General features: G+C 40.4%; 1 protein-coding gene across 1 annotated transcript; it reads right to left on the reverse strand.

The window, feature by feature from the left end:
• Positions 1 to 2,923: 2,923 nt before the first annotated feature.
• LOC126354657 (nucleotide exchange factor SIL1) lies at positions 2,924 to 108,825 on the reverse strand. The gene is made up of 6 exons (XM_050004432.1): positions 107,748 to 108,825; positions 63,474 to 63,697; positions 51,649 to 51,884; positions 49,482 to 49,797; positions 14,362 to 14,562; positions 2,924 to 4,318 (listed from the first exon to the last, which is right to left on the reverse strand). The coding sequence occupies exons 1-6, from the start codon at positions 107,896 to 107,898 to the stop codon at positions 4,022 to 4,024; spliced, it is 1,425 nt and encodes a 474-aa protein (XP_049860389.1). The 5' UTR covers positions 107,899 to 108,825; the 3' UTR covers positions 2,924 to 4,021.
• Positions 108,826 to 144,179: the final 35,354 nt, after the last annotated feature.

A 144,179-nucleotide genomic window follows, 5' to 3' on the forward strand; every position in this document is an offset into this window, starting at 1 on the left:
TTATGTTGTCAACATATGTGCATTTGTCGCAGCAGCATAAGTACATGACAATACTTAAAAATGTAATACAAATTAGTTACTGTTACTGAGTCAAGAAGCATTTCTGTAAGAGGTTTTCAGTCGTTATTGGTAGCGGAAACAAAAAATGTGTTTTGTAATGTCAGTAGGGCATGAATTCATGATTGCAGTTGAATTTGACTTGAGCCATAAATTTTGGCAGTGAAAGATGATCTTAGTTTTCGATGATTTAGTGTGAGATTTCAGAGTTCAGCTTGAGTCAAGTTCATTTTCTGTGCTAATCTACAATTAACTGCTTTAAACAGCTAGCCTTTCATGTACAGCTTTGTTTCTCATGCCTTAAACAATGGGATATCAACAATATAAGAAAAAGACAGATTGCTACTTACTGTAAATATGACACTTTGAGTTGCAGACAGGCACAGTGAAAAAACACACAGTCTTTCGACCAAAACCTTCTTTGGAAGAGGAAACACACAGACACAGACACAGACACAGACAGGACAGATACATTCATTCAAAGAAGCAAGCACACCTCAGACACACACGAGCCCCATCTCCAGCAATTCAGGCTGGAATGAAACTGTCACGTAGTTCTATGTGAAAGTTGCCTTCCAGTCCATGTGCATAGGTGTGCTTGCTTGTGTGAATAAATGTTTGTGTTTCCTTTTCTGAAGAAGGCTCTGGCAGAAAGCTAGTGTGAAAGTGTCTTTTTGTTGTGCCTGCCTGCAACTCAGCATTTCATGTTTATGACGAATTAGCAGTTTATCTTTTTTCATATTGTTGTTTATATCTCGTCTTACATTTTCTTCTATACCTTTCCCATTTTCACCGTTAGCAGATGCTTATCCTTGTATTACTATTGTGGACCTTAACTTTGTGTCTTGTCTTGACTATGATAAGCTACTCACTATACTGTTTGTAGTACTTCAATGGCATTCCTAGTTTGATGTTGATTATTAGAACTAGTCCTACTTTGCCCATATTAATTGCATGTTGATAACCATGTCCTCAACCACTCAAAAGTCCTCTTAGGCCTCCAATAGCATTTGACTCCTTCCCACTATATGTAACTTCAACCGCCCTTTTAGTTCTCCAACGTACAGCGTGCGGCAACGTTTATAGTAGGATATTAAAAACATACCATCAGGCAGTAACTGTAATTTATTTATTAGCTCTTATGTCAATTAATAGTTAAATGTATGCCATTTACTAATGTGTAAGTCATTGTCCATTGCATGGATTACTTTTTGAATATGACTCCTGTCAAATGATGCCCCCTCTGCACAACACATTCATCTAGGCGGCATTGGAAGCTTTCCATAACGATGTGTAACATATTCCCTGGGACATTGCCAATGGCAGTTCTGATGCGATCCTTCAACTCAGGAATGGTGGTTTCAGATCACTTCTTGCTTCAGGTAGCAAGGCAGCCAGGAAATGTCACCAAAATGGGAAATTACTCTACTGGAGAATGTCTGTTGCAAGAAATCTATGCAAATTCTGGCTGGCTCCATCTTGTTGAAACCAAAATTGTTCCACTTCCACATCGATTATACCTAATTGGGGAAGAACGAAGTCTTGCAGTATCTTTAGGTAGCATTCACTGGCGACAGTTACAGCCACACCGCTGTCATCCTCGAAGAAGTAAGGGCCAATAATCCCAAAGGAAGCAACTCCACACTGCACTGTGACACGAGAACTGTGCAAGGGCTTGATGTGCATTTCATGCGGGTTTACATCACTCCAATAACACATTCTGGAATCATCCCCCAGGCTGTGGCTAAGCCATGTCTCTGCAATATCCTTTCTTTCAGGAGTGCTAGTTCTGCAGGGTTCGCAGGAGAGCTTCTGTGAAGTTTGGAAGGCAGGAGGCGAGGTATTGGCAGAAGTAAAGCTGTGAGGACGGGGCGTGAGTCGTGCTTGGGTAGCTCAGTTGGTAGAGCACTTGCCCGCGTAAGGCAAAGGTCCCGAGTTTGAGTCTCGGTCCGGCACACAGTTTTAATCTGACAGGAAGTTTCAACACATATTCTGTTTATTCACTGAGCCAACTGAGCCACGTAACTCAAAATGAGCTTCGTCTGACATCAGGATGGTGTGCAACATTTGTGGATTTTGGCGAAGGAGATCATGCATGTTTAAGCAGAATGATTCGCGTGAAACCTAATCGCGAGACGTAATTTCCTTAACAATCTGCAGCTTATATGGATGAAAATGGAGATCTTCATGCAATATTCTCCTGAATGACAGATCAGACATATGCACAGTTTTGTGTATGACAACGAGCAGATATTTTTGGGCTACGCAATACTGCAGCACCAACATTTTCCATGGCTTTTGGTGTATGCACAGTTCTTTCACTTCTTCCCCGTTTGCCATTGCAAACAGATCCAGTTGTAAGAAAGGCATGTACCCACCTCACAATGGTCCATCCATCTGGAACTTTCCCATGACGTCCCAGGTTGAAATGTTGCCGAAATAGATGCTCAGTAGCAATAACACAATCATTATTATTTAAATAATTTTCAACAACAAAGGCAACATTGCTGTGTACTTGACCGCTTCATATCACTGTCATACCTGAAATGGCAGCTCATTAGTACACGAATGCAGCTCGAGCTGGTGCGCAGTCCTGCAGTACATCATTGTACTACACAAGCCAAATCACGCTATGAATGCTGCCGCACCCTGTACTTAGATGATTAAGGGATCTAACATTGCACACTGAGGCTTATAAAATGTCAGTTTTTTCCCCTTTTTCTAATTACATCCTCCTGAGTAGTTACCACTCAAGACATCAGAATAGAGGACAATTTTACCTTTGGAATATTTTACACAGGAGGATGCTGTCATCATTAAACCATACAGCAGAGCCCCAAATGCTCAAGAAATACAACATTTATAGTTTTCGCTTGCTTTTAACTGCACCACAGCAATATTTATTTACATGGTCATTAACATTGTTCTTAATTCAAAATTGGCCAAAGCATGAGCTCAAAATAAGCAGATATGTGAATGACATACAATAGGAAATTCACACAAATTTCCACCTCCCCCTTATTTCCTGGGATGCAACAAAGTCTCATAATTTTGCATATATTACAGGCATCGAACTCTTGAAGTGTTTTGTCTTGCTTCCCATACAGCAATAACACTTCAAAGCACTCATTGCAGGGCAAGGACTGGATTTCATGGAGTTACTACAATCACACACTAAGACTTGGGACTTTCTTGAGAGCAGAGGAATCTGTGGATGCTGGATGACTTCAGACCGATACAGATCGTTCTGAAACAATGCAGTGCACTACAGCACTGTAACAGGCACTGTGTATGCAACATTGGATGCAGTGTGTTGATTATCCTGTGATGAGGAGGCAGGTCCTGTTCCTCACTCTTCTCTCCTCCTCTGCAGCAGTCCATGAGGTAGGAAACAATCACCTGGTTACACTACCGACATTTCTCATGAAAACTGCAAAGTTATATTGTGCATATAATACACACATACCTGCAATAATATGTTGCTATTGTTCCAACTTGAGTGTGCTATATCTTTCTGTTGTGATAAAAAAATTAACAAATATGGGCTCAGGATTCAAAGTTGCTCATAATTGGTTCTACCCATTCTCTCAAAACTGCCTGTTTTGAAATGTCTTTTTTCAATGAATGCAGTACTCCATTCACCAGTCCTCAAAATGAAAAAGCTTAGTTCTCCCTTCAAAAATAAATTTAAAATTATTAGCTGCACAAACTACAAAAAGTAAATACATCTCAAATTTTCAAAAATGACTTCAACATACTTCCACAAACACTATTTCCATTCAAAACAATCTCCACTAAGCAAGGTGTCCCTTTGTTGTTTTGTATGCGGATCAAGTCTCAAATTTAATCACAAAAGTCCACATACTATTTATACAAATACATACACACAAAAAAATCATAAGATTATGAACCATGTCCTAGGAACTTTCATATAATGCACAATTTATTTCACACTCAATCACAGTCAAAGTTCATCTTTAGGTCCAGTTCTGATTCCAACTTCAATACTAAGTTGATCAAAAAGCTCAAAAAGACCAGAGAAGTACTGTCCATCTGGCTGTGTCTCTCGTGACGCTAGTTCACTGTACCACACACGGAGTTCATTAATTACTGAAATTAGGCGACTGTTTCCACGATATTCTTTCTGACATGGTCCTCGTGCCAATGCAAGCACTGCGCCTGCGGCCTTCTCTACAGCATCATGGTGTGTTAAAACAGGCACTTCCTGGGATACTGCAGAACTGAAGTCATCCCGCCGAACCTGCACAGATAATACTGTAGTTGAAAACACTGAAAAAAAAATTGTGAAAGAAATATACTACGTTGAGTAGGCTTCATTGCGTAAATAATAACTGACTGACTTGGGAGATAAATACAACCAGCCTCCATTTTTTTTGTCAAATAAGAAAATTACTGATCTGAATTTCTTTATAAATTACAAAGAAAGCCATATACTTCAATAAGTCCCATTACAGAAGTATGTCATCATCCCCAATGAAGTGAGCAACCCATTTCTATTGCAATTGTTAGTGACTTCAAGTGTGGTAGGTTGGCTGTTTAATTATGTTGTCTCCAGGGCTTCTACTACTTACCATTATGGCTGAAAACAAAAAATATCGTATCTACAGTTCTTCTCACTCCTTCCATAGTGTTACTCTACTGCCCACCAAATCTATGAAATATCCTAGTCCACACTCCCATCATACTACCCTCAACTCCTTGTCAAAAGACCATATGCCTCTGGAAGACCAAGGTGCAATTAGTGTTGGGAGCAATTGAAAGAAAATAATCGATTCAGTCGTTTGTCGGAAAACAACTGACTCATTCGGTTGTAGCTTTACATACCAGTTGAATTATTCATTAGTTCTTTTGAGTGAAACAAGTCCACTGGAGCTACTGAATGAAAACAGTCAACACAATCCTGTGGTGTTTTGAGTACTGACTGAGTTATTCATTCTTTCTTTTCCAGTGAAACCAATCAGTCTTTTTAGTTGTATCTGAGCGTCCTGCACACTCCACACAGCATCCTACTGCTGCCAAGGCCAGCGTAGCAGCAGGCGCAAGGAGGTGGCCAGTTGCTGCTGGTACAGGTCCTAGTAGTGCTGTATGGCTGAACAAATGTAAAGTATGCCAGTTGAGTATGTGTGCAGTGGGAATTGATCAATAGCAGGAAACAGTTGTGGATTTCAAACCGCTTCCCTGGGCTGTAATGTCATCAAGGCATCATGAGAGTTGTGATGCTTCCAGAGCTTTTAGCATTGTCTGGGATCCTTGACACAGCAGTGCCTTCTGATAAGCCTGTCTTACATGGTTCCCATTCACTTTAGGGTGAATGATGAACAGTGAAGCGTCACAATTTTCTGGGCACAAGTCAAAAGTGCGTACTGGCCATGTGGCTGACCCCTGATGCCTTAAAAACAGGTTTGATGTAGAGTCCACTGCTGAAATAGCATCTGTTTGTTGGTGCTGTGGCTAATTTCCCTCAACGACCTGGTCAAGTGCAGAGGGTGGGTTCGCTAACTGAGAGCTCTAATGCTAAGTGAGTAATGAAGCTCCTCGGGGAAATAAGCAGGCAGCTCAGGAATTAAGGCCACTATCCACACTCCATACGTATGTCCATCAGAGGGTGAAGTGGTTTCTGCAGGCAACGCTGAATACCTGGTCAAGTGCAGAGGATGGGTTCACTAGTTGAGAGCTCCACATTAAGTAAGTAATAGAGAGCTCCTCAGGGAAAATAGCAGACAGCTCGAGAATGTGAAGGCCAGGTTCCCACTCCACATGGAATGTCTGCCAGAGGGTGAAGCAGGTTCTGCAGGTAACTAGTGAGTAGAATGAGTATAGCTGGCTGCAGGCTGTGGCTCATACTGGCAAAAATGATGCCAGCTGTGTTTTGAGGCCACCTTCAGTTCTTACATGCAGCTGGTTGAATTAATGAAGAAAGCTTGTGAGATAGTTCTGTTGAATTTTCTGCTGTTTTTGTCAATCCGATCAATTTGCAAGCACTAGATCTACATCTAGCTGCTTACTTCAGTCAAATGTCCTTTGCTCATCACAGACTTAATTTACAGACAGTAAAAGTTGGTTCCACAGAGCTTTTTTTAGTAATGTGGTGTATACTGGCTTTCTGGCTGCACAAGTATACAACAAAGTGGTACAGTGTCCTAAAATTATGAGTATGATCAGCTGGGAAATCTGCATGTCATTTATATGTTTGGAATGATGGGAGACATGTCAGGGAGCTACACATATACCCTCCTCTAGCATTCAGCAATGATGGTGCTCTTGGGCCTTTGTTTATTTCTGTGTTCTGCAATATATGGCAAGTGGAAATAGTCACGTAGGCTTATAACTTATATATCCAAAGTGAACAGATGGTTTTTGGATAATATAGTTACTCACGTATAGTAGTTCTTCAACATGGAACTGGCAATTATTCTACTTGACTGTTTCTGACATTTCAACTCTTACAGTGTGAGCTAGCTAAGGTTGATCCCGTATTATTCTTGATGACAGCCTGTGGAAAGCTTACTGTCTACACATTTTTGCAGATTGGATGCCTTACATGCTCGGTTTCAATGTTATCGCTGTTATCAAATATGCTGAGATATTGTGTCTTGTCCTCCTCATGTGTGATCATCAATAATGTGGTTAGCAGAAAGAGTCTGCTGACACCCTGGTGATGCATTCACTATTTCAGGAACGCTGCCACCCCATGAGAGAGAGAGAGAGAGAGAGAGAGAGAGAGAGAGAGAGAGAGAGAGAGAGAGTGTGTGTGTGAGTGTGTGTGTGTGTGTGTGTGTGTGTGTGTGTGTGTGTGTGTGTATATATATACGCACGCGCGTGCATACGTGCTTTGTCTAATTCAGAAGGAGGTCTTTTGGCCAAAAGCTTACTTGTTTAACAGTCCTTTTCTTGTGCTTATTAGTCCAGTGAAACTGTCAAAAAACATGTACCTTGCAAAAGGTGGGGTAGAAGATTTTATTTTTTTAACTCGTTCATATTTTTGGAAAGATTAGAAAAGCAAGTTTTGCCAACAGAATTTCTCTTGGTAAAACTTTCTGCAGTCAAAAAACTTCGAAAATTTCGGACTTTTTTCAGTTTTTTCGAAATATCTCAGTTTCATTTGCTCCTATCGCTTTGACGTCTATTTCCTTTTTTAAAGAGCACAAAAATTCTCTACATATTTGATTCTTACCATTTTTTCTACTCCCAGTATCTAAGGCGCTAGAGCATGTCAAAAAAAGTTTTTCAAATTTCGAGCAAAATGGCAAATCACCAAATTTTTGAACACTGTTATTTCAGTTTCTATTTGAGTAGTATAAACATATTACCTATCATGTTATTCTCTGGAATTTACCATTAAGTCTGCTGCAGGGCCAGGACAAATAGCATCATATTCATATTCAGTAACTATGAACACATTCATGTCGGATTGCGTGAAGTTTATTTGTGTTACAATATGTAATACGATTTCATGCAGGTGCCGTACATTTTCTACAGTTGATTGACGTTAACGATCAGTTATAAAAAAGGTATGTAGGAATTGTTCTTTAGCAGACAAAAGCGTATTTATTCTTTGGCGGGCGGAAGGCGATTATCTCTCGTGAATGTTCACAGCGCGCTGACAGCTATTGGCACATAACAATAAGGGTCCTACAGTTTGGAGTCACTTCCATTCAGTATATGTTGTGGTGCCGACAATGAGTATGTCTAACATGAATTTGTGCTTCATTTGCCAAAAAACTGTGGTGAGTGGTGGACGCAATGTGAAAAAGAAAGGACAGAGCACACTTATCGATTGTCATTGATGGAGGGTACCTAATCCACAAAGTGACTTGGACTCGAAATGTTTGCTTCAAGTCAATAGCCCAAAGCTATGTTTCTTACCACGTCATTTTGGATCTCAATTTTCTATTGTATTTGATGGGTATGCATGTGAGGGAGACAAATGTAGCACAAAGAGTGCTTGGAGGATTCGTAGGGCAAAAAACACTCTTTGGTTGACGTTGTGGTTGAGTCAGAGATGGTGAACCAAGTCCCTCAGGACAAGTTCTTGCACAACGAACGAAACAAGATGCGTTTGATCACACTTCTTAAAACGGAATTTCTGGAGTGTAGCATTCAAGTGCACCAGGCACAAGAAGATGCTGAAGTTATGATTGTAACATCAGCCATTTCAAGAACCAAAGATTTTGGAAGTGTTGTCATTGTAGAAGAAGATGTTGACCTGCTTGTGCTCCTCATCAGTTTGGGGCAAGGCAATGAAAACTTATTTTCCTTAAAGCCAGAAAGAGGAAATGCAGAAGACAAGCAGTTTTCCAATGCATCTTACAAGTTTGACCGTAAATATATTCTGTTCACTCACGCCTGTAGCGGAAGTGATATAACATCCACTTTTTTTGGTCAAGGAAAAATTAAGTGCTGCAATATTGTTGTGAAAAATGAACACCTAACCTCAGCGCTTTGCACGTTCAATAAACAACAAGCTACCCGTGAAGAAATAATAACAACAGGAGAACAGGTTACTATCGCATTGTATAGTGGAGGTGTCAGCAGTTCCCACACACTAGACCATTTGTGGTACCAGCTATTTGCCAAGTCTGCCACAAAAAGCAAACTGAATCTTGCACAGTTGCCACCTACACAAGATGCTGCACAACATGATTCATTGCGGACTTACCAACAAGTCCACAGTTGGATGGGAACCTGAAAACCTCATGAGAAATGGGGCTGGAATCACAGTGACCACGGTCCAATACCCGTTATAATGAGCCAAGATCCAGCACCTGAAGCACTTCTTCACATTGTTTCATGCTCGTGAAAGCTGAACTGTGGCGGAGCGGGCTCCTGCAAAAAAGTGGCTTTGAAATGTTCTTCAATCTGCAGGAAATGTATTGGAGTCAACTGTGAAAACATGCCAAAATTTGATATGAAGACAGTGAAGAAGATGTTATGGAGGATGTTGAGGTAACTCAAGGTATTTCTGGTGACACTGAGGAACCTGGCCAATCAAAACGTTGGAAGTGATGCTCATATCTGTCTCAAGTGCGCTAAAGTACAATATTTTTTAGTAACTGACAATGCATTTTAATTGCAATAAAGCTACTTATTTTTAATGTCAACTGTGTGGCTTTTATACACAAGAATAATTACCCACCTAACTTGGTAGCCTATTGGAGCTAATAATAGTTCAGTTTCCTGAGACAATTTATTGTGTGTGTGTGTGTGTGTGTGTGTGTGTGTGTGTGTGTGTGTGTGTGTGTGTGTGTCTTAATGATGTATTTTTATATTTATAGTTTTACAAATACCAGGGCTGAGGTGGCCCATAGTGAACTTCAGGTAGTGATGTAAGAATCACCAGCAATCCTCATGTTGCATACAGAGAAATTGAATACCTGAAAGTGAGGTGGTAAATTCCAACATATAACATGGTGTATAATGTATTTTTCCAGTTTCTGTTTGTGTAGTATAGTGTTCAAAAATAAGGTATCTTGCCACTACACTCAAAATTTGAAAAATTGGTATTCTTTGAGGTGCTGTAGCGCCTTAGATATTGGGAGTAGAAAAAAATGGCAAGAATCAAATTGATAGAGAATTTTGTGCTCTTTAAAAAAGAAAATTGACGTTAAAGCAATAGGAGCAAAAAAAAACTGAGATATTTTGAAAAAACTGAAAAGATGCCGAAATTTTCCAAGTTTTTTGACTGCAGTAAGTTTTCCCAAGTGAAATTTTGTTGGCAAGACTCCGTTTTCTAATCTTTCCAACCATATGAACGAGTTGAAAAAATAAATTCTTCTACCCAACCTTTTGCAAGGTATATCTGCTATTTGACTGGACTATATCTATGCCTCAAAATCTCTGCTCCATGGTAAGTAGCAATCTATCCTTTTCATAATATTGTCATTCCATTCTGAATTTTCCATAGTGACTGAACTACATTGTATTAGGAATTTTAAAATGAGTTCTTTTTTTTCAGTTTAAATTCTCATCAACATGGACACCTAAAAATTGTGAATTTTCCACTCTAGTTATTATATCCTCGTCATTGGTGTGGTACCTCCATATGTGGAGAGCACTAGTGTCTTCCACAAAAAGAACTAATCATGTATTACATGGAAGATTGTTTAAATAAACTCCTGGAAATGGAAAAAAGAACACATTGACACCGGTGTGTCAGACCCACCATACTTGCTCCGGACACTGCGAGAGGGCTGTACAAGCAATGATCACACGCACGGCACAGCGGACACACCAGGAACCGCGGTGTTGGCCGTCGAATGGCGCTAGCTGCGCAGCATTTGTGCACCGCCGCCATCAGTGTCAGCCAGTTTGCCGTGGCATACGGAGCTCCATCGCAGTCTTTAACACTGGTAGCATGCCGCGACAGCGTGGACGTGAACCATATGTGCAGTTGACGGACTTTGAGTGAGGGTGTATAGTGGGCATGCGGGAGGCCGGGTGGACGTACCGCCGAATTGCTCAACACGTGGGGCGTGAGGTCTCCACAGTACATTGATGTTGTCGCCAGTGGTCGGCGGAAGGTGCACGTGACCGTCGACCTGGGACCGGACCGCAGCGACGCACGGATGCACGCCAAGACCGTAGGATCCTACGCAGTGCCATAGGGGACCGCACCGCCACTTCCCAGCAACTTAGGTACACTGTTGCTCCTGGGGTATCGGCGAGGGCCATTCACAACCGTCTCCATGAAGCTGGGCTACGGTCCCGCACACCGTTAGGCTGTCTTCCGCTCACGCCCCAACATCGTGCAGCCCACCTCCAGTGGTGTCGCGACAGGCGTGAATGGAGGGAAGAATGGAGACGTGTCGTCTTCAGCGATGAGAGTCGCTTCTGCCTTGGTGCCAATGATGGTCGTATGCGTGTTTGGCGCCGTGCAGGTGAGCGCCACAATCAGGACTGCATACGACCGAGGCACACAGGGCCAACACCCGGCATCATGGTGTGGGGAGTGATCTCCTACACTGGCCGTACACCTCTGGTGATCGTCGAGGGGACACTGAATAGTGCACGGTACATCCAAACCGTCATCGAACCCATCATTCTACCATTCCTAGACCGGCAAGGGAACTTGCTGTTCCAACAGGACAATGCATGTCCGCATGTATCCCGTGCCACCCAACGTGCTCTAGAAGGTGTAAGTCAACTACCCTGGCCAGCAAGATCTCCGGATCTGTCCCCCATTGAGCATGTTTGGGACTGGATGAAGCGTCGTCTCACGCGGTCTGCACGTCCAGCACGAACGCTGGTCCAACTGAGGCGCCAGGTGGAAATGGCATGGCAAGCCGTTCCACAGGACTACATCCAGCATCTCTACGATCGTCTCCATGGGAGAATAGCAGCCTGCATTGCTGCGAAAGGTGGATATACACTGTACTAGTGCCGACATTGTGCATGCTCTGTTGCCTGTGTCTATGTGCCTGTGGTTCTGTCAGTGTGATCATGTGATGTATCTGACCCCAGGAATGTGTCAATAAAGTTTCCCCTTCCTGGGACAATGAATTCACGGTGTTCTTATTTCAATTTCCAGGAGTGTATATGAGACACTATAGTGCACCTAAGAAAGCATATCAAGTACATCTTCCTGCATTATTTTGGTCAGATATGACATTATTCCTTTTTTGCCTATACTATCAACGCCATGAAATCTTGGTTTATCTAGGAGATTATTGTGATTCACACAGTTATATGCCTTGATAGGTCACCAAAAATACTTTTTGTTATTTAATGCCCACTCCTGCGCAAATGAATACCACTTCACCCCCCCACAGCACCTTTGTGGAAAGTTATTATGGTGCCATTTTTGGTTCTGTAACGCAATACTTTGATGCATAAGTTACCGGCTGAACCGGATTTTAGTTTCCTAGGTGAAACTCATTCATCATCTTACTGATAGGATAAAACAGTTTATCCTAGTTAGAATTTACATGCTTTAGGATAAACTAGTACGTCCTAGTCTGAACTAATTTTTCCTAGTCGGACCGCATGTCGCTGCCCATATGTAAGGGGAATCCCTGAATCATCTCTGGCTCGCCCATCGCACCTCTCAAACGCTCTTCTCTTGCACTGTTCTTTGTTTTGAGTGGTATTTTGCATGGACGAGTGCGTGTGTTAAGTTGCTGGTTGCATTTAAAAGATTTGATTATAATCCTAGTATAATTATTGTGAGGTGTTTCATCATGGATGAGCCTTCGTGTTGTAGACAAGCCAATCAAAATCTGTGGAAAGAAAAGTTTCTGGAGGAAATTTTTCACAGTGAAAACAGTCTTCTCATTATAATGTGTTATCAGTAGATGAATATGCAGATTTGGTTAAACAAGCAGAAGATGCAGAAAAGTTGGAAAAAAAAGATAATCATTACAAGAAAGAAGACAAACGATTTGCTGCTTTGAAAATTGATGAAGTGAAAAAACTCATTGCATGGTGTGAAGGGAATATAAAATACTTTGTTCCAGCTGATGAACTTTACGATGTGATTGATGCAGTTAGTGTAGCTGTGGGTCACGGTGGTCGCGATAGGATGTTAGCCAAGGCAGCAAAAAAAATTTGCCAATATCACAAAGGAAATACCTCTATTTATCTATGTGTGATGTTTGTCAAGAAAAGAAGACAAAATAGAAAAGAGGGCTCGTTTCAAAGCCAATTCTCCATTCGGAAATAAATGGCAGATGCCAAGTCGATTTGATTGATTTCCCAACACAACCAGATGGGAATTTAAAATTCATTCTAGTTTACCAAGGCCATCTCACAAAATTTGTTCTCCTCCATGCGTCAACATCAAAGAGGACTGAAGAAGTGGCTTATCAATTGAAAGACATATTCCTAATTGTAGGGGCCTCGTGCATTCTTCCATCTGATAATGGCAGAGAATTTGTCAATAATGTTACAAGTGAACTCGCAAAGATTTGGCAGAACTGAAAATTGTGCATGGAAAACCAAGGCACAGCCAAAGTCAGGGTTCTGTTGAACATGCCAACCAAGACATTGAAAATATTATAAGTTCTTGGTTAAAGGACAACAATTCGACGAAGTGGTCGGAAAGATTAAGGTATGTCCAATTCATGAAAAATTGAGCTTACCACACTGGCATAAAAAATCACGTTACAAAGCATTATTCAGAATCAAACCTAGAGTAGGAATTTCCATTTCCTCATTGACTCAACAAATCATAAATGATATTTAGGATGAACATGACCTAAAGAAGGCAATCGAATATGACAGCAATACTGAACAGTACGAAGACAGCGATGATAACATTGTGAAAATTGACACAAAAGGTATTCAAAATGCTAGGGGGGAAAAAAAGTTACAAGCGTGAAAGCTTCCTATGACAAATCCCATCCATCAGCTGACATTGGAGACAACGTAACCATACCTATTCCAGAGTCAGATAAAGGCAGAGGTGACCTTCGAAACATAATTGGAGTAAATACTTCGAAAGACTGATGAGGGTCCCTACAAAGTTGGCACCAAACATGCCATACTTCAAAAACACTATCAGGTATAATTTTATTAAAATTTTTCATAATTTATTGTAATAAAATATCAAAAAATATTTGTTTTAACCTCACCCCCCCCCCCTCTCTCTCTCTCTCTTTTTTTCAGAAGCTTTGGATATTGAAATATCTTTAAGGGCTGCAACCGCAAAACATTCTGTTGTATCAGGACAAGACTTCGTGAAATGCAGCTGCATCAAAAACTGTACAAAAAACAAATGCAATTGTAAGAAAAAGTACACTGCAATTCTAAGTGCCAAAAATAAGTAAATAACCAATTTGCGGATAAGGTGATCTCTGTGAATGGATATATGTAAGTTGATCTAGTGATAAATGTGAAATTACTGATTAATTAATAAATAACTTTAATGAATAATATTGACTATTTTATTTCTATTCCTTTATTCAGTTTACTTTGAAAAGCTTATAGAAGATACAAACTAGGTAAAATTAGTTCAGACTAGGATGTACCAGTTTATCCTAAAGCATGTAAATTCTAACTAAGATAAACCATTCGACATACGCTAAATTGTTTTATACTATCAGTAAGAGGATGAACGAGTTTGACGTAGGTGAAACTAGTTCATCCTGAAATTGGGTTTGGCCATAAATACATACACATTAATGAAATTTGTAATTAAATTCATGTGACTTAATGATTTCTCCTGAAGTAAAAGAAATACCAAAAATATTCTCACTAATAATTATCCACCTTCATAAATAAATATGGAAATAAATCTAAATTTCCTTTGTCATCATCATTAACCTCTTCCTATGCCAGGAAACTTACCTTATTGAAGCCTTCTGCAGGAACTTGAGCCTGACTTGCTAGCAACTGGACAACCCTCCGGCACCAGCCTTGTTCTGAGAGATGAGCCTCCAAACCAGCTTGTTCATACTGCCTTATTCGTTCTTCTCTCTGTTTATCTTCAGCCATAAGAGCATCGGTACGCTCTTGCAGTAGATCTTGCAGCAGAGTTGCAACCTTCAGCTTAAGAAGAAAAGAAACAAAAAACAATTACAGTTAATATTAAGTTTGGTATTAGCAAGCAACTACTGCAATTGTACCTTTAATGTACCTGCAAAAATTATGAAGCTTTTATGTTTTTCATTTGTATGTATCAACAGCATTTTCAAATACTAGTGGTATTCTTTGAGAGTATGAGCAAGCATTTCAAGAATCCTGTGAATTGCACAGGGACAGTATTAAATGAATCCCTTACCCATCACGCTCACCTGTAACCATAAATTTATATCTCAAATCATCTAGCAGTTTGTAGCTGCTTTTAAACCACAACAGGAATACATTAAAAAACAATCTATTTAAAACATTCGTGTTTTAACGATTTTGGTACTTTTAACATGTACTTTTAACTCATGAGCTTGCAAAGTGATTCCGTACTGTGCATCAATTATTAATAGGAACTGGCAGAAAAGAATACAAAATTGTGTGATGCTATCATCACTATGTACCAAAACTTGATTTGGATAACATAATTGATGTTTTTTCAAAAATTCAAGCCTGCATAGCCAGTCATTAATTAATTAGTGTTTCAAATCTTCAGAAAAAGTCTGTGGTTCACTGAACTACAGCCTTAGTAGCAAATAACATTGGTATTATTTATATTAGATATTTCCAAGTGGAGCACTGTTGGATTCTGTTATTGTCATCTGATGTTAACATGAAGGAGAACATGGCAAGGAGACAGAATGACCAGCCAGGGGACAAAATGGCAATCCTGCTGCTATTTGAAGCAGAAAAAACAATTTCTAAGTTTTAGATCTGTCAGTTCCTTCTTCAGTGAGCCAAGAGGATTACGAGTGGCAGGTCATTGAGCACAGAGGATGAGGGGAGACAAAGATTTTATAGTTTTTACAAGTGAATTCTGCATATGAAAGAACATTCTTGCAAGTAAATGTGTGTATAAAACTTCCCGGCAGATTAAAACTGTGTGCCAGACCAAGACTCTAACTCAGGACCTTTGCCTTTCATGTGCAAGTGCCGTACCGACAGAGCTACCCAAGCATGACTGTCCTCACAGCTCTGATGCTGCCAGTACCTCATCCCATACCTTCAAAACTTCACAGAAGCTCTCCAACAAACCTTGTAAGCCTTAAACTCCTGTAAGAAAGGGTATTGTGGAGACATAGCTTAGCAACCGCCTGGGGGATGTTTCCACAATGAAATTTTCACTCTACAGTGGAGTGTGCAACGATATGGAACTTCCTGGAAGATTAAAACTGTGTGCCAGCCCTAGGCACAAACTTGGAACCTTTGCCTTTTGTGGGCAAGTGCTCTACCATTAAGAAATTATTCATATTATTGCCAATTTTAAGCTTTCTTTAACAGAAAGCTCCAAACCAACACCAACAACTATAGTTCAGGTGTACATGCTGATGTCACTTGCAGAAGATGACACAGAGTATATGAGGAAACTGTGTGTGTAAGTATGTAGAAGAAGATGAAAATCATATAATCATGGGGGACTCAAACTTTCTATAGGGACAGTTTCTAACCAGAGAATTACTGGAGAAAGGTTATGGTTTCAGAAATAAGAATGACAGAGAAGAAAGAGTACTTGAGTTCTGCAATAACAGCAGATAATCACGTTCAAAAACCACTATACAACGAGGTACGTGAAAAAGGCCACAAGACACAGGAATGTAACAGGAATATTAGGCAGTCTGTGGTCTGTGTCTGATGCTATCGAAACCTGTGGTTTGTTTTACGCTAGAGTGTCGAATGGATTGTAAATACTTGTTGGGTGCTGAAAAAAGAAAACATAGGTGTGACATTCTAAAAGAGCAAGTCTGGCAAAGCGTTCATAAAATAAATTTTTAAACTGAATTGACAGTGTTTCAGTGAATGAACAGCAGGATATTAAAGAATGTAGTGCTACTAAAGCTTCATCTGTTGATAATTCTGAAGAACTGTATGTTTTGTGCAAGAACTAGTGGCAGATGAAACTGTTCCACTAGTGGAAATAGCTAATAATATTGTTACTGCAGAGGAAACTGCAGCATGCCAAGATGAAAGAAAATCACCAAAGGAAGGTAACAGCTTTAAGTTGATGATCTTAGCAATCCGGGAATCTGGCTAGATATTACAAAAGATAATTTTAGGATAAGAGCAATTAAGGAAGGTTCACAAGACATAAGTGAAGAGTCACATTTCCTGTGGACAATGAGACAAGAAGGTTGTTTTACTGTTTTTCATTGCTTCCATCATCCTTCAAATGATGAAAAAGTTAAGAGAACATGGATTGTATATTCCCGGACAAAAGATGCTGTGTATTGCTTTTGTTGAAAGTTGTTCAATTCAACTGCTGGCACTACCACAACAAATGGTTTAAGAGACTGGCAAAGACTGACGAAAGTTCTCTCAAACTGTGAACTGTCCCACAATCATATTACTGAGCTGTGCAAGTGGAAAGAGCTATCACAGAAAATTAAAATATCAAAATTAATTGATCATGCAATTAAAGGTCAAATTGACCAGGAAGAAAACAGGTCAAGATCAATTTTGTTAAGGTTATTTTCCAGAGTATATGTTCTTTCCAAAATAAATCTTCTGTTAAGAGGTGACCATGAAATGTTGGAAATTAATTGCCAAGTTCGATCCCGTATTAAATAATCATGTTAATCATGTGGTTACACTTGGTGATAGAGATTTCGTGAGAAGATTCCTCCGCAGTGAAAAACGCCTTTGCTTTAGTGATGTCTGTCTCAAATCCTGTATCATTTCAGTGACACTCTTTCCCCTATTTCATGATAATACAAAACGTGCTGCCCTTCTTTAAACTTTTTCGGTGTACTCCTGCATTTCGTGTGTGGCGATTTTATGATGGATCCGTGAACAGGACAGTGTGTGTGTGTGTGCACCAAATTCTGTGTGAATTTCGGGAAAAGTGCTACAGAGACCCATGCAATGATTCAACAAGTGTTTGAGGAACAGAGCACGAGCTGTATGCGCATTTGAGTGGCTTGCTCAATTCAGGGCCGGCCGTACAGACACTGAAGATTATGCTCACACTGGAAGGCCTATTAGCCGCACAACGCTAGACATTGTTGCCAAACTTCAACAACTGGTTCGTGCGGATCGACGTTGAACCATTCAAGACCTTGTGGATGAGGTGGGTATTGGTTATGGGACACATCAATGAATGTTGACTGATGAATTGGGTATGCATCGTGTCATCACAAAATTTATGCCAAGGATCTCGACTGCCGATCAGTAGACACAGCGTGCTGAAATGTGCACGGACCTTCATCAGAGCACATCTGATGATCCAACCTTCTTGTCATGGGTTATCACTGAGCTGGGTTTACGGTTATGACCCAGAGACACATCCCCGTGGAAGAGCCCAGCCTCTACAAGATAAAAAAAAGTGAGACAGGTGAAGAGCACGATCATCGTTTTCTTTTATACCAAGGGAATTGTGCACAAAGAATTCATCCCACCCAACCAAACAGTGAATTCCATGTAGTGCTATGACATTTTACGATGGCTCCGTGAAAATGTGTGGCGACAACAGCCTGAACTTTGGCGTCAAGGGAACTGGCTACTGCATCATGAATAGGCGCCCTGTCACAGGTCCTTGCTCACCAGGATCTTTTTGGCAAAAAAACAACTTGGCAGTTGTACCCCACCCACCGTACTCACTAGATTTGGCACCTTGGCAACTTTGCGCTACTCCCAAAACTGAAACTCAAGTTGAAAAGCCATTAGTTCGACTCTCTAGAAAGGATTCCAGAAGCACCACTGGCGGCGAGAAACACCCTCAAAGAATAGGACTTCCAGAAAACATTTGACAAGTGGCAGAAGTGCTGGGACCGGTGTGTACCGGTGTGTACGTGCGGATGGGAACTACTTCACGGGTGATGGTGACCATTAGTCCAAATATAAGGTTTTCAACAGATGGCAGCACCAGTCCCAAAAATTTTGGATAGCACCTCTTCTTCTAAGTGTCCTGTCAATAAAACACAGCCTTTGGTTGGCGTTCCCCACAACATTTTCTACTTGTTCCTTCCAATTTAATTTGTTCACAATTATAATTCCAAGGTATTTAGTTGAATTTAAGGCCTTTAGATTTGACTGATTAATTGTGTAGCCGAAGTTTAACAAATTCCTTGTAGCACTCGTGGATGACCTCACACTTTTCGTTATTTAGGGTCAACTGCCAATTTTCGCACCATTCAGATATCTTTTCTATATAGTTTTGCAATTTGTTTTGATATTCTGATGAATTTATTAGTTGATAAACGACAGCATTATCAGCAAAGAACCTACGACAGCTGCTAAGATTGTCTCCCAAACCGTTTATATAGATAAGGAACAGCAAAGAGCCTATAACACTACCTTGGGGAATGCTAGAAATCACTACTGTTTTACTCGATGACTTTCCATCAATTACTATGCACTGTGACCTCTCTGACAGGAAGTTACAAATCCAGTCACATAACTGAGACAATATTCCGTAAACACGCAATTTCACTACAAGCTTCTTGTGTGATACAGAGTCACAAGCCATCCACAAATATGGAATCGATCTGAAGTCCCTTGTCAATAGCACTCAACACGAATTAAGAGCTAGTTGTGTTTCACAAGAACAATGTTTCCTAAACCCATGCTGACTGTGAGTCAATAGACAATTTTCTTCAAGGAAATTCATAATGTTCGAACACAATTTATATTCCAGAATCCTGCTGCACATCGACATTAATGATATGGGCGTGTAATTAAGTGGATTACTTCAACTACCTTTCTTGAATATTGGTGTGACCTGTGCAACCTTCCAGTCTTTGGGTACAGATCTTTCGTTGAGCGAACAGTTGTATATGATTGTTAAGTATGGAGCTAATGTATCAGCATACTCTGAAGGGAACCTAATTGGTATACAGTATGGACCAGAAGACTTGCTTTTATTAAGTGATTTATGCTACTTCACTACTCTGAGGATATTTACTTCCATGTTACCAATGTTGGTAGCTGTTCTTGATTCGAATTCTGGAATTTACTTCGTGTTCTTTTGTGAAGGCATTTTGGAAGGCTGTGTCTAGTAACTCTGCTTTGGCAGCACTATCTTCGATATTATCTACACTGCTGTCGCGCAGAGAAGACATCGATTGTTTCTTGCTGCTAACACACGTCACACATGACCAGCTGTACAAGATCGCCAATCTTGGGGATTTGCTTCTGTTTAAATTTGGCATGTTTATTTCATTGTTTCTGCTACTGTGTTCTGACCCGTTTTGTGTACCAAACAGGATCAGCTCTGTCATTTGTTAATTTAGTTGGTATAAATCTCTCAATTACTACTGATACTATTTCTTTGAATTCAAGCCACATCTGGTCTACACTTATATTATTAATTCGGAAGGAGTGGAGATTGTCAGTCACTCAGGAAGACATCAAGTGAATTATTATCTTCTTTTTCAAATAGATACGAGGGCTAGCCACAAAATACATTATGTTTTGGAATTAAAAATAAATAAAGTTTTGGAATTTTTTTTATTATATACAGGTGAAAGCCACACATAAATACTACTTTTCTACATAGTTGCCATTTAAATTAAGGCACTTATCGTAGCGATGGACGAGCTTGGAAATTCCTTAGTCGTAAAATTCGACCGCCTGCGCCTTCAACCACGTGTTTACCTCTTTTGGGACAGAAAAGTTGTGATTTTTGTGGATTTCCTGGAAAGAGGCACTACAATAAACTCTCAAAGGTATTGCCAAACTCTGCACAACCTCAGAAGAGCAATACAAAACAAGCACAGGGGAAAGTTGGGCTCAAAGATCTTGCTGATTCACTACAATGCCCGGGCCCACAAGGCAAATGCCACTCGTGAAGTTCTACATCTACATCTCGAATCTTTTAAGTGGGAATTGTTCCTCATCCGCCATACAGTCCCAACCTGGCACCGAGCGACTTCCACTTATTCCCAGCAATGAAGAAGTGGTTGGCTATGCAGCGTTTTGATGACAACGCACAGCTTTAAGAAGAGGTAACCACGTGGTTGAAGGCGCAGGTGGCCAAATTTTACGACGAAGGAATTTCCAAGCTCGTCCATCGCCACGATAAGTGCCTTAATTTAAATGGCAACTATGTAGTAAAGTAGTATTTAAGTATGGCTTTCATCTGTATATAATAAAAAAAAATTCCAATACTTTATTTACTTTTAATTCCAAAACGTAATGTACTTTGTGGATAGCCCTCGTATATTTTTTGTTTATTTTTGCGGGAATTGGGAGTCACAATATTCAGTTTCACTACAACAACTCTGTGTTCACTAATACCTGTATCTATTTTTATGCTCGTTATAAACTTAGGATTATTTGTTGCTAAGGGGTCAAGTGTATTTTCGCAACCGTTTACTATTCATGTGGGTTCATGAACTAAGTGCTAAAATAATTTTCAGAGAATGCATTTAACACAATTTCGGATGATGTTTTATGCGTACCTCAGGAATTAAACATGTATTTTTGCCAACATATCGAGTGTAAATTGAAGTCGCTACCAACTATAATCATACGAGTCGTGTACATGTTTGAAATCAAACATCCATGCCACACAGTCCCTGTTACGGATGTAGCCACCTCCTGCGTATAGTGGACACCTGACGTATTCAGCGGAACCTGAAACACAACCATCCTTTGGTGCAAGTAGAGGAATCTGCAGCCTACACGGTCGCAGAACTGTCTGAGCTTCTGATTCAGACCCTCCGCTCGGCTCTGTACCAGAGGTTGGTTGGGTTGGGGGTTGTTTGGGGGAAAAGACCAAACAGCGAGGTCATTGGTCTCATCGGATTAGGGAAGGCTGTGCGCTTTCATAGGAACCATCCAGGCATTTGCCAAGAGCGATTTAGAGAAATCACGGAAATCCTAAATCAGGATGGCCAGACGTGAACCGTCGTCCTCCCAAATGCGAGTCCAGTGTGCTAACCACTGCGCCACCTCCCTTGGTACCAGAGGTCCACAATTGGTCCTGTCGACTATGGTGCAAATGGTCAGCTCTGCTTTCAAATTGCAAGCAAGACGCAGCCTTTACCACTTCTGTTAGCTGCTCGAAACCAGAGAGACACTCTTCTGATCCAAAGTAACACACATCATTGGCACCAATGTGAGCAACAACCTGCAGTTGGCTGCACCTTGTGCTCTTCGTGGTATCCGGGAGGACCCGTTCCACATCTGGAATGACTCCACCCAGTGTGCACAAGGGTGCACATTGGTTTTCTTTCCCTTCTTAGCAGCTATGTCCCTAAGGGGCCCCATAATGCACCTAACATTGGAGCTCCCAACTATTAATAATCCCACCCTCTGTGACTGTCCAGATCTTGCAGGCTGAGAAGTTTCCTCTGAAACAGCACAGGCGACAGCATCTGGCTCAGCGACAGTGTCAGCCACAGACAGCACCTGGAAACTGATTGTCAGACAAACCGCGGAGGCCTTATTTGCTGCTGCCTGGGAAGTCTTTCACCGCCTGCTCCCCCCCCGGGGTGACCTCCCACTCAACCACAGGTGAGGGGTCAACCTCAGTGCAAGCAGTAACTGGGCTGGCCACCGGTGAGGACCGATCAGAGGACTTAGACGTGCTAGACATCCGTTGGATCCCCACGGCTGGCTCACAACAGTGGCGCCCATCCATGCAGCCTCAAACTGTGTAACCAAAGCCATCACAGCCTGAAGCTGAGAGTGATGTGTCACCAACTTGGCTCACATCCGCACACAACAACTGCAGTCCCATAAGACCTGCAGAACACATGCAGAAATGATCCAATGTGTTTCAGTGAAGTATCTAGCCTCTTGGAAGAACTCTCAAAATTTTAAGTTTTCTTTGTGTGCTGTGATATGGCATAATGTCTTTTGCCATGTCAACAGAGTAAATAAAGCAGTTCAGCAAGAAGGTATGCAATTACACACTGCAGTAAAATTAATAAAATCAACACTTAGTTTAAATTAAACAATACCTGAGAAGGAAAGTTGCTACTCGCCATATAGCGGAGATGCTGAGTCACGATAGGCACAACAAAAGGATTCACACACACACACACACACACACACACACACACACACACACACACACACACACACAGGAACCACACTGTGAGCAGCAGCCCCAGTGCATGGTGGGAGTGGCGACTGGGTGGGAATAAGGAGGAGGCTGGGGCGGGGAGGGGGAGAAATAGAATGGTGGCAGTGGTGGACAGTAAAGTGTTAGTGCCAAGTTTTGAAAAGGCTAAGAAATAAGCAGAGGAATTGTTTGCATCTTTAGGAAATGTTACTGAGTTAACAGAATCCAGATCTGCAACTACTAACGGGCAATTTTCTTACAAAAGTTAAGGGAAGAAAACTATTACTATGTTGTGACAGACACCACTATTATGTCTTTGAAGAGAAGGTTTCAGCAGCTCAGTAACTGCAGTGACATGTTCCTAGAAAGCCTGCAGAAGCTTTGAGAGACCCTAAAATGCATTTCGAAGACATAAATTCACAGGATCTTGCAAACAGATTGGAACTGTTGCCCCCTGTGCTTTCACAAACTACAGACACAAGTACTCAGTATATCTGTCAAATGAACTTGCAGGACGTTTTCCCAAATGCAACAATTGCATTATGAATATTTCTGCACATGCCAGTGTTTGAAGCTTCTGCAGAATGTAGCTTTTCCAAGTTAAAGATCAAAACTATATCAGATCTTCAATGAGAGTGAGTAGCTAAGAGGTTTTGCAATAATAGCAGTGGAAAGATAGATTGTGCATTCACTTGTTGTGGAGAAACTGGTGAAGGTCTTCGTTGCTCAAAACAGAAGAAAAATGAAGATTTAGGTGGGTAATTTTTTAAAATAATGTTTTTATCATTTAGTAGGGTTTCCCTGTTTTATTTATCATTAGACAGAATCTATTAACTTATATGCCTAATTTTGCATGGTTGTAGTGGTGCATGTAATAATTATTACTACCAAGTCAGCCGGGCTTACCTTGAAACTACTGTAAATTATTACTAAAGTGTAGTCATCAATGATAAAATATGACAAAAACAAAATTTATGAATGCTTGTAAATATAGTGTATTTCTACAACAGCTCTCACTGGCTACTTGTTTTGACTGTAAAAACAGATCAATGTTTCATGCTCTCTGAAAACTGAGTGTTGAACCAGCTTCTATTGCTTCTTAAAAAGTAAAAATTAGATGACACACTCAGTTGTTATAGATTCTGTAATATCTGTAGTAATCTGGCATTCCCTCAATGCATATGAAATACTGTGGGTAAGTCTTTTAGTTCATTTCAAAATCACCATATACTTGCTTGCTGTTAAATCTGTGAGTTAAAGAAAGAAAAACATTAAGTCTGGCATGATGATTCCGGACATACTTTTCAAGAATTATTTTGCAAGGGACTTTGCAACAATGAAGTTCTTTTCCATACCATAGTGTGGCACAGAGGAAATTTTTCCAAATGTCAAACTATTGTGACAAGATGTCAGGACGGCCTTTCTGAAAGATTAGGAAAAATATTTAGTAATTTACTACAACAGACACAACTAAAATCAGTTCAGAATTGGTTCAGCATTATCATACTGTGAGAAATGCCTATTAAATTTTAATTCTATTTGGTACTGGTTTTAAGTGCAGGTCAGTTTATTTTAAGCGCATGTTAGTATGTTTTTGGTGCATATTTTCCTTGTTTTAGTGTATATTTCAGTTTTTTTTTGTGCATATTTTAACACGTAAGTGCTCACATTTAACAGGGCAGGACCAACAGGTGACCTAGCTGGAGCAGCAGCGCCATATCTTTACGTTAAAAAAGATGCACAGAGATATTGTGAAAGTTACACTATCTGGTATTTTTACAACTCGAGGTTAACATACTACTCTCCATATAAAAAAATAACTAAATTTGTTTTTAGCGACAAGTACTAGCTTACCTTGCAAAGTAGCAAGTAAGTGACTACTTAATAAACTCCTGGCCTGTTTCATACACAACACACATTCATAACAGTCATATATAATCACAAAAATCACACAAGTTGTAAACAAGATTTCTTTGCAGATAAAGAGTGGAGGGCCCAAACTCAGACTTCGCAGGAGGGGGGGGGGGGGGGGGGGCAAAATTCCTTAAACTGCCCCTGCTGATGCTGTCGGACTGTGACAATGAGTACTACATGCTTGAAGAGGGTATCCATAGTAGTTGGAGAGACAAATGTAGGTACAAAGAAAGCAAATGTCAACAATCTTTGGGTAACAGAGGGAATACTTCATTTTGTCAATGAAAGAAAGAAATGTAAAAATGTTCTTGAAAAGAGAGAATTTCATCAATATAAGCCACATAGGACATTATTAGTGGGGAGTGCAAGGAACTTTAATTGAAACACACACCAACTGTAGTATGCTTAGAAGAGACAGTGGGTGCACCTGTGTCAGGTACTTCATTGACATCAGTAGCAGAATTTCTTTGTTTTCAGATGATTTTTTTAAATTCCCACTTGAGTGAAAATCAAAAGCGGGAGGTGGGGGACTTAAAACTAATGTGTAAATAGTCAGTATGTTGACACATTTTTCACTGAGAAAGTTTACTATAATTGTAAAACAGTCTCATTTCACAGCATATGAGAGGTCAAAACAATGATCCATGAAACATGCAAGCAAGTAAGTAAGTAAAACACACACACACACACACACACACACACACACACACACACAAACTCTATATGTATTATATTCTAATGAAGAAAGAGTATATATATATCTAAAAAACAAAGATGATGTAACTTACCAAACGAAAGTGTTGGTATGTTGATAGACATACAAAGAAATACAAACATACACACTAAATTCAAGCTTTTTCAAGCAACGGTTGCTTCAAAGGAGTGGGAAAGACGAAAGGATGTGGGTTTTAAGTGTGAGGGTAAGGAATCATTCCAATCCCGGGAGTGGAAAGACCTACCTTAGGGGAAAAAAGGGACAGGTATGCACACACACACAAGCATACCAACACTTTCGTTTGGTAAATATAAAACAGATAGAAACTTCCACATGGGAAAAATATATTAAAAACAAAGATTCCAAGACTTACCAAGCGGGAAAGCGCCGGCAGACAGGCACATGAACAAAACACACAAACACACACACAGAATTACGAGCTTTCGCAACTGGCAGTTGCTTCGTCAGGAAGGAAGGAAGGAGAGGGAAAAATGAAAGGATGTGGGTTTTAAATATGTCTGCTTGTGTCTGTGTATGTGCGGATGGATATGTGTGTGTGTGTGTGTGTGTGTGTGTGTGTGTGTGTGTGTGTGTGTGTGTGTGTGCGCGAGTGTACACCTGTCCCTTTTTTTCCCCTAAGGGAAGTCTTTCCGCTCCCGGGATTGGAATGACTCCTTACCCTCTCCCTTAAAACCCACATCCTTTCATTTTTCCCTCTCCTTCCTTCCTTCCTGACGAAGCAACTGCCAGTTGCGAAAGCTCGTAATTCTGTGTGTGTGTTTGTGTGTTTTGTTCATGTGCCTGTCTGCCGGCGCTTTCCCGCTTGGTAAGTCTTGGAATCTTTGTATATATATATATATATATATATATATATATATATATATATATATATATATATATATAGAAAGAAACTTCCACATGGGAAAAATATTTTAAAAACAAAGATTCCAAGACTTACCAAGCGGGAAAGTGCCAGTAGACACGCACAATAAATAAAACACACAAACACACACACAGAATTTCGAGCTTTCGCAACCGGCGGTTGCTTCGTCAGGAAAGAGGGAAGGAAAAGGGAAAGATGAAAGGATGTGGGTTTTAAGGGAGAGGGTAAGGAGTCATTCCAATCCCGGGAGTGGAAAGACTTCCCTTAGGGGGAAAAAAGGACAGGTGTACACTCGCACACACACACACGTCTATCCGCACATACACAGACACAAGCAGACATATTTAAAGGCAAAGAGTAAGGGCAGAGATGTAAGTCGAGGCGGAAGTGTGGAGGCAAAGATGTTGTTGAAAGACAGGTGAGGTATGAGTGGCGGCAACTTGAAATTAGCGGAGACTGAGGCCTGGTGGATAACGAGAAGAGAGGATATATTGAAGGGCAAGTTCCCATCTCCGGAGTTCTGATAGGTTGATGTTGGTGGGAAGTATCCAGCTAACTCGGACGGTGTAACACTGTGCCAAGATGTGTTGGCCGTGCACCAAGGCATGTTTAGCCACAGGGTGATCCTCATTACCAACAAACACTGTCTGCCTGTGTCCATTCATGTGAATGGACAGTTTGTTGCTGGTCATTCCCACATAGAAAGCGTCACAGTGTAGGCAGGTCAGTTGGTAAATCATGTGGGTGCTTTCACACGTGGCTCTGCCTTTCATCGTGTACACCTTCCGGGTTACAGGACTGGAGTAGGTGGTGGTGGGAGGGTGCATAGGACAGGTTTTACACCGGGGGCGGTTGCAAGGGTAGGAGCCAGAGGGTAGGGGAGGTGGTTTGGGGATTTCATAGGGATGAACCAAGAGGTTACGAAGGTTAGGTGGACGGCGGAAAGACACTCTTGGTGGAGTGGGGAGGATTTCATGAAGGATGGATCTCATTTCGGGGCAGGATTTTAGGAAGTCGTATCCCTGCTGGAGAGCCACATTCAGAGTCTGATCCAGTCCCGGGAAGCATCCTGTCACAAGTGGGGCACTTTTGGGGTTCTTCTGTGAGAGGTTCTGGGTTTGAGGGGATGAGGAAGTGGCTCTGGTTATCTGCTTCTGTACCAGGTCGGGAGGGTAGTAGGAGTGCGAGATGTCGTTGGGGTCAGGAGTTTGATGGAGTGAGGTGAAAGGTTTTGTAGGGGGCCTAAGGTTCTGAGGATTCCTTGAAGCTACGCCTGGACATCAGGAATGGGATTACCTTGGCAAACTTTGCATGTAGAGTCATCTGAAAGCTGACGCAGTCCCTAAGCCAAGTACCACGGCCATCGGTTGCGAAAGCTAGTAATTCTCTGTGTGTGTTTGTGTGTTTTGTTCATTGTGCCTGTCTGCCGGCACTTTCCCGCTTGGTAAGTCTTGGAATCTTTGTTTTTAATATATTTTTCCCATGTGGAAGTTAAATATATATATATAAATAGAAAGCGTCACAGTGTAGGCAGGTCAGTTGGTAAATCACGTGGGTGCTTTCACACGTGGCTCTCCCTTTGATCGTGTACACCTTCCGGGTTACAGGACTGGAGTAGGTAGTGGTGGGAGGGTGCATAGGACAGGTTTTACACCGGGGGCGGTTGCAAGGGTAGGTCTGCTTGTGTCTGTGTATGTGCGGATGGATATGTGTGTGTGTGCGAGTGTACACCTGTCCTTTTTTCCCCCTAAGGGAAGTCTTTCCGCTCTCGGGATTGGAATGACTCCTTACCCTCTCCCTTAAAACCCACATCCTTTCGTCTTTCCCTCTCCTTCCCTCTTGCCTGAAGAAGCAACCATCGGTTGCGAAAGCTAGTAAATCTGTGTGTGTGTTTGTGTGTTTTGTTCATTGTGCCTGTCTGCCGGCGCTTTCCCACTTGGTAAGTCTTGGAATCAAAAGAAGTACTGTTCAGCAAGGAGATTGACACCATAAGAGGAATTTCCCAGATGGCTCTTCCGCATTGATGGCATGATAGTATGTTCAAAAACACCTGAAAAGGATCCACTTAACAACGAAATGTAAAAGGTGCTTCAAAAAACACACTGGTTTTGAACTGTGAAAGCTCACACAAGAAGAAACATTTAGTATTTACTGGAGATCTCAATGTAGACTTCTTGAAATATACAAACAGCAAAAGTTCATTACAATCATATTTTGGTTGTTTTAATCCAATTTCAGTAGTCAGTTTTCCAACTTGTGCAGAAAGATTGTAAGACACAGACTGACAACATTTTTATAGACAGTGGTGAGGCTGAAACAATGTGTACCCAACTGTTTTGGACTACCTTATGATTTACAATGTGTGTGTGTGTGTGTGTGTGTGTGTGTGTGTGTGTGTGTGTTTGTGTGCGTGTGTGTGTGTGTGCGCGCGCGAGCCCAAAATCTTATGCAATAGAAAGAGGGAAATTTATATAAAAGCCAGAATAAATGAAGGTCAGACATTACCTGCACACTACAAAAAATACTGTAATATTTCAAGGGTAGTCATTAAAATGTCAACAAATATGTACATCCTCACAAATTAATAATGCAGATAGGATTAAAACTATTGGGGTACTGTCAAACAGGAGATTTGACAACCAGACTGTGTACAAAGTACCATAACAAACTAAATGACAATGGTGTGACTGATAATTCACAAGCTACAGGTACTTTTAACAATCACTTTCTAAATGTAGCAGCAAAAATATAATTAGATGGATCAGTTGAAGTAGCAAGAGAATATATTAAAAAATGCCATTCCACAAAACTTTCAGCAACTAGAAGTAGCACTTAATAAAGTAATGTCCTTAAGGTATGTACAGTGCATTACTGGCACAGGGACTATTTCTAGACACATTAAAATATGGAATTGTTAAACCTCTTCACAACCGAACAATGGAAACTCCAGGTTGGAGTATCAACAATATTAGCGAAAGGGTAGGTTGCTCACTGCTATCGAAAAGTGGCTCTGATGGTGAGTAGCAATCTATCCTTTTCGTAAACCTCTTTGTAAGAAAGATGACAAGACTTAAATAATTATCGCCAAATTTCCTTACTGAGGGTTTTTTTTCCTTCAGAGTATTTTAAAATGTAGTGTATTCACAAGTAGCCTCAAATATAAGTAGAAACAATGATTTACATAGTAGATCACATATTGGATTCCAGGAGGGTTTCTTGACTAAGAATGCTATTTATACATTCGTTCATCAAATATTACAAGACATAAATGAAAGTATCACCATTTGGAATTTTTTGTGATCATTCCACGGTGTTTGATTATGGAGATCACTTTACTCAAGTTTTATGGAATCAATAGCCATACACACTACTGGTTTGGATCATTCTTAACAAACAGAACGTTAAAAGTTGAGGTGAATAATTCAAACAATGGAAGGATGAGATGTTTTAGTGACCATGGGGAAACCACAAAGGAAGTACAACAGGGTTCAATTTTGGGTACACTCCTATTCATTACATACTGGAATGAATTGCACTTAGCATTTAACAATGAGAAGTGGTACTTTTTTGCAAACATAGTAGTGTTATAATAAATCCTATTAGAGAGAAGGCAATAGAAGATACTGTTAATGATGTTTTTCAAATAATTATTAGGTGGCTGTCTGAAAATGGACTCTTCCCAAATTTTATGAAAACAAATTATATTTAGATCTGTACGACGAACAGACTAATACCAACAACTGAAGTGGAACATCAACAGCAATTAGTAAATAGAGTAAAATGCTTCAAATTTTTGGGCATATATACTGATGAAAAATTGAATGGGAAGAAGCATATTACTGAGCTGCATAAACAATTGGGTTCAGGTACTTTTCATCTTCATATAGTTGCTAGTCTTGGAAAAAAAATGAATCAATCCCCTGACATATTTTGCATATATCAACTCAATGATGTCTTATGGAACTATTTTCAGGGGTAACTCACCACTTAAGAAGTACCGACTGCACGGAAGCGAGCAGTAAGAATAATGTGGTGTTCACCCACAGTCATCATGTAGGTATCTCTTCGAGGGCTTAAGTATTTTAACTCCACCATCACAATACAAATATTCGGCAATGAAATTCATCATAAATAATCCACGACGATTTGAGAAGAACGTGGTAGCCATGCCTACATTTTAGGAAAAAAGATGACTTTCATAATGAATCATGGACCTTGCAGCTGGTGGGGAGGCTTGTGGGCCTCAGCAACACACGTAGCCGTACCACAGGTGCAACCACAATGGAGGGGTGTCTGTCAAAAAGCCAGACAAATGTATGGTTCCTGAAGATGGGCAGCAGCCTTTTCAGTAGTTGCAGGGGCAACAGTCTGGATGATTGACTGATCTACCTTGTGACATCAACCAAAATGGCCTTGCTGTGCTGGCACTGCAAATGGCTGATAGCGAGGGGAAACTACAGCCATAATTTTTCCCAAGCGCATGCAGCTCTACTGTACGGTTAAATGATGAGGGCATCTCCAGGGTGATTTAGTCCTCCATTCGGATCTCCTGGCTGGGACTACTCAGGAGGATGTTTATCAAGAGAAACAAAACTGGCTTGCACGGATTGGAGTGTGGAATGTCTGATCTCTTAATTGGGCAGGTAGTTTAAAAAATTTAAAAAGGGAAACAGTTAGACTAAAGCTCTAGACATAGTGGGTATTATTGAAGTTCAGAGGCAGGAGGAACAGAAATTCTGGTCACATGAACATGGGTTATAAATACAAAATCAAATGGGGCAATATAGGAGTAGGTTTAATAAGGAATAACAAAATAGGAACATGGGTAAGCTACTACAAAGAGCACAGTGAATGCATTATTGTAGCCAAGATAGACACGAAGCCTACACCCAGAGTAGTACAAGTTTATATGCCAAGTAACTCCACAGATGAGGAGGAGATTGAGGAAATGTATGATGAGATAAAAGAAATCATTCAGATAGTGTGGGGAGATGAAAATTTAATAGTCACAGGGAACTGGAATTCAATAGTAGAAAAAGGAAATTAGGTAAAAGTAGTAGGTAAATATGGACTAGGGGACAGGAATGAATAAGGAAGCTGACTGGAAGAATTTTGCACAGAGCATAATTTAATTATAGCTAACAATTGGTTTAAGTATCATGAAAGAAAGCTGTACAAGTGGAAGAGACCTGGAGACACCAGAAGGTTTCAGATTGACTATATAATGGTAGGACAGGTATTTAGGAACCAGGTATTAAATTGTAAGACATTTCCAGGGGCAGATGTGGACTCTGACCACAATTTATTGGTTATGAACTGCAGATTAAAACTGAAGAAACTGCAAAAAGGTAGGACTTAAATTAAGGAGATGCAACTTGGATAAACTGAAAGAACGAGAAGTTGTAAAGAGTTTCAGAGGGAGTATTAGGAAACGACTGACAAGAACAGGGGAAAGGAATACAGTAGAAGAAGAATGATCAGCTTTGAGGGACAAAATAATGAAGGCAGCAGAGGACCAAGTAGCTAAAAAGACTATGGAAAACCAGTCCTAAGCAAAGCAGGGAAAGCAGAAAGGTGGAAGGAGTGTATAGAAGGTCTACACAAGGAAGATGTACTTCACGGCAACATTATGGAAATGTACGAGGACATAGATGCAGATGAGAAGGTAGATATGATATTGCATGAAGAATTTGACAAAGCACTGAAAGACTTAAGTCAAAACAAGCCCCATGAATAGACACTGTTCCTTTGGAGCTACTGATAGCCTTTGGAGAGAGAGGCATGACAAAACTCTTCCATCTGGTGAGCAAGATGTATGAGACATGTGAAATACTCGCAGCTTCAATAAGAATATAATAATACCAATTCCAAAGAAAGCAGGTTTAATAAGTCATGGCTGCAAATTACTAGCATATTGGATTCCGGAGAAATGTAGAAACATGCGAGGTAATACTGACCCTACGACTTCTCATAGAAGATAGATTAAGGAATGGCAAGCCTATGTTTATAGCATGTGTAGACTTGGAGAAAGGCAAGTTTGACTGGAATATTCTCTTACAAATTCTAAAGGTGGCAGGGGTAAAACACAGGGAACAAAAGGCTATTTACGATTTGCACAGAAACCAGATGGCAGTTATTAGAATACAGGGGCACAATAGGGAAGTACTGGTTGAGAAGGGAGTGAGACAAGTTTGTAGCATATCCCAGATGTTATTCAATCTGTATACTGAGCAAGCAATAAAGGAAACAAAAGCAAAATCTGGAGTAGGAATTAAAGTCCAGAGAGAAGAAATAAAAACTTTGAAGTTTGTCAATGACATTGTAATTCTGTCAGAGACAGTAAAAGACTTGGAAGAACAGTTAAACGGAATGGACAGTGTCTTGAAAGGAGGATATACACTGAAGAGCCAAAGAAACTTTTACACCTGCGTAATATAGTGTAGAGGTCCCGAGAGCACGCAGAAGTGCCCAACACGACGTGGCATGGACTCGACTAATGTCTGAAGTAAGAACTGGAAGGATCTGACACCATGAATCATGCAGGGCTGTCCATAAATCCATAAGAGTGTGAGGGGATGGAGATCTCTTCTGAACAGCATGTTGCCAGGCATCCGAGATATACTCAATAAGGTTCATGTCTGGGAAGTTTGGTGGTCAGTGGAAGTGTTTGAACTCAGAACAGTGTTCCTGGAGCCATTCTGTAACAAATGTGGACATGTGGGGTGCCTTATTTCCCTGCTGGAATAGCACAAGTCCATCAGAATGCACAATGGACATGAATGGATGCAGGTGATCAGACAAGACGCTTAGGTACGTGTCACTTGTCAGAGTCGTATCTACACATATCAGGGGTGCCATATCACTCCAACTGCACATGCTCCACGCCGTTACAGACCCTCTACCACCTTGAACAGTCCCCTGCTGGCATGCAGGGTCCATGAATTCATGAGGTTGTCTCCATACCCGTACATGTCCATCCGCTCAATACAATTTGAAAAAAGACTTGTCCAACCAGGGAAGATGTTTCCAGTCATCAACAGTCCAATGCCAATGTTGACGCGCCCAGGCAAGGCATAAAGCTTTGCATTGTCGGGTTATCAAGGGTACTCGAGTGGGCCTTTGGCTCTCAAAGCTCACATTGAAATGTGCAGCAATCTGTGGAATAGTTGAATTTCTGTCATGTTCTTGCAGGATCTTTTTCCAGTCGCAGCGATGTCAGACATTTGATGTTTTACCGGATTCCTGATATTCACGGTACACTTATGAAATGGTCATACTGGAAAATCCCCACTTCATTGCTACCTTGGAGATGCTGTGTCAAATCGCTCGTGCACCTACTATAGCACCATGTTCAAACTTGCTTAAATCTTGATAACCTGCTATTTTAGCAGTAGTAACTGATCTAACAACTGCATCAGACACTTGTCTTGTATAGGCACTGCCGATCGTAGCACCATATTCTGCATGTTAACGTGTCTCTGTATTTGAATCTGCATGCCTATCCCAGTTTATTTGGCACTTCAGTGTAAGATGAACATCAACAAAAGCAGAACAAGGATAATGAAATGTAGTTAAATTAAATCAGATAATGCTGAGGGAATTACTTACAGTAGTAGGCGAGTTTTGCTATTCGGGAAGCCAGATAACTGATGATAGTTGAAGTGGGAGGATATAAAATGTAGACTGGCTATGGCAAGAAAAGCATTTCTGAAGAAGAGAAACTTGTTTACATTGAGTGTGGATTTAAGAGCCTAGAAGTCCTTTCTGAAAGGATTTGTAAGGAGTGTAACCACGTATGAAAGTCATACTTGGATGATAAACAGTTTACACAAAAAGAGAATAGAAGCTTTTGAGATGTGGTGCTACAGAAGAATGCTGAAAATTAGATGGATAGATCATATAACTAATGAGGAGGTACTAAATAGAACTGGGGAGATGAGAAATCTGTGGTAGAACCTGACTAAACGGGGGGATCGGTTGGTAGGACATATTCTGAGGCGTCAAGGGATCACCAATTTAGCACTGGATGGAAGCATTGGGGGTAAAAATTTTAGAGGGAGACCAAGATACAGTATGCAGATTCAGAAAGATGTAGTTCACAATAGTTACTCAGAGATGAACAGGCTTGCACAAACTAGAGTAGCATGTAGAGCTGTAGCAAACCAGACTTTTGGCTGAAGACCACAACAGCAACACCCATTATCAATCTATCGGTGGCTCGGAAACAAGTTCAATATGCAACAACAAAAATTATTTGGCAAATAACACATAATGTCTGACAGTAGCAAAGCATGTTTTAAAGCTAACTTAAAATCATGTCTTATTGAGGACTAATACTCCATGGACAAATTTCTATTTAAAAACTGGTAACCCGAAAAAAGCCTTGCTTTTAAGTGCAGAGATTTCTAGAATGCTTGTAACACCATTCCTTACTAGGGACTGCTAATCTAATTGCAAGCACTTTGATGGTGTGACTGGATTCACGATTTGCTATCATAAAGATCATGGTTCGTAGTAATCAATGGAAATTCATAGGCTCTCTGCTATTCCTAATCTATATAAAGAATTTAGAGAGGATCTGAGCAGCCCTCTAATGTTGTTTGCGACTGATGCCATCATTTACCATCTAGCAAACTCATCAAAAGATCACAAACAATTGCAAAATGTCTTAGACACTATATCTATATGGTGAGAAAAGTGAAAATTGTCTCAGAATAAAACAAACTGTGACGTCACCCACAAGAGTACAAAGAGTAATAAGCTAAATTTTGGTTACTCAATAAAGCAAGCAAATGTAAATGTCGACAATACCACTAAACACCTAGTAATTACAATTACAAACAACTTAAATTGGAGTCAACACAGATAATGTTGTCAAGAAGGCAAATCGGAGACTGTGTTTTATAGGCAGAACTCTTAGCAGATGTAAGAGTTCTACTAAAGAGACTGATTACACTACACTTGCCTGTCCTCTGCAATAGTATTGTTGTGAGATATGGGATTCCTACCAGATGGGATGTATACATACCTCGTGAACTGACTCATTCCACAACATACCAATAAGAGAATCCTTCAAATGATCTATGGAACATGAAATGTTGTTGTTGTTGTAGTCTTCAGTCCTGAGACTGGTTTGATGCAGCTCTCCATGCTAATCTATCCTGTGCAAGCTCCTTCATCACCCAGTACCTACTGCAACCTACATCCTTCTGAATCTGCTTAGTGTATTCATCTCTTGGTCTCCCTCTACAATTTTTACCCTCCACACTGCCCTCCAATACTAAATTGGTGATCCTTGATGCCTCAGGACATGTCCTACCAACCGATCCCTTCTTCTAGTCAAATTGTGCCACAAACTTCTCTTCTCCCCAATCCTATTCAATACCTCCTCATTAGTTACGTGATCTGCCCACCTAATCTTCAACATTCTTCTGTAGCATCACATTTCAAAAGCTTCTATTCTCTTCTTGTCCAAACTATTTATTGTCCATGTTTCATTACCACACATGGCTACACTCCATACAAATACTTTCAGAAATGACACTTAAATCTATACTCGATGTTAAAAAATTTCTCTTCTTCAGAAATGCTTTCCTTGCTATTGCCAATCTACATTTTATATCCTCTCTACTTCGACCATCATCAGTTATTTTACTCCCCAAATAGCAAAACTCCTTTACTACTTTAAGTGTCTCATTTCCTAATCTAATTCCCTCAGCATCAACAGATTTAATTCAACTACATTCCATTATCCTCGTTTTGCTTTTGTTGATGTTCATCTTATATCCTCCTTTCAAGACACTGTCCATTCCGTTCAACTGCTCTTCCAAGTCCTTTGCTGTCTCTGACAGAATTACAATGTCATCGGTGAACCTCAAAGTTTTTATTTCTTCGCCCTGGATTTTAATACCTACTCTGAGGTATGAGCGGCGGCAGACAGTGTTTGTTGGTAATGAGGATCACCCTGTGGCTAAACATGCCTTGGTGCACGGCCAGCACATCTTGGCACAGTGTTACACCGTCCGGGTTATCTGGATACTTCCTACCAACACCAATCTATCCGAACTCCGGAGATTGGAACTTGCCCTTCAGTATATCCTCTCTTCTCGATATCCGCCAGGCCTCGACCTCCGCCAATTTCAAGTTGCCGCCGCTCATACCTCACCTGTCTTTCAACAACTTCTTTGCCTCTGTACTTCCGCCTCGACTGACATCTCTGCCCAAACTCTTTGCCTTTACAAATGTCTGCTTGTGTCTGTGTATGTGCGGATAGACGTGTGTGTGTGTGCGAGTGTACACCTGTCCTTTTTTCCCCCTAAGGGAAGTCTTTCTGCTCCCGGGATTGGAATGACTCCTTACCCTCTCCTTTAAAACCCACATCCTTTCATCTTTCCTTTTCCTTCCCTCTTTCCTGACGAAGCAACCGCCGTTTGCGAAAGCTCGAAATTCTGTGTGTGTGTTTGTGTGTTTTATTTATTGTGCATGTCTACTGGCACTTTCCCGCTTGGTAAATATATATATATATATATATATATATATATATATATATATATATATATATATATATATAAAACAGAAAGAAACTTCCACATGGGAAAAATATATTAAAAACAAAGATTCCAAGACTTACCAAGCGGGAGAGCGCCGGCAGACAGGCACATGAACAAAACACACACACAGAATTACGAGCTTTCGCAACTGGCAGTTGCTTCGTCAGGAAAGAGGGAGGGAGAGGGAGAAATGAAAGGATGTGGGTTTTAAGGGAGAGGGTAAGGAGTCATTCCAATCCCGGGAGCGGAAAGACTTCCCTTAGGGGAAAAAAAGGACAGGTGTACACTCGCACACACACACACACACACACACACACACACACATATCCCATTATATAACAAGCAGCTTTTCAGTTGACATCACAAGTGAATGGACCCCCTTCCAGACCTTTCCACCAGAGAAAAATTTGTAATGGCACCAAAGATCAACATGAGACATTGGCATTGCTAGCCACAAATTCTAACAATGTGGCCACTTATCTACTGCTACTGTAACATGAGCTTTTACTACTGTGGTGTTGAAAGACTTAGTATGCTGTGTATCACACCAAAATAAGTGTGTGATGATGACTGGAGGAAAGATACTTTGATAGGCAAGGAAAATGAACGTGTAACAAAATCAGTTGGCACAGATTCAAACAAGGAGTCAGCGTTATGTCTGTGATAAAGACAGTGATATCATTGGGTGAAGTAGTTTTCTGGATACTGCCAGCAACGTATCATGAGCAGCCAATGTGAGATACACTGTATGCTGTGTTTCTGCTCTTTTTATTAATGGGCACTTTATTCAGTGGTATTTACAGATGTGTAGTGTGTGAAAACGCTCTGTGCCACTCTGGCCAGGCAACCAGCTCACTTTGTTGGGTGACACACCACTACTTTTCATACACCTTTACAACAAACACTGCTACTTGGCATGAAGCTAATAGATCTTTTCAGTCCAGGAATGTAAATATTGAGATAATTTTTAAGAAAGAGTGGCTAAGAAGCTATGTTTCTAATTTTCTTTTGAAGAAGTAGGGATTCTAATTTCTTGATTTATATTAGATAGCAGATAGTTGCATCACACCAGTGCAAGTTTATATGCCAACTAGCTCTACAGAAGATGAAGAGATCTGAAGAACGTACAATCAGATAATCAAAATTATTCAGACAGTTAACGGAGATGTAAATTTAACTGTGATGTGGAACTCCCGGTTGTAGGAAAAGAAAGAAAAGGAAAAAAGTGGGAGACTACAGACTGAGGAAAAAAATGAAAGGGGCAGCCATCTGGTAGTATTTTGCACAGAGCATAGTTTAATCATGAAAAAAAGCTTGTATGTTTGGAAGAGACCTGGAGACACCAGAAGGTATTAGATTGATTATACACTCCTGGAAATGGAAAAAAGAACACATTGACACCGGTGTGTCAGACCCACCATACTTGATCCGGACACTGCGAAAGGGCTGTACAAGCAATGATCACACGCATGGCACAGCGGACACACCAGGAACCGCGGTGTTGGCCGTCGAATGGCGCTAGCTACGCAGCATTTGTGCACCGCTGCCGTCAGTGTCAGCCAGTTTGCCGTGGCATACGGAGCTCCATCGCAGTCTTTAACGCTGGTAGCATGCCGCGACAGCGTGGACGTGAACCATATGTGCAGTTGACGGACTTTGAGCGAGGGCGTATAGTGGGCATGTGAGAGGCCGGGTGTACATACCGTCGAATTGCTCAACACGTGGGGCGTGAGGTCTCCACAGTACATCGATGTTGTCGCCAGTGGTCGGCAGAAGGTGCACGTGCCCGTCGACCTGGGACCGGACCGCAGCAACGCACAGATGCACGCCAAGACCATAGGATCCTACGCAGTGCCGTAGGGGACCGCACCGCCACTTCCCAGCAAATTAGGGACACTGTTGCTCCTGGGGTATCGGCGAGGACCATTCGCAACCGTCTCCATGAAGCTGGGCTACGGTCCCGCACACCATTAGGCTGTCTTCCGCTCACGCCCCAACATCGTGCAGCCCGCCTCCAGTGGTGTCGCGACAGGCGTGAATGGAGGGACGAATGGAGACGTGTCGTCTTCAGCGATGAGAGTCGCTTCTGCCTTGGTGCCAATGATGGTTGTATGCGTGTTTGGCACCATGCAGGTGAGCACCACAATCAGGACTGCATACGACCGAGGCACACAGGGCCAACACCGGGCATCATGGTGTGGGGAGCGATCTCCTACACTGGCCGTACACCTCTGGTGATCGTCGAGGGGACACTGAATAGTGCACGGTACATCCAAACCGTCATCGAACCCATCGTTCTACCATTCCTAGACCGGCAAGGGAACTTGCTGTTCCAACAGCACAATGCACGTCCGCATGTATCCCGTGCCACCCAACGTGCTCTAGAAGGTATAAGTCAACTACCCTGGCCAGCAAGATCTCCGGATGTGTCCCCCATTGAGCATGTTTGGGACTGGATGAAGCGTCGTCTCACGCGGTCTGCACGTCCAGCACGAACGCTGGTCCAACTGAGGCGCCAGGTGGAAATGGCATGGCAAGCCGTTCCACAGGACTACATCCAGCATCTCTACGATCGTCTCCATGGGAGAATAGCAGCCTGCATTGCTGCGAAAGGTGGATATACACTGTACTAGTGCTGACATTGTGCATGCTCTGTTGCCTGTGTCTATGTGCCTGTGGTTCTGTCAGTGTGATCATGTGATGTATCTGACCCCAGGAATGTGTCAATAAAGTTTCCCCTTCCTGGGACAATGAATTCACGGTGTTCTTATTTCAATTTCCAGGAGTGTATAATGTTAAGATAGATTCCAAAACCAAATTTTAAACTGCAAAACAATTCCAGGCACAGATGTGGACTCTGGCTTTAATTTATTGGTTATGAACTGAAAATTAAAACTCAAGAAAGTGCAGAAATGTAGGAAATTAAGAAAATGGAACCTGTATGAAATTGGATGTTTTTGAGAGATGAAATAGAGAAAGCAGCAAATGGTCAAAAATATAAAAAGTGCCCAGTAGGAATTCTTGGATATCACAATAAACATTGAATTTAACTTATAAAAGGAGAAAATATGAAAATGAAGGAGGAAATGTAAAAAATGAGATTGACAGAAAGTGCACAATGGCTAAGCAAGAATGGCTAGACATCAAATGCACAGCTGTAGAAGCCAACATCACAAAAAGAAAGATAGATGCTGCCTATAGCAAAATTAGAGAGACCTTTGGACAAAAGAGAAGCATGTGTATGAATATAAAGAGTTCAGAGTCAAAGGAATATACAGAAGACCTATGCGAGGGAAACAGATTTGATACGTAATTATAGAAAGGGAAGAGGAAGTAGATGAAGACGAGGTGCAAGATGCTACATTATGAGAAGAATTTTACATCATCTGCATCTAAATCCACATGACTACATAGTAATTCATAACTGCCTGGCAAATGTTTCATCAAACTATCTTTAGACTACGCATATCTTATTTCTTTACCACTCCACAACACTTAAATCTTTCTGTGTAAGCTCTGATTTCTCTTATTTTATTACCAAGATAATTTCTCCCTAGTTTCTCCCTATGTAAGTGACCGAAAAAAAATATTTTCGGATTACAGAAAAAAACTGACGATAGAAATTTAATGAAAAGATCTCATCACAATGAAAAATCGTTTGTCTTAATGATTGCCACCCCAACCCATGTACCATATCCGTGACACTCTCCCCCATTTCCCAGTAATACAAAACAAACTGCCCTTCTTTGAACTTTTTCGATGTCCTCTATCAATCCTATCTGATATGGATGCCATACGGCACAGCAACACTACACAAGAGGCAGGCAAGTGTAGTGCATGCAGTCTATTTAGTAGGCCTCTTGCACCTTCTAAGTGTTCCATCAATAAAACACAGTCTTTGATTTGCATTCCACATAACATTATTTATCTTGCTGAACTGACAGCCTTCAGATTTGCGTGATTTATCACATAACTGAAATTTAACAGATTCCTTTTAGTACTCAAGTGGACACAGCACTATCCTACCCCACCACATCCATGTATGTTCCCATAAGCAGCACAACGCCTTCCCCCACCCTGCCCTGCTATCCCTCCCCATTCCCACTCACCCTCCTCCTGACCCCTACCATTCTCCCATCAGGGACAGTTGCTGTACGCAGTCAGGCCTCAATGGCCAAACACAGTGGTTATGTCTTTGGAAGTTGTGCTTGTGTGAATGTGTGCGTATTTTCTACACCAGAAGGAGGCTTTTTGGCTAAAAGATAAAATGTACAGCAATCTTTTTATTGTGCCTGTCTGCGACTCAGTGTCTCCTCTATATAGTGAGCAGCAATCTATTCTTTTCATAATTCTGGATTTTTCTTTGTTTAAACTTTAAAGTATGATATCTTTTCTGTGATATAATTTTCAGGAAATAAAGCCTTTATGTTGTACAAAGTTATACTCAAGTTACTGGTGAAAACCCCATGAAAATTTGTCAAGCAGTTTTGGATTTTAGTATGTTCAGACACACACATGGCTTTACACATTTATTATTAGTACAGATGTCTCTCAATTGCTGTCAATACTATTTCTTTGCATTTAAGCCACATTTAGTCCACACTTACATAGTTAGTTTGTATAGCATGGAGACTGTCTCTCAGGAAGGTGTCAACAGAATTTCTAACTGAAATAAACAGACCACCATCAACTTTATTTAATCTATCTTTTCTTAACAATATTATTCCCTGTGTAAAATTTCAGTACCTATAATGACCTGAGCTTCAATGCTTTCTATTAGCACTTCAAGCTCTGGTGCTTTAGCACAACTATGACAATTTACAGCTACAATACCACTTGTTGAAAGGTCTAATGCTCATCTTCTGTTTGCTTTGTACCCTTTGAGACTGGAGATCTTTCTGTACTTCCCTGAGACCCTCTAACCTAAAGAACCATCCAGTCCACTCCACAAAAACCTCACTATCTGTATAGCAGTCTCCTTGAGTATAATGGACTCCTGTCCTATTAAGTGCAACTCAAAACACCACTATCCTATGGCAAAAGTCTAGGAATCTCCAGCCTACACGGTCACAGAACCATCTGATCCTCTGATTCAGAACCTCAGCTCTGTGGAAAATGTCTGCAATCAGTCCTGCCGATGATGCTACAGATGGTGATCTCTGTCTTCATCTCACAAGCAACACTGGCAGTCTTCACCATTCCACATAGCTGCCCAAAATAAGAGAGAATCTCTTCCGGACCAAGTGACACACTGCAGTTGGATGCACATTGATTGCTTAATGGCATCTGGAGGCACCCATTACACATTTCAGATGACTCTCCATGCTATGCCCACAGAGTGCATACCAGACTTCTTCCCCTCCTTGGTAGGGCAGCTCTATTCGTAAGGGTCTCATTATGCATGAACATTGTAGCTCCCAACTAGCAACAATCCCACCGTCTGTGAGTGCCCAGATGTTGCAGGCTGAGAGGCTTCCGCTGAAACTGGGGAAGATACTTCATCTGACTGATGATTATGCATTTAAGGGACTAAACTATGGTGTCATTAGTCCCTCCTTATCATGAGAGACACATGTCAAAAGATAAAAACCGAAAACAATGGAGACTAGGCTGCTCAAACTATATAAGCAAGTTGAAGAGTTTAAAAGGGTACGATGGTAGTTTTACCACAATAGGTAAAAGAAATAGGATAAATGAGGCACCATTTTGCGCGGGGGGCTAAGAGTATACCAAGGTGGAAGGGTAAGAAAGGAATCTGCAGTTGCTTGGTGGGTACCCATCACAGGAGGAGGCTCTCACCCCCATAACCATCCCTAACACTGGAAGTGGAAGATCAAGATAGGTAACAGTGATACCTGCTCTCCCTCTTGAAATGCAACACTTTGGTAGTGTCTGTCACATTATCCGCAAGTGAGATAGGAAAGCTGAGAGTGGGCAGCAGGTCAGACAGCAGGGCGCACTCAAAAGAAGATGTGCTATCATCAGTAGACTACCACAACTGCAGTGAGGAGGATCCTTCCAATGCAAAAGGAACTCATGGTGAGTCTCATGTGGCCAATGTATAGTCAGCACAACACAGTGGCATCTTCCCGACAGGCTTGGAAAGATGTATGTCACACCTTAGTGGATCTTTTAATCGCTCTCAACTTCTTTTGGGTTGTAGTAGCCAGCCATTCCAATTAGCAGAGCATGAAAATATTGTGTCGGAGTTGTAATCGTAAGTCTGAGCCAGGTATCCTGATGTGAAGTTGCTCTCCTGTAGTTGCTAGATGGTCAGAGAGTTCATTTCGTCATATGCCTACGTGGTTCGGTGTCCAGATAAAAGTCACCCTCTTTCCAGAGCTATAGAGGTCAGCCAGTATGTCCTAGATGTTGGTGACCAAAAGATTTTTGGGATAGCACAGTGTCATGCCTTTCAAGCAACTCTTGGAATCACTATAGGTCAGAAAGTTCATTGTAGCCTGGGATTTGACATACTGCAAATCCTGAGAGATGGCAACCAACTTTGCAGTGTATGCAATGCAAGCACTCAGCAGAGAGTGCATCCTGTGTCCCCCTGCATGTGCAAAAGCGTAACTGACTCTGCCATTGACTTTCAATCCATCTATGTAGATGGATACCGAATAACTGTGGAGGATTGAAAGAAAGAGCTGTAGGGTAGGAGATCAGCATCCTTCTTGGGGCCACAAAAGAAGTCCATTCATATCATAGGACAAGGTAAGCCCACATGGTACGTCGAGAGTGTCGCCCTAACCGCCGTCTGCTTCACGTCTGCTGTGCAGTGAGCTACCTTAATTTAAGTATTAACTGTATTTTTCTTACTTGTCACTTCTTCTTCGTTGTGTTTTTGCTTTTAGGAAGCTTTAATTGTCGAGTGCTAGTAATCGTGTTCCATAGATTTCGTGTCTGTTTTGAATACAGTCAGAGAGAGTCCCTTTAGTCAGCCATAGTGCTAGTAGTGCTAGTGTTTGTTTTGAATACAGTCCAGAGACAGGTAGTGCTATTTTCATTGTTTTCGACAAGAAATGGTTAGCAATCACAGTTTAGTCAATCAGCCGCCTTTAGTGAATCAGCAGTCTAGTTAAAAGTTGACTAAGTCTCTTCAGTAAATTGATTCCTTAGGATGGATAGGATGTGTTACTGCTGTGTACAGATGCAGGAGGAGCTGGCCACTCTTCGCGAACAGCTGAGCGTGTTGATGGCCGCGGTCAGCCGTCTTCAGGCTTCTGCCTCGGAGTATAGCGGCAGTGGGGAGTCTGGTGCGTCGCAAGGTACACCCAGGGTGTTACATGCTTCACCCACTGTCCCTGCTGTCGAGACATCTTCGCGGGTACCGGGCGCGGTTGGACCACCCTCTCCCCAAGGGGAGTGGCGGGTTCAGCGGAGATCGCGGCGCGCGAGGCGGAGGGTCAATGTGGAGGCTGGCCGTGTGGCATCGCCCGCTCTGCCTGTGAATGGACATGTGGCTGCTCCTTTAGCAAAGTCCGAGCAGGCACACGGGGGGAGGGGTTTATTAGTTATTGGGAGCTCCAACGTTAGGCGGGTGATGGAGCCCCTTAGGGAAATAGCGGAAAGGTCGGGGAAGAAGGCCAGTGTTCACTCTGTCTGCTTGCCGGGGGGTGGGGTGGGGGGGGGGGGGGTGGGGGGGGAGGGGGGGGGGAGTATCTCATCCGAGATGTGGAGGAGGCCCTACCGGCGGCGACAGAGAGCACTGGGTGCACCCGACTGCAAATTGTTGCTCATGTCGGCACCAATGACTCCTGCCGTCTGGGTTCAGAGGTCATCCTCAGTTCGTACAGGCGGTTGGCGGAGTTGGTGAAGGCAGAAAGCTTCTCTCGCGGGGTTGCATCAGAGCTAACTATTTGTAGTATCATTCCCAGAACCGATTGCGGTCCTCTGGTTTGGAGCCGAGTGGAAGGCTTAAACCAAAGGCTCAGACGATTCTGCGGAGAGCTGGGGTGCAAATTTCTCGACCTCCGCTATCGGGTGGAGAAATGTAGGGTCCCCCTGAATAGGTCAGGCGTGCACTACACGCCGGAAGCGGCTACGAGGATAGCGGAGTACCTGTGGAGTGCACATGGGGTTTTTTTAGGTTAGAGAATTCCCTCCCTAGGCCCGACAAGATGCCTCCTGAGACGCGGAAAGGCAATAGTAGGCAAAATGCAACAGGGAATAACAATATTAATGTGCTAATAGTAAACTGCAGGAGCGTCTATAGAAAGGTCCCAGAACTGCTCTCATTAATAAACGGTCACAACGCCCATATAGTACTAGGGACAGAAAGTTGGCTGAAACCACATGTAAACAGTAATGAAATCCTGAACTCAGATTGGAATGTATACCTCTGAGACAGGCTGGACAGTGAAGGCGGAGGCGTGTTTATAGCGATAAAAAGTGCAATAGTATCAAAGGAAATTCACGGAGATTCGAATTGTGAAATGATTTGGGTGAAGGTCACGGTTAAAGCAGGCTCATACATGGTAATTGGATGTATCTATAGGCCCCCGGGCTCAGCAGCTGTTGTGGCTCAGCACCTGAAGAATAATTTGGAAAATATTTCGAGTAGATTTCCCCACCATGTTATAGTTCTGGGTGGAGATTTTAATTTGCCGGATATAGACTGGGAGACTCAAACGTTCATAACGGGTGGCAGGGACAAAGAATCCAGTGAAATATTTTTAAGTGCTTTATCTGGAAACTACCTTGAGCAGTTAAACAGAGAACCGACTCGTGGCGATAACATATTAGACCTTCTGGTGACAAACAGACCCGAACTATTTGAATCAGTTAAAGCAGAACAGGGAATCAGCTATCATAAAGCGGTTACTGCATCGATGATTTCAGCCGTAAATAGAAATATTAAAAAAGGTAGGAAGATTTTTCTGTTTAGCAAAAGTGACAAAAAGCAGATTACAGAGTACCTGACGGCTCAACACAAAAGTTTTGTCTCAAGTACAGATAGTGTTGAGGATCAGTGGACAAAGTTCAAAACCATCGTACAATATGCGTTAGATGAGTATGTGCCAAGGAAGATCGTAAGAGATGGAAAAGAGCCACCGTGGTACAACAACCGAGTTAGAAAACTGCTGCGGAAGCAAAGGGAACTTCACAGCAAACATAAACACAGCCAAAGCCTTGCAGACAAACAAAAATTACGTGAAGCGAAATGTAGTGTGAGGAGGGCTATGCGAGAGGCTTTCAATGAATTCGAAAGTAAAGTTCTATGTACTGACTTGGCAGAAAATCCTAACAAATTTTGGTCCTATGTCAAAGCGGTAGGTGGATCAAAACAAAATGTCCAGACACTCTGTGACCAAAATGGTACTAAAACAGAGGATGACAGACTAAAGGCCGAAATACTAAATGTCTTCTTCCAAAGCTGTTTCAAAGAGGAAGACTGCACTGTGCTTCCTTCTCTAGATTGTCGCACAGTTGACAAAATGGTAGATATCGAAATAGACGACAGACAGATAGAGAAACAATTAAAATCGCTCAAAAGAGGAAAGGCCGCTGGTCCTGATGGGATATCAGTTCGATTTTACACAGAGTACGCGAAGGAACTTGCCCCCTTCTTGCAGCGGTGTACCGTAGGTCTCTAGAAGAGCGAAGCATTCCAAAGGATTGGAAAAGGGCACAGGTCATCCCCGTTTTCAAGAACGGACGTCGAACAGATGTGCAGAACTATAGACCTATATCTCTAACGTCGATCAGTTGTAGAATTTTGGAACACGTATTATGTTCGAGTATAATGTCTTTTCTGGAGACTAGAAATCTACTCTGTAGGAATCAGCATGGGTTTCGAAAAAGACGGTCGTGTGAAACCCAGCTCGCACTATTCGTCCACGAGACTCAGAGGGCCTTAGACACGGGTTCACAGGTAGATGCCGTGTTTCTTGACTTCCGCAAGGCGTTTGACACAGTTCCCCACAGTCGTTTAATGAACAAAGTAAGAGCATATGGATTATCAGATCAATTGTGTGATTGGATTGAGGAGTTCCTAGATAACAGAACGCAGCATGTCATTCTCAATGGAGAAAAGTCTTCCGAAGTAAGAGTGATTTCAGGTGTGCCGCAGGGGAGTGTCATAGGACTGTTGCTATTCACAATATACATAAATGACCTGGTGGATGACATCGGAAGTTCACTGAAGGTTTTTGCAGATGATGCTGTGGTGTATCGAGAGGCTGCAACAATGGAAAATTGTACTGAAATGCAGGAGGATCTGCAGCGAATTGACGCATGGTGCACAGAATGGCAATTGAATCTCAATGTAGACAAGTGTAATGTTATGCGAATACATAGAAAGATAGATCCCTTATCATTTAGCTACAAAATAGCAGGTCAGCAACTGGAAGCAGTTAATTCCATAAATCATCTGGGAGTACGCATTAGAAGTGATTTAAAATGGAATGATCATATAAAGTTAATCGTCGGTAAAGCAGATGCCAGACTGAGATTCATTGGAAGAATCCTAAGGAAATGCAATCCGACAACAAAGGAAGTAGGTTACAGTACGCTTGTTCGCCCACTGCTTGAATACTGCTCAGCAGTGTGGGATCCGCACCAGATAGGGTTGATAGAAGAGATAGAGAAGATAGAGAAGATCCAACAGAGAGCAGGGCGCTTCGTTACAGGATCATTTAGTAATTGTGAAAGCGTTACAGAGATGATAGATAAACTCCAGTGGAAGACTCTGCAGGAGAGACGCTCAGTAGCTCGGTACAGGCTTTTGTTAAAGTTTCGAGAATATACCTTCACTGAAGAGTCAAGCAGTATATTGCTCCCTCCTACGTATATCTCGCGAAGAGACTGTGAGGATAAAATCAGAGAGATTAGAGCCCACACAGAAGCATACCGACAATCCTTCTTTCCACGTACAATACGAGACTGGAATAGAAGGGTGAACCGATAGAGGTACTCAGGGTACCCTCTGCCACACACCGTCAGGTGGCTTGCGGAGTATGGATGTGGATGTAGATGTAGCTGTAGAGAGGTATCTCTAGGAACACAGGCTAACGGAGGCTGTTGGAGGTCCTTCAGTAGAAAATTGAGTCAGCTCCCAGATGGTCTTCCCAGTTTTGAGCAATGCGCAAAGAGTTTGAACTTCTGGTTGTGGAACAGTGTTGAGTGACATGGGTGGGTAGGCATCTGACAGACTGTGACTGTGTAACTTACCACGAGCTGCTGTCATCTAAGCCACAGTGGTGGCACACCAGCTTCCACTAGGAGGCTGTCAACATGGCTTGTATGGAAGGTACCCGTTGCAAACCGCATGCCAATGTTGTAAACAGGGTCCAGCAGGCTCAGTATGGACGGTGCTGCCGACCCTTAGGGAACACATCCATAGTCCAAGTGGAATAAAATCAGTGATCTGTAAAATCTCATGAGAACTGTGCAGTCCATGCCCCACGAGGAGTGACTAAGAAAATGGAGAGCATCCAGCTTCTTCATACAAGTTGCCTTGAGCTGGTGGACATGTGGCAGTGAAGTTAGCTTGTGGTCAAATAAAACACCTAAGAATTGGAAAGTGTCACTAACTTCGAGTAACTGGTGACCAAGATAAATTTCTAGGTGTTTTGTACTTTGAGTGGAGGGAGGAAGGGGGATTTTCTGACTTAAAATACAAATTTATGTGTTAGGAAGTTTTTGTGTGGAGTGGCGTGTTGCACGGAAGTGAAAAGCGGATGATAAATAGTTCAGACATTAAGAAAATAGAAGCACTGAAATGTGGTGGTGCAGAAGAATGCCAAAGATTAAAAGGGTTAATAGAATAACTTATGAGGAACTGGAGAGAAAAGAAATTTTATGGTACAACTTGACTAAGAGAAAGGATCAGTTGATAGAAGAAGTCCTGACACATCAAGCTCTGGAGAAAAGCAGGAGGGGGTGGGATTGTAGAGGGACACAATATTTGAACAAAATAATAAGGTTCAAATGGGTGTAGATTGCACTAGTTACTGCAGAAATGAAGAGGCTGGCATGTAACAGAGCAATGTGGAGAACTGCACTGAACCAGACTTTGTACAGAAGACCACAACAACAATATACTGATGAGCATAAAAATAAGTGAGTAGTTGTATCTTTAAATGTTTTGAGAATTTGCTTGAATAAAAAGATCATAATACTGATGCAAACTGCAACAAGAAATAAAAACTGTAGTCTTCATTGTGTACATCTGAGCAAATGTCAGTTATGCTGCTTCTCTAATCAGATCACAAAAGATAAAGATTCAGTACCAAAATAAATGAAATCATTTCTGAGGCTAACATATTCACTGAAGCTCTATGCAGCTTATGATGGCAGTTCAGAAATGTCCATGTGCTCTTCTATGACAATGCCTCACCACAAGTGAAATTGTAATTTCTCCCAACAGTTTCAACTCTGGTCACCAACACTATAACTTTGATTTGGCTTCTTGCTTATCACAGTTTCATAAAATTATAGGATATTCCCAATGAACAATATTTCACGGTGATGAAGAGCTGAGATAAGTGGTCACTGCCTTTCTCAATCATCTGGCAATGGAGAAGGCATGAATATAAAGCAGGGACAAAAAGAGATTCTTACTACAGAATACGGCGAGTGTTTGAACTTACTGAGCATTATCTAGAGAAGCAATACAAGTTGTACAGTTGTGATATAAAATATGTTCAATAGTTATATTATGATTGTAAAAGGTGTATTACTTTCTGGAGACCAACTATGATTACATGGACCAGGATAAAATAATTTTGTAACAATGACTATTCTGTTTCTAACATTTACAAAACATACCTGGAGTTTTAGTTTGTCATGGCTATCACCACCAGCAAACAATTCTGCAAGACCTGACAAACCTCCTTCAGTTACAAACTGTGCCTGAGCAATTGGAAAATTGCGAATAAGGCAAGATAAGGCAAACAGTGCACGAGAACGAACTGTGGGATCCGAGTCTAGTGCAACAGCACGAACGAGTGCTGGAAGTGCACCTGCCTCTAGCAGAGCAATCTGCACTCTAGGATTGCTCTGCGCTGCTGAGCCCAGTAAGTGTGCTGCGACTGAACGTAGTCGCGGAGAGGTGGCATTCAGCAATGGCAGTATCTCCAAAATCCTAAAAACAAAGGGAAGGTTTTGCCATGTGATCATTTCTGTGGAATAATAACACACACATACACGAATAATCACACTTCTTTGCTCGTTATGATATGCCTGATTTATTATTTATTTCAGATGGTTATTCTTCTGCTCTCCCAGATCTGCGACTAAAATAAATGTAATGCAATTAGTAAATTACTATTATTATTATTATTATTATTATTATTATTATTATTATTATTATTGATGGAATCACTTTTTACTATGCATATATGCATATTCATATGTATATATGCACCTATATAAACATCTTACGTTTACTGTTTACTCCAGCAGAACTACATTACATAAAAGTCAACAATAATGAGAGGTGCTACAAAATAAATCAAAAGCAACAGGTTTTATTCCCATGCAAATGCACTCCACTACTCCTTATTCCAAGAATCCTGCAAATAATCAATGTCTATACATAAAAGCTTTACAGTTTGCTAATACATAGACAGAGGTACAGTTATAGAAAAAACCGTAACACATACAGCATTACCAGCCTGTCAATAGACATGGAACCATGGCGTTGATAATCTTAGAATTAACTCTAATGCTGAAGCAAGAGGTCTTACAATGGGGTATCCAAGTTCAAGAAGCTAAAATGAAATAAAAATGATTTCAAAATACAGATATGTATGTGTGTTCTAATGCCCATCAAAGTCATTTACCTGCAAAAATAGGACATTCGTGTCCAATTGATGTTTGAAGGTTAATGTTTTTAAAACCTACAGAATCACAAGTAATTTTCAAATTGACGAACCACAGGTAATGCCACATGATCAGTATTTCATCATATGCCCTCATTTTAGTATCAACAACTAACTTTCTGTACTGAGATAATGAGCAGCTTAACGTGTGTGGCACAGATTTGATTATGAAGTTGATATTCCTTTTGGATCATTTGATAATGTGATTGCTGTGGTTTCTGATACTGGATTACTGCAGTCTGGATACACTGAAAAAGATGCAGCCTTTTTCAAATCTGTGCTTTTTACCTATGTTTTAATCACTTCACTGAAACATCACAATTGCATGCCAGTGACAAATAAAACAAGGGAAGACAACACAGCAACTTCTATTTTGGGAAATATTACTCTTAAGTAATACGTTTGTGGACATCTAATGTGTCAAGCAAATGTTAAGCTTTTTGCCAAATAACACCTTATTTATGATTCACGTGAATATGCTGGTCACAGCTGTACATCACACGGCACTGCTTCTTCAGCGACTTGTGCTTCCGGAGTCCTTAGATTTGTTAACCTTCAAGCATTGGTTGTACACACATGCAGAATTTTGCTGATAAATAAACTTGGTGGATGACAGAACACTCATCTTCATATTTTAAAATAATTTTTATTCAGTTTCAGCCATTTAAGCCGAAGTTACAACAAGGATACCATTTATTGGGACCATGTGGAACAAAGGAAAACAGTCTGCAGAAAGTTAAATCAAGAATAAATGAACAGCTGTGGGCAAATGGACATATTCAATTTCAGTGAACCGCTTTGATCTCCATTTTTTTAAAGATCCCTTTTCACTGTCCATTTGTCCAGACAGCACATCATCGTTGCGGCCTCTGCCATCTTTATAAAAATTTATTGCATACTATAATTTATTTACTGCAGTAATGTGATCATACTTTTTAAAAGGTAGAAGTGTCACACTGAAAGCACAGAGACTGGTAGAGATAAACTAACTAAAATCTAATTCTTATTGTTATGTAACAATATTTCTTAAACTATTTAATTTAAATTACAGATTTCTATTAATTCATTAAAAAAATCAGTGAAATTTTATCCAATTTAGAGTAAGTCCTCACCCTCCTGCTTGAACAAACTCCTTTGCATTGTCCACTTGGTGTACCATATATTCTAGATCAGTCAAAATGGCTAGTAATTCATCTTCACCTTCATCCTCTTTCAATTCCCTTGCTTTGAACTTTACAAGCAACTCATTCAATAATTCTAGATCAGTTTTTATATTCAAGTTTAATTCTTCAAATTTCTTTTTCAATTCATCATAGGATCTAAATCTCTTCCGCACTCGTTCAATGTCCTGCAAATAAATGTTATCCACTAGTTGTTTTGTCGGAATGTTGCTACCACACTGATATCTACTTCATAAAATAAAATTTACCCCTAAATTTCTTGCCAAAAAGTGCTGTTTAAAAATTCTGCACAGGAGCATGGGACAAAAATTATAGAATCTAATTTTCCATCAGGTGTAGCTGATCAAAATTTTCTGTTAGTTATTTGTAAACAGTCAACAGCAATGAAACCTTCTTGTTAGTACTGTTTTGATAAAAACAAGTGAATAAGCAACCTGAATAGCCTGATACCCACACCTGATCTCGGAATGGAGAACACCGTGCACGACAGAAGATTAAAAAAGCTGTAAAAATGCACAAGTGAATAAGCAATATGAACAATCTGATAGCCATGCCCAGTTTCAGTGCAGAGAACAATGTGCACAGCAGAAAAAACTGTAGGAGTACTAGTAGGGTGGTGATGTGAACACAAAGCCCACTGCCCGACCAACTATCAGTGTACTCCGCTTAGTGAACAGGGCTCTGGACAATTATTATTGCTATACTGTCAATATTTGGTAGTCAGAGGAAATGCTCTACCTCTGTTAAGAGTATGAATTGTATCTGGAATTTGAGGGGGTTTGTAAATCGTCCAGGGACATTAAAACTACTTACAATACTCTGTCTTGGCAATATCAGAAGGATCTCGCAGAAGATAAATAAACCATGAAGAAGCACTGGTGATTCTGGATTTCTAACTAATATTGAAGCCCACTAATGTAGTAACAATTTCCATCACAAGAAGAAAAGCCACGGGAACAAATTTTTAGGAGAATAATTCTTTACAGTATCACATGAAGATTAAGTAACAGGGTAGCGAGGCATATATACATGAAGTGGGAAAATAAAATAAAAGGCTGTACCAATTTACACTACCACTGACATGAAAAGAGCATGGAAGGAGCCTAATAATGATTATGTTTTGTGCAGCTGAAAAAAATAAAGCAGAGGAATCCAAAGTTGTCTATAATGTACTACAACAAATGGTAAGTAAATAAAATAATAGTCATAGGTAACTTCACTCTGAGATAAGAGTGTACTAATTGGAAAGCTATCAATTCAATACATAGCAGAAGAATGGGGAGAACATACTATTAATGGAAAAGTACCAAGAAAGTTTTTGACTTTCAATGGATTGAATATAACTAATTCATTTTTTCAGAAAAGCAATGTCCAACAATATATGTCCCTTAAGCACTATTATTATCAGCAGGAAAATGGATGGAGACGCAACAGACATCTGATGATGTGTTACAGCATCTGATCACTACTTTATAATATTGGAGGTATTCAAAATGCAAAAGGTGGAGTGATACAAATGGTGAAATGAAGATTAGGCTTTAATGTACTACTGAAGACAAGGTCATTATACGCCACATGGATTAGAATAACAAAGTGACTGACTGCTAATTGTTTACATAAGATGTTAAACCTATAATATTCATCTGCTCCAAACTGAAGTGGTTTAAGACACATCTCACCTTTTGCATGCTCGTTCCTCCTCTTCTCAAACAGCTAAATGTTTATAACAACAAAGAATATACATGTCATTGCAGCTCACTTCACTTGCAGCAATTTAAGCTGTACTCTTTAGATTCCTGCCTAACCACACACTCAGAAATCACCTCATATTCTAAAATAAACAGTAAAATATTTGTGACAATGAAGAATAAGCTGCTTGTTTCACCCATGGTTATTTAAGTTGTTCTTAGGTTCCCACCTAAGCACACACTCAGAAGTTACCACAGAAATAAACAGCCAAATATTTATTTCAGTCACTTTCTAATTAGACAGAAAGATAAATAACTTTGAATATTGCAAAACATACTTTTATTGCATTCTTATGAAAGTCCCAGGATGTGTTAACAATGGTAAGATGTAGAAAGTGTCTCATGAAGGCTTATACTGTCGATGCATCATTAAATGACATTTAGTGATAAGGATGACAGTTTTGTGATAAATCTTCACTGTGCCATTACCTTGAAATGGTATACTGCATGTTATAATACAAAACAGATAGATATGCCAAAATAAAAATGGGGCCAGCCATATCGAGTCACTTGCATTTGCAGCAGATGCATGTTACACGTTTAACGCCTTCAGTTGTTTACAGGACAGCTACCATAGCAACAATCAATTAGTGATTAGAGCACAAGTTTGGTCCCATCTTTTGTTCTGTCCACAGTTGACATATCACTCTACTACCTCAGCTGCTGTTTACCCATCAGCTGTGGATAACAACGAGGTCTTAAACATAATTGTTGTGTTTTGTTCTTATGTGCTTTGTTTGCCTGTGAGGTATGTCTCTTTTATGGAATGTGCAAAGGTAACTGTAAAATTGCTTAAAGAAGCAATAAGACTATTAGGGTCATGTAAAGCAAACTCAATACTGTAATGCGAAGTTCTCTGTAAAATATGTAAACGGGGCATGAAAGCAACTTACACTCTTGACATGGAAGTGCTAACAGAAGCCACAAAATCCTTGAAAAAACAGGGACATGTGAATCATTATTGTTGTAACTGCGAGCATTCCAGTTGCGGAACGTAAGTGCAGCGGTACCGAATGGGAGCGGCCTCCGAACAAACGAGATGGGCAAACGGAAAAGGATGGACACACACAATGACAGATGACTGAGAAAGACACCAAGAACAGCAACACGCAAGAAGCAATGGGGTCACAAGCAAAAACCTCACGAAATCAACAACATCCACTTGGACACGGAAACAAGCAAAGTAAACACTATGTCTGTAAACAAGATATCAAGAGACTCACATGAATATCAGACTGCCTCTCTAAGTGAGAGACAGGCTAGGGTACATCGCTACTGGCCGCTGGGACCATGTGCTCCACAGTGGCGCCCTCACATTATACGTGGGCCAGAAGCGTGCGCAGCCACGGTTTACAGTGCGATGGCTGCAGAGACCTCTAGTGGTAATGGAGGCCCATGCTGTCTGGCGTGGATTCAAAACCCGCAACACTCAGTACCAGAGTTATATTTATTTAGCATACAGTCAATTGGCTGCTTCTTATATAAATAAATAAATGCTGATTTAAAAACTGCTTCCTCTACTGCATATGATGGATAATATTAACAATGAATATGTTATCATAAATGGCATAAATAAGGAACTTTTAACCTGTGATGGTTTGGTCTCTCATCTCAGAGTTTTGCAATTATGTGCTGGAATCCTAACAGTGCCGAAGTATGGTAACAGTCCATAGTAATTGTGATGAGAACTGCGAAAATTATGGGTGGATAATTCTGCTGGATACTGTATGCAAATTACATGCCACAAATTTGAATAATTTACTGTAAATTATATCCAAATGTCTGCTATGTGATGAAGAAATGGGCTTTAGATAGAGAAAGATTGTGGTAGCAACTGCAGTATTTGTGGCAACAAAAAAATTAAATATGATGAGAACTTAATAGAGAAAATCATCTAGCTTCATAATCTACATAAAAGCTGTAGATAATTTTAATAGAAGAAATACCTGTTAAATATAATGGAAATAAGAGGTTGTCGTTTACATTTTACAGATGCCCTGAGAAGCCAGTATGAAGATTTAAAGATTTAAATGGTAAATTAATTCAGCTTAAGTTTAAAAAAAAGAAAGTGATAAATTAATTCAGCTTACATTGGAAAAAAAAAAAAAAAACAAAAAACAAAGGTGGTCATGCAATGGTGCAGTGCATGACAAACAGTCTAAAAATGTACCTGGATTATGCATTAAAAGAATGGAAAGCTCAATTTGGTGCAGGTGTTTTGATAGACTGGCACACTATTAAACATGCCCCTTATACAGAAACAATCAGACATTTTTGGCAGTAAGAGATGAAAATTTACAAAAAAGAATTTACTTATTGGATAAAATATGTAAAAAAAGTATAATTTACAGGTACCAAAATGAAAAAAATTAACTATGATTTTTAAGGTAAAAACACCCCTTGAGCATGAAAATTGCATTATGAAGTATTTACACTACTGAATAATTTAATTACTTCAATTGTGGCATTAAAAATGGTAAAGATGTATAGGTATTGCTCACAGCACAATCTACAAAACACTCACAGGACAACATGCAGTAACCATTTATTTTACTGATTACAACAGAAAATTATCACTTGACAGCTGCTAAACTGAGAACTAACTCAAGAACAAACTCACAAAGAATGAACGAGCAAACACCATTCAGCCAGTCAGTCAAAAAATAATCAAGTCTCTTCACTCGCTATCCATGACTGGGGGTTCCCACACAGTCCTCCTCCTCCCCCCCCCCCCCCCCCCTTTCTTTGCCTATGATAGAGCGGAGCTCCTGGAATGTGCAGGAACTTGTTGGAATGTGCAGAAAATTGTGACATACCTGTCGACTTGCCCTTGTAGAAGTCAATGGCCGTTCTTGCTTCTTTGGTGGGCTTCTTTGTCATGTTAAAGGTGGCACTGCTGTTGGTTGTACAGTCTCCATGACAGGAGGGGTCAAAGTTGCCAGTGTAGCAGCCACATTTTCTTGCTGTTGAGTAGGTGGGACCGCAGTGAACAAATGTGCTTATTTCATTTACACCCATGACACTGTCAGAGGCTGGTCATCGCAATTTGGACCATATGTATGTTGCGTTATAATACACGGAAAGGTGATATGTATGATAGTTGCAAATGTCTGCATACAGCATGTCTGCAACATCACATGGGAACATGTCACAATGTCTTTATGTATAAACACTTTCTGAAACCCATGACTCGATGCTGGGGATGGGCATAGCCTGGCTATCCAGAGCTTCAACTGTTGTAGCATACAATACAGCTCCGGTCCCATAGACGCCGCCTGTGTTGGAATAATAAAAACTCCAATGGCAAACACAATTTTTCCCTGTAAACCATCTCGACAATTGAAGCCCACTGGTCCAGCTTAAATGCTGTACAAAGCTCTAACAAGACTAGTTCAACTATCATGGCACATAAGTGGGGCCTTTAGTGTTCTACGCCATCCCTCCACCATTCCTTTGCTCCAGGGACAGTAGCTTGTGATATGATGGTGCTACAACCCGCATAATTTAAGACAGCTCAAGAAACAATATTAACTCAAATTGTCACCCATGGTCAGTGGTGATGTAAGTGGGACATCTGAAGCATGAAATCCATGTATTTATGAATGTTTGTGTTGGTTTTGCTGATATATCCCCTATAGGACTTGCTTCTGCCCAATATATATATATCTGTCCACTGTCGTACACAAATAGCAATAGCCTTCTGATGGTGGGAGTAGACCCATGAGGTCTATATGCATGTGGGAGAACCGACTTCTTGTGTTGGGAAAGTCTTCCACTGGCTGGTGCATTGTCTCCCGAATTTGCAGCTCTGACAGGCCCAGTACAACTTCAGCCACACGTGACAATCTTTTTTCATACCCTTCCACACAAATTTCTCTATCAGCAGCTTGATAGTGGTATTTGTGTAGGGATGTGCAAGATTGTGAATGCTATACTGGCTTTCGCAACACATCTACAAATCTTTGCCATATCTAGGCAGTATTTTTCAATCCATATGGCACGTAGATGTGTTCAAATAGTCCAAAAGGAGCTCATAAAATCTTGAAAGTTAAGTATGGGATAGCGGTTCAGTACTGCTCATGCATTCAACGTCCGATAATCCCCACTGGGCCTCCATGTGTCGTCTCTCTTCCTAACAAGGTGCAGTGGCAATGTCCATGGACCGGGTAACATCAATCTGACTTTCTGTCCATCACTTACAAGCGATGGGACAACGTGAGTGGAGGAGCTTGCTCAGATGTCTGCATGTGGATGATTGTACTGCCTTTTATGGTATCAACATACTCTACCTCTTGTCCCTACATCCTTTGCTTGTTTTAACCAGGCGAATGTCTCCCTACTTTACCACTCTGCATGCTGTCTTGTTTGTCCGATTCCAGCGCTGATAATTGTTTTTGCCTTGTGCCCAACAGTAGCTTTAGAATGCAGAGCTGCTCACCGACAGACTTTCTTAGCTCCTGTCGTATAACCAAGGCTTCCGCTGGGTTGCGGCTGTCAGCTACCTGTGTTATTGCTAAGGCACCTGTCTGCCCCACTTCCGGTGTACTTTGTCAGCGATTGGAACAACAGAACTAATGTCATCCTGACCACAAGTGACGAAAGCTATTTTCACAGATGGCGGCAGCTGCACGAGCCACAAATGCTGCAACATCTCATCTGACATTGCTGCCTCCTTCACAGTACGCCGGAGATGCCACCAGAATTAGGAAAGCATTGTGTCGCTAATTTATTCTTACTGCAGAACCGGCCGCATCCATTGGTCTAAAGATTTCCCCATGTGCCGGATCAACATGTCTCAAATGCTGATACTGATTGTGTGTAAGAGACTTCAAAATGACATCCAATATTGTCTTCACTGCTCGAGCCTCTACGCTATTAACTGCCACTCCTAGCTTTGTACAAGTCATTTGTGACACTGTTATGCATAAATACTAGCTCTAACATTGCAAATCAAAGTATGGGTTTCTCCAGCAGGAACTTTGGCACTTAAGTTTTCATCGGCAGTCTGGCGGACATGCTGGACTTCGCAGTTCCTTTGTCTTTGTCTAGCTCCTCCTGTAAGCATAAAAGTTGTTCTTCCACTGGGTCTTGACCATTACCATAACACGAAGTCACCATCTCACTTTGCGCTACGATTCAATTTTCTGTTTTCTTTTTTGCTTTTGGAGTCACCATTTTATAGGTATTGCTCATAGCATAGTCTACAAAACACAAACTTACAGAATATAGTGCAATAACAGTGTATTTATTTTACTGATTACAACAGAATATTATCACTTGACAAACAGAAAAATAAAGAACTAACTGAAGAAACTCACAAAGAATAAATGAGTAAACACTATTCTGCTGGTCGGCCAAGGAAATACTGGTTGCCTGTAACTTGTGCTTCCCACATATGTAAAGAAGGAACTATCAGAATTCAGAAATTGAGGTAGGACAGTAAAGTCACTTTCAAAACTATATATATAACATCAATGAATATGTAACAAAATGAAAACACATTAACAAAAATCACCAAAGATTACTTTGAGGTACATTCTCAGTACTCCAAGTACAAAATAACAGTTGTGTGATGATTCGGGAAAGTACACGTAGTTGACCAAGGCTGAAATGCTCTCTTGAGATTACTACACTACTAAAGTGTATTCATAATTAATGTTGCACCTACAAAATGCTGTAAAAAGAAATTACTGTTCTGAATGACATCAAATTAGAAAAGAGCATATTACTGATGGAAGGAGAAGCACCGTGGACAAAAAAAAGTAATGAAAATTTCACCAATTGGTGGCACTGTAAGTGTCAGAATATGTGCACCAACAGACATACAGCACACAGATGTCGCTCAGTTTGCATCCGAGATGCCCAATCTGACTGTCTCCATGAAGGATCGCGTGATGCTGGTAACACTCTTTTACAAGAACGGTGGCGAAAAATTCTGTATTGCTATCTATACATAATAACTAAGGAGCTGCTTCCTGCTGACCTGCCAGCAAGACAAATGTTCACTCTGGAATTTCTTGCTCACATGAAAGTGGACAATGAATGACAATGGAATATGTTGTGGACAGACGAAGCCCATTTCCATCACCAAGAACATGTCAATATGCAGAATTGCAAAACATGGGCAACGGAAAATTCACACAGGTCTCCACCAGTACCACTTCACTTTGCATAGGTGACTGTGGTATGGGTTGACAGCATTGTTTATTATAGGGACACTTCTTTTTTTTATTTTTTATTTTTAAGGAGATGAGTCCTGCGGTTCTCGGTCACTGGTAAATGCTTCGAATGTTGTTGCACACCAATGCCATTCCAACACTTCAACAGCATTTTTATGCAAGGTGGCTCTCCTCTGCACATTGCATAGCCAATGAAGTGGCTGCTGCAGAGGCATTTTGGAAATGCTAGATTTAACAGCCATCATTTCTGGCAACCTGGCCACCCAGATCACATACAGTGCTCCAACTATGAATGTAGCTTAACTGAAGCACCTCTTGTACAACACATTCTGAATGTGACCCCCGAGATACTTCGATCTGTTGTGGAACATGCTGTTTCTCGATTTCCAGTTGTGACAGAAAACGACGGACAGCTTAATGTACATGTGTTGCATCAGTTTCACAACAATTAGAAACCGGTATATTTTTGCTTTTTCTCTAGTTTTTGGTCACAGTACCATTAACAATCAATGTTGTTTTGCCTTTTATGCAGTTTTTGGTCCTGGAGCAATTAAAAACTGATCTCATTTTGCTTTTTATGCAGTTTTCGGTCTCACGACAGTTGAAAACCGATTTTTCTCATCCGATGTGGTACAACCTTGCCGTAGTGGATGGGGCTTATCTAACTAATAACTGTTGACTGCCGAACTTGTGCTGTCATGCACATTGAAAAGTTGGAGCGGGGTAATGTGCAACTCAGACCATAGTAGTTGTACTGTGATTCATCTCTCAATTGTAGCCATCCCCATTTACATTAAGACCCTTACAGTCCAATTATTGGTAAAATTTTGTTCAATTATGTTTTTGTTCCATGGTGTTTCCTCCTGTTCAAATTTGACATCATTCTGAGCAGTGGTTCTCTTTCTACTGACTAACACAAAGTCCAAAGTAAAATTTCAAGGATGTTTCTGTAAACTCCTTGAAGTCATAACAGGAAGTTGCTCGGGAGATGGAGACTTACCATTCTTTATCAATTATGTGTTGAAAAAATAATACAAGAATGGTGCAAGGAATTAAAAACTTCAGAACTTGTGTATACCTTAAAGGCATTTGGACTGAGAAGAATGGTGTGGGAATAGGCTGTTTAGTTTATGTGGATGATGCAGCCATAATGACAGAAGATTTTTGAAATGGCAAACAAACAAATTCATGTACTGAAAGACATAGCAGAACAACAGGTTTACAACTATGTTTTGGAAAAGCAGAAATAATGTCAGATATCAAGGTCAATACACGCTAATTTAAGACCAGATACAGAAAATGTGGGTCTATCTTTCAATAATTGGACAATGGATTACAGCTAATGGGCTAGATAAAAAAAGCCTTCAAAGCAGTATCCATAAAAAAGGAAATAGCTCTACACTCTGTATGTATCATTTACAATAAAAAGTGCTTTTCAATGAAAACTGAAATGAATTGTAACAACTCTGTCATAAAACAAATGTGTGTATATATATGAGGGCTGTTTGAAAAGTAACGTGATTACCTATAATTATTTTTAAGCACATATGTCCCGAACATATGTTCACAGTTTTAAGAGTACAGCATACTTCGTTTGTGTTTGACTGACGGGTAGAAAGGTTAGAAGTATTTTAGTGTGCTCAGTGACTTTGATTTTTTTTAAAAAAAATTAAAAAAGGAGCAAAGAATTTGCATCAAGTTTTGTGTGAAAAATGGAATCAAGTGCTCTAAAACACTTGAAATGTTGACAGTGGCATACAATGAGTCTGCTCTAAGTAAAAAAAAAGGGTGTACAAGTGGTACAAGCTCTTCCAAGATGGCCGTGAAGATGCAAATGACAAACCTCGCTCTGGATGCCCCAGCACATCAACAACAGATGATAACATCGAAGCTGTAAAGAAAATTGTCTTCGAAAATCATTGAATTACCATGAGAGAAGTTGTTGAGGATGTTGGCATATTGGTCAGCTTGTGTCATGCAATTTTTTCAGATGTTTTGGGCATGAGACATATGTCAGTGAAGTTTGTTCCAAAACTTCTCAATTTTTGTCAGAAGAACCATCACATGAGCACCACTCAGGAGCTCTTTGAATGACGTCAATGTTGGTAGAGCACTTGTCTGCGAAAGGCAAAGGTCCTGAGTTCAAGTCTCAGTCTGGCACACAGTTTTAATATGCTAGAATGTTTCATATCAGCACACACTCTGTTGCAGAGTGAAAATCTCATTCTGGAAACATCACCAGGCTGTGGCAAAGCCATGCCTCTGCAATATCCTTTCCTCCAGGAGTTCTAGTTCTGCAAGGTTTGCAGAAGGGCTTCTGTGAAGTTTGGAAGGTAGGAGACAAAGGTTCTAGCAGAATTGAAACTATGAGGATAGGTCATGAGTGATGCTTGGGTAGTTCAGTTGGTAGAACACTTGCCTGCAAAAGGCATACGTCCTGAGTTCAAGTCTTGGTCCAGCACACAGCTTTAATCTGCCAGGAAATTTCAATGCCAATGATGATCCTGATTTGCTCAAAATGATCAAAACTGGTGAGAAAACATGGGTTTATGGTTATGATGCTGAAATCGAAGCCCAATTGTCCCAATGGAAGCATTCTGAGAGCCGAGATCGAAAAAAGCAAAGCAAGTTCAATCAAATGTCAAAGTTTTGCTCACTGTTTTTTTTTTCCCCAATTACTATTTTTGTCTCAAGGTTGTATGGCCAATAAAGAGTATGACCTTGACACTATGCCCCACTTGCAAGAAGCAATACGCAAAAAAGTTCAGAATTGTGGAAAAACAACTTTTGCATCATGACAATGCACCTGCTCATTCATCATAACTTGTGGGAGATTTTTTGGCCAAAAACAACATGACAATCATGCTTCAGCCACCATATTCACCGGATTTGGTCCCCTGTGACTTTTTCCTGTTCCCAAAACTGAAGGGACCAATGAAAGGACGAAGATTGTCAATGTTTGAGGAAATAAAAACTGCACTGCTGGAAATTTTCAAGGCTGTAGCATAAGGTGCTTATGAGAAGTGCTTCAAGGATTGGAAGAAGCGTTGGCACAAGTGTATTGTACCTGATGGGGATTACTTTGAAGGGGACAACATGAATACTGATGAATAAACAAACTTTTTCATACAAATAGAAAGTCACCTTCCATTTTGAACATATCTTGTATTTGTTGTGTCTGTTCTTGCAGACGTGTCCAAAGAAACAGATAACATTTTGATCCAGCAGCCACTATGAATTAAGACACAAAGAAATTAGACATTGACTACGAATGGGTACTGGTTTGAATCAATGGAGAAAGTTGAAAATTTGTGCTGGGCAAGGATTCGAACACAGGTCCCCTGCTTACTGGGCAGATGTGCCATCCAGACACAGTGGTCACCACTACCCAGGCACGTCTCCCATCAGACCCAAATTCTCTAATTATCCACAAACTACTAATGTAATGCCCCTTGCCAATTATCCTAATTACTTGTGGCATTTCGCAAGAGACCCAGGTTCGAATCCCGGTCTGGCATAAGTTTAAATTACAGATACAATGGGCCATCACAGAGTTTGTTTTTATGGCCATGTCCAAAGAATGAATGATACTGAATGAAAGAAAAACAGAACATAACAATGCTATGGTACATGAATATCACAACAATGATGATACAACTGTAAGAGATGCAAAATCAACATATCTTTAGAATAGCTGTAGTGACGGTTGGGACTTTCTGATATGAGAAACAAATAACTGGTGCAAATGGTCAGAGGAGCACACTGATGGACAGCTTGGCTTTAAATGAAAAATCAAAAATTGAGAACAACTTTTAGAATGGGCAATAACCTCTTCTGTTGTTATAGAATCTTCAACACTTTCTATATTCAAAATAGACTCCCTAATTCGTTCTTTATTTTCAGTAATATCAGAGTTTTCATCCTTAGCTGCTTCATCATATACAGGTGCAACAGCAGTAGCCCCTGGTCTCTCACTTGGATCAAGAAGTTTCGCTTCTGTCTCTCCTGTCTCCAGATTTAGTCTCACATGAAGCCCACTTGGTACAGACTGGCCTGGAATGAAAGAAAATAAAATACTAAAGAGTCACCTGGTGGCATTTGTATTGTGCAGATGGATAAATGAATGGTGTATTCTGAAACATGACAAGTATTTATAAGAACAGTTCCCCTTTTGGGCGTGCGAGAGAAAGAGAGAGAGAGAGAGAGAGAGAGAGAGAGAGAGAGAGAGAGAGAGAGAGAGAAATAATGTAATGTACGATAAAACATTGTGCTAGGAATAAAAACCCAACATTATAATTTTCCACCTTTATTTAATATTGTCAGCTGAAATGAAACAATTGTGGTGTTTCAGCTGCTTAACAATTCCCTGCCATATAGTTAGCACTTTAAAGTTGAAGATGTTTACTTAAAGGTTCTCAGCAATCTGGATGTGTGACTTTGTAATTAAAAACTTAATGATACTTCAACTATTGACGTAAATTTAAAATTTAGAGTCACATTCTTTCAGTCATTCATAGTATTCTATAGATCCTATTACGAAGAACATTCTGTGGTGTGTAATGAATTAAGATATACACTAACAAAGGCATGCAGATCGTAGGAAAGAAACTCAACGTATAAACTGCTTACTATTTGTGCTTACGCCAGCTAATTAGAAAGATTGTTTCCATGTACCATGTAGTGATTTGTGAAGATGGGTGGGGGGGGGGGGGGCAGAGATTTGAGCAGTGATTAAGTACTCTGTAAACGAAGGGACGAAAACAAAGGAAATTCATTCCAATTTCCAGAACGCACTGGGGTACTTTGCTCCTTCGATTCAACTCTTGCCTTGTAGACAAATGAGTTTAAATTTGGTTGGGACATCTTAGATAATGATTCATATAGTGGTTGGCCTAGATATGCCACAACCCCAGAAATTATTGCAATATTCCATAAAATAGTTATGGAGGATCACCAACAAAGTGTGAGACATTGCTGAAGCTGTAGGGATATCATTTGGATGACCATAACACATTTTAACAGTGGAGTTGGATATAAGAAAATTATCTGCTATATGGGCACCACAACTCTTAATGCAGAATCAGAAATATATTACAATGGAAATGTCAAAACAGTATTTGACCCATTTTCAGAGCGACCACCAAGATTTTTTATGTCAATTTCTGACTGCTATTACACTCTATAGACAAAACAACTGTCAAAATAGTGGGTACATGCTGATTCACCACCAAAAAAGAAATCTAAGGCAATACAGTTGGCTGGAAAGGTCACGGCATCAGTTTACTGAGACGCAAATGGGATCTTGGTGACAAATTGCCTTCCCACTGATGAAGCAATTACGAGACAATTATATGCTAACCACCTGGACCAACTGCAGCAAAAGATACATGAAAAAAGCCTATTTTTGGCAAGAAAGGAAGTAATCTTTCATCAAGAACATGCCTGCTCACACATAAGTGTCATAGCCATGGCAGATACACACAAACTATGATATGAATTGTTGCCACGACCACCTTATTCCCCTAATTTGGCTCCATCAGACTTCCATCTACTCTCCAAGTGAAAAATTTTCCTCAGTGGATGGAGATTCTGTTTAGACAAAGAATTGATAATAGAAGTTGCAGGCCTGGAGGAATCTAATTTTTGAGATAGGATCAAGGCATCTGAATACTACTGGGCCAAGTGCACTAGTGTACAGGAAGCCTACATTTAAAAATAAATAAGTTTCACTGAGGGAAGTAGTTTCTTTCTATTCCTTTCCGAGACCTTTTCAAATTCCTCCCAGTTTATACTTACGTGGTTAAATTGGTATTTTTTTTCCAAGTAAATAGTTATCTATATCTGTAATACACAGACCCTTCCACAACACACTGGTACTTGACATGCAGCACTACACTGAACACTTCAACTTGCCATGTTGTTAATAGAAAATGCCGGTTACCTGGAAAGTTTTCCAATAGTTTTGAAAATTGTAAATTTTACAGATTCTGACATGCTGTTTTTGGTTTTTCACTTTGCCACTTTGCCATTCGCGCCACAACATTGCAAAACTGGTGTGCCAAAACAGTTTTTTGACAATATTTCTGATGCACTTTATGACGAAACTTTCATGTAATAAATTAAACTATTGAAAATTTCCTGTAATTTATGAAACAACCTTTCTTGCCACAAGTTTAGAGGGACAAGCTGCATGTGTCAAGGAACGTGTAGCTTAGTGTTGGGGTGCATCCTTCTACGAAATTCTGCCATCAGAGATGAAATACTCTGTTCCTGAATCATCAGTATGAGTTTATCATTCTACTGTGCCATTTGCATTTCAGAGCCATGGTTTCTAAGGAAATGAGCTGCTTTAAAATAAAGTTCACTGCCAGGAAATAAGGTGACTGAAGAGAATCAAAAAGAACTCGAGACATTTCGTAAGTCAAGTGTTCAAAGACAAGACAGATGGGGCAAACTCTTGGAGTGACTGAGTCTGATACTGGTTCACGATGTGTGTCGAAAATGCTGTAATAATGAGAAATTAATCTCTGCATCTTTGCAAAGGGGAAATGGTGTCTCATTTTTCCATCCACAGCTGCAATCCACTACCACAGTAATCTTATTGGGAGATCAAATATGGTGTATACCGTACATAAATTGTCAATGAAAAACGGCATTTCAGAACTGACTAGAATTCATAATGAAGACTGGAATCAAGCAGTTGTGGAACATCTCAAACATGTCAATGATTTCACAATGTAATAAACAACAAAAAGGAAGTTCAAATAAAAAGATAGGGAAGCATAGAAGGAAGCATTAAATTTTCTATTGTAATATCGCATCCCCCCATGAACCATGGACCTTGCCGTTGGAGGGGAGGCTTGCGTGCCTCAGCGATACAGATAGCCGTACCGTAGGTGCAACCACAATGGAGGGGTATCTGTTGAGAGGCCAGACAAACGTGTGGTTCCTGAAGAGGGGCAGCAGGCTTTTCAGTAGTTGCAGGGTCAACAGTCTGGATGATTGACTGATCTGGCCTTGTAACAATTACCAAAATAGCCTTGCTGTGCTGGTACTGCGAACCGCTGAAAGCAAGGGGAAACTACGGCCGTAATCTTTCCCGAGGGCATGCAGCTTTACTGTATGGTTTAATCATGATGGCGTCCTCTTGGGTAAAATATTCCGGAGGTAAAATAGTCCCCCATTCGGATCTCCGGGCGGGGACTACTCAAGAGGATGTCGTTATCAGGAGAAAGAAAACTGGCGTTCCACGGATCGGAGCGTGGAATGTCAGATCCCTTAATCGGGCAGGTAGGTTAGAAAATTTAAAAAAGGAAATGGATAGGTTAAAGTTAGATATAGTGGGAATTAGTGAAATTTGGTGGCAGGAGAAACAAGACTTCTGGTCAGGTGACTACAGGGTTATAAACACAAAATCAAATAGGGGTAATGCAGGAGTAGGTTTAATAATGAATAGGAAAATACGAATGCGGGTAAGGTACTACAAACAGCATAGTGAACGCATTACTGTGGCCAAGATAGATACGAAGCCCACACCTACTACAGTAGCACAAGTTTATATGCCAACTAGCTCTGCAGATGACGAAGAAATTGAAGAAATGTATGATCAAATAAAAGAAATTATTCAGATAGTGAAGGGTGACGAAACTTTAATAGTCATGGGTGACTGGAATTCGGTAGTAGGAAAACGGAGAGAAGGGAACGTAGTAGGTGAATATGGACTGGGGCAAAGAAATGAAAGAGGAAGCCGCCTGGTAGAATTTTGCACAGAGCACAACTTAATCATAGGTAACACTTGGTTCAAGAATCATAAAAGAAGGTTGTATACATGGAAGAACCCTGGAGATACTAAAAGGTCTCAGATAGATTATATAATGGTAAGACAGAGATTTAGGAACCAGGTTTTAAATTGTATGACATCTCCAGGGGCAGATGTGGAGTCTGACCACAATCTATTGGTTATAAACTGTAGATTAAAACTGAAGAAACTGCAGAAAGGGGGGAATTTAAGGAGATGGGGCCTGGATAAACTGAAAGAACCAGAGGTTGTAGAGAGTTTCAGGGAGAGCATAAGGGAGCAATTGACAGGAATTGGGGAAAGAAATACAGTAGAAGAAGAATGGGTAGCTTTGAGGGATGAAATAGTGAAGGCAGCAGAGGATCAAGTAGGTAAAAAGACGAGGGCTAGTAGAAATCCTTGGGTAACAGAAGAAATATTGAATTTAATTGATGAAAGGAGAAAATATAAAAATGCAGTAAATGAAGCAGGCAAAAAGGAATACAGACGTCTCAAAAATGAGGTCGACAGGAAGTGCAAAATGGCTAAGCAGGGATGGCTAGAGGACAAATGTAAGGATGTAGAGGCTTATCTCACTAGGGGTAAGATAGATACTGCCTACAGTAAAATTAAAGAGATCTTTGGAGATAAGAGAACCACTTGTATGAACATCAAGAGCTCAGATGGAAACCCACTTCTAAGCAAAGAAGAGAAAGCAGAAAGGTGGAAGGAGTATATAGAGGGTCTATACAAGGGCGATGTACTTGAGGGCAATATTATGGAATTGGAAGAGGATGTAGATGTAGATGAAGATGAAATAGGAGATACGATACTGCGTGTAGAGTTTGACAGAGCACTGAAAGACCTGAGTCGAAGCAAGGCCCCCGGAGTAGACAACATTCCATTGGAACTATTGACGGCCTCAGGATAGCCAATCCTTACAAAACTCTACCATCTGGTGAGCAAGATGTATGAGACAGGCGAAATACCCTCAGACATCAAGAAGAATATAATAATTCCAATCCCAAGGAAAGCAGGTTTTGACAGATGTGAAAATTGCCGAACTATCAGTTTAATAAGTCACAGCTGCAAAATACTAACACGAATTCTTTACAGGCGAATGGAAAAACTAGTAGAAGCCGACCTCGGGGAAGATCAGTTTGGCTTCCGTAGAAATGTTGGAACACGTGAGGCAATACCGACTCTACGACTGATCTTAGAAGAAAGATTAAGGAAAGGCAAACCTACGTTTCTAGCATTTGTAGACTTAGAGAAAGCTTCAAATTCTGAAGGTGGCAGGGGTAAAATACAGGGAGCGAAAGGCTATTTACAATTTGTACAGAAACCAGATGGCAGTTATAAGAGTCGAGGGACATGAAAGGGAAGCAGTGGTTGGGAAGGGAGTAAGACAGGGTTGTAGTCTCTCCCAGATGTTATTCAATCTCTATATTGAGCAAGCAGTAAAGGAAACAAAAGAAAAATTTGCAGTAGGTATTAAAATCCATGGAGAAGAAATAAAAACTTTGAGGTTCGCCGATGACATCGTAATTCTGTCAGAGACAGCAAAGGACTTGGAAGAGCAGTTGAACGGAATGGATAGTGTCTTGAAAGGAGGATATAAGATGAACATCAACAAAAGCGAAATGAGGATAATGGAATGTAGTCGAATTAAGTAGGGTGATGCTGAAGGAATTAGATTAGGAAATGAGACACTTAAGGTGGTAAAGGAGTTTTGCTATTTGGGGAGCAAAATAACTGATGATGGTCGAAGTAGAGAGGATATAAAATGTAGACTGGCAATGGCAAGGAAAGCGTTTCTGAAGAAAAGAAATTTGTTAACATCGAGTATAGATTTAAGTGTCAGTAAGTCATTTCTGAAATTATTTGTGTGGAGTGTAGCCATGTATGGAAGTGAAACATGGACAATAACTAGTTTGGACAAGAAGAGAATAGAAGTTTTCGAGATGTGGTACTACAGAAGAATGCTGAAGATTAGATGGGTACATCACATAATTAATGAGGAAGTATTGAATAGGATTGGAGAGAAGAGAAGTTTGTGGCACAACTTGACCAGAAGAAGGGATCGGTTGGTAGGACATGTTCTGAGGCATCAAGGGATAACCAATTTAGTATTGAAGGGCAACGTGGAGGGTAAAAATCGTAGAGGGAGACCAAGAGATGAATACCGTAAGCAGATTCAGAAGGCTGTAGGTTGCAGTAGGTACTGGGAGATGAAGAAGCTTGCACAGGATAGAGTAGCATGGACAGCTGCATCAAACCAGTCTCAGGACTGAAGACCACAACAACAACAACAACAACATATCGCATTACATATGGATTATGCCTGACGGGGATATCACAAAAAAACTGAACCACTGTACCTCATTGATGGTGTAGAAATGAGTTTTTTTGCCCAAAATAAATGTTGGAGTAGACTTTGTGGTGCTCGTACACTAAAGAATTAATTACTTGCAATAAGAAATTTTCGTAGTTTCATTTATTACATATCCATTTTCATCATAAAAGATTGAGAAAGGAGATACTGTCAAAAACATGTTTTGGGGAACCATTCTTTTCCATATGATGGTGTGAGTGAAAAACATATGAGGTGACAAAGGAAAAATTCAAAATTACAACATCGAAATCTATGAAAACACCAATTTTTAAAACTCCTGGAAAACTTTCCTCTAGCGAAAACTTTCCTCATTAACTACCAAATGACTGGACTAACACAGGAAACTCGAAACAACCTTTGGTGAAATCAAACGCAAAAGCTTCTACATTAAAGGTGCAGTGGAAATTCCACTGTTAAACACAGTAGAGTGAACAGATGGGCGAACAGAGTACAATGACAGCCTCTACTAGTGGGAGGAACTGGCAGATGGTGTGACAGGAAGAAGAAATAGAAGTCATATTGAAAACACAGGGGCTCCTGTGTTAGAGTAGAATTTAACAGAGCCTCGGACAACTTGTCATGAGATAAGGTAGGGTACATACAAAACATTCCTTTGGAATTTCTAAAATAACTTGGGAAGGTAACCAAACGACTATTCAAGCTGGTTGGTACAATCTTTGAATCTGGACTTCATACTTCTGGAAGACTATTATCCACACAATCCTGACCTGCACAAACTACTGCACAAGCAGCTTAAGAGCCCATGCATCCAAGTTGCTTACAAGAATAATGGGGATCTTTTAGATGACAATCAACTTGGAGTCAGGAAAGGTAAAGGCACTAGAGAGGCCGTTTTCATGTTGCATTTGATAATGGATGCAAGACTTAGGAAAAATCAAGATATTTTCCAAGGATTTGCTGACTTAGAAAAAGCATTCAAAAATTTAAAATGCTGCAAGATGTTTGGAATTCTCAGGAAAATTGGTGTAAGCTAAAAGGAAAAATAAGTAATATACAATATATATACGAACCAAGAATGGACAATAAGAATGAAAGACCAAGAAGACTCTTCTTTTTCTTGTTCCTTTGTCTCACATCTGCACAGGTCAGCACTATTATTAACTTAGTTTAAAGGGTGCCTTGATATCCTTCCTGTCACCATCTTGTTATCCCACGGGACAGAATGAGTGTACCCCAATTGCCTGCATGTTGTGTTATTTGTATAAAAGTGAGCAGAAAGTTTCTAAATATTTGTGAATTGTGTAACTGAGGTGGGATTCGGGTACCAGCCTGGTATTCACCTGGGATGTGAGACATCACCCAAAAACCAAATCCCAGGCTGGCCGGCACACCAACCCTCATCGTTTATCTGCAAAGTGGATTCAATCTGAGGCTATTCCACTTGCTGGTCTTGGAAGTGGTGCTTTAACTTGCATGGTTATCCAGACAGGTGACTAGATCAAGAATGAAGTAATCAGATTAAAAAGGGTGAAAGACAGTGATGCAGTATTTCTCCTCTATTGCTCAATCTGTACATCAAAGAAGCAATCATAGAAATAAAATAAAGATTTAAAAACACAATCAAAATGAAAGGATATCAACAATAAGGTTCACTGATGACACTGCTATCCTCAGTGAAAGCGAGGAAGAGTTGCAGGGTCTGCTGAGTGGAATTAACTGTCCAATGAGCATAGAATATGGCTAACAGTAAACTGAAAAAAGAGAAAAGCAATGAAGAATAGCAGAAATGAGATTAGTGATTATATAACTTAATGTCAAAATGGGAGGCCAGGACGTAGATGAAGTGAAGTAATTCTGCTACCTATGAAGCAAAATTACACACGATGAATGATACACGGAGAGCATAAAAAATAGACCATCACAAGCAAAGAGGGCATTCTTGACTAAAAGGAGTCTATGGTATCAAACATTGGCCTTAATGTACAGAAGGCATTTCTGAGAATGTATGTATGGGCACTGAATTCTACGCAAGTCTTCCATAGACTGTGGGAAAACCAAAAAAGAAGTAAAGAGATGCATTTGAGATTATGTGGTATAGGAGGATGTTGAAAATTAGGTGGACTGAGACGATATGAGATTATAGGGTTGTCTGCAGTGTCAGGGAGGAGAGAGAGATGTGGGAAACATTGACAAGTAGATGGAACAGGTTCACAGGACATGCGTTAAAAACAAGGAATAACTTTCATTGGTACTTGAGGGAGCTGTAGGGGTTAAAACTGTAGAAGAAGACAACAATTGGAATATATTCAACAAATTGTTAAAGACTTTAGGCCCAAGTGTCACTCTGAGATGAAGATGTTAACACAAAAGAATTAGAGGAAGGCTGCATGCAACTAGTCAGAAGATTGATAAGCCCCACATCCCTAAAGCATGGGGGAGGGATTCTGATTTCTTTCTTTGTGTTTGATGAAAGTTTGTTGAATACCTCTACAACAGACCTCAAAACTTCACTTTTGATCTAGATAAATGATTGAAGTCTACTGGAAAATTATTTTTGCATCTTGTATAGTGATAGCGCAAATCACGGTTCAACTGCAACTGATTTTCAATGTCAGCTACAAAAAGTATTAAGGAAAAAACATACTTGAGTGTAAGAACTACATGTCAGAGACCTCTGCAAGCTGTATGGCTATCTACTTTATATGATATTCTTCAAACTTCCTTCCACTGAATAAATACTTAATTGATATTGCTAGTCATAAAAGCGCAACACCATGAAGCCAGAATGCAATGAATCAAGCATACTACACACTTGGATATGCAAATGGATAGTGTTTCAGCAGAACTGCACAAAGTAATTAGGAGTAAGTCCATCTACTGCATATAATAAAAGGTTACACAGTAGTTTCCAGTCAGAAATCACATCTGAAATTTGGTTGTTTATGGGAAGACCACGTTTATGTCTCAAACAAGAAGGAAAAATGTCTACCATCACGTGTCGCAATTCAATAGCAACAGGGAGTGTTATGCAGTATGTCAATAGTCCTACATGACTAGCATCCAAAGACGACATTCTTATTGGTCACTTAGCCATGCAGGATCTGATGTTTAAGTCAAGTACCTCCAGTCAGGTATTGAGGTAGTTTTTAGTAAGACAGGTATCAACATGGACAGTGCGACTGGAACACCACGGTTTATCAGCAAAGTGGCCATTGTTGCAGCTTCTCTTGCTGCAGCAGCAGCAGAGAAAGATGGGCTAGCAATGGTGCACCCAATGAGAAAACTGGACACAAAAGTGGCACAATGTCCCCCCCCCCCCCCCCCCCCCCTCAGATGGTCCCAGTTGTGTGTGTGGCATCACAATAGACAAAGAGTGTGTATGGAGGCTCAGAGGAGAATGATCATTGCCAGATAGCATTCATCATCATCATCATCATCATACCATGCTCAGCACCTTGCATGACCTTATGGGAAGCCATTAGGTACACGACATGATCACCTCTGGTTCCCACAGCCAATAACTTGGACAGCAACCATTACATTTCTGATGTTTTACAGCCAAAGATTGCACCCTAACTCTGAGGTCTCCGTGAAGTTATATTTCAACAAGATAATGCAAGATTGTATGATGCCCCTGTCATGATGTACCTTCATTCAGTGAGTGTTCGACTTTTGCCTTGGCCAGTATGTTCTCCAGATATCTCACTTTTTGAAAACATCTGGTCATGGGCCGTCAAAAGACTGGGATGCCACCATCACAATTCACAATGATTGACAAACTCTGGCACAAGCTGAAGCAGCATCGTATGACACACCCATATCTGTCATCCAAGCTCAGTCCAGCTCAATTCTCAGCTGGGTTAGTGCCATTGTCGCTGCCAGAGATCACAACTCTGTTTACTAAGTTTCACACAATGTATGCAAACAGTAAGTAAAATTTCATTATTTCCTACCTTTCCTGGTGTTACAATTTGAAATACAATTGTAAGTGCTGACTATATTTTAAATTGCTTTCAAGCTGGAGCCTAATGAGTTTCACACAGCACGTTTCATTTAATGTATGACCATTAATGTTAACTTCTAGTGCAAGCAAGACTTCCTTGGTTCTTCGTGAGATTAAGACTTACAATAGACACAATGAAACAGTTGAATGCCTATTCAGCTCTCACCTGAGCAGCTTCTGGCAAGTTTGATTTGGGTCCTTCATTACTGTGCTTGTGTCATCAGCAAGCGTTACAGTTTTCGAACCACTTTTTAAAGTCTTGAAAGATTATTTTCATAGGTGAAAATCATACTGAAGGGACTGCTGATGAGAAGCACACTGCTCAGGAATTGATTTCTGATCACTGTGGTGCAACTAGCAATTAGGTTGACAAAATAGCAAAATTAGTTTGAAATATGCACCACTGATCAAGCTGTGGTTATTATTATTTATCATCTTTGTGCAAATATAAAGTGATCAGTGTTTACAAACATGGAGATTCTTGGCTTGAAATGTATGACCAATCAAAACCAATTACATGCTCAAAAACAATTACAAGCTGTAGAGGACAATGGGTTATTTTTAGGAAATATGGTGAGAAATTGTGATTTAGTGTGTTTCAGTGCATGATGCCCCAGCCACATGGCAGACGGCGGACAAAGGCTGGCCGGCACGTTATGCAGGTGTGACAGTTTTGCAACGAGCGTTGGTAAGTGTGTACGTGCGAGGCAGCCATCAACAGCCAGAACGCAGAATTACACAGGCGCGGGCCGCGTGTGGCGAGGTTGCATTAGCCACCTCATCGAGAACATTCTAATAAACACATGTGCCGCGTAACCTGCAGATTCAGCAGCGGTCTGCACTATTTAAGGGCATCAGAGGTGGGTGTCGGCATCAGTTCGACCATTTGGGCGTTCAGTCGTTGTTACATCGTCGTCATTAGTGATGCTGTCCCTGAGGACCGGCCGGCGGAGGGCTTTGCCTGCTGCTGCAGCAGCTGGGCTGGGCCTCGTGCTGCTAACCTCCTACCACCAGCGCAGTAGCTGACCGAGCACGGCATCGCGTTCCCCGTGCTGCGCACATCAGCACGTCTCCACCACGACACTAACGGTGGGGCTGAGCTACTGGAAAATGTATTGGAAGAACCAACAATAAAGAAGAAGATCGCTAAAAACAGCCACCTTCTTCTACTCAGCGACACCCTACAACCCCGACCACGTCACCCACTCCGGTTTAGCAACTGTACCTGTCATTTTCAAGCAAGAACATTTCACTTTGTCTTATTAAAACAGTCGTCATTAGTGATGCTGTCCCTGAGGACCGGCCGGCGGAGGGCTTTGCCTGCTGCTGCAGCAGCTGGGCTGGGCCTCGTGCTGCTAACCTCCTACCACCAGCGCAGTAGCTGACCGAGCACGGCATCAGCTTAGCTGAGTCAGTATTTCCTTGTAGTTCAGTGTTCAGTGATAGGGTCAGTGCTTTCTAGTAGCTGGCACTTGTAATTTTGAGACATCTGGTAGTGTATATTTGCATCTAAAAGACAACAGGGTTAATGTTTATTTATTTATTTACTGTTTTCTTTCAAATTTTAGTATTATCAAGGAGTATGCCTATAGTGCGATTGCAGGCAGAACAGACCACAGTTCGCAAGCAGCTGAAGGTGCTGTTGGCTACAGTTAGCTACCTGAAGGCTGCTGCCTCTAGATGTAACAGTGGTGCAGAAACTGGTACATTGCATGGGACGCTCTTGTGTTACTTGTTTTGCCAATGACCTCTGCAGGTTGTAACCAGTTCGCATCACTTGAGACGGATGATGAATGTCGGGACTTGCTATCTGACTTTCCATCCACCTTAACAATGGAGGAAAGGCCATCTGCTTCAAGATGGAGAAATAGGAGCATGGGGGAAACATTTTTTTCATTATTGAGAGCTTCAATGTAGAACCCATTACAGAGCACTTTAGGGAAATAGTGTTTAGTACTGAAAATAAGTCCAATGTGTGCTCAGTATGTCTGCTTGAGTGCTGCATCCGAAATGTGGAGGAGGCCCTACCTGCAGCTACTGAGGATGGAGGTTGCATTCTTCAGCAAATTGTGGCTCATGTTGGCACCAGTCGCTCTTGTCACTTAGGTTCTGAGGTCGCCCTCAGTTCCTACATGCAGCTAGCCGAAGTTCTGGTCTGGAGCTAAATGGAGGGTCTCAACTGGAGACTACGTGTACTTGGCTGCAGATTTTGGAACCTGCATTACGGGTTAGAGAACTGTGGGGTTCTCCTAAATAGATGAGGGATGCACTACACAGAGGAAGAAGTTACTTAGCTAGCAGAGTACATGAGGAAAGCATTTTTTTTTTAGGCTAGTCTATAGTTTAAGGTCCTCTGATGAATGCTCACGCTTCAAACAAAATCCTGAATTTACCATCCTACAAGAAAGTTGTCAAAATCAAACCATACTCAAAACCACGAACTGGATAAAACCTGGAGTATAAAACTCTGAAATACATTGCTCTGCAAAACTCAAGGATGGCCTCGGTAAAGTAACGTTAACATTTAAATGAAACTTCTGATACCATTTAACTACTTGGTGGAAGCCAATTAAAGTGTGGGAGAATGTTGTCAGCTTTCTTCCAGTCATAAAAAGAGCTGGACATCACATGGTGTGAAGTCAACGTGACTGTAGCACCATATGGGGGTGGCACCACAACACGTGGCAGTTGAAAAAACAGGACAAGACAGTGTGTGTCAATGAGTGAACATTTACAGCATGCTGTGGTGGTGGTCTCCAGTATAACTTGCCCTGGAAACACATCTGGATGACTTCGCACAAGGAAGAATCATTGAGAAACTGGTAGAAGGACAAAGGTGACTAGTGTTTCCAGAAGTTTGGCATTTCTCACAACAGTGTTTCACATGCATGACAAGCATTCCAAAGGAGCACTGCTGCCTAAAGGAGAGGATGTGGTTGACCACAGTCATCTATAGTAGCAGATGACTGATATATGTATTGTGCAACAGGCAAGAAGGGATCCAAGTCAAACAATGGGTGCAATTGCAACCACCTTTAACAGGACTGCAAGGCATGCAATCTCAGGCTTCACAGGTGCATGTGGACTGCACAGAGGTGGTTCAGGGAATTATCGTAAATTGTACTGACTTCAGTATAATTATTGTCTTTGAATGAAAATGTCATTTCTGTTTGTCTCATTGCATATTTGTTTCAGTTCCCTTCTGTAATATTACTTGGCAGTGACACATTATGTGAAAGTTAATTTTGTGCTTAAGTTTTGCACACTAGAGTACTTAAAGAGACATGGAACACACAATGGAGAAGACAGATTATAAATCATAGGAGGAAGTATTCATTGCAATTGTCAAAAATCTTATGTCTATTGAGGTTGAAATTGAGTCTGACAGTGAAGTTATCTGGACCCAGCTAACTTGTCTAGGTGAACTCAAATTAATATATTAAAAACAAAGATTCCAAGACTTACCAAGTGGGAAAGTGCCGGTAGTCAGGCACAATAAATAAAACACACAAACACACACACAAAATTTCTAGCTTTCGCAACCAACGATTGCTTCTTCAGGAAAGAGGGAAGGAGAGGGAAAGACGAAAGGATGTGGGTTTTAAGGGAGAGGGTAAGGAGTCATTCCAATCCTGGGACCGGAAAGACTTACCTTACACACACACACAACATTCCACCATAACAGTTGTAGTAGGATCAGATGCAGCTGATTAAGGGTTTGAAGAGAGTAAACTTCTACAGTCAATAGTCTATTATTTGACCCTCCCTGTCAGTGTCTAGAGTTAACCCAATGTACAAATGTGAGAATGTTTTCCAAATGTCTGCTTAGCATGTGTCCAAGATGGAACTTGGATATCACGTCGATATTCACCTAGAGGGATGTGGAAAACTACCTAAAAACTACATCCAGGCTGATCAGCTCATCCCCCTCAATGATCAGCTCATCCCCCTCATTAATCCACAAAGCAGGTTCAATGTGAACGAAGCTCGCTTTCCCAAGATCCAGAAGTGGTGCATTATTGCTCTCTGAGTTGTAGAATTGTTCAAACAATGACTATGATCAGCAGTGTAGAAATACCCTAATCATACAAAAATTGGTTGGAGGCAACTTTAATCTATGGAGTATAGACTGGCACATGTGCAGATTCATTGCAAGTGATATTGATAGACTGTCCTGTAAAACAGATCTGAACACTTCCTCCAAAAACTGTCTTGACCAAGTAGTTTACAATATTTCCATTATGTGTGAATTGTTAGACACTGCAGCTACAAACAAGTTTGACCTTATCAACAGTATAAGTAGAGAGAAAGGGATTGTTAATGTTGTGGTCTTCAGTCCAGAGACTGATTTGGTGCAATTCTCCATGTTACCCTATCCTGCGCAAGCTTCTTCATCTTGAAGTTTAGTTTAGTTTGGTTTTTGCCATGTTCCGTAGATCATTTTCACGATTATTTCATCGAGATATATATATATTACATTAATATTACTGAAATTTTTAGTTGTACACAAGCAACTACATGAAAGATACAAACTTTTATTTATTTATTTTCCCCAGTTCTGAAACAGAAACTCGACCATGGAATAGAAGGAGTTGTTCAAAAGAAATGATTTTAAGCTAGATTTAAAATTTGATCTACTACCTGCGAGACACTTTATGTTGTTGGGCAAATGATCAGAGATTTTTGTTGCTGAATATGTACTCCTTTTTGAGCAACTGACAGCTTCAATAGCAGATAGTAAAGGTCATTTTTCCATCTAGTATTGTATGTATGAACATAACTGTTCTTCGCGAATTGAGATGGATTATTACATTTTTTTTTTTTAGTGAATATATGTACTCTGATGGTGCAGTTAAAATATCTAACATCTTGAATAGGTGCTTACATGGCGTCCTTAGGTGAACATCACTAATTATTCTCATTGCTCTCTTTTGTGCAATCAATACTTTATGTCTTAAGTGGTGAGTTAACCCCAGAAAACTATTCCATAAGACATTATTGAGAGGAAATATGCAAAGCATTATGAGGCTGATCTGTTTATTACTATGACTAGCGATTATATAAAGAGTGAAAGAAGCTGAACTTAATCGTTTGAGAAGCTCAGTAATATGCTTCTTCCAGTTTAAGTTGTCATCAATGTGAACACCCAAAAATTTGAGGAATTCTACCCTGGTTACTGATCCCTGTTCATATGCTACAATACTGTCGGTATGACTACTCGTTGTACAGAACTGGATATAGTGAGTTTTTTCAAAATTAAGGGAGAGTCCATTTTCTGAGAACCACCTAATAATTCTTTGAAAGACATCCTTAACAATATCTTCAGCTGCTTTTCTGGAATGGGTTTTATTATAACACTCATGTCATCCGCAAAAAGTACTAGTTCTGCTTGCTGAACGTTAAGGGAGAGGTCATTCACTTGAATAAGGAACAGCAGAGGACCCAAAATTGAACCCTGTGGGAATCCCTTTATGATAACTCCCCATTCACTAGAATTCACCACCCTTCCAACATTATTTGTGTTATTCAGTACAACTTTTTGCTTTCTGCTCATTAAGTATGACTCAAACCAGCTGTGTGTATAGCCTTCAATTCCATAAAACCTAATTTTTTCTAAGAGTGTAACATGATCCACACAGTCAAATGCCTTGGGAAGATCACAAAAAATACCAACTGGTCATAATTTGTTATTTAGAATACTCTCTGTCTGTAACCTGATTCTAACCTAAAAAATGTGTCCCTCTGACTCCAGCAATCACAGGTATTTCATCTTGTGTGCATGTGGCCCCCCTCACATTTTCTGCAAGAAGATCAACTAATCTATCCTTCTCCCTCCTATTCAGGTGCAGGCCATGACTAGTGTAACCTCATCTCCCAATTTAATACTATAGTCCGAATTGCTAGCCAGGCTGTTTCCTACTCCTCCTACTATAACAACATAGTCCTCACTACCAAAATCTTTGCACAAACCCCTAGGTTTTCTGCAACCTGGCTAACCATAGCACTACATTTCACAATCCTTGTGACTTGGTACTCGACTCCTAGCCTATCCTGTAGCAACTGGCCTACACCTCTCCCATGGCTGCTACCTAACAGCAGGACTCTTTTCATTCTGCTTGACTTTACCTCCGACCTAGCACTACAATTGTTACTACGAGTCTGCTGCACCCTACTTTGCTCAAAAACTGTATGAGGCTATTCTACTGCAGGTAACAAATCAAACTGATTGCTCACTGGAATCTGAAAAGTGATTTCTGGGGTTTTCTCCTTCTGACTATGACTTGTTACCTGTTCCCAGCTCCCATTGTCTCTTTTCCCCTTCAACCTGTCTAATTCAAAGTACACCACTTCTAGATCAGTCTGAAGGGCACAAATCTTTTCCCATGTTCCACAATTTTCTTGTCACGGCTACATAATCTACAACTCCATTGGTGAGATTCATCTGGCACTATAACAGCTTCCCCGCTACAATCATCCCAGTGAAGCACCAAACCCACACTCCTGACATTTCACTCCCGTGCTCACTAATCTATGACAACTTCCACATGTGTCGCACACGATGGCAGATTAAACAATGCAAATTACATTACACACAATTCTGCTATGCCAATTAATAATTAGTAGAAAGTAACTTAGCTTCCAGATAGATGAGCAGAGAACTTCTGGACATCAGGCAAATGTGTTGGAATTGTGTGAACAATACATTTCGTGTGTGACGGCGCAAAGTGCACTGTGTAAAATAGACCTCTTTGGCATTGTCTAACACTCTTTGTGTACGCTAATTATTCTATTGTGTTCCCTGTAAATTTTTTTGTTCTTGAATGTGCAAATATAGTTACTAGTAAAATGTCCTTTTTTCTCCTTAATACTTATTCTGCTGCCCAAATTCCAATAGATTATGGGCCCAGACTGCATTTGGAATAAGTATATCAATAAAATAGTAGGGAGAAAGTATTGGAAAAGTTCCAATTTACGTAAAGTGCAAGTTATCCTTACAAGACGTTTGCAATTTTTTTCCGCATTGTTTTTCGGTGTTCTTTACGGCAATATAAGCAAGTTACCGTTAAGAATGAGCGCGGTACAAATTCCAATAAAATGTAACAGCAGACGAATGTAAACAGCACGAAGTTAATTGCTGGTGTAGGCTATAGTGGTGGAAATCACGAAACGAGTAAGAAACTGAAGAGGCTCGATATTTTCAAATGACAAATTTGAACAGGCGCTATCACTGCAACCTACATCCTTCTGAATCTGCTTAGCATATTCATTTCTTGGTCTCCCTCTACGATTTTTACCCTCCACGTTGCTCTCCAATACTAAATGGGTGATCCCTTGATGCCTCAGGACAGTCCTACCAACCGATCCCTTCTTCTAGTCAAGTTGGACCACAAATTCCTCTTCTTCCCAATTCTATTCAGTACCCTGTCATTAGTTACACGATCTATCCATCTATTCTTCAGCATTCTTCTGTAGCACCACATTTTGAAACCCTCTATTCTCTTCTTGTCAAAACACCTGGTGAGCAAAAGATGGCGCCGTTAGGATTGTGTGGTGATATGATGCTCCAAAATCAGTTGAAATTAAATAGTTCTTCATGTAGAAAGTGTAAAAAACGTGTAGTCAAAGGAATTCGGTGCATTAAGTGCAGCTTTTGGTTACATGAGAAGTGCGCAAACGTGTGTCTGAAATTTATAAATGACGATATTCAGTGGACGTGCCTCGACTGTACTAGTGACGAACATGCGCGACTAACATCCGCACTAAGCTCTAAGGACGAAATTATCCGTCTTCTTCAAAGTGACATTGATGCTCTGAAAGCAGAACTGACGTTACTAAAGCAAGAAAATATAGCATTGAAACGTGAAAAGTGTTGTGCATGTGAAAAAACTCAAGTATTGGATGGACCTACTTCGGCAAATACGCGGAGTGGTACAACTGACAAAGAACGAAAAAATTCAGCCGCCATTACGAAAGAAAAAGAAACTAAAGATACTGACGTACCAAATAAATATAAGTGGACCAGCGTAACGTACAAAAAAGACAGAAAGAAGCATTATAATAAGACAGAAAGTGAATTTTTTATTATAGGTGACTCATTATTGAAAAACATAATCGTACCAAACTCCGAAATTGACGTTCGGCCTGGAATCAGGACGCATCAATTGCATACACACCTAAACAACGTCTTAAACTCAAGAGAGAACGCAGGAAATAAGCATAGCAGAAATCCAAAAGGTGTTTTTATCCATGTGGGAACAAATTCGCTTCGAACCAACAGTGAGGAAGAAATTGTAAACCACACAAGGAACCTCATCCGAACGGCCAGAAGACTGTACCCGAATTCCAGAATAATAATAAGTGGCATTGTGTACAGGAGATCGGTGAGTGACAGCTATGTGCAGCGAATAAACGGCGATATTAAAGAACAGTGCAATAAGCTAGGAGTCGTTTTTATTGATCCCAACAAATTTCTAAGTGCAAAGTGTCTTGCCAAAGATGGTCTACATCTGAACAGGTTGGGCTCAAAAATATTCAGTAAGATGTTCTTAGATACTTGCCAGATCATAAAAAATAAGGGAAACTTATAAGTAGTGATGGGGGTGAAAAAACGTGTGTAGCATTAAGAAAGAAAAAACCAAACCATTATCTGGCAAGAAATATGCTAAAGCCTGTAAGAAATAGTCAAAGTAGGTATGTTATCCACCGGAATATAAATGGCTTAAACACTGATGCTTCTAATAATAAAAGCTCCAAAATAGATGAATTGGAAATCATTCTGTCAGAATATGCAAATATTAAAGTTGTTTGTTTAAATGAACACTGGTTGACTGAGGGGACAATTAAAATTCTGAACAAAATAGGGAACTTCAGATTAGCAAGTAGCTTTTGTAGAAGAAACAAGTTACGTGGAGGCTCATGTATACTTCTACACAATGACATAAATTATGAGACCAGAAACTGTTTTAATTATTTAAATGAAGAATGTGTGTTCGAGAGCTGTTGTGTAGAAATAGTGGACTCGCTAGCAAATGTTATAATAATCTCAATATACAGAATTCCAGGGACATCAACAACAGAACTATTCTTATCTAAGCTTCAAATTATGCTAGAAGACCTTTGTAGAGAAACAAAGAAAAAAGTTGTAATAGCTGCTGATTTTAATATTGATATCACATGTAATAGTAGCCAAGCTTCAAGGTTCACTGACTTAGTTAAGAAATATGGTTTCAAATTGAATTTCTTTGAATCTACCAGGGACAATGGGCAATCAGCAACATGCATTGACAATGTTCTAACTAATTATGTATATGAAGATGTGTATAAATTTTGTGTAGATCTAGGTATTTCAGATCATTATGTATTGTTTATTGAGCTGCCACAGACAGACACAAACATTTCACATACAAGAACCCATATGAGCAGGAACTTTAGCAAAGAAAACTTGCTAACATTTAGTGAGAAGCTAAGAGATAAAACATGGCCTTTTGATTATGGTAACTCAAGTGATAAAAACTTTGAGAAATTCCTAAATAGTTTTCTTGCAGACTTTAATGAAACATTTCCACCTAGACTCTGCAGCAATAAGATAACAAATACAGTAAAGTGGATTACCCAGGGCATAAAAATTTCCAGTGTAAGGAAAAGGCAACTGCACAGAGAACTAAAATATAATAAAGATATAAATTTCATTAAATATGTTAGACTCTATAAAACCATATTTAAAAGAGTTGTCAAGGCAGCAAAACAACTGGCAAACAACAGGTTAATTTTAAATCATAAAAATAAGACAAAGGCTGTGTGGTCAGTCATTAAATCTGAGTTAGGTGTTAAAGCCTGTAACCAAGAAATTCCAAAAATTGACATTGAAGGAAAAACTGTTGTAAATCCAACTCAAATACCAGAGTACTTTAATGAATTCTTTATAAATGTAGCAAAATCTGATGTAGATGTAGCAGATTATCACAACAAAGTAAATCCCTTTGGCCTAGGCAAAAACTCTGAAAACTTTACAAAATTCTCAAAAGTTTCTTTTGAGGATGTAGAAAATGCTATTTTAACATTAAGAAACAAAAAATCTGCAGGTTGGGATAGAATACCCACCAAAGTTATTAAAGTGGTACACAATAGAATTGCAAACCCACTAGCTCAGATAATAAATCAATGTTTTGAAGAGGGCTGTTTCCCAGAGGTACTGAAATATGCTGAAGTCAAACCACTCTTCAAGAAGGGATCAAGAGAGATCATGGGAAATTATCGTCCTATCTCAATTCTCCCAGTCCTATCTAAAATATTTGAAAAACTTGCTGTTGCTCAAATCCAAAACTTCATTGCAAAATATTCTGTTATTCTAAACAATCAATTTGGTTTTCAGCAAGGGAAAAACACCGTAGATGCAGTTAACAGTTTCATTGAGAAAATAAGTACGTCATTAGACAAGAGAAATAAGGTGGCAGGAATTTTCTGCAACCTCACAAAGGCATTCGATTCCGTAAACCACGCATTGCTTGTTTACAAACTTGAAAAGTATGGCATTGGCGGCAGTGCCCTACAATGGCTTAAATCCTACTTATCCAACAGAAAGCAAAGAGTTAGCATTTCTTCAAATGGCGCATATTATTTTTCTGACTGGAAAAAAATTACTCAGGGTGTTCCACAAGGCTCCATATTAGGCCCAGTCCTATTTCTCTTTTATGTTAATGACTTACCATTAAATATCAGCTCCCCATCAGTTCTGTTCGCAGATGATACTTCTGTCTTAGTTGAAGATCAGGATTCAGAAAAAATTCTCAAATCTGTGATCAGTACCCTCAGTACCTTAGAAACTTGGTTTCAGCTAAATGGGCTGAATCTAAACATATCTAAGACTCACGTGATGCAGTTCAAAACCAAACAGTCAAAATGTGAGCAAATTAAGATTGTACACAACAACCAAGTTATAGAAGAAGTTGACTCAGTCAAATTCTTAGGTCTAAAAGTAGATGAAAATTTGAGGTGGCAGGCACACATTGAATACCTTGCAAACAAATTGAGCAGCTTTGCATTTGCAATGCAAATATTATCAACTGCAACGGACATTGACACGCGGAAAGTAGCATATACAAGCTACTTTGAATCCATTATTAGGTATGGTATTGTTTTTTTGGGGTAACTCGACAAACATAGTGCGGATACTAAAAATACAGAAAAAAATCATACGAAATATGTGCACTGCCAATCACAAAGAACCATGTCGACCATTATTTAGGAAACTCAAAATATTAACTCTGCCATCCTTATACATATATGAGATTATTATATTTTTGTACTCCAGACGCGACTTATTTGAGGGAAACCATTTTGTCCATTCACATGATACCAGAAACAAAGAAAATTTTATGCTCCCCACCCACCGCCTCAGACTGTTTGCCCAGGGACCTCAATACATGGGAATGAAAATTTTTAATAAATTAAAAGGGAACAAGTTGATGCAGATGAATTTAGGTTCACTTAAAAGAAAGCTATATGAGGTACTGACAATGAAGTGTTATTACTCAGTGGATGAATTCATGCAGGACAATCTGGAAATTTGACCTGGGTACAATGTGTTACATGTTCCAAGAAATATCCTTATAGTGTTGTTATTTATTATAGTGCTATCATTAATTAATGTAAAAATCATTGTAATTGTTTTATAAATTTTTGACATGTCTCCTGTACGCAAACCAAATGGATTGCAAATGTACGTCATGAGATGAATAAAACACAATTCACAATTCACTATTTATCGTCCATGTTCCACTTCCATACATGGCTACACTCCATACAAATACTTTCAGAAAAGACTTCCTGACATTGAAATCTATACTCAATGTCAACAAATTTCTCTTCAGAAACGCTTTCTTGTCATGGCCAGTTTACATTTTATATCATCTCTACTTCAACCATCATCAGTTATTTTGCTCCCCAAATAGCAAAACTCCTTTACTACTTTAAGTGTCTCATTTCCTAATCTAATTCCCTCAGCATCACCTGATTTAATTCGACTACATCCCATTATCCTCATTTTGCTTTTGTTGATGTTCATCTTATATCCTCCTCTCAAGACTCAGCCCATTCCGTTCAACTGCTCTTTTGCTGTCTCTCACAGAATTACAATGTACTCGGCAAACCTCAAAGTTTTTATTTCTTCTCCATGGATTTTAATTCATACTCCAAATTTTTCTTTTATTTCCTTTATCGCTTGCTCAATATACAGATTGAATAACAACGGGGATAGGCTATAACCCTGTCTCACTCCTTTCGCAACCACTGCTACCCTTTCATGCCCCTCAACTCTGGTTTCTGTACAAACTGTAAATTGCCTTTCGTCCCTTGTATTTGACACCTGCCACTTTCAGACTTTAAAAGAGATTATTCCAGTCAACATTGTCAAAAGCTTTCTCTAAGTCTACAAATGCTAGAAAGTAGGTTTGCCTTTCCTTAATCTATCTTCTCATAGGGTCAGTATTGCTTCACACATGCCAACATTTCAACGGAATCCAAATTGAGCTTCCCCCAAGTTGGATTCTACCAGTTTTTCCGTCCATCTATAAAGAATTTCTGTTAGTATTTCACAGCTGTGACTTATTAAACTGATAGAGTTCAGTAATTTTCACACCTGTCAACACCTGCTTTCTTTGGGATTGGAATTATCACATTCTTCTTGAAGTCTGATGGTATTTCACCTGTCTCCTACATCTTGCTCACCAGATGGTAGAGTTTTGTCACAGCTGACTCTTGTAGTTCTAGTGGAATGATGTATGCTCCCAGGGCCTTGTTTTAACTCAGGTCTTTCAGTGCTCTGTCCAACTTGTCACGCAGTATCATATTTCCCATTTTACCTTCATCTACATCCTCTTCTATTTCCATAATATTGCTCTCCAGTACATCACCCTTGTATAGACCCTCTATGCACTCTACTCCTGCCACCTTTCTGATTTCCCTTCTTTGCTAAGAACTGGTTTTCCATCTGAGCTCTTTATATTCATAAAAGTGGTTCTCTTTTCCCCAAAAGTCTCTTTATTTTTATTGTAGGTTGGTTGGTTGGTTGGTTTAAAAGGGGGAAAGGGGGGGAGGGCAAACTGCTAGGTCATCAGTCCCTCAGCCCAATTAAAATAATTCCACGAGGGTCGGAGTAAAATAATCGAGGCATAAAAAACACAGATGGAAGAAAGGAGAAAACCACAAGAATGACAGAAGGGCAACAAACACTAAAATCAGACAAGAAAATCACAGAGAGATGCAAGAAACATGTAGAAGAGATCAAAACAAGAAAGCAAATTACCGTTACCGGCTGACCACAAGAATAAAAAGCCAGCCACTCTGCAACACATTAAAAACTCCACCATAAAAGCACTACGGTGGAGGACACAGAGGGACAAAGGACATGTGCCAAAACAGGGTGTATGTGTGGACAAGGAAAAGAAATTCCCGGATTTTTCACGGTTAAAAATATACTTTCTCCCAGGTGATAGTATATTTTCCCTTATCAATTCTTACAATGGTTATGGTTTTATACACGGGCGTACAATTTCCCGGCACTTCAGAAAATGAAACTCAGGGAAAAAAGACAAGTTTTGGAAACATCTTTGATGTGCAGCAACATGTACGCTGCGTATTTTCGTATTACGAAAGTATACACTGTAATTCCACCAAACACCGCATGTTACTTTCTGAATCATTGAAATCGAGATTTCGATGCGCCTTTGTAGGCCGTTCGTAGCTCACGTCACGTGATCTTGCCAGCCGATGACAACGGATATTCAGAGCATAGGACAGGTGATGTAGTCAGCGAGTAGCAACTTTTTTTTTCTATTTTTATTTATTTTTATACATGAGATCATTGACATAGAGGAGAAACAGAATGGGTCCTAATACTGATCCTTGAGGGACACCATATTTCACATTTTTCATATCCTGAATAGAAGTAGCTGATTTTGTTATGGTCAGTATATTGCACTTCAACCACCTGTTTGCGACCACATAGGTATGTCTTGAGTCACTCATTGGATATACCTCTAATTCCTAACTGGTCAAGCTTCTGCAGTAGGGCATTATGGTCAATGACGTCAAAAGCTTTAGATAAATCAAGACATATGCCTATGTCACAAACTCACTTGCATCCAGTTTAGCATAGATTTCATTAAGAACTTCAAATATTGCACTTTCAGTTGAATAGCCTTTCCTGAAGCCATGTTGTGAAGGAGATTTTTATTTAGGAAATCAGACAATCTCTTATAAAAACTTTTTCTAAGAGTTTAGAAAATACAGGCAGTAGGGCTATTGGTCTATAATTTGAAACACATTCTGGATTTCCTTTTTTGAACAGTGGTTTCAGCTTCGCTGTTTTCAAGCATGAGGGGAAGGTTCCTGATGCCAGTGAGCTGTTGCACAAATGTGTCAAGGGTTCAACTAAGGGAAGACAGCATTTTTTAATAATTGCATCTGGTATTCCATCAATTCCACATGAGTACCCTGTTTTCAAGGTTTTTGTAACTGATAAAATTTCTTCAGAATTTGTGGGTGAAAGGAACAAAGATGTAGACACATTTCTCACACTATTGCATGATGGAGGTGATATTTTGCTGTGTTCTTCCAGTCCACTCACCAACTGTTCACTTATGTTTGCAAAATATTTGTTGAAGGTCCCTGCAAGTTCTGTAGGGCAAGAAATCATTTGACCTTCATAACATAAGTTCATATTTTTATATTGTTTGGTTTCACTTGTTTGATTTTTTATAACTTCCCATATAGCTTTAGATTTGTTTTTTGAATTTTCAATGTATTTGTCATTTGCCATTGTTTTAGCTTCTCTTACAACATTTTTGAGGATCCTCTTGTAATTATTCAGGTACAAATGAAATTCAGGAGGCATGTTCTGTGTCTTTGCTATAGTGTGTAATCTTCTTTTCTCTGCACAAGATATTCTAATACCTGTTGTAATCCATTAGTTCTTTTTGAAGTTAGGTTGACATTTTTGCTTTTTAAATGGAAATGTAGCTTCAAAGTATGACATGAAGATTTCCATAAATTTTTCAAACTTTTTGTTAGTATTTTCACAAGTATACCACTTCATACCAAGTTTCTTCACTTAGTCTCAGTACAAAAAGGTTTATTTGTTTGTTAGTGAATTTCCTTGCTTCTTTTCCAAGATCCTCTTTCTCAGTTGTTTCACTTGGGGGGTGCAAAGCAATAAACTGTGCATAGTGATCACTGAAGCCAGTATTAAGATTTCCGGCACAGAAATTGTTATTTACATTTGTGTTTATTAATATCTGATCAATTGTTGTACTAGTTGTTGGTGTAACTCTTGTAGGAGAGTCAATGGTGGTTTTTATGTTATATGTTTCCAGTAGGGTCATCAAGCTTTGCTGGTCTTTTGAGATTTCTTGAAAATCTATATTAAAATCTCCACATATGATCACTGTTTTGTTGAAGTTTTTTATAGTATTTAAAGCTGCTTCTAGTTGGTGACAGAAATCATTTAAGTTCCCATCAGGGCTCCTATATACACAGATGATTATTAATTTTAATGCAGAGAGTTCAACTGCGGATACTTCAAAAATTCTCTCTTCAGCTAACAGTTTAATGCGTTTTATGTTAAAATAATCAATGCCACTTTTAACAAATATACATGACCCTCCATATCTGGATGTAATTCCACAAAATGATGAAGAAAGATTGAAGTCTGCAAGTTTTGTGACTGACATTGCATCTTTAGGCAGCCAGTGTTCGGTTATACACACTACTGAAACGTTTTTTTAGCTCATCAGTACATAAAATTCCAACTTCACTTAATTTGGTTTAGCAATGATTGGACATTTTGATGAATCAGCATGAAATTAAAGGGTTTGCTAGGCTTTGGCATATTTAATTGATCACTTACCTTTACCTTGTCAATAAAAAATCATTCAGGTGTGCTGGAAGTACTGCTTTTCTTTTCCCGACTGCATATATTCTTCTATTATCATCTGCAGCAGAATTTTCTTCAGTGTCTGGCTCCCCTGGTAGTTCTTCAGCTGTTGCTCTTACTGTTGATAATATTGCTGCTGGTGATAGAGTTGGGTCTGCAATTGGTAGAGCTGTTACTGCATTCACTGTGCCTGGATATTGGAGGCACCTAGTTCCTTCTTTTGTTGTTGATGTTGGTGAGTGAGGTTTTGCTGGCGTTGTTTCCTTCGAATATTTGGGGGGCCAATCCAGGATGATTTTGCTTTTGAGTGTTTGATGCCTCTTGGTGATAATTTCTTCGATTTTTCCGACGAGCAGTTTTTTCCCCGTGTTGTTAACGTGCAATCCATGTAATGTGTGGAATCTGCGCCCAATATTATTAACATTTACGAGTTCTACATTTCTGAAATGTTTGCAAAGTAATGAATTTGTTGGTTGGCATTGATTATTTCTTTATTTACGCATGACCAAGAAGGTAAGTCATGCCGATGTGGAATGTTCAGCACTAAAACATTTGTGTGTGTCAACTGTCCTAAGCACCTTTTTAGTTCTTGTTTTGCTTTGTGGGTTTCGTTTTTATATACGTCATTTGACCCACCAATTAGCACAACAAAGTCTTCAGAGGATAAGTCAGTAACGTCTGTGGATCGTACATGATTGCAAACTTCCGACATAGAAGCACCAGGCTTTATGTAAGCGATTGTTTGTAAACTGGACTGACCGCTCAGAAGGCGAGCAAATCCACGACCACGACTGTCTGCCATCAAAACTACTTTTCTTCGTTTAGGGTTCTCTGCCTGTTTAGAGAGTCCACCGTCGTTATGGCCAAACAATTTAGTATCAGCGCTGGACAAATACTTGATATTTGGGTCACGCAAGTGTTCAGGTCTTTCAGTTTCATTTCCTTTCGTAACAGTAGAGTTGTTAGGCATTCTTTTGGATGTATCACTCCGCGTATTTGTATTTTCATATTCAGCTCGGAAGTTAGTTTTATCACATGCACAATGTTTCTTACCTTGCACGGTTGATTGCACACTGAATCTGCTTGTAAACGCGGTATTAGGCTCATACAATAACCTTTGTTGAGAATTAGGCAGTTTGTTTTTCACTTTGCCTGGAACTTCGTGGTTACTGTGAGGCAAGTTTGACGTAGGTTCACACTTTCCAGCGGTAAGTTTTTTTTAGTTCGCTCATCAGAGTGTTAATGGTTAGTTGCACACTACTTAAACGACCATTTAACTTTCTGATTTCATCACTACAATTCGTGCACACGCTGTTTTTATCAGTGTAATTTTCACTTTTTTCCGCACGAACACTATGTATATCAACATTCACTGTTAAGTAGCACGAACATACAAACAGGGAACGTTAATAGTTTAAATTAATATACATAGTGTTGCTACAAGAGAAGCAAAGCTTTCACATATAATATTGTTCTCAAGCTGCAAGAGAAGCTAAGCTTTCGCATATACTGTGATTTTTTTTTGAGCGTGTTACACTTTTTAAAGATATATCACACAAATGTGCCAGTAAAATTTTTAATAGTGACATAAATGTCTGATCTAGAGGGTTCGAAATTATTCTAAATAGCGCGTCATCAAAGAATTGATTTTTACATGACAGTCAAATTGCTCTGTGAGTTAATAAATTCAAGGTGCATTCTTGCACATAGTTCAACTTACGTAAAAGGATATTTACTTTGAAAGTAACGCTTTTCAAACCATTATTCGCAATATTTTCCCGCGACCTATTATAAATAGGTTCGTTTCAGCAGTTGCCAGAAACCTCAGATAACAGGCGACACCGCGCTTGGGTAGCTATCATGACGTAGGTAGCCCGTATGTGCGTACGTGTAAAACATAGAAAGATCATACACTATAATCAAAATATCCACGGGTGTACTGCCGGTCTATAGTGTCCAACGGGCACAATATTTCGGCGATCAAACATGTCGCCATCATCAGGTGAACTGACGGACTGAGCTCCTGTGAACGTGCCGGCACGGAGATCCGTACGCTATGGCTGCTCAGGGGGAACTGGGTTCGGTCGCGGCGGCGGCCGATTTAAATACCCTCCGCCCGCGGCGCGCTCCCTCTGCCGTCCGCGCCCCGCGCCACGGTAGCGCGGTGGAACAGATTGCGACGGCGTCTGAGATGACGTCGGTGTGATGGCTCTGTCCGCCGTGGTCGTCGCAACTATGCGTTTGCTCGATTTACTCTTGATTAACCCAATCGCTGGTTCCCAAGCCTTGCTAAGATTATAGCCACAGTCACGGTTTATGAGGTCGTCATTGGTGCGAATTTCGATGACCTCTCTAACAACGCTGTCCCAGTATCTCGACGTCTGTACCAGAATCCTCGTGCGTGTTTTAATTCACTTGATAGCTCCCGGCCACAGATATCCGTTTTGTTTTCATTTGACGTGAGAGTAAACGAAGGAGAAACAGCAAAATCACTAAATGTAAACACGGGTCATGTGGAGACTACCCACTATAACCCAGACTGCTCTGCGCATCGGCCCCGGATCTACGACATTTGCGAACTGAGTCAAAACTAAAAAAAAAAAATCGAACTTTCAAACTATGTTCATCTTGTAGCGCACATATTTCTGAAATGTTTGAAATTTAAAAACATATGTATTCGAGGAAATGTAAAATATATTATTTGGTCTAAAGTATGCCAAAGTGCAGTGTCACCCCTCTTCATAAAGCTTTTTTTCTACCGCACGTCCAAATTTTATTCAGGCGAGTGGAAATTGAAATGTCCTGTGGTGCCTCTCCTGCTCCCAGTCGGCCGGTTTGACAGCCTGACCCTCTTTTAAAAAAAAAAAAAAAAATCTAGCAATCAATAGCCGATGGGATTATTTGTAATCTAGAGAACAAGAACTCTCCAGAAATTCTGAACTCTTTATTGCCTATTAGTTAATAACTTGCTGTTTTGTGTGACATGAAATTAAATTACACATTTCTTCAAACCTTAGCTCCTAACATTTTTTTCTCTCTAATCTTGCTACAGCTTTACGTATAGTGCTTTCCTTTCTGCGAAAGAATCAGTTACCTCATCAAAGTTCGTCAAACGTTTTGCTACATGAAAATCAAAATGTCGTTATCTAATACTGAAAAAGCTGTTAATACAAATAATACCCAAGACTGGTGTGGTTTCTAGGTCTGATTACGTCAATTTTGTCACTGTGGGCTAGATTAAACAAAATAGGCCTTTCTAACATGGCAGCAATTTTGTAACACACCAATTTTAAACGACACTGTTTTGGCACAAATGGCCATTTTTATAACACGACAGAATATAATCCACGAAGTACCAATATCAAATGCCTATTAGGCCTACTACAAGCAAAAAGTAGACCTACTACAAGCAAAAAGCTTTATGTTAGGAAATAGTTTCACATTTTATTAACACGCACCAGCTTCTCAAGCACGAGATCGAAAAGTAGTACTACGAAATTTTTATATAAATTTGGAATCGTCTTATTCTTCCCATTATTTGTATGATGTCGCCGTTTCTTCTCCTCCTCGTTCTAACAATCTTGTCATCACCAATTCTATAGTTATTGCTGCCATTGTCAATATTTGTTCGCCGATTAACTTCACTAAACCTGTCACAATCACAGGTTGAGTTATCCCGCGATTATTTTCCGGTTAGGCGTTATTACGTGTTCGAACAACACGTTTTCCGCGTTACTTCCCGAATAGAACTTACGCGTCTGCTAGCCGGGGACTGTATAACTGGTCCTTACTAGTGCACCGATCTGGCCAAAAATTTTCTGTCAAAAATTTCATTTTCTTGGATATACCGAGAAGATAATACGTGATCTTTCTCACTTGTTATTCCTGTTAGTCGTTTATTTCCATTCTGGTAGTCTGAATCTATGGATTTCGCTAGTAATTATAACAATGCTGATCATTCGCAAACTCAATCAACCACATAATCAGACGGCGATTGGCATTCATCCATTCGGCTTTATTCGCTCATCTCGTATTGCCCAGCCTCCTTTTGTCTGCGGAAAGTTTATTTCTAGGTGCGACGAGGATTCTCCTGACAGAGACATCACGTACACTATGCAAGCCTTCAAAAGTCAACTTATGATTCATTCAGAAATCAATTAAAATGTGTTCAAAAACCAAGAGGGGAAGCGTTTCAAAATCATATGAATAATCCATAGACAAAGATGCGCTGGATGCTAGGCGCTTTGTGAAACAAGTTTTCTTCCCTCAAGAATATGAATTTGGCGCCCCCTTTTCCCGGTAGCATCTAGCTGCTTGCTGCGACTGCTTGCACAGCCAACAGCCACATTCCTGTAGCCAGTAGCGGGAGAGTCTACTACTCAAACGTGACTCAACTGCGCATGCACATGAGGCCGTGCGTAACTGCTAAAACAAATCGAATGAAAACAGTAGCGACTTGACACTCATTGGAGGCAATTTGTTGTTACGAAGCACTGCATAGTCTTCCTAAAGCCTTTGATACATTTTCAATTGGCAGACGCTTGCATGAGAAATGTGCGCCGTTTTTGTATATGGGTCATTTCCTTTGCAATTTAAGTTATTTTCGTTTTTTTTCTCTCGTTTATGTTTTATTGTTGAAATATTATTCTCCAGTAGCGGTATACAGTAATATTCTTTGATAGAGTATCGGTTCTTTCCAGTCAAAATTACAAAAATTTAACTGAAAACTCAAACAATGAAAAATTCCCGGAATTCTAAAAATATCCCGGGTTTTTCCCGGGTCGTATACACCCAGTAAAACTTAGATCAAATGATAAAACCCACCCTCACAAATAAAACATAAAACTGAAACTGCTGTTGAGGCATTGTCGCCCAACACCGAAGATAGGGTGCTGCGACAGTTAAGAGTCCACCATAGAGCGGCTAAAAGAGGGCAGTTCAGCAGGAAGTGGATGACCATCATTAATCAGCCACAGCGACATTAAGGTGGGTCCTCGTGACGTAGGAGGTAACCATGCGTTAGCAACGTATGGCAATGCAGAGCCAGCAGAGGACAACTGATTCCCTGCGAGAGGACCACATGGAAACTTCTACACATTCGTAGTCTACTTAATGAGATTCAGTTTGTTGTGTATACAGTTATGCTATTCTGTGTCCCAAAGCCGAGAACCCCTGCGGTGTAAGACAGAATGCAGGTCAGTTTTAGAGACGTGCATCTCCAGGAGCAGATTCCTCATAGTCTGTCAGGCCAGCAAGTTTGTTGCCCGGGATGCCGACGTGTCCTGGCGTCCACACAAACACCACTGAACAACTGGACCGTTCCAGGGTAGAGATGGACTCCTGAATGGATGCTGCCAAAGGTTAGCAAGGGTAGCTCTGGTTGACAGCTTGTAGGCTGCTCAAGGAGTCAATACACAGGAGAAATGACTTGCCAGGGCATGAGCGGGTGTACTCAAGAGCACAAGATATGGCTGCCAACTCCGCAGTAAAAACACTGCAGCCACCCGCCAAGGAGTGCTGTTCAATACGTCCTCCATGAACATACGCAAAGCCTACGTGACCATCAGCCACTGAGCCATCAGTGTAAACCAATTCATGGCCCCAGTACATGTCGAGAATCAAGAAGAAATTATAGCGGATAGCTGCAGGGTTAACTAAGTCCTTAGGGCCATGCGAAAGGTCCAGAAGAATCTGCAGCCTAGGTGAACATTATGGAGGTGTACGTGAATGTACCTCGAGGAGAGGTGGTAACAGGAAGGACTCCAGTTTTGACAGAAGGGATCAGATGTGAACTGCAATTGTAAGCCCTGACGTGGGCCGCTGATGCGAGAGATGAACCGCGTGGTTGGGAAAAGGAGACAGTAATTCAGATGCGCAGGAGAACTATGAATGTGTGCAACATAACTGGCAAGCAGTTGTGCACGCCTAACCTCCAATGGAGGGACTCCGGCCTCCACCAGGACGCTGGTCATCGGACTCATTCTAAAAGCTCCTGTCACTAGGCGAACGCCACAGTGGTGCACTGGGTGAAGTAAACGCAACGCTGAGGGCACTGCTGAACCGTAAACCAGACTCCCATAGTCAATGCAGAATTGAACGAGAGCTCTGTAGAGCTGCAGCAGCGTTGAGCGATCTGCACCCCAGTTGGTGTTGCTCATGCAGCAGCAGCAGCCATTGAGGTGCTGCCAGCACTTCTGCTTAAGCTGACGAGGGTGAGGTAGCAAAGAGAATCAGGTGTCGAAAACCAGGCCTACTCACTACAGTGAGTGGATCGTCATTAAGGTAAAGTTCTGGTTCTGGATGAAAAGTGCGACGCCGACATAAATCCATAGCACACGACTTCGCAGCTGCAAACTGGAAGCCATGGGCTAGACTTGTGAATGACTCCCTGTAGGCGCCGCGCAGCAACACTAGTACTCGAGGAGTAGTACGAAATGCAGAAGTCATCTGCAAACAGAGCAGGTGAGACCGACGGCCCTACAATTGCTGCTACATCGTTAATAGTTACTAAAAATAGAGACACACTCAATACAGGGCCCTGCAGAATGCCATTCTCCTGAATACGGGGGGGGGGGGGGGGGGCGGAGGAACTATGGGAGGCACCGACTTGGACACAGAAAGTACAGGGCAACAGGAAGTTTAGGCAAAAATTCGGAAGTGGCCCAGGAGACCCCACTCATACAATGTGGCAAATATAATGTTGCCAGGTCGTATCGTATGCTTTACGTGTGTCTAAATAGATGGCAACCAGATGTTGACATCTGGAAAAGGCTGTTTAGATGGCAGACTCGAAGGACACAAGATTATTGGTGGTAGAGCAACCCTGGCGGAAGCCACCCGGCATTGAGCCAGTAGGTCATGTGACTCCAGGACCCAACCCAACCTCTGACACACCATATGTTCCAGTAGCTTGCAAAGAAAGTCAGTGAGGCTGATGGGCTGGTAGCTATCCACATCAAGTGTGTTTGGACCGGGTTGGAACACCAGAATGATGGTGCTCTACTGCCATTGCGACGGAAAGACGCCATAACACCAGATCAATTTGAAGATAACTAGGAGATGTCGTTTGTAATCATACGAGAGATGTTTAATCCTCTAACTGTGGATCTGATCAGGCCCAGGAGCTGTGTCGGGGAAATTTGCAAGGGCTCTGAGGAGCTCCCAAAAACATTTTTCATTGGTATCTAAACTTTGTCACTAGTAGATTTATTGAATGATGTTCTTGGGCCAGCAGGGTGGTAAAAATGCACAAAAACATCATTGTTCCCCAAGATTTGATTTGATTATATTTACTTCATTCCATTTGATCCGTAGTGAGGAGATCCTCCAGGATGTGGAACATGTCAGAAAAATAAAAACACATGACAAATATTTACAGCTAAAACAAATAAGCTAATATACCATTCCACAGGTCCCAAGTGGAATGATTGTCATTTTTTTAATGAACACTATATAAAAGAGTCGTTTTACAAATACTAATGCACTGAATTTAAAATAAGTTTTTTTTTTTTTATTTGCAAGGTAATAAATGTGTAATACAACCAAACTTATTCTTTCAACCTCTGCAAGCCACCACTGTCCATCATAAACACATGCCACTATGTCATGTGTAAATTTGTAATACAGCCAAACTTATCCTTTCAACCTCTGCAAGCCACCACTGTCCATCATACACACATGCCATTATGTCATTCAACCTTAAAGACAGAGATGTAATTTTACTGGCACAATGATCCTCATAAATTTCGGTTTATGATGTTATACAGCTCAAACTAAGTTTTCTGCAATGACAAGGAATTAGTGGATATGCCTTGTTGCTTTTATTGCTACACAGTTTACAAATCTGGTTTGAAGTGTTAATTTCATATGCAGAACCACTTCTTCTTTCTTGATAGGAAAATAGGTAATGCCTTTAATATTCTACTTGAAAAAGACATATATGTCCTGTACTTTGCGAATTTGATCTGTGGTTGGTCTTTGTAGGCTGGCTTTACTTACTGTACTTCACATTTTGTTGTACCTCGTACTCCATCACATGCATTTTTACCATGGCAAGATGCAAAAAAGTGACATTCAGCCTCCAACCCAAAGTCTACTTTGTGGTTACACAGATTTGAAAAATTCTTTTTGTTCTTATGCTGACTACCACTTCCATCTGAAAAGTGTATCCACTTCTCAACCTTGGGAAAATTTTCTTTTATGTAATTAATTACATACTTTTGAAACCACATACACCAAAGTGTTGTGCTCCAGGTAGTCCCTTAGAATGCAAACTGAAGAACTTCATCTTTCTCATTCTTAAAGTAGAGAATAAATGGATGCACTGTTGCCTGGTCATTGACCCAGTGCTACCCTCATACTGCATCCTGAATCACAAATGCAAAACCAGCTAGCTCTAGGTATTCAGTTTCATGAAGTTGTGCTTTTTTGTCCTTTAAAAACTTACTTTGGATTTTAGAAACAGTGGTGACTTCTGAGTTTATGTAAGTTATCAATTAAAGATTCTAAGTACGCTTCCTGAAATTTAACCACCGTTATCATTTCTGCCCTGTCAGTTGTGACCTGCACTGTTTGAAGGTGATACTGTCTAGCATTTCCTCATCATATTTGTGAAACAATTCAATAACAGTTTCCTTACCAGAGCCTTTATTACACAAACTCATCATGCAGTTATAACCATTAGTGAGAGGTCACAAAATTTTGACCTTCCAATTTTGCATTCAGGGTGAGAATTTTTGAAAGCCACATAAAGTTCATTTAAATTTGACAGCACTAGTCATTTCTGCTTTGTTACTTTAACTTCATTTATAACAACTCTTGCTATCTTTGCAACCTGGACACATTCTACTGTTTTCATCATCTTCAAAAAACTGCTGGATCTTTTTAATTATTTCTTCACTTATACCTACTCCTTTCCTCTTTCCTAAACTGGAAGAATGCCTTGCTATTTCACTAATTTTCAGGTTAGTTTAACCAAACGATGAGAAACATTGAATTCATGAACTATTTTTTCCCTTGACCATGAGTCAGGGAACAAACTTAAAATTTAACTTTTTCCTCTTTAGATGTCACTGAACATTTAATTTTTAATTTCTCAAATATTCAGTGTCAGACGATGCTGGTGGTAGGTTTTCTTCTTCTTTAGAAATAATTTTGGTATCTGTGTTATTAAAGCATGATTCCGAGTCTTTTCTAATTTTTTCTGAAATTTGTTGTACCTTATTTTCAATAGCTGCTTTTCTTTTTCTGCTACTTAATTTTATTATTTTTGAAGCAGGAGATACATCTAACTTAGAACAAGCAGAATCCAATATGCCAACCGCTTCCTCATTAGAAGTATAAATGTCATTATCAAGGTTACATGGCCCTGGTTCTGGACTCACAACAAATATTTTTGATTAACAATTTGGGCACAGGGAATTTTCAAGAATCACATTATGTTTCACTTGGGAAGCTGTTTCATTCTCACATAACAAGGACAACTGTTCAAGTTTTATTTCCCTCAAACCTTTAGTAATAGGCTTTTTAAGAACTTTAAGTGGATCAAAGCACTTTCTTCCAAAAATGTGGTGGTGCTTCAGAATGTATTTCCTTCCAAAAATGCGGTGGTACTTCAGAATATATTTCTTCTCATGATACTCACACACTGATGTTACAGAAGAACTTACTCAAAATTTAAACAAAGTTTGTCTGACTTCATCACAGTCATTGACATTTTTCAAGTTTTTTGAAACTGAACCATAAACTGTTTTGTGACACACTTCACCTGTTATCTGTCCAACAGAGCACTGTTCATCTATGTTATTGCATTCCAGTTAGTCTCCCAAAATTAATTACAAATTACACACAGAACATAGCACATAACACATTCTACACTCTCAATGAAGTATGTACATCCAAAGACTGACTACAACAATGCCACACCCAGCAATAATGTATTTCTTTACTGACCTAAACGTAAATGGGCATTTTTATTACCATAGAACAAAAGCGGAAGTTCCTATTGTTCAATTGCATTCTAAAGATAAATAAACTACATGAATATTGGGTAATAGTGTTAACTAAATATATGTCACAATTAAATTTTATTACAATGAAACAATAAACCATTTAAATAGGCAACAGCCATAGGATCAGTTGTAGAGTAATATGAATTATTTCTTCATTTTCAAAAATTCATACCTTTGGTCACAGTCAGATATCAATGTTGGAATTTTTACAGTATGTTGCTATCACATAGGTGTACAAATTGTACAAAAATAATATTTTTGTATTCAGTCCCACCTAAGATAAATAACCCCAAACTTAACAAAAAATGAAAATGTTCAAATTTCAAAAATTCATAAAAAATTAAGGAAACATTTGTAAGCGTTCTTGCTCTATATGAGGCTAGTAGTGTATGATATCTAACTATAGGAAAGAATAGACTCTCAGAAATCACTCATGGTTTGTTATTTTTGGGCTAAAATCGGATTTTTGAAAATTTGGATACCAAACTTTGGAGGTCATTTTGACTAGTTATTTTTTAATTTAGGGTATTTTGTGTAATAGACAATGCCGTAGAGGACACTTTTCTAAAAACAATTATGTCAATTGCAATGTTGTAACTTAGCCCAGTGCAGAGACATTCAAATTTTCACTAATGTCTCCAGACTGAAAACCACTGCGTGCCTACAAACAAAAAAGGGCCGCAATCCAGTAAAGGTGCAAGATAAATTATTTAAAAATACTGATTTGAACTTCTCAAATATCGAGCAATCACATATAAAAAAATTAAAATATTTTTGAAATGGTCAAGCAACTGTCACTGGACCACTCCACAAGGATTGACCCAGAAAGAAAAATAACACTTAGTCAATAATTTACTATATACTAATGTGCATTGGTGTCTACTGCTGAAGTAAGACATGATCAATCTGTGATTTAGGGACTGCACAGAAATACGCCACGGTCACTCCATTCTCTAAGAGTGACTCGAAGGAGGCAAATATGATGGCAGATGTGTGAATTGCACGCACAATATGACTAAATAATGGGTTATTAATTGTAGGTAGTTTGAATATTAGGTTGGTGGTGGCTCTTCTTACAGTAATGTCAACATGAGAGGGGAACAACTCATATGTGTGTTAGCATGTACCACTGGCATCCCTGGAAGAAACATCTGGCAAGTAGAAAAGGCTGTCCTGGCAGCAACCGAGAGCACAAGTTGCAGTTAGCTGTGGATCGCTGTTCACATCAGCACCAATCACATCAGTTGCCTGGGATATGATTATTCTCGAGTCTTTGTGGAGACTGGCAGAAGTGGTGAAGTCAGCTAGTCTCAGTCATACACTATGTGATCAAAAGTATCTGGACACCCCCAAAACATACATTTTTCCTATTACAGGCATTTTGCTGCCACCTACTGCCAGGTACTCCTTATCAGTGACCTCAGTAGCGAAGATGGTCAGGTAATTGGGTGTCACTTATCTCATACGTCTGTACGCGAGATTTCCACATTCTTTAACATCCCTCGGTCCACAGTTTCCGATGCAATAGTGAAGTGGAAATGTGAAGGGACACGTACAGCACATAAGCATACAGGCCGACCTCATCTGATGACGGACAGACTGCTAATAATTAAAGAGCGTCGTAATGTGTAATAGGCAGACATATATCCAGACCATCACACATGAATTCCAAACAGCATCAGGATCCACTGTAAGTTAGGCAGGAGGTGAGAAAACGGATTTCGTGGTCGAGTGGCTGTTCATAAGCTACACATCACGCCAGTAAATGCAAAATGTCACCTCATTTGGTGTAAGGAGTGTAAACATTGGATGATTGAGCAGTGGAAAAACACTGTGTGGAGTAACAAATCACGGTACACAATGTAGTGATCCGATGGCAGGGTGTGGGTATGCCGAATACACGGTGAACGTTATCTGCCAGCGTGTGTAGTGCCAGCAATAAAATTAGGAGGCAATGATGTTATGGTGTGGTCGTGGTTTTCATGGAGGGGGCTCGCACCCCTTGTTGTTTTGCATGGCAGTATCACAGCACAGGCTACATTGATGTTTTAAGCACCTTCTTGCTTCCCACTGTTGAAGAGCAATCCAGGGATGGAGAGAGCATCTTCCAACATGATCGAGCACCTGTTCATAATGCATGGCTTGTGGCAGAGTGCTTAACGACAATGACATCCCTGTAATGGACTGGCCTGCACAGTCTCCTGACCTGAATCCTATAGAACACCTTTGGGTTGTTTTGAAACAGCAACTTCATGCCCCGTGTTTCACCGACTGAAATTGACACCTTTCCTCAGTGTAGCACTCCGCGAAGAATGGGTTGTCATTCCCCAAGAAACCTTCCAGCATTTGATAGAATGTATGCCTGTGAGAGTTGAAGCTGTCATCAAAGCTAAGGGTAAGCCAACACCACATTTAATTCCAGCATTACTTATGGAGGGGACCACAAAATTGTGAGTCATTTTCAGCCAGGTGTCCAGATACTTTCGATCACATAGTGTAGTTTCTTAGCACAACGGATTTGCATAATCATTTTAAAGGGGGAAGGTTAAACGTAATTTGTCTTTGCAGAACATTCCAAATCTAGTAGCCACCAATAACTCACCCTTAGAAACCTAATGGTTTTACATTATGTTCCCAAAGGGAAGAGACCCAATGTTCTCGAAGAGACTGAAATTGTTAAATATTCATTAAGTCTTCCACGATTCTATTTTACCATTTTTAAGGACTTAATGACTTCTTAATTCACCTTGTTATTTATGACCAAGGTCTCTGTTTTTCCACCAAATGTATTTTATTGAACTTCATTTATATTTTTTATTTCATTTTAGCTTTATATTTACTGTGAATTTTTTTCTTTTATTAGTGTTTTTCTGAATTTTAGTTTTACTGTACTGCACTTGTGCCTACGAGCCTTTCTCTTTGACTCCACACACAGTTTTTTTTATCTTATACATCCTGAACTATGTATACTTGCATTTTTTTTTGTAATGTGGTTTGCATTTGTTTGTTCACTATTATTTTATGACTTTTTGCTGTTACTGGACTGGACCCCCACTGCCCCCCCCCCCCCCCCCCCCCACTTCCTGTGATGCCTAGTGCCTGTCATTACTACTTGCCCAAAATTTTGCTGATGATCTTAACATGCATATAGATGCACTGTGCAGATGAGACTCCAGCAATGTTTTAGTCTGGGGGCATATTTTCAGCTTGTGTGCATGTCCTTTTCTGTGCTGCTATGACTGTTCTCACAAACACTCATGAAGTAACTCTGTTCTCTCATTTTCTCCTTCTACTTTCTACTATTACCTGTGCCCAGTGGTTACCTCCAGTCTGTTTTTCAAGATATTCTATTTGGTATCGAACCTATAATTGACACATGCATCTAGGCATTAGCTATAATTCTTATTATTACATACATGATCGTAGATCAAATTTGGTGAGGTAGTGTGTAACTGGCATGCTTAGTTTAGCAACTCTTCTGCAATACAAACTGTGGGGTACTGGGGATATTATTGTTGCTCAGGTGGCAAAAATACACGACCATCATAAAGTTTTGGCTAATGATGTCAGTAGTGAAACCAGTTAGTAGTTATTGATGATCTCTCCTATCACCTTTTTTTTTTTTATAGAGTGCTTTAAAATTAGCATGTTTCAAAATCTCTGGAAAAATGCCCTAAGATAGTGATGTATTACGTATTTCAGAAAAAAACATTGTTTATTATGTGGGGGAAGTCTCTAGTACTCCGTTGGAAACCCACCAAATCTAGACGAGCTTTTATTTTTGAGAGAATACATAATTTTCTTACTTTCAGAAGGAAAAAGTGGGTGAGATGGCCATATGTATGAGATGTTTGTTCAATATACTCTTGATTTTTCTTCTTGAACTGTCTGTCCCTATATTTCCTACTACATCTAAGAAATGATTATTAAACAAGTCTGCTACCTGTGACTGATCATTTACAGTCCTCCCATTTACATTAACAGTGGTGTTATCCTACAGCAGTCCTTGGATCAATGTTGTGTTCAATGTCAATCAGAAATCTTTTGAGTGAAAGTTCAAATGGAGAAGTTGTGAGGCTATTTTCTTTTCTGACAACTGCCACACCAGAGAACTTAATTTATTCCAGTATGCATAATGCATCAGATACCAAAGAGGCAAAACATGTCTTGCCAACGTTATTTGCAGATATGATACAACTATGGCCATGATTAGTCTTATTTCTAATTTCTGAACTCATTCTCAGATAATTTTGAAAAATTTTGTTTCATTTGTCCATATTACACATAAAAATTACCACAAAGAAGATACTCTTGTACACAATCCCATTTTTTCCAATTGTTGCTAATGAAAAAAATGAAGGAAGATTAAAGTGTTACATACAGTTAAAGAACCAGAGGTTGTACAGAGTTTCAGAGAGAGCATAAGGGAACAATTGACAGCAATGGGGGAAAGAAACACAGTAGAAGAAGAATGGGTAGCTCTGAGGGATGTAGTAGTGAAGGCAGCAGAGGATAAAGTAGGTACAAAGACGAGGGCTGCTAGAAATCCTTGGGTAACAGAAGAAATATTGAATTTAATTGATGAAAGGAGAAAATATAAAAATGCAGTAAATGAAGCAGGCAAAAAGGAATACAAACGTCTCAAAAATGAGATCGACAGGAAGTGCAAAATGGCTAAACAGGGATGGCTAGAGGACAAATGTAAGGATGTAGAAGCTTATCTCACTAGGGGTAAGATAGATACTGCCTACAGGAAAATTAAAGAGACCTTTGGAGAGAAGAGAACCACGTGTATGAATATCAAGAGCTCAGATGGCAGCCCAGTTCTAAGCAAAGAAGGGAAGGCAGAAAGGTGGAAGGAGTATATAGAAGGTTTATACAAGGGCGATGTACTTGAGGACAATATTATGGAAATAGAAGAGGATGTAGATGAAGACGAAATGGGAGATACGATACTGCGTGAAGAGTTTGACAGAGCACTGAAAGACCTGAGTCGAAACAAGGCCCCCGGAGTAGACAACATTCCATTAGAACTACTGACGGCCTTGGGAGAGCCAGTCATGACAAAACTCTACCAGCTGGTGAGCAAGATGTATGAGACAGGCGAAATACCCTCAGACTTCAAGAAGAATATAATAATTCCAATCCCAAAGAAAGCAGGTGTTGACAGATGTGAAAATTACCGAACTATCAGTTTAATAAGCCACGGCTGCAAAATACTAACACGAATTCTTTACAGACGAATGGAAAAACTGGTAGATGCAGACCTCGGGGAGGATCAGTTTGGATTCCGTCGAAATGTTGGAACACGTGAGGCAATACTGACCTTACGACTTATCTTAGAAGAAAGATTAAGAAAAGGCAAACCTACGTTTCTAGCATTTGTAGACTTAGAGAAAGCTTTTGACAATGTTGACTGGAATACTCTTTTTCAAATTCTAAAGGTGGCAGGGGTAAAATACAGGGAGCGAAAGGCTATTTATAATTTGTACAGAAACCAGATGGCAGTAATAAGAGTCGAGGGGCATGAAAGGGAAGCAGTGGTTGGGAAAGGAGTGAGACAGGGTTGTAGCCTCTCCCCGATGTTATTCAATCTGTATATTGAGCAAGCAGTAAAGGAAACAAAAGAAAAATTTGGAGTAGGTATTAAAATTCATGGAGACGAAGTAAAAACCTTGAGGTTCGCCGATGACATTGTAATTCTGTCAGAGACGGCAAAGGACTTGGAAGAGCAGTTGAACGGAATGGACAGTGTCTTGAAAGGAGGATATAAGATGAACATTAACAAAAGCAAAACGAGGATAATGGAATGTAGTCAAATTAAATCGGGTGATGCTGAGGGAATTAGATTAGGAAATGAGACACTTAAAGTAGAAAAGCAGTTTTGCTATTTAGGAAGTAAAATAACTGATGATGGTCGAAGTAGAGAGGATATAAAATGTAGACTGGCAATGGCAAGGAAAGCGTTTCTGAAGAAGAGAAATTTGTTAACATCGAATATAGATTTATGTATCAGGAAGTCGTTTCTGAAAGTATTTGTTTGGAGTGTAGCCATGTATGGAAGTGAAACATGGACGATAACTAGTTTGGACAAGAAGAGAATAGAAGCTTTCGAAATGTGGTGCTACAGAAGAATACTGAAGATAAGGTGGATAGATCACGTAACTAATGAGGAGGTATTGAATAGGATTGGGGAGAAGAGAAGTTTGTGGCACAACTTGACTAGAAGAAGGGATCGGTTGGTAGGACATGTTTTGAGGCATCAAGGGATCACAAATTTAGCATTGGAGGGCAGCGTGGAGGGTAAAAATCGTAGAGGGAGACCGAGAGATGAGTACACTAAGCAGATTCAGAAGGATGTAGGTTGCAGTAGGTACTGGGAGATGAAGCAGCTTGCACAGGATAGAGTAGCATGGAGAGCTGCATCAAACCAGTCTCAGGACTGAAGACAACAACAACAACATACAGTTGACAAAAAAGCCGTTCGACACAGAGCACTAGCTCAGATTTAAGAAAGGTGGTGAAAGAAATCTACCATGCTCTCTCGAAGAAACCATTCTGGCGTTCACCTTCGCTCTAGAACACTACAGAGGGGAAAATATTACACTGTTCCAAAATCATCATCAATTTTACTACTCAATTCAGTATCTAAATAAAATACTAATTTATAGTTCATGTACTAGCCAATTACAATTGTAAGGCCTGCAGTGGTGTTTCACGCACAAAATATGTACAAAATGTTCTGTTTTTTGCTCTATACTGATAATACCAGATTGCTGAGAACTGCGAATTGGTACTAATTGTATTCGTAAATCTTACATGGGTTTAAATCAAACAATGGAAAGTCCAGGATGGAATGTAACAATACCAGAGAAGAAAAGTTGCTACTCACTATATAGCGGAGATGCTGAGTCGCGATAGGCACAATAAAAAGATTCATACACTCATAGCTTTCGGCCATTAAGGCCTTTGTCAGCAGTACACACACACACACACACACACACACACACACACACACACACACACACGAGTGTTACAAAGTACCTCATGTTCAATTTAGAGACCCACAGAGTTTTAACAGTATGATTTCTACTAAAGCTTGATTTTAAAACAACCATATTTGTGAATAGCTGACCATTTATGTATAAAGATTTTACTGCTTGTTGACAAAATCTATCCAACAATATAGAACAGTACAGGTCCTGTTATATAAATTTACAAGGTTTAAAAAACTGCCTGCACAACGCATAGGACACGATTTTGGCACAAAAACAATAGGTGACAAGAACTTTGCATTGATAACTTCTGCTACGGTAGGTTTGACCATTTAAAATACACCAGTAAATAGGATACAATTACGACCTATTTGTCACCTCATTATGCAAACTGATCTGTACAGATAGGGTTTAATGGAATTAAAATTACATGTGAGACAGGTACTCACAATACAGAGAGAATTCATTTAGCAACTAATATTATATTTAGAGGAAATCAATACACTGAATTTCTTAGCTCCTTCCGTGAATCAGTGGGAGGAAAACTATCTGGCTTTAATATCCTATAGGCCTGAAACTATAACATTATACAGTAGAGTGTAAAGATATTATAACATGCAAAGGCTACAATGAGGAAGCGAAAAAACGTCATTTATTACGCATGTCAGGCAGTCCATCAAGTTATTACAAGGAAAATGATTATCAGCATTCATTTTTGATTCACAAACGTGTTTCGTAAATCCCATCATGCAGGAGAGCCTTCAGAGACTGGGAAGCTTTATTTCTTCTCAAATACGAACTTAAGCACTTGTCATGAGAGCAGTAAGCGGTCTGATTGAAATGCATTATCGTGGATCTTTCTGTATTGCTTATATTGTTTGTTGCCTAGTCGCGTGAATCCTTACAAGTAAGATAACATCTTAGCACAACGGTGTAATTCGTATTTTGAACGGAATATTTTCTGCAAGTTGGCTCATATCAAATACAGTCACTTTAATAACTCTTATGAGAGAAGAATAAAAGTTTGATACCTTTTTTCACTGTTTGCCATTCTTCAGTGGCTACAAAAGCATCGTCTTCTTCGTCATCTTTCACTGCGGCACTCTTCATTCGCACGGTTGCAAATTGTCCGATGACGGCTTCCACGAAACACAGCACAGCAAACACAACACATAACCTCATAATGGAATACTGATTACGAACAAGTTACAAACAGAAATTTTCACATTGGTTCAACAGCAAAACCTGAGGCGTGTTTATTCGTCACTCGTGTTGGTTATATTTATTCAGGAAAGACAGCGTAAACATCGAATCAGATTTTTCCACGTGTATCAAGGGGAAAATGATGTACGATTGTGATTACTTACGAAACCATACGCAACCAAAATTTAATTCAAAACTAAAAATTGATTCTCAGCACGGAATAATCTCCGGACCAAGACAAGAAAATTCGTATGCTTATATTCCTTTTACGAAAAAATGATATTTCGCACTGTCCTGGCAATTTTATTTATGTCAAATATACGATCTCGAATTTGAAAAATCTATGCACTACAAATACTTAAATAGAAACTCTTGCTCTCATAACACATACCGTAAACGAGAAGAGAAACTGAAAGGTGAAATAAGAGAAGGGCTCGTCTCAAGTTATCTACATGAACATTTTTAATAATTAAAGTTAAAGGGAAAATATCAAACATGAGGTATAAAACTCATAACGCAAGTTTGCAGCAACAAGTGTAACTCGATGTGTTGCGTCTGCAATAATGTCTTTCGGTCTCATTAGTGAGACATACAACTGTTTGTATATGTAGATAAATGGAGTCTAGAAATAACGTTGTTCCAACAGAGGTAATAATTAACAGTCATAACATGAGTTCATTATTGGCAGTTTTATTTTAAGTCTTATTCCAACTCTCGCTCGTCAAAACTTGCATTTATATTTTGTGATGTACATACACGAACTATCGTCATGACAAGTGTAGCCAACCTGATTCGGGCGATATGCATCCAAACGATGCCTTTTCAATCTAATCTTTGTTTCCGATTTTTAGTCAGGTCGACTCATACTTCAAGGGAAAGAACGCCGAAACATCCAAAAAATGTTTCAAATGGAGTCACTCGAACAAGCTATCAACGGAGTGAAGGAAAGTCAAGGTTTCTCTACATGAAAGTTTTGATGTTGACGGCGGAGACGGTGTCGTCGTCTGTTAAACATCGGAAGTCAACTCGATTTTGCAACGCTCACTCAATATATGAAAGTATAATTTGTGCTTTTTTATCATCTTAGTCTTTATTTTATTATTTTGCTTCGTTTTTGTGACACATGACGACTTGAGTATTTCGTTCATTACAGATCATTCATACTTGACGCAACAGAATGTCACGTCAAAACATTCCACTTTCTATTTCAAATGGCGGCATTCACACACGCGTTCAACGCCACAGAACGCAAAGGAACGTCACTGTCAAGCTTTCTCGGGAAGGAAGTTTTGACCTTGACCTTTCGCCATTCTCACTTATCTTACAGTACTGGATTTTCTGCTGTTGGGCCTTCTTAGGCTTTATTTTATTACTTTGATTTGTTTTCGTAGTGAATTGCAAACATACCATAACGACATGAATATTTTGTTCACTGAGTGTTCCTCCACAAGACAGGTCAGGTATCTAAAAGCGAAAACTTGTTTTGCAATAAGCTAACACTACATGTAAAACTAAGAACATAAATTGATGAAGCAATTATTAAATAATCTTTTGTTAAGAGAAGAAGTCAGCTGAACTGAATAAGAAAAATACAGTTGTTTTTGATAGTATATGCTACACGTGACAAAAACATAATGGATAAGGTAAACATAACTTGTGTATTCAGGAAATGGAAAAAAGAACACATTGACACCGGTGTGTCAGACCCACCATACTTGCTCCGGACACTGCGAGAGGGCTGTACAAGCAATGATCACACGCACGGCACAGCGGACACACCAGGAACCGCGTTGTTGGCCGTCGAATGGCGCTAGCTGCGCAGCATTTGTGCATCGCCGCCGTCAGTGTCAGCCAGTTTGCCGTGGCATACGGAGCTCCATCGCAGTCTTTAACACTGGTAGCATGCCGCGACAGCGTGGACGTGAACCGTATGTGCAGTTGACGGACTTTGAGCGAGGGCGTATAGTGGGCATGCGGGAGGCTGGGTGGACGTACCGCCGAATTGCTCAACACGTGGGGCGTGAGGTCTCCACAGTACATCGATGTTGTCGCCAGTGGTCGGCGGAAGGTGCACGTGCCCGTCGACCTGGGACCGGACCGCAGCGACGCACAGATGCACGCCAAGACCGTAGGATCCTACACAGTGCCGTAGGGGACCGCACCGCCACTTCCCAGCAAATTAGGGACACTGTTGCTCCTGGGGTATCGGCGAGGACCATTCGCAACCGTCTCCATGAAGCTGGGCTACGGTCCCGCACACCGTTAGGCCGTCTTCCGCTCACGCCCCAACATCGTGCAGCCCGCCTCCATTGGTGTTGCCACAGGCGTGAATGGAGGGACGAATGGAGACGTGTCGTCTTCAGCGATGAGAGTCGCTTTTGCCTTCGTGCCAATGATGGTCGTATGCGTGTTTGGCGCCGTGCAGGTGAGCGCCACAATCAGGACTGCATACGACCGAGGCACACAGGGCCAACACCCGGCATCATGGTGTGGGGAGCGATCTCCTACACTGGCCGTACACCTCTGGTGATCGTCGAGGGGACACTGAATAGTGCACGGTACATCCAAACCGTCATCGAACCCATCGTTCTACCATTCCTAGACCGGCAAGGGAACTTGCTGTTCCAACAGGACAGTGCACGTCCGCATGTATCCCGTGCCACCCAACGTGCTCTAGAAGGTGTAAGTCAACTACCCCGGCCAGCAAGATCTCCGGATCTGTCCCCCATTGAGCATGTTTTGGACTGGATGAAGCGTCGTCTCACGCGGTCTGCACGTCCAGCACGAACGCTGGTCTAACTGAGGCGCCAGGTGGAAATGGCATGGCAAGCTGTTCCACAGGACTACATCCAGGATCTCTACCATCGTCTCCATGGGAGAATAGCAGCCTGCATTGCTGCGAAAGGTGGATATACACTGTACTAGTGCCGACATTGTGCATGCTCTGTTGCCTGTGTCTATGTGCCTGTGCTTCTGTCAGTGTGATCATGTGATGTATCTGACCCCAGGAATGTGTCAATAAAGTTTCCCCTTCCTGGGACAATGAATTCACGGTGTTCTTATTTCAATTTCCAGGAGTGTATATATGGTTTGACATGTTTGTATGTATTGTGTTATCGCTGCTAAGTAGACTTCGATGCTTTCAAATGTTGTTTTATCACTCACCTTTTTTTTAGCACCAAACAGATGGAGAACATCCATTATGAAGTTTTCTTTGGCTATTAATAAACTTGGCATTTGTTTTGTTCCTTTATTCCAATACTATGCTTCGACATTTTGTAATACAGATGTTATCTCTTAACGCCACTTTTTCTGTTTGATACTGATCTAAGTGAGGTACAGGATGTGATATGGAATTGGTGAGTACTGGAAGGGTGGTGTCAAAATAAAAGAGCTGATTAAAGAAAACTTTGGATATATTCACAGTGATGGAATATAGAAAGAGTTCACCCTGGGTGTGAAGGCGGAGTTCAACTGCCAGTATAGGAAGAAATTTATGAAATGAGACACAGGAGAAGTGCTTGTGGACAGTGGTAGGTATCTGTCCTAGTTGGAATGTGGAGTATAAGAGAACATCTGCTCTGTCTCAAATCTCGAAAGCAAGACAGAGAAGCAACCACATCCCGTCCTCCAAGACTCTCGAGTGTCCACACATATCACTCACCTCCCACATTCCCCATTGGTCAACTCGCTGGTGTGGGCATGCCAGTCCTTTCAGCAGAGACTGAAAGCACACTCTGTCAGTTGCTTTTAACTGCTTCTACATCTACATCTACATCCGTACTCCGCAAGCCACCTGACGGTGTGTGGCGGAGGGTACCCTGAGTACCTCTATCGGTTCTCCCTTCTATTCCAGTCTCGTATTGTACGTGGAAAGAAGGATTGTCGGTATGCTTCTGTGTGGGCTCTAATCTCTCTGATTTTATCCTCATGGTCTCTTCGCGAGATATACGTAGGAGGGAGCAACATACTGCTTGACTCTTCGGTGAAGGTATGTTCTCGAAACTTCAACAAAAGCCCGTACCGAGCTACTGAGCGTCTCTCCTGCAGAGTCTTCCACTGGAGTTTATCTATCATCTCCGTAACGCTTTCGCAATTACTAAATGATCCTGTAACGAAGCGCGCTGCTCTCCGTTGGATCTTCTCTATCTCTTCTATCAACCCTACCTGGTGCGGATCCCACACTGCTGAGCAGTATTCAAGCATTGGGCGAACAAGCGTACTGTAACCTACTTCCTTTGTTGTCGGATTGCATTTCCTTAGGATTCTTCCAATGAATCTCAGTCTGGCATCTGCTTTACCGACGATCAACTTTATATGATCATTCCATTTTAAATCACTCCTAATGCGTACTCCCAGATAATTTATGGAATTAACTGCTTCCAGTTGCTGACCTGCTATTTTGTAGCTAAATGATAAGGGACCTATCTTTCTATGTATTCGCATCACATTACACTTCGCTACATTGAGATTCAATTGCCATTCCGTGCACCATGCGTCAATTCGCTGCAGATCCTCCTGCATTTCAGTACAATTTTCCATTGTTGCAACCTCTCGATACACCACAGCATCATCTGCAAAAAGCCTCAGTGAACTTCCGATGTCATCCACCAGGTCATTTATGTATATTGTGAATAGCAACGGTCCTATGACACTCCCCTGCGGCACACCTGAAATCACTCTTACTTCGGAAGACTTCTCTCCATTGAGAATGACGTGCTGCGTTCTGTTATCTAGGAACTCCTCAATCCAATCACACAATTGATCTGATAGTCCGTATGCTCTTACTTTGTTCATTAAACGACTATGGGGAACTGTGTCAAACGCCTTGCGGAAGTCAAGAAACACGGCATCTACCTGTGAACCCGTGTCTAAGGCCCTCTGAGTCTCGTGGACGAATAGCGCGAGCTGGGTTTCACACGATCGTCTTTTTCGAAACCCATGCTGATTCCTACAGAGTAGATTTCTAGTCTCCAGAAAAGACATTATACTCGAACATAATACGTGTTCCAAAATTCTACAACTGATCGACGTTAGAGATATAGGTCTATAGTTCTGCACATCTGTTCGACGTCCCTTCTTGAAAACGGGGATGACCTGTGCCCTTTTCCAATCCTTTGGAACGCTTCGCTCTTCTAGAGACCTACGGTACACCGCTGCAAGAAGGGGGGCAAGTTCCTTCGCGTACTCTGTGTAAAATCGAACTGGTATCCCATCAGGACCAGCGGCCTTTCCTCTTTTGAGCGATTTTAATTGTTTCTCTATCCCTCTGTCGTCTACTTCGATATCTACCATTTTGTCAACTGTGCGACAATCTAGAGAAGGAAGCACAGTGCAGTCTTCCTCTGTGAAACAGCTTTGGAAGAAGACATTTAGTAATTCGGCCTTTAGTCTGTCATCCTCTGTTTCAGTACCATTTTGGTCACAGAGTGTCTGGACATTTTGTTTTGATCCACCTACCGCTTTGACATAGGACCAAAATTTCTTAGGATTTTCTGCCAAGTCAGTACATAGAACGTTACTTTCGAATTCATTGAAAGCCTCTCGCATAGCCCTCCTCACACTACATTTCGTATCGCGTAATTTTTGTTTGTCTGCAAGGCTTTGGCTATGTTTATGTTTGCTGTGAAGTTCCCTTTGCTTCCGCAGCAGTTTTCTAACTCGGTTGTTGTACCACGGTGGCTCTTTTCCATCTCTTACGATCTTGCTTGGCACATACTCATCTAACGCATATTGTACCATGGTTTTGAACTTTGTCCACTGATCCTCAACACTATCTGCACTTGAGACAAAACTTTTGTGTTGAGCCGTCAGGTACTCTGTAATCTGCTTTTTGTCACTTTTGCTAAACAGAAAAATCTTCCTACCTTTTTTAATATTTCTATTTACGGCTGAAATCATCGACGCAGTAACCGCTTTATGATCGCTGATTCCCTGTTCTGCATTAACTGATTCAAATAGTTCGGGTCTGTTTGTCACCAGAAGGTCTAATATATTATCGCCACGAGTCGGTTTTCTGTTTAACTGCTCAAGGTAGTTTTCAGATAAAGCACTTAAAAATATTTCACTGGATTCTTTGTCCCTGCCACCCGTTATGAACGTTTGAGTCTCCCAGTCTATATCCGGCAAATTAAAATCTCCACCCAGAACTATAACATGGTGGGGAAATCTACTCGAAATATTTTCCAAATGATTCTTCAGGTGCTGAGCCACAACAGCTGCTGAGCCCGGGGGCCTATAGAGACATCCAATTACCATGTCTGAGCCTGCTTTAACCGTGACCTTCACCCAAATCATTTCACAATTCGAATCTCCGTCAATTTCCTTCGATACTATTGCACTTCTTATCGCTATAAACACGCCTCCCCCTTCACTGTCCAGCCTATCTCTGCGGTATACATTCCAATCAGAGTTTAGGATTTCATTACTGTTTACGTCTGGTTTCAGCCAACTTTCTGTTCCTAGTACTATATGGGCGTTGTGACCGTTTATTAATGAGAGCAGTTCTGGGACCTTTCTATAGACGCTTCTGCAGTTTACTATTAGCACATTAATATTGTTATTCCTTGTTGCATTTTGCCTACTCCTGCCTTGCCGCGTCTCAGGAGGAGTCTTGTCGGGCCTAGGGAGGGAATTCTCTAACCTAAAAAAACCCCATGTGCACTCCACACGTACTCCGCTACCCTCGTAGCCGCTTCCGGCGTGTAGTGCACGCCTGACCTATTCAGGGGGACCCTACATTTCTCCACCCGATAGCGGAGGTCGAGAAATTTGCACCCCAGCTCTCCGCAGAATCGTCTGAGCCTCTGGTTTAAGCCTTCCACTCGGCTCCAAACCAGAGGACCGCGATCGGTTCTCGGAACGATACTACAAATAGTTAGCTCTGATTCCACCCCGCGAGCGAGGCTTTCCACCTTCACCAACTCCGCCAACCGCCTGTACGAACTGAGGATGACCTCTGAACCCAGACGGCAAGAGTCATTGGTGCCGACATGAGCAACAATTTGCAGTCGGGTGCACCCAGTGCTCTCTATCGCCGCCGGTAGGGCCTCCTCCACATCTCGGATGAGACCCCCCGGCAAGCAGACAGAGTGAACACTGGCCTTCTTCCCCGACCTTTCCACTATTTCCCTAAGGGGCTCCATCACCCGCCTAACGTTGGAGCTCCCAATAACTAATAAACCCCTCCCCCCGTGTGCCTGCTCGGACCTTGCTGAAGGAGCAGCCACATGTCCACTCACAGGCAGAGCGGGCGATGCCACACGGCCAGCCTCCACATTGACCCTCCGCCTCGTGCGCCGCGAACGCCGCTGAACCCGCCACTCCCCTTGGGGAGAGGGTGGCCCAACCGCGCCCGGTACCCGCGAAGATGTCTCGACAGCAGGGACAGTGGGTGAAGCATCTAACACCTGGGGTGCACCATGCGACGCACCAGACTCCCCACTGCCGCTACACTCCGAGGCAGCAGCCTGAAGACGGCTGACCGCGGCCATCAACACGCTCAGCTGTTCGCGAAGAGTGGCCAGCTCCTCCTGCGTCCGTACACAGCAGCCACACATCCTAGCCATCCTAAGAAATCAATTTACTATAGAGTGTTAATCAGCTCTTAACTAGACTGCTAATTCACTAAAGGCGGTTGATTATTGACTAAACTGTGATTGCTAACCACTTCTTGTAGAAACAAGGAAAATAGCACTACCTGTCTCTGGACGGTATTGAAAACAAACACTAGCACTACGAGCACTATGGCTGACTAAAGGGACTCTCTGACTGTATTCGAAACACACACGATATCTATGGAACACTTAATAGCACTCGACTATTAAAGCTTCCTAAAAGCAAAAACACGCAGAAGAAGAAGTGACAAGTAAGAAAAATACAGATAATACTTAAATTAAGGTAGCTCGCTGCACAGCAGACGTGAAGCAGACGGCGGTTAGGACGACACTGACACTACTGGCACTATGGCTGACTAAAGGGACTCTCTCTGTATTGAAAACAAACACGAGATCTATGGAACACTTAATAGCACTCGACTATTAAAGCTTCCTAAAAGCAAAAACACGCAGAAGAAGAAGTGACAAGTAAGAAAAATACAGATAATACTTAAATTAAGGTAGCTCGCTGCACAGCAGACGTGAAGCAGACGGCAGTTAGGACGACACTGACACTACTGGCACTATGGCTGACTAAAGGGACTCTCTCTGTATTGAAAACAAACACGAGATCTATGGAACACTTAATAGCACTCGACTATTAAAGCTTCCTAAAAGCAAAAACACGCAGAAGAAGAAGTGACAAGTAAGAAAAATACAGATAATACTTAAATTAAGGTAGCTCGCTGCACAGCAGACGTGAAGCAGACGGCGGTTAGGACGACACTGACACTACTGGCACTATGGCTGACTCATAGTCAGTCATGGCTTCTGTCCTGAGGGACAGTCTTGGATGTCACCGAGGCAGTGCAAAGAATTCATGCTGGTTTCTTCGCTGAAAAGTAAATGAGAAAAGTTTTAGAATGAAATTTTGTTATGAGGTGTAAGATGTTCTTGAACTGGCCAGCCATTCTATATATCTTTCCTCCTTTCGTAAGAAGTGATGGCATACATTGTTTAGAAATGGCACCAGATACTACCTCGGGACATGGGTAACCCAGACAGTCGACCTATAGACTGTGGGAGGTCTTTGTTAAAAATGTTTTGTGGTGTTAACAAGGAGAAAATTTACATGTAGTTGGATATTCCCAAAATTTATCAAAAAATTTCCTTTTAAGTGAGGTATTTCAAAAACGGAATAATTTTCACAACTCATATGGACAGTAGCAATGTACCAATTAGATATTAATCTGATAGGGGCTCACACAGAAAATAAACACAAACTGGAAATAATCTGAGAGTTATTTGTGCAAACAAAGTCTAAATTCAGTGAAACTTCTTTGATGAATAGAAACATTTGTTCTCATTATTATCAACAGTGCTCAAGGTGAACTGCTACAAATTTTCACAGTGAGTGTAATTGCATTGATGGAATCCATGATTATGCTAATCAATTAATTTCAATTCTTATATGTGCCAACATGAAACAACGCTTTTTTTCTGCCTTCCTTATTTCAGACAGACCAGATCAAGATTCATCATCATTGCTTCTTGATGAAGTAATGACGAAAGTAGGTAAAACAAAGCCTCATTGTGTATGTGCCTGGCCTTGACAAATGGATGAATCGGTGAAAAGACTGTATTGTTCATGGCACAGTGACTGAAAGCACACCCTGTCAGTTGTGTAAGAAAAATAAATCAGAGGAAAATGAAGCTAAAGTGTGTATGATAATGGGAGGTCTCTTGTAAGAGTGAAAATGTTATTGCTTTGGAATAACGTGAATTAATGCTTTCCGCCCTGCAGAAAAGTACTGTGTTTCCTTCTGTTTCTTAAAAGTTGTGTTTCTACTATTCTCATAATTAAAACAGTTGAATGATCTTAAATGACTTGAGTGCCATTGCGTATATAATATTATGCATATAATAATGCGCCTTCCTTTTGCAAATATGTTTGACTCCAGTGTGTTCAAGCAGTCTTTCAATGATAATACAGTGAAATTAACTAGACTACCATACAAAGATAAGTCTTTTAACGATCTTACCGACGATCTCGAAAAGCTCTGGACTTTAATAAACGTTGGGACAGACAAAAGGCTTTTAGCAAAAACCTCGAAAAATTATTGACTGATTTACTTCAAATTTTTACACGGTACTCTAATAAACATTCATTTAGACAAGGCTACATATAATGTTAATACAGACGGAATATAAAGTTGTATCTAGAATCAGTACTTCTGAAGGAAGACAAAACAAAATTTAATGTTGTTAACATAAACCTCGGAAAGTTCTTGGCCGATTTACTTCAGATTTTTACATGATACTCTAATAAACGCTCACACAGGCATTAGCTACACATTTTTTAAACATATATTATGTACAAGCGTACATATACACTGTATAAGTGGATATGGTTGTTAGTAAAAGTCTCAAAATATTTTCACCAATGTTCTCAGATTTTTACATGATACTCTAGCAAATGTTCAGACAGATATGTGCTATATATTTTTAATTTATATACTATCTACATTTACAAATACTATATAAAAGAGAAAGATTGTTGCAAAAACCTCTGAAATAGTTTGTGACCGACTGTATTTAAATTTTTAGATACAATCTAAAAACTTTTGGACACAAACTATATATTTTTAATATAAGTGATGTATAAATATCTATATATTAAACAAAGGGGATAAGGTGTTGGCAAAAATCTCCAAAAGTTCTTGACAGAAGCACCTCAAATTTTTACACTATACTAAACATTTGAATATACATATCTCGAAAGTCCTTGACTGATTAAGGCTACTTCAGATTTTTGCACAGTATTTTAATAAACATTTGGACAGATATAGGCTACATGTTTTTGTACATACATATAACTACTTTAGCAAGAATAAGATCAATAAACAAAAGAACCAGGTAAGTAGTCTTTTTGTACTTTATTCACATAATGAACCAACAAACAACAAAGATAAATCAAAGAACAACTAGTTTAAATGTTTTGTCATAGTAATAATAATTCTGTGCTGCAACCAGCGATCATCTTCTACTGCATCATCCACTTTCCATATACACTCCTCTGTTGCTACACCACCCCCTCACTCCTTTCTCTTAAACCTGGCGCCCCAGGTTTATTGGGGTAATGGTACTTTGTACGGTAACATGTCATGGTAACGAAAGCCTGCGATCTGTTCGGTTGGTGTAATGTATAGATGGAAGAAGTTGCAATTGTCAGAGTGTATTTGAGGAGATGGGCTTTTGATTTATGATGCTGGTGTAATGGAAAATTTTCGTCAATATATAATGAGGTAAAAAGGTATTACAGTTTTCTTTAATGACAATGCCTCTTGCTCACAGGTACAGTCAACAAGGCATCTGGCTCATGTTCATTTATTATACTTGTAATTATGGTTTCTATGTGGAATTATAGTATTTCTGGTTTTTCAATTAGTTCATTGTAAATGGTGTTTAAAATATTTTGTTGTATTGAGGAAGAACCGAGCCAGATACATGTATGTTGAATCACACTACCACACACAGAACTGTTACACTTGTGCTTTGTTGTTTCATAGCTTATAAAGTTACAGGAGACTTAATTAATCAATTGTGTTAATGGAAATTCCTTGTCATTCTTTATTTTTATTTTATGAAGTCAGATTGCGTGCTAATAATAGTCGGGACCAACCGATTACGAGACTTCATACCCGGTCACACAGCTAGTAAAACTATTGTATTTATTAATTAATATTAGTCTTTTCTTTTTAATTATGCCCCCATGCAAGGTTTTCTACTGAGTGTCTGTCTCTTCCATTTGACATTGGTGTCGAGTCATTGGCGGTAGGTGTGTTTACTTTCTCATATCATAGTGTTCCCTCCTTCTACTGGTAATGCTATTTCGACTATTCAGTTGTTACTGTTTTTGTCCATACTTATATGGACCTACATAACGTGGTTGTAACAGCAGTTGTATGATGCAGCTATGTAGCCAGACGAAGCGGCATATTTATAAGACCTTATGTTGGAATATCCTTCTATCCCCATGCCTGATGGGTGGCACGGTTTGTAACTGTCTCATGTGCTTGCTGACCTACCTAACGAATACTGTTCTCAGCTCTTGCACACCTGAGGATGTCGTTGGAATTATTAGTTCTCCTGGAACTCTCAACCCTTCTCCATATATCATATGTGCCAGTGAACGTAGTGTATCTTCCTTCACTATTGTGTGCAAGACCAATAACGCAAGAGGAAACGTCTCAGTTCATGCTGTCTAGTGGCACATTAGTGCTGCCTTTAATGTCTATTGAAACTTTTCCACCATACCTGTACTTGCTGGATGATAACTGGTTGTACATAGATAGTTTCAGCTGCAGGTACACTGATGAACCAAAGCATTGTGACTGCCTGCTTAACAGACTGTTTGTCCATCTTTCTAACGAAATACATGACTGGTTCTATGTATGAGGGATCTGACAGTTCGTTAGTAACTTTGTGGAGGTATGTTGCATTAGACATCTTCGCACAGGTCATATAATGGGGGTAAATAACAGACTGCTGATTTGCGTCCTTGGTAATGGCGCCTGATAGCGACCCAGGTGGACTCCAGAGAATTTACATCAGGAGAATTTGGTCGACGAGATATCACAATGAGTTCACCAAAATGCTTCACCATAGCATGGTTCTGACTCAGAGAGATGGGCAATTATACTGCTGAAAGACGACATTGCCATAATGCGGAAAGGGATGCACATGGTTTGCAGCTGTTAGCGTGTCTTTGAGTACTACCAAATGTTCCATGCAAGTTGTGAAGACATCGTTATTTTACGATAGATATATATATTTATCTTCCCCCCCCCCCCCTGCCTGTTCATATATCTTTGATGTTGTAATGCATTTTTCTTTTGTCCTGTAATATAGAGATAAAAGTTGTTTCCTAGATGTAATATGTAACTGGAAATTATTTCTTTTTTGTAAGTAGATAAATATGTTTAGAGTTTATTGATTGTGGAAAGCTTTAATTTTTTGTGTTTATCATTTACTGTAATAAGTTTGGTAGAAAACAGTCGTGTGAAGATATATGTAATTTACTTTGATGTTGTATAAACTGTGGGCGAGAGTAATGAGAAAGAGAAAGAGCAATATCGATAGTTGATCCAACAAAGGGGGTTTGTGTTTTACACCAGTACGTGATATGTTAATATTGAGTGCAGAAACTGGGCGAAGTAAATACTGAGACTGTGCCGTGAGGTGAAGTAACTATGACAATGCAGCCGAGAATGGGCGGTATTGTAGCTTTGTGTCTGTGACTTGAACTGCACTTGTATTTTGACTCTGTTTTCATACACTCAAGTACTGTGAACTTACATATTTATTCGCGTTTCGAGGAACTGTCGGTCGCCTATAATCAGTAATAGTCGTTATGAACTTATGCGAACTGTGTCTATTGTGTATGACTACAGTCCCGCCCAGGGCGGTTTTTCGCGATCGCGACAGTCATGATACGAATTGACGTTCTATAGAATTCGCCGTCGCCAAGTTTTATAAACTGTGTGTGGCATAAGTAAACTTAAATTGCGTGTGCCAGAAACATTAATACTGTGCACATACGGACATTGTAACAACAGTTACATCGACCAACCTGTGGCATGCAAAACGCCACTGTAATCAGATTTGCAGATTAATGAATACCACCACCCGCCCGATTACGAGGAAAAATCATCAAATGCAATCACACGACCGTGGGAGCAGATCTCAGCGTTTCACCAGGACCAGCCAGCTGCCGTCGATATCGCGACCATGGTCACAACTCACAAGATAAGATTTAAAAGCAGCGCTCTCCTCTCAAAGACTCAAAATTATGGCAAACAATTTTAATTTCCTTTTGGTTGAATACAAGTAACGCGTGGCTTCTTTAGAATAAATGTGTTCTCCACGAATTAGTGTGTTCTATGTAGACTTTCATTAGCAGTAGCCATTTCCCTTTTAATTGTTTCCATTTTACTTTTTTTTACATTTTAAATCCGCTGCCGCTGCATGTGTATTTTTTTATAAATTTTGGAGGGTATGTGTCTAAATTCGTGGCCGTAGCATTTACCAGAAGTATTGTAATGCTTTGCTACTTGGACAAGGACGCCCGCCATTAAGTTCTTAAACGTCGACCAATGACAGTGAGCTCGCTTGCTATTGGTGCTAACATTCTATAGTGCGTAATTCAAAGGTGGGTACCTGTCAAACCACACGGGTTGTGATTACTTTGAATGAGAGTCGTGTAAAATTGTGGGTTCATCACTCAACTTTGGTATTCTTTTGTTTTTTTATGTTAGAAACAAATTTTTTGTCAATGTCCTTAAATCTTATTTAATATGGTTATCCTATGCTAAACTGGGATAAATGAACGACCAGATATTGTGTTGGGAAGTAAAATTTGGAGTAACGTCTATTTAGATACGGCTTGATTTGGACTGCATTAGTTAACACGGTATTTTTTGGGTATTTTGGCGATACTTAGTGACAGGGTAGAATCGCAGTCGTCACAAAGTGCAGCAGAATAGCTTTCACAGCATAATACTGCTCCCAGCAGCCTACATCCGTGGCATGCTGCACATTTCGAGCTGCTGTTCATCTCGATGATGCCATTTGTCGAGATGACTGTCGACCTAGTGTAGCGAAAGTGTGATTCGCCCAATGGCCCCATGCCCACGACAGTCGTATTTGACGATGCTATTGGGTCAACATGTGAACATGTAAGAGTGGTCTGCTGTGGAGCTCCATGTTCAACAATGTATGATGAACGGTGTGCTGCAAAACACTGGTGCGTGCACCAGCAATGTGCTCTTTCAGCAGACGCCAAGATCACTATCTATCCTACTTTACAAACCAGACAAGACTCCGAACCCAACGTTTGCGAAAAGTCATGGATGTCCAACCATTTAGCGCCTAGTGGTGGTTTCTGTAGAAGCTCATGACAGTAGCACATGAACATTCGACCAGCTTCGCCATTTGCGGAATACTCGTTCACAGGCTCTGCATAATAATAATCTCTCTTCGTAAAAGTCACTTATCTCAATGGATTTCCCCATTTACAGCCCATATTTTTGCTACTGTGTTTCCCTGTCCGTGTCTGCTTACATAGTTCTGGTACCGTGTCATGTGCCCATAATGCCACCAAGTGGCATCCAACGTCGCGGTGGGCGGTGATCGTAATACTTTAGCTGATCAGTGTATTCGTTACTTTCATGAACAGTTGTGATTCGAATCGACGATCTCTGTCTGTCGTGATCATGTGTGGACTTTCGATACGTGCAAACCACCCACCCAATAAAACTTTCGCCAGTTTCGACCAAGATATCTGCTACCAGTGTTGCTTCCGGCCGTCTTGTGAAACGATCCACGATCGTCACCACGTACCATTGCCCACTAGATGAGGGGAACAGCCCTACTAAATACACATGAATGACTGCGAGTCTCCTAGATAGTGTTGGAAACTGTGAAACTGGTGGAGGGGCATGTCAGCTGATTTCGTTACATTGACATTCTAAGCATGCTTGTGACATCTTTTTGTGCGCTTGGGCATATGACATCCTTTGCCATTAGCTGCGTGGTTCGAACCATGCAAGTTATAAAAAATACTTGGTCTAAATTCCTTTGGAATAAATGGTCAGTGTTGATCTCTTGACATATCACACCAGATTCTGATATCACTGTAAGCCTCCAGTATGCATTGTGACCACTATGCCATGTGTTAATTTTTTCCTCAAATCTTGCAGCTTCTATCATCTTTCTGTTCAACAGCTATTTCTCCCCACGATATTTTACTTAAGGTAGCACAGTTTCATGATAGACAATCTGGCACTATGTTCTGTCAATTATTCAAAAACAGTCTTAATCGCATTTAGTATTATTATTCCGCCAATCGGTTTCATTCGGACGTAAGGGTCATCTTCTGGGCGTTTGAACAGTGTAACCGCCCAGAAGATGACCTCTACGTCGGGTTGAAACTGGTTGGCGGTATGATAAAAATAAGTACGATTAAGACTGTTTTTGAATAATTGATTAATCACACTAATCGCTGCTTCATCTCCACAACCAAAAAACTATGTTGTGTGCCCCAGAAATGTCACATCCGTCGATTAAAATGGAGAAAAGAATTCCGCCTGTCTACATTGTCTATGAGACTTGTGCTTCATTATGAGTTGAAAAAAACATCTGTGGCTCATGATCGGTGGAAACTATAAAATGCCTATCTTTCACTGTCAAACAGGAATATTTGGTCACACCAAAAATTGCCCATAGTTTGCGATCGACTGCACTCTATTTTGTCTGATGACATGAGAGGTTTTGCGAATAAAATACCGACAGCTTTCTATGTCCATTTACCTTTTTGTTATAGCGCCACGCCAATTGATGTGTTGCTCATGTATATCACGAGAGCCATTTGAGCATCGCTACAAGGGTGTGCTAGGACTAGTGATGACCTCACCCCATAGGAAAAATAATTATCAAAATCTGAACTGTGAAATCACCCAAAATTCTAGTTGGAAAACCAAACTATTTGTTATACTTCTCAATTGGTCACAATCCCACTTTATTTATGAACTGAAAAACTGAATGTTTACGAGGAACTGCTTTGATTATAACCTGAGTCAATAAAATTGTGTACATACCCGCGTAAACCTCAAAAACGTCAAAAATACCATCTGACAGAATTTAGGAAAGGTGACAAAATTACGTCAATCACATACAACACTGTTAATAATTACATGAACACTGGGTGTATTCACCATACATCTACCCACTTTTGAGTATAACCAGCATATCTCAATACTTCGAATAGTTGTTGTTGTTGTTGTTGTTGTTGTTGTTGTCTTCAGTCCTGAGACTGGCTTGATGCAGCTCTCCATGCTACTCTGTCCTGTGCTAGCTTCTTCATCTCCCAGTACCTACTGCAACTTACATCCTTCTGAATCTGCTTAGTGTATTCATCTCTTGGTCTCCCTCTACGATTTTTACCCTCCATGCAGCGCTCCAATACTAAATTTGTGATCCCTTGATGTCTCAGGACATGTCCTACCAGCCGATCCTTTCTTCTAGTCAAGTTGTGCCACAAACTCCTCTTCTCCCCAATCATATTCAATACCTCCTCATTAGTTACGTGATCTATCCACCTTATCTCCAGCATTCTTCTGTAGCAACACATTTCGAAAGCTTTTGGAGGAAGAGACCAAACAGCGAGGTCATCGGTTAGGGAAGGATGGGGAAAGATGTCGGCTGTCCCATTTCAAAGGAATCATCCCAACATTTGCCCGAAGCGATTTAGGGAAATCACGGGAAACCTAAATCAGGATGGCCGGATACGGGTTTGAACCGTCATCTGCACGAATGCGAGTCCAGTGTGCTAACTACTGCGCCACCTCATTCACTTTACTCCTACCTAGAACACATTTGGCGATATTGGCCACTGTTATGTACTGCGACCATTAAAAGAGTTGGGTCAAATAACCTGTGTTCTTCTCTAAAGCCGAGATAGTGAGTATGTCATCCATGAAGCTGAAGAGAAACGAAAATTACGGCAAAACCTCGTGCATGAATCTTTGCCGCATTTGCGCTGTATTTCTTAACACAAACGGCATGAAACTACACTGAGACAGCTGAAGGGTGTAATTACTGCAGTTTTGTGTGCACCCTCTTTGGCTACTGGTATCTGTAAATCTGATTTCGCACACTCTACTGTGCTGAATACTTTCGTCTGTGCAATAGCACAATTAAAATATGTGCCATTATGTACCAGGTATTTGTCGGGAATCGTAAGTGCCCTGTAATCACCACATAAACGCCAAGTCTTGTCCTTTACATACCGTATTGAATGATGAAGCCCAAGAGGTGTTAGAATGGGTTGTATTGTATTGTATTGTATTGTATAGAACTGGGGACCTAGAAACGACAGAGAAACTTCGTCACTGCCGTAGTCCTCAGTGGTTCGCAACCCACAACAGGCTACAGCAGTCCACTCACCCCACTTTGCGCAGCAGTCGCCGACAGGCTATAACTGAGGTGGAATAAGGGGAACCAGCGTTTATACGCCGAAGCAGATGGAAAGCCGCCTTAAAAACCATCCACAGACTTGCTGGCACACCGGACTTCGACACTAATCCACCAGGCGGATTTGTGCTGGGGAGCGGCGCACTTTCCCGCCCAAAAAGCAGTGCGTTAGACCGCACGGCTAACCGGGCAGGCACGAGTGGGTTAGGATACTTGTTGTGATTAGTTCTTCAAAACACGCTTGTGCTGCTCGTAGGATGTCCGGTAGCAGTCTCCTCGATCTGGCTGCTATTGGCTGCCCTGGGGTCATGTTGATGTGATGCACCATCACGTGTCTGCATCTTATTTTGGAACTACATGGCTGCGTGATCTCCCAGTATTTGTGCTAGAGGTTGTCGAATGCGTTGTCGTTTTAATCGGTATATCCGTTTGCTGAACATTTCGCACTGACGGGCCCACCGCTGTGTTACTTTGCTGCAATGTTACAACAGTAGCGAGCAGTCTTCTATCGACGCGACACAAAATCAGCCCTGATTATCGGAGCTGACATAGATCTCTGATTACAGCGTGGAATTATTATTATTATTATTATTATGGCAGAACTTTTGTCCTTGTTGTTCTTTGATTTATCTTTGTCATTTGTTGGTTTTCTATGAGAATGAAGAGGGAACGATTAATTACTTGTTTCTTTCTTTCGCTGTTATTATGCTCGTTAAGGCGTGGCAGGCTGATACGGCCCGTATTATTTATCAGATCTCTTTCTGCTTGAATAATCTCCATAGTGGTTTGATGCAGTGATGTTCAAGGCGTGGGTAGCCTTTACGTTGGCTTCTGCCTCTTGCATGCCTCATTCTGCCGTCGACTCGGGGACACGACTTTAGCAGCACAATAGTAGCGAATTAAAGAAACACGCAAGTAACATTTTCGTATTTTATTCATGTAACTAACCAACAAACAACAAAGATAAATCAAAGAGCAAAAAGGACAAAACTTCCATAATAATAATAATAATAATTAATTCCATGCTGCAACCAGTGAACATCTAATGCATCATTCACATGGAGGTAAAGAAAGAGATAAAAAAGTAGGGAGTAGTCATTACGTCACAGACTTGAAGCCGACGTCCACCATCTTAAGTAGCTAAAAACATTAGCTTCACCGCTGTGATACTTCCCCGTGACGTCACTTCCACGTGCCTTGCTCATTCCTGACCGTGTTGGGTGCTTTTAATGTGTGGAGACGTAGTTGTTCCATGAAAAATGCCAGCATGCGTTGTTTATGGGTATACTAATTGATGGGATCGCAGTCTTAAGTTTAAAAAAATTACATTTCATTCGTAAGTGAAGCTGTTCAAGCAGTATTTTCTTTTGTATAAACGAATCACGGTTGCACTGTTTACTTTTATTGTAGTGATTTTATTTCTGTCGTTTGACTTTAGATTTGCCTTACTTTACTCAGTGTCCGTTCTTTCTTTTCTTCCCCGTGCTTTTCATTCCCTTCTAAGTCACAAAGCTCCCACTTATGAACCACACTGTATCAACGGTCTCGTCCTCGCACAACACACAGCCACATAACCGCGCTGATTGTTGGGGCAGCATCTCATGCCCTAACTCCCTCCCGCTGATAATCATTTGTTGTTCTCATTTCCTCATACTTTAAAAATGATTCTGACTAAAATGCGGGAGACAGCGGTGTGTGAATGTGTATGCTTCGTTTGCTTCCTTTCTGAAGAAGGCTTCGGCTGAAAACTTACGTGAACATATTTTTCATCGTGCATGTCTGCTGCTCGGCGTGTGTGGAACAGTCTATGCGTTTCACAGCATAGTTCTTCCCTCATGAAGTTTGTTGCAAGTAATCCACTACATATCAACAGGAACAATGAAGAACATAATTACGGTACCAGAAGGAAAAAAATCACATTCATTACGCCACAATAAGATTGTTTCTAGAACAAACATGTGTTCACAATGTTGCAAAGAAAAGCTCTGATCACTTATAAAATCCCTGACAGACAGCAAAGTAAAATTTAGAACTAAACTGAAAAAATTTCTCTTTGACAACTCCTCCGGTTCCGCAGATGGTTAGGTATTACTGTAATGTGTAAATGGCGGTGGGTACGAATTACTGACTACCACCTGTCTGTCTTTAATTACACTACTGGCCATTAAAATTGCTACACCAAGAAGAAAGTCAGATGATAACCGGGTATTCATTGGATATATATTTTTTACTAGAACTGACATGTGATAACATTTTCATGCAATTTGGGTGCATAGATCCAGAGAAATCAGTACCCCGAACAACCACCTCTCGCTGTAAAAACGGCCTTGATACGCCTGGGCATTGAGTCAAACAGAGCTTGGATGGCGTGTACAGGTACAGCTGCCCATGCAGCTTCAACACGATACCACAGTTCATCAAGAGTAGTGACTGGCGTATTGTGACGAGCCTGTTGCTTGCCCACCATTGTCCAGACGTTTTCAATTGGTGAAAGATCTGGAGAATGTGCTGGCCAGGGCAGCAGTCGACGTTTTCTGTATCCAGAAACGCTCGTACAGGACCTGTAACATGCGGTCGTCCATTATCCTGCTGAAATGTAAGGTTTCTCAGGGATGGAAGGAAGGGTAGAGCCACGGATCGTAACACATCTGAAATGTAACGTCCACTGTTCAAAGTGCCGTCAATGCGAACAAGAGGTGACCGAGAGGTGTAACCTATGGCACCCCATACCGTCACTCCAGGTGATACGCCAGTATGGCGATGACGAATACACACTTCCAATGTGCGTTCACTGAGATGTCGCCAAACACGGATACGGCCATCATGATGCTGTAAACAGAACCTGAATTCATCCGAAATAATGCCATTCGTGCACCCAGGTTCGTCGAGTACACCATCGCAGGCGCTCCTGTCTGTGATGTAGCGTCGAGGGTAACCGCAGCCATGGTCTCCGAGCTGAGAGTCCATGCTGCTGCAAACGTCGTCGAACTGTTCGTGCAGATGGTTGTTGTCTTGCAAACGTCCCCATCTGTTGCCTCAGGGATCGAGACGTGGCTGCAGCCATGGGGATAAGATGCCTGTTATCTCGACTGCTAGTGGTACGAGGCCGTTACCCTTCTGCACCCACCGATTCCATATTCTGCTAGGAGTCATCGTATCTCGATCAATTCGAGCAGCAAGGTCGCGATACGATAAACCGCAATCGATGTAGGCTACAATCCGACCTTTATCAAAGTCGGAAACGTAATGGTACGCATATCTCCTCCTTACACGAGGCATCACAACAACGTTTCACCAGGCAACGCTGGTCAGCTGGTGTTTGTGTGTGCGAAATCGGTTGGAAACTTTCCTCATGTCAGCACGTTGTAGGTGACGTGCGAATGCTCTGAAAATCTAATCACTTGCATATCATAGCATCTTCTTCCTGTTGGTTAAATTTCGCGTCTGTAGCACGTCATCTTCGTGGTGTAGCAATTTTAATGGCCAGTAGTGTAGAAACGAAAAAAAACTAATAAATGATCAGCATGAAAGCATGTTTAAAAAAAAGTCAGTATATAATGAGTTGTTCTATATCATTACAATTTATCGTGTAAATGACACGTGCAACACGAAACCAATGAGCCAACTAAGAAACCAACTAATTATTGGTATACCAAAATCACGGTATAGGCGTTGTTGTTGTGGTCTTCCGTCCTGAGACTGGTTTGATGCAGCTCTCCATGCTACTCTATCCTGTGCAAGCTTCTTTTTCTCCCAGTACCTATTGCAGTCTACATCCTTCTGAATCTGCTTAGTGTATTCATCTCTTGGTCTCCCTCTACAATTTTTACCCTCCACGCTGCCCTCCAATACTAAATTGATGATCCCTTGATGCCTCAGAACATGTCCTACCATCCCTTCTTCTACCCGTGTCACAAACTCCTCTTCTCCCCAATGCTATTCAGTACCTCCTCATTAGTTATGTGATCTACCCATCTAATCTTCAGCATTTTTCTGTAGCACCACATTTCGAAAGCTTCTATTCTCCTCATGGTTAAACTATTTGTCGTCCATGTTTCATTTCCATACATGGCTACACTCCATATATCTACATCTACATCTACATCTACAAATACTTTCAGAAAAGACTTCCGGACACTTAAATCTATACTCGATGTTAACAAGTTTCTCTTCTTCAGAAACACTTTCCTTGCCATTGCCAGTCTATATGTTATATCCTCTCTACTTCGACAATCCTTACATTTGTCCTCTAGCCATCCCTGCTTAGCCATTTTGCACTTCCTGTCGATATCATTTCTGAGACGTTTGTATTCCTTTTTGCCTGCTTCATTTATTGCATTTTTATATTTTCTCCTTTCATCAATTAAATTCAATATTTCTTCTGTTACCCAAGGATTTCTACTATCCCACGTCTTTTTACCTACTTGATCCTCTGCCGCCTTAACTATTTCATCCCTCAGTGCTACCCCTTCTTCTTCTACTGTTTTTCTTTCCACCATTCCTGTCAATTGTTCCCTTATGATCTGTACAACCTCTGGTTTAGTCAGTTTATCCAGGTCTCCTTAAATTCTCATCTTTTTGCAGTTTTTTCAGTTTTAATCTACAGTTCATAACCAATAGATTGTGGTCAGAGTCCACATTTGCCAAAGGAAATGTCTTACAATTTAATACTTGGCTCCTAAGTCTCTGTCTTACCATTAGATAATCTATCTGATACCTTCTAGTATCTCCAGGGTTCTTCCATGTATACAATCTTCTTTCATGATTCTTGAACCAAGTGTTAGCTATGATTAAGTTATGCTCTGTGCAAAATTCTACCAAGTGGCTTCTTCTTTCATTTCTTAGCCCCAATCCATATTCACCTACTACCTTTCCTTCTCTTCCTTTCCCTACTGTCGAATTCCAATCACACATGACTATTAAATTTTCGTCTCCCTTCACTACCTGAATAATTTCTTTTATCTCATCATATATTTCAGCAATCTCTTCCTCATCAGGAGAGCTAGTTGGCATATAAACTTGTACGACTGTAGTAGACATGTGCTTTGTGTCTATCTTGGCCACAATAAAGCGTTCACTATGTTGTTTGTAGTAGCTTACTGGCACTCCTATTTTTTATTAATTATTAAACCTTCTCCTGCATTACCCCTATTTGATTTTGTATTTATAACCCTGTATTCACCTGACCAAAAGTCTTGCTCCTCCTGCCACCGAAATTTACTAATTCCCTATAGATCTAACTTTAACATATCCACTTCCCTTTTTAAATTTTCTAACCTACCTGCACGATTAAGGAATCTGACATTCCACGCTTCGATCCGTAGAATGCCAGTTTTCTTTCTCTTGATAATGGCGTCCTCTTGAGTGGTCCCCGCCCGGAGATTGGAATGGGGGACTATTTTACATCCGGAATATTTTACCCAAGAGGAGGCCATCATCATTTAATCATACAGTAAAGCTGCATGACCTCGGGAAAAATTACGGCTGTAGTTTCCTCTTGCTTTCAGCCGTTTGCAGTACCACAACAGCAAGACCGTTTTGGTTTTTGTTACAGGACCCGATCCGTCAATCATCCAGACTGTTACCTCTGCAACTACTGAAAAGGCTGCTGCCCCTCTTCAGGAACCACATGTTGGTCTGGCCTCTCAACAGATATCCCTGTGTTGTGGTTGCACCTACGGTATGGCTATCTGTATTGTTGAGGCACGCAAGCCTCCCCACCAATGGCAAGGTCCATGGTTCAAGGGGGGGGGGGGATATAGGCGTATCTACTTGGAAAACCTCAAAATGAAAATGAAATTCAAAAATAAAATCAATCAGATGATCAAACTAGATATACATCCCAGTTGTGCTATGTCTGGTTATTCCTGAAAAAGTGACAGAGTTACTAGTGAGAAATATTCCAAGAAAAGAAGCAAATAGTCGTAGGCCACTGTTGGAAAGGTAGACCTACATCTTACACCGATTATGCTATCATTACCAAAAAGAAATACTTGCACATATGTTGAAGCAAAATATCCATTTTACAGCATTTTGGGCGTTTGAGCCCATTCCCTTAATCATACTTATAGCATTCCAAAATGCTGAAAGATTTTTAAAAAATTACATCTTTCTTACCCTGTAAATTCCTATTATTGGTAACACATTGAACGATGCATCATAGGTAGATTTCAAAGTGAGAACATGTGTAAACTGCAGTGAGACTAAAGCACTGACAATCTAATAAAATAAAAACTCTTTCTACATGGAGGTATACTTCTAAAGTACATGTGTGTCCTACAAAGGGACACATAGATAAATTTTTTGCACTCGTGAATTATTACAAATGTTGTGCTTACGAGCTGAAAGCTGATAATGTGACGAACAAGAAGCAGTGCCAGTAAGCAAACAAGCATTCGTTTCAGAAAAATTAGCTTCATTTGCTGTCGACATTACGAAACCACCCTTTTCACATCACATCTTTCTCTTCTTGATTATTCGAAATATATGAAGAAAAATATAGTTCATTAACGAGGCCAAATGTATCGCATTCATAGAGCAAATAAGCACTCAAGAACAAAAGAAGCTTTCGAAACTGCCTTCCTTACACTTTGTTATTTATGTAAGCACTGTAATTTTTAGTATTTAAAACCGCTTTTGCTAGCACACTACAGAAATAATGAACATGAAGCAATCGTAACCAGAAGTCTGCTAATGTTTTGGGCTAGTCAAAATGGCGGTTGCTCCCACCCAATCTGATTTCAAAACAATGTACAGAGTATGTATATAGTGCCACATCGATTCTTTTTTTACTTTCATAATCTTCCACCTGCAATTTACACTCATCCACCGTAACACTAGTATATAAAGACAGTGCGTTGTTTTACGGTGTTAGCAATAAAATCTCGAAAAGTTCCTGGACAAGTTACTTTTTTTAGACCATATTGTTGGTTGGTTGGTTGTTTGGGGAAGGAGACCAGACAGCATGGTCATCGGTCTCATCGATGTACGGAAGGATAGGGAAGGAAGTCGGCCGTGCCCTTTCAGAGGAACCATCCCTGCATTTGCCTGCAGTGATTTAGGGAAATCACGGAAAACCTAAATCAGGATGGCCGGACGCGGGATTGAACCGTCGTCCTCCCGAATGCGAGACCATATTGTACTAAAGTTTGGACAGACAGAGGCTACATATTTTTAAATATGTATCATATATAAATATATATTGTATATAAATATGTATGTAATATACAATAAAAATAACGAAAAGTTATCGATAAATTTATTTCAGATTTTTTTGCACAGTACTCTAATAAACATTTGGATGGACATAACATATAGTTTTTTAAACAAAAATGTACAGTTTTTCTGCGAGGAAAACACATTTTCACTTCTACATCCACATGTACATGGATACTCTACAAATAACATTTAAGTGCCTGGCAGAGGATTCATCGAAACACCTTCACAATTCTCTATTATTCCAATATTGTATAGCTAACGGAAAGAGCAAACACCTATATCTTTCCGTACGAGCTCTGATTTCCCTTATTCTATCGTGGTGATAGTTTCTCCCTATGTAGGTCGGGGCCAACGAAATATTTTCGCATTCTGATGAGAAAATTGGTGACTGGAATTTCGTGATTCCTGTATCATTTCAGTGACATTCTCTTCCATATTTCGCGATAATACAAAACGTGCTGCCCTTCTTTGAACTTTTTAGATGTACTCTGTCAGACCTATCTGGTAAGGATCCCACATCTTGCAGCAGCATTGTAAAAGAGGACAGACAAACTTAGTGTAGGCAGTCTCCTTAGTAGATCTGTTACATTTTCTAAGTGTCCTGCCAAGAAAACAACAGTTGTTTTTCTCACAATAAATTTTAACCACAGTTTCAGAGCATTTAAACCATTAGACAAATTAGTTCTCTTATATTATATTCTTTCTCATTGTATACAGTTTTAAACAAAATTTCCATAATCAATAATGTACTATTTTGTTTTATTGCTTACACTCGGTTTTAACAGAAACAGGGATTATGACTTATCAGCTTATGCTTAAATTAACTACTACAAAATCTGAATTGTACCAAACTTCGTATTCATACCCATTTGCAGACCGTGCAGAATACTGTCACTGAAGCTACTATCCTCACAGATTCTGCAGTTGGAGAGATTTCTCTCATACCCTGTGTACCAATTATCCCAACCAATTTACTTACTCATTTCAAGCGACTTCAGTTTCCAATCAAGGTTTTCCTTGTAACAACAGTAAACAAAAACTCAGAGCTAGAGAGAGGGGAAGATAAGGTGAACAGAGGGGGGAATGAACATAGAGAAAAGAAGCATTAGATCGCCAGAGGGAGGGGGGAGAGGTGAATGACAGACAGAGTGAGGTGAAGGTCATGGACAGAGAAATGGGAAGAAGGAGTAGAGGCACAAAGAGAGGGAGGATGAGGAGATAATCAGAGAGGGGGGGACTGGAGGTTAGGACTACATCCAATTCCATTACATATTGGAGTTGGTGACACTTCGATCTCAGCTTAAGGATGTGATGCCTTCGGTTACACAGCTTGAGGCTACAGTGGAATGGCACTACTCTTGTTGGCCGGCCGTGGGGATCCAATGGACGTCCAGCACTTCCGGGTCCTCGGATCGGTCGTCACCCATGGCCAACTCAGTTCCTGCTCACACAGAGGTTGACCCCTCACCTGTGGTCGAGTGGGAGGTTTCCCCAGGGCGTAGCAGGCGGCGAAAGACTTCCTAGGCGGCCGCACATAAGGCCTCCCCGGTTTGTATGACAAGCAGGTTCCAGGTGCTGTTTGTGGCTGACACTGTCGTTGAGCCAGATGTGTCGCCTGTCCTATTTCAGAGGAAACCTCTCAGCCTGCAAGATCTGGACAATCACAGAGGGTGAGATTATTTATAGTTGGGAGCTCCAACGTTAGACGCGTTATGGGGTCCCTTAGGAACATGGCTGCCAAGAAGGGAAAGAAAACATCTGCATCTGGGTGGAGTCATTCCCGATGTGGAATGGTTCCTCCCGGATGCCATGAAGAGCACAGGGTGCAGCCAACTACAGGTGGTTACTCATATTGTTACTAGTGATGTGTGTCACTTCGGATCAGAAGAGATTCTCTCTGGTTTCAGCGGCTATCAGAAGTGGTAAAGGCTGCCAGTCTTGCTTGCTAGATGAAAGCAGAGCTGGCGATTTGCAACATAGTCGCCAGGACAAATTGCGGACCTCTGGGACAGAGTCGAGAGGAGGGTCTGAATCAGAGGCTCAGACAGTTCTGCGACCATGTAGGCTGCACATTCCTCGACATGCGCCAAAGGGTGGTTGAGTATCGGGTTCTGCTGAATTGATAAGGTGTCCACTTCACGCAGGAGGCACCTACATGGGTAGCAGGGGCTGTAAGACGTGGACTGGGCGCTTTTTTAGGTTAGAGGGTTTTGGGAAAACACAAGAAGTGCTTCAGTCACAAAGGGTGTGGGCCGAACACAGGAAGAACGTCGATATAGGAACCATCGGTATAACAATTGTAAATTGTAGCTGTGTTGGGAAAGTACCAGAGCTCCAAGCGCTCATAGAAAACACTGATGATCAAATCGTTATAAGCACTGAAAGCTGGCTAAAGCCGGATATAAGCTCAGACGAAATTTTTGCAAAGAACCTAACAGTGTTCCGAAAGGATAGGCTAAACACGGTTGGCAGTGGCGTGTTTGGTGCTGTTAGAAGTAGTTTATCTTGTTGCAAAATTGAAGTAGATACTTCCTGTGAGTTAGTATGGACAGCGGTCATTGTTGGCTACCGGAATAAAATAATAATTGGATCCTTTTACCGACCTCCGAATTCAGATGATACAGTTGCTGGAAGTTTCAAAGTAAACTTGAGTTTGATTTCAAGCACGTACCCGACTCATACGATTGTAGTTGATGGTGCCTTTAATGTACCCTTGATATGGCGGGGAAAATACGTGTTAAATTCCGGAGGTACGCACAAAACGTCATCCGAAATTGTGCTAAACGCATTCTCTGAAAATTATTTCGACCTGTTAGTTCATGAACCCAGGCGAATAGTAAACGGTTGTGAAAACACACTTGATCTCTTAGCAACAAATAATCCTGAGTTAATAGCGAGCATCAAACCGGATACAGGGATTAGTGAACACAAGGTTATCGTGGCGATATTGAATATTGTAATCTCCAAATCCTCCAAAAATAAACGAAAAATATTCCTATTCAAAAAAGCAGATAAAAATTCACTTGACGCCTTCCTGAGACACTGTCTCCACTCCTTCCAAATTAATAATGTAAGTGTAGACCACATGTGGCTTGAATTCAAAGAAATAGTATCGTCAGCAATTGAGAGATTTATACCAAATAAATTAACAAACGACGGAGCTGATCCTTCTTGATACACAAAACGGGTCAGAACACTTGCAGAAACAACGAAACAAACATGCCAAATTTAAACAGACGAAAATCCCCAAGATTGGTGATCTTTTACAGAAGCTCAAATTTAGCGCGGACTTCAATGTGAGTTGCTTATAACAATGTCCACAACGAAACTTTTGTCTCGAAACGTGGCAGAAAATCCAAAGATATTCTGACCATGTGTGAAGTATGTTAGCGGCAAGAAACAATCTAAGCCTTCTTTGCGCGATAGCAATGGAGATACTATCGAAGACAGAGTCACTAGACACAGCCTTCCAAAATGCCTTCTCAAAAGAAGACAAAGTAAACATTCCACAGTTCGAATCAAGAACAGCTGCCAACATGAGTAACATAGAAGTAAATATCGGAGTAGTGAAGCATCTTAAAGCACTTAATAAAAGCAAGTCTTCTGGTCCAGACTGTATACCAATTAGGTCTCTTTCAGAGTCTGTTGATGCATTAGCTCCATACTTAACAATCATATACAACCGTTTGCTCAACGAAAGATCCGTACCCAAAGACTGGAAAGTTGTACAGGTCACACCAATATTCAAGAAAGGTAGTAGGAGTAATATGCTTAATCATAGGCCCATATCGTTAACATCGATATGAAGTAGGATTTTAGAACATATATTGTGTTCGAACATAATGAATTACCTCGAAGAAAACGGTCTATTGACACACAGTCAACATTGGTTTAGAAAACATCTTTCTTGTGGAACACAACTAGCTCTTTATTTGCATGAAGTGCTGAGTGCTGCAGTCATGGACTGTGCGACTGGTCCCGGCGGAAGTTCGAGTCCTCCCTCGGGCATGGGTGTGTGTGTTAGTCCTTAGGATAATTAGGTTAAGTACTATGTAAGCTTAGCGACTGATGACCTTCGCAGTTAAGTCCCAAAAGATTTCACATAAAATAAGTGCTATTTCAGATCGATTCCGTATTTCTGGATTTCTGGAAGGCTTTTGACACTGTATCACACAAGCGGCTTGTAGTGAAATTGCGTCCTTATCGAATATCGTCTCAGTCATGTGACTGTATTAGTGATTTCCTGTCAGAGAAGTTACAGTTCGTAGTAACTGATGGAAAGTCATCGACTAAAACAGAAGTGATTTTTGACGTTCCCCAAGGTAGTTTTATAGGTCTTTTGCTGTTCCTTATCTATGTAACGTTTTTGGGAGACAATCTTAGCAGTCATCTTAGGTTGTTTGCAAATGATTCTGTCGTTTATCTCATAATAAAATAATCACAAGATCAAAACAGATTGAAAAACGATTTAGAAAAGATATCCGAATGCTGCGTAAATTGGCAGTCGAGATTAAATAACGAAAAATGTGAGGTCATCAACATGAGTGCTAAAAGGAATTCGTTAAACTTCGGTTACGCGATAAATCAGTCAAATCTTAAGGCCATAAATTCAACTAAATACTTAGGAATTACAATTACGAACAACTTTAACTGGAAGGAACACATAGAAAATGTTTTGGGATAGGCTAACCAAAGACTGCGTTTTATTGGCAGGACACTTAGAAAATGTAACAGATCTACTAAGGAGACTGCCTACACTAAGACTGTCTGTCCTCTTTTACAATGCTGCTGCAAGATGTGGGATCCTTACCAGATAGGTCTGACAGAGTACATCTAAAAAGTTCAAAGAAGGGCAGCACGTTTTGTATTAATGCGAAATATGAAAGAGAGTGTCACTGAAATGATACAGGAATCACGAAATTCCAATCACTAACTTTCTCTTCCGAATGCGAAAATACTTCGTTGGCCCCGACCTACATAGCGAGAAACGATCACCATGATAAAATAAGGGAAATCAGAGCGCGTACGGAAAGACATAGGTGTTTGTCCTTACCGTGAGCTATACGAGATTGAAATAATAGAGAATTGTGAAGGTGGTTCGATGAATCCTCTGCCAGGCACTTAAATGTGATTTGTAGAGTATCCATGTACATGTAGATGTAGATATTTAGCAAATGTGAAGCACTGCTGTGTTCGCTAATCAGCTGTAAAGAGCAATAGAACTTTATGTTTTGTATCGCACAAAGATTACACCAGCCAACAAAATTTTACTTTTTTTCTGTATCTGGTATGAAAATAGCCAATCTTTATGTTTTTAGGCGTTCTGATAACGGAAATGCTAATGGAAATGGCAGATTAGCTCTCGTTCTGAAATTAGTATAACTTTACATTGTTGTCTATATAAGCTTGTGTATGTATTTACCGTACTATTATGCCTTGGGGGAAGGTTACTGAAGGCGCAACCCCTCTACTTGGCGTTTGTAGTTTTGTGCTGGTCATTCCTTGATTGGTGTCCAGCAGTAACCGGCTAACATTGATGCACTCCACTTTTCTTGGTACCTCATTTCCATATCCGAAATTTGCTGGCTGAAGCATTATCTGTGCTCATCAGTTACAACATCTCAGCTGTCAGGAAAAGAAGTCCTTGTGGGAATCTAGGAAATGTAACTTTAAGGACATGTTGCACCCCAGTATATTGTAGCAGTGCAGAAGATTTGTCACAAGATCCTTATAGTTGGCTGCCCTCTTATTTCCTATAAAGTTTGTTGACACTTGTACAAAGGTATCTCAAGCTAACATTTCATCACCTGTCAAGACGGTGTTGAAATGCTTATCTTTTTACAGTTTACGTATCTGGGGATCCAAGAAAATTTCCTCTTTAATTTTGTTTCCTAATACATGGATATTTCTCTTGGAAATACAGAAATGCTTCCCAAGTTTCGTCCATGGTCTGAACGAAGTTTTACATTAGGCCCAATTTTATATGAAGAGCTGAGAGAATTATGTTCTTCGATTCGACACGTCCTTCATGGATGACATTGTGAGATCCTCGTTCAAGTGATTCACGTTTATGTCAATCTTTCTCTTTATAGTGAAGAGGTTTGGCACGGCTATCTCAGAGTCACAGAAAGCAACAGAATTTGGTGTAGCCATGTAGTAGTCCAAGTAATATGCCTACCTTTCAAATTCCCAGAAATCTATCATTTAAACTTGTTATAGTTCAGTCGTAATAACAAATATTCTCATTATCATATGAAGGGGTGAGAATGATGTAGTACATATGAAATGTAAACATCGGAGAAATTCTGATGCAGAGTACATATCTAATAAACCAGGACAAACAGTAGGTGCTAAAATAATTGGTTCAGATACACATGTAAAGACAAGTGTTGGCAAAAAATTTGTGAATGTATAGAGCAGGTAATCCATTCTTTCTGGCATATGGGTGACTTCAGTTGTCAAAATATTTACCTTCTGATTAATATTGGTTGGTTGTTTTGGGGAAGGAGGCCAGACAGGGAAGTCATCGATCTCATCAGATTAGGGAAGGACGGGGGGAGGAAGTCGGCCGTGCCCTTTGAAAGGAACCATCCTGTCATTTTCCTGGAGTGATTTAGGGAAATCACGGAAAACCTAAATCAGGATGGCCCGATGTGGGATTGAACCGTCCTCCTCTTGAATGCGAGTCCAGTGTCTAACCACGGCGCCACCTCATTCGGTTTCTGAGTAATATTAAAATGGAACAAGTGCAAAGGAGATAACCATGATTAATCAAAATCGGAAATTGGATTTTTATATTACATACTTTTTATAAATAATATAATTGGTTAACACATTTTATTTTTTCAGGTACTGAAAGAAAGGGAAAAAGCACAGTTTTGGGGACAATGGTTACTTTTCTCTACCAGATTAAGGTTAATGGCTGTGTTATTTCAGTATGAAGATAGCCATGAGCGCCAGAACAATCAAGGACATCTTAAGAACCTATTTCTGAGTGATGGCCACTGCACTTTTCCAAAAGACTGAGAAGGTACCTAAAGATTAAATTAATATTGCTTCACAGCAAATCGTTAATTATGTTGTATTCTGTTTATTTATGTTGTTTTTTTCTTTAAGTATGATATTCAATCACAAATTCCTAAATTTCTATGACCTATTCTTAAATTTAAAATGAACTTTTTTTTATTTCCAGGCATAAAGCGGAACTCATCAAGGAAAACTACACCATTAGCAGTCCAGACAGTTCAAAACGTCATAAATAAACTACGTAAGCATACCAGTCATTACAGCCACCCACAGAACCCTGCTAAAGTGTGTTATGACCATGACACATTGATCTCTTCATTAGATCAAGAACCTTGTTTGAAATATTGTCAAGAAAATAAGGCACCACAGGTAAAAGTTTCAACATTTACAGATGTTTTCAATAATGACTTTTATATGGGTTTTTAATTATCTCATTTGGACACATGTCATACATGTGATGAATTTCAAATTCAAATTGAAAATGCACAATTGACCAATTCTGAAGGTGTAATTAGAAGATTAAAAACTGAAAGGGACCTACATCACACCAGAGCATCTGCAGGACAAAATATCATTGTGCAGATTTCCAAGATAGCTAGAGAAAATCCCAGGGAACATCTTACAATAGCCTTTGATCTACAACACATCTTTCCATCATCGTGACTGACGTCCAGTACTGCCTTCTATAAGAGGAAAGTATGGCTGTATAATTTAGGTATTCATGATTGTGGATCTGAAAAGGGACTGTTTGTGTGGAGCGATTGTGATTCAAGGTGTAGATCTGTTGAGACAGGAAGCTGTCTGACAAAATTCTTATAAATAGTATATAGTGATAACTGCAGAAGTTAGTGTAACAACTGGGCAATTGTGGGACTAGAAAGATCAATAGTGCAGTCACGAGAATTTAAGACCGTTGAACGTTGATTTCCACAAGTTGGGTACACACCATTGATCTGTGGGCAAGATTTTGGTAGAATTGAGAAGCATTTTAAGAACAGGAACCCCACAGTGCACACCCTTGATGATTCGATTCCAGTCATAAAAGATTTTACTGGAAAAAACATGCCATTTTCAGTTGTTAAAACTGAGCAAGCAGACTTTATAGAATTGACACTTTCACAGAAAATACTGCAAAGAAGGGCAAAGATAATGATGGACCTCAGTACCGATTTTCAGAAACGACAGCTTTTTCGTTTTCATGAAGAAATGTTGTCACATTTAAAAGTGAAATATCAGTACACTGATTTCGAAGAATTCAGAGCTGCAAATATCACTAGAAAAAAGTCGAGCACATCAGGAGCTTAATCCATTCCAGCTACCAAGTGAACATTTAAACCTATCACTAGAAAAAAGTCGAGCACAGCAGGAGCTTAATCCATTCCAGCTACCAAGGGAACATTTAAACCCAATCCAATTTGTGAGAAAAAACTGAGGATACTATGTCATTAGTGTCATGCATACCAGATGTTTTGAAGGGATACTTCAAGAGTCTGAGTGAAACAAAAGAAGAAAATGATGCAGAGTTGATAGATATTGGTTATATGGTTTGGAATAATTTAATCACCATCATTCTAAGTTATGTTATACATTGATGTTCACAATTTTGTAAACCTTCTTTTAGGATGAGGCAGACAAAAGCGCAATGTTATGTCACCTGCTGACAAAATATTTTGTTTTGTTAATAACATGTAATTTTTTTTTTCAAAATATAACTATGCATACATACATATGAAGACACTAGAGAAATAAATTACTTGTGTTAGATACAAACAAAAATTGACATTTGATTTATGGATTCTACTAACTTTTAAAACGCTCTTCTGACAAATTTAGTTTTTGTGGCTTTGGATTATATCACTCTTGCCACTTCACATGTTTCTTTCATGTAAGGTGCATACCCAACGAGAATCGATCGTAACATGCTGCCATTACGCAGAAGCACACACTTGAGACTTACAAAATACCCATTTCTTTTCACTTTCGAAAAATGGAAGGAATGACATGCCAATTATGGAACACTCACATTTACTATCTTATCAAGACAATTCTACTGTTGTGTTTGTGATACCAAGAGTTCAGCTTTACCTTTCAGCAGTTCCATATCTCTAACTATATCATAAAATTCACACCATGTTATTTTGTGAGTCTCTGTACACTCATCATTACACATAAAATCAGACTCTTATGAAGAACTGGGTTTTGAAGGTGACGGTGAAGCACTTGCTTCACTACTGCCCTAACCACTATCACAGTTAGATGGGACAGGAACAAGCAGCTGACTAGTGAGGCACAGGTCGCATATTAGGATATGTCAAGGAACACTTATTCTCCTTTTGAATACTACGTTTTAATTGAGTTATCATACAAAAGTTACTGACATTCACATGGGTATAGCAAACCGCGTGGAAGATCTTTTACAGTTAAACCATGAATTAGGACCTGAAACACAAGATATGCAACACACCTGAGCCTAGGACATGCCCTAGTCCCTGACTTCACAGCCAAAATACAGTCCTAATGCCTTCCTAATATATTGCGATTTCACTGTAGCATGTTTCCAAATATAGCAAAAATTGTCAGCACTGTTTACACATTTGTGAGGCACATTGCACCACATGAATTACAATGACAAAATGCACTAATTATATTTCTGTAAAATGTTCTTCCAGCAGAAAAACAGAATAGAGCTTGTAAGAAACTGAAACTGCACTGAAATGAAACATGCTCTGCTACTCTCTTCCTCTTCCATTCCCCTTTGTTGCTATAAGCCCAGGCTAAAAACAGTGACAAAGTACACACAGCTATTGCTGGCTGAGATTTTATCAATCTGTCTATCATCAGTGGGATTTCGAAGCCTGCATGGGAAGGGACTGACAATGAATGCTAATATAATAAATTATAATGAAACACAACGACATTTTTAACTCAGAAAAGAGAGCTTATTCGAGTTTTTACTGTCATTTTCATTATCAATGTGTTTTATACAGGTAACAAACATTTATTTCATCCTAGTTACATTTTCATTTTGGCTAGTGTTGCTGAAAATCGTATTTTCCACATAAGATTTGGTTGCTGTGTAAGCCATAGTTGCACATTTGGGGCTAGGCACAATTTGAAAACCCCATTATTTTTAATTTTTAAACTGAAAATTGTTGATGTCACCTGCCATTCCACTCTGTCCCTTTCTGTTTTTGTGTTGTTTGAATCAGCGTTAACGCTCCACATCAAATAGTTTATCTATGCACCCAAAATCTAAATATTTTGGTATGTCTCTACTTTGAACGCCATTCATTAACTTCAACTGTATGAGGCTGTGACTAATTTTTAACCTGAAAATTGTTTCCGTAAATAAAAGTGTAAATGTCATGTGACTAGGGCCTCCTGTCGGGTAGACATTTCGCCAGGTGCACATCTTTCGGTTTGACGCCACTTCGGCCACTCGCGCGTCGATGGGAATGAAATGATGATAATCATCATTTTTGTAATTAAATACAAGGTATATCAAAAAGACTCATACAATTTGACATGCGTATACTTCTGGAACTGATAAACATATACAATGAATCAGAGGCACATAATCAGAGTCTTTTATAAACTCCCACAAAAAATAATCACATGCAGTCAGGTCTGCTGACCTTGCAAGGCAGTAATGTAAGGCTGAATCATTTGGTCCAGTGTGATCGATCCCTCGTTCAGTAATCTTTTGATTTAAATATTGCCACACTTCCAGATGCCAGATGCCCAACCTCTTGGTAAATGAATTCATTCAAATCGCCTCCAGCTGGGGGAAAAAAGTTCTCAAGCATATCGAGATATGAAACAGTGTTCTTGGCAAAGACAAAACGGACCATACACCTTTTTCTGTGAAACTGGATAAAATACATTAAATTTTGGAGAGTCCCTCTCCTGTTGTACAACTTCATGTGGCTGTTATGTATGCCATATTCTCACATTATGATGTTTCACCTTTCCATTTAAATGGAATGTTGCCTCGTCACTAAACACTATGTGTGTTAGAAAACTTTCATCCTCCATCTTGCCAAGAATTACAGTGCTCAACGCGTTTTTTGTTTGTCACCTTCGTGAAGAGCTTGCAGTAGTTGAATTTGGTATGGTTTCATGCGTAAAGGCCGACAAAACACACGCCAGAAGGAAATCGGGGCCATGCTGAGCTGTCGAGCTGCATGGCTAACGGATTTATGTGGACTCCATGTGAAACTGCTTTGTTGCCTGACTGTTGAGAGAAATGTCGTTACGCGTATTGCCAAATGCATAGAGGTGGATGGACATCATTTTGAGCATTTATTGCATTAATGTGGTATTTACAGGTAATCACACTGTAACAGCATGCATTCTCAGAAATGATAAGTTCACAAAGTTACGTATATA

This window comes from Schistocerca gregaria, chromosome 3 (genome assembly GCF_023897955.1).
Source record: "Schistocerca gregaria isolate iqSchGreg1 chromosome 3, iqSchGreg1.2, whole genome shotgun sequence".
In the NCBI taxonomy this organism is placed as follows: Eukaryota; Metazoa; Arthropoda; class Insecta; order Orthoptera; family Acrididae; genus Schistocerca; species Schistocerca gregaria.

Bases quoted from the DNA above. Each gene is read 5' to 3' on its own strand.
- LOC126354657 (XM_050004432.1), bottom strand. From the start codon at position 107,898: ATGAGGTTATGTGTTGTGTTTGCTGTGCTGTGTTTCGTGGAAGCCGTC. The intron at 63,698-107,747 runs GTATCAAACTTT...CTTTCATTCCAG, and splicing joins ATGGCAAACAGTGAAAAAAG to GCCAGTCTGTACCAAGTGGG. The intron at 51,885-63,473 runs GTTATTGCCCAT...ATTTATTTGCAG, and splicing joins ATTCTATAACAACAGAAGAG to GACATTGAACGAGTGCGGAA.